The 144,179-nt window shown below is 46.4% G+C and overlaps 3 protein-coding genes across 5 annotated transcripts; 2 read left to right on the top strand and 1 right to left on the bottom strand.

The window, feature by feature from the left end:
* Positions 1 to 28,598: 28,598 nt before the first annotated feature.
* EMSY (EMSY transcriptional repressor, BRCA2 interacting) lies at positions 28,599 to 71,137 on the bottom strand. 3 transcript variants are annotated; one of them, XM_083170259.1, is made up of 20 exons: positions 70,727 to 71,137; positions 65,304 to 65,403; positions 64,952 to 65,026; positions 64,573 to 64,748; positions 63,558 to 63,710; positions 58,537 to 58,796; positions 57,811 to 58,087; positions 57,492 to 57,722; positions 55,939 to 56,088; positions 55,660 to 55,830; positions 52,753 to 52,889; positions 47,016 to 47,096; positions 45,532 to 45,705; positions 44,203 to 44,410; positions 43,866 to 44,030; positions 42,935 to 43,087; positions 39,302 to 39,531; positions 37,723 to 38,256; positions 36,938 to 37,474; positions 28,599 to 35,155 (listed from the first exon to the last, which is right to left on the bottom strand). In XM_083170259.1, exons 1-20 carry the CDS (start codon positions 70,794 to 70,796, stop codon positions 34,964 to 34,966), a joined length of 4,074 nt encoding a protein of 1,357 aa, XP_083026385.1. In that variant the 5' UTR covers positions 70,797 to 71,137; the 3' UTR covers positions 28,599 to 34,963. The 3 variants fall into 3 exon arrangements, with proteins under 3 accessions (XP_083026385.1, XP_083026386.1, XP_083026387.1); XM_083170260.1 differs by having other exon boundaries at positions 44,224 to 44,410; XM_083170261.1 differs by lacking the exon at positions 42,935 to 43,087 and having other exon boundaries at positions 70,727 to 71,136.
* Positions 71,138 to 96,062: 24,925 nt separating this feature from the next.
* Positions 96,063 to 117,479, top strand: THAP12 (THAP domain containing 12). The gene is made up of 5 exons (XM_083170257.1): positions 96,063 to 96,388; positions 98,552 to 98,672; positions 102,675 to 102,779; positions 104,691 to 104,727; positions 114,956 to 117,479. The coding sequence occupies exons 1-5, from the start codon at positions 96,300 to 96,302 to the stop codon at positions 116,878 to 116,880; spliced, it is 2,277 nt and encodes a 758-aa protein (XP_083026383.1). The 5' UTR covers positions 96,063 to 96,299; the 3' UTR covers positions 116,881 to 117,479.
* LOC146058183 (uncharacterized) lies at positions 108,831 to 111,245 on the top strand. The gene is made up of 3 exons (XM_083170258.1): positions 108,831 to 109,099; positions 110,060 to 110,219; positions 110,300 to 111,245. The coding sequence occupies exons 2-3, from the start codon at positions 110,125 to 110,127 to the stop codon at positions 110,775 to 110,777; spliced, it is 573 nt and encodes a 190-aa protein (XP_083026384.1). The 5' UTR covers positions 108,831 to 109,099; positions 110,060 to 110,124; the 3' UTR covers positions 110,778 to 111,245.
* Positions 117,480 to 144,179: the final 26,700 nt, after the last annotated feature.

The following is a 144,179-nucleotide window of genomic DNA, read 5'->3' as shown; positions in this document are numbered from 1 at the left end:
TGCCTGCTTTAACCCATGGAGTGCCACTGTTTGTTCACACAACACAACATGTCGTCATCAGGCTAATTTACAAATGACAATAACATTCCTTATATCCCCCTCCTCACACTCACCAGCCCGCGAAAATCCACACAGCCAGAGCAGGCAATAGAAACAAGTGACATCATCAAGGTGAGACGCTGACACAGCGTGATGAAAGAACAACAGGTTGCCAAGGGGACGTCGCCCGCCGCACATAGCAAGTGCTTGCGCGGCTGCCATGGAAACGCCACCAGACGCACACAACAAGCGCGTGCGCGGCTGCCATGGAAACGCCACCAGACGCACACAGCACCCGCTTGCATTACTGCGTAGTCCAGGCGGCAACCCGTTCACAGTGTAACAGAAATAATATTATAATGTAACGAACAGGTGCATATTTAAATACAATGTATACAAACATTTAACACTTCATTTAGCAATTACAGTACATGTAAATAAATGAAAGTATAGTACATATAAAAATATGAAAAACACAAAAAACGCATAACAGATATATTTACATCACATAGCACTAAAGTATAAGTGCTATGTGCCTGCCGTGACCCTGAGCCCCCGTGGAGATGCCCCCCCCCCCCCCCCCGCGACTGCGGACCATTACTTACGCGGCGCCACTGCTGGCCGCGCTGTCATCCAGGCTCTGACAGACACTAGAGGTAAAAGGCAGTACCTCTAGTGTCTGTCTCCTCCAAGGCGGCGGCCATTTTTGGAGGGGCCGTCGCCGTACATGGAGGCCTGTGCTGTGTACGGCAGGACCCGGAGATGGCTGCGGCAGCAGGGCTGTGCAAGATTCACACAGCCGGCCCCGGCCCAGCCACTTCATACCGGCCCGGGGGGCATGTGGCATCCTGCCCCCCGTCCCGGCCTGCCCCTGCCCGCCGTCGCAGAGTCTATAGTTACACCACTGTGCACACGGGAAAAATAAATAGATGGTGTCTAATTATTTTTTCTCTGTTTATTGTGAAATTTAAGCCAGGACTTTGAATGCTTTCCGACGAATTAGGGGGGAGGGGCGCTGACATCATGTGATGTAATCCGCCTACCCCAAGCAGTCAGGGGCATGCCTGCCTTTGCTGGGTTCCGCCCAGTGTTTCTATGGGCGCGCCCACCGTTTTTTTTGTGGGCACGCCCATAAAACAATGGGCGGACCCCAGCAAACGCCCCCTGTCTGTCACTCAGGCTGCGAGCGCCTCGGTGAAGACCAGTGAAGAAGTTGCCCCACAGCATTTTATAGAATATATTGATAAATGCTACCTTGAAGCTACCGATATCGCTCATTCGGCCCTTCTGAGCATTATAGTTTATGATATTGTTCAGTGTGTATGCTCAATATAGTTAACGATGCTTCTGTCAGTCGTTAACGATTACTCCCTTCTCCTGTCATGCATGCTAGGAGCAGGGGGCGAGTGACATTACTGAACGATATTGCTAACAATGTTATGGTTCGCAGTACACATGCGTGACGAAGTGCTACGATGAAATCCTGCAACGTTTTTTTCTATTTGCGCACTGCCGCAAGGTGATTGACAGATAGTAGACGTCTGGGGTGGTGACCGGCCGTTTAGTTGAAGAAAAAGGCAGGCCTGCCTAGGAAACCGCTGGAAGTATCCGGGAAAATGCAGGCGTGCCTGAGCGGTTTAGGGGAGGGTGTGTGACATCAGCTCCAGGCCGGATGTGCCTTTATCCATCGCACTACTGAGTAAGACCAGTGCTATGTGGCGCCTGTGATGAGTTGCGGCCAGTGTAGAAATCGTTCGATGCTGAACCTGATACAATGGGTTTCGGGGATATTTGTGCAGCTGCAAATAGATGGATTTATTTATTATCCATAAGCAATCATGGTAATATCATTCCATTTATAGGGATTTTAAATATAAAATATTGTCAGTTATTTAGCGTATACTTTTGCTGCAGCCAGTACAAATAGTCCATGGAATCACGTTTTTTATATCGCCATCTTGTGGTTGTAAGTGAGTTAGCAATTGATTACAAGTGGTAATAGGATTTAAATATATAACATTAGGAATTGTATAGCACCAGCATATTTTTTTAGCCAGGTAATATACCAAGAAATTCACATAAATATACATTATAAACATAAGTCTCTGAACTAGTGAAGCAAAAGGTATATGTATTATGTCAGGGACAGTCACATGAAAGTAATGTGGAAGATCCAGTCCAGGATTTAGAGCAGCAGCAAGAAAAACTGATGTGATCAAGGTTGGGCTGATTAGCAGCACCTGTGGCTTCCTAATAAAAGTGTTTCCAGGGCAGGAAATCATTGTTCTGTATGGTACAGCCTCATCTAGATACAGTGTCCAGTTCTGTATAGGTCATTGGTACGACCTCACCTAGATAGTGTCCAGTTCTGTATAGGTCATTGGTACGGCCTCATCGAGATACAGTGTCTCAATAAAAAATCTCAATATGTATAGTTTGGAGCAGAGAAGGGAAATGAGTGATATGATAGAAACTTTAAAAAATATCAGGGGTATTACCAAGGTCCAGGAGGGAAACATTCTTCAAATGAAAAGAAGTATTAGAACACAAGGACATATGCTGGGGGGTTCAGGGTAAATATGAGGTAAAAATTACATCACAGAGAAAACCTTATTCTGGTTGAATCGGACGTATACGTATTTCGGAAGGGCACAGAGTGTTCTTAGCCCCGCCTACCGTACGGACCGACCACACTGTTCCAATGCGTTAAGACGCCAAGCGAATGGACCGTGAGTGGATGTTTCATGTGAACACCTCCCCCATCTGTGGAAACCTCCCCCATCCTCCGATGGTCACCGACCATCGAATGATGGACCGAGCGGTCAGGCAGCCCCGAGTGAAATTTTTTCCATGTGAAAGCAGGGATATGGGTGGGCAGCTGACATCCGGGTATGTCAGCTGTCCACCCCCCACACGTGCGTCACGGCCGGATTACCATATGTATGCCCAGCATTTTCAGGTGTAGGCATATGGTAATGAGCCCAAACAGACCTTCACGCCCCTCTCCACCCCCTGCTCGGATGGTTCTGCATGGAATTCACGCCGTGTTCAGACATGCAAGGCATTTGCACATGCGCAGAAACGCCTCTGCATATACGCAAACACAAAACATCGGCCGGCCGCACACACAGCCGTCCGACCATATCAGAATAAGGGCCAAAGGGTAGTGGACTAGTGGAATAGCCTCCCATCAGATAGGCTTAGCTGTGGAGCAGCATAAATACTCCATTATCAGTGGGGAAGGACAAGCATAGGACAAGTGAACAGCCTGCAGACGGCGTAGGAAGACAGAGGTCTCATGAGAAAGATAAGCCTGAGATGCATGCTATATAGGACAAAGTTAAGTACCTGTAAAGACATTAATGATTACATTGATAAGTTGTTGTCAATATCTCAGCAGTTGGCATCTGTGGGAGCACAGGTGGAAGATGAGGCAGTGGCAATGGTGATGTTACAGAATTTCCTGGTGGTTGCATGGTACTCTAACGATGCCAAGCTCACAACAGAAATTGTAGGGGCCAAGCTACTGCAGCTCCAAGAACGTATTCCTGTCCAGACAAATGCTGAGGGTTCTGCCATACTTTTTCACTTTTTTAAAAAGTGTTTGAGAAAGGTACGAATTCAAATGCTTTGTATGTCACAAGATGAGGCATAAGGCTTCAGATTGCAGATTGAGAAATTCCAGTGGTGTGCAGAAACAGTGTGACAAACCAAACGAGTCAGCACTGAATGTAGCTGATATTCACAAGAAGGATTGCTGGTACATGGACTCGGGGGACACCAAACAGTTAAAGGGATTGGAAAGTCCTTACTGCTCTACAAGTTGGGACCATCACAGTGCATGTGAGAATTAAAGGTGAAACAGTCATCACAAATATCCAAGATGTCTTGTTTGTTCTAGATTTATCAAGTAATCCTATTGCTATCAGCATTCTAGACAAAAGAAGTTACAGTGTCCAATTTGCGAAGGGCAAGTGTATGGTGCAAAATGAAAAGGGGACTGTACTTGCATCAGCAACCCGGTGCAACCAAATATACATCCTGGACACAGAGGGGTGTTCTGCAATGATGGCTTCTGATTCAAACAAGTCAATGCATCTGTGGCCCAGACACATAGGTCATCTGGGATATGACCACATCCAGAAACGACTTGATGGAATGGCAACAGGAATAACTTTTGGGAACCGACCACTGAATGATTCCTCCTGCCTTCACAAATAGACATCAGTGAAAACTGACTTTTATTTGCATGCGCCTGGACGAAGACGAGGTGGGTGGCCAACATCCTGTGACATCAGCCGTCCACCCCCCCAGCAGGTAACGGTCCACACGTGTACCCATGGAAACACTCATCATTTTCATGGGGACACCCATAAAACACTGGCTGTTATCATGGGCTAGCCCCATTCCCGCCACCGTCTGCCCCCAGCCCTCCCCTCTAATGAATGGGGAGAAAGTTGAGTTTTACTAAACAATGAGTCATCCAATAGAAGGTGGCGGACAGGCAGGAGTTGACTCGGGAGAGATCAGGAAAAGTCAGAAGATGGAGATGTTATAGGAGTGTAGGTGATGTTGGAGCTGATGAACAAGTTTGGCTAATTCTGTCCCCTTTTCTTTTCCTTGTACTTTAGGATGAAAATAACAATAATTAACAAAACAACTCTGAATTTAACGGCAGATAAGAACCACTTGGCCCATCGAGTTTTCCACTCTCACTTGTTAGTGAAGCCCCACTTGATGCAAACAGCCACATTATAGGGTCCCCATTACCGCATGACAAGAGCAGCCCATAATGGGTTCCTGTTGATATTCGATTTAGCCGCATATATGGACATTACTGTACCCCAGTAAAGAAACTGTCTTTGGCTTGACGTATATTGTCAGTTACTGCCAGAAAATGCTGATTCTGACAAGTTACATCTGCTTTCCCAGGCTTCCAGGACATTCTTCCCACATAATGCTATTCTATAAAAATCCCGATGATTGCGCCAGAGAAGCAAGAAGGTCTGATGAGTGTAAGAAATGGATGAAGGTCAATAGGTCACCGACAACATATGACCCTGTGAGGTCATTTAAAGTTTTCTCTGTTGTGACTGGCCGTCCAAGGGCAATACGTTTCTGGGAGGGCCAATCAGCAGATAGTCACAGAGCAACGGAACAAAAAACCATTGATGGTGAGCACACATTGCAAACTCAGCATCGATGATCAAAATATCTCCCTTCCCAACCAAACCTTTGATTATTCCAATGATCCATCATATGATTTCCATTGCTACTAGCCTCAACCTTGCTTGGTCCAGCTCTGTTATTGGTGTATATGTTTACTGTGCTTTGTATGGTTTTAGGTGTATTATTGGCATCATATAATCTATCATACCTATACCCAGGCTGATGATGTAAGAGAGAGGGTTACTCTGCAAGTTAGTAGATGCAGCCGGAGTACATATGATATGGCCCTAATACAGGCTGGGTATAAAAATGACAGTTATGAGTGGATTGGCTTCTACTTTATCTCTCTCCACTTTATCACTTCACCAGGCTTAGTACATATACCCTCCAGTCCAAGACACAACCAGGGCTGCCGAGGGGGGGGGGGGGGGCTAATTACCCAGGCCCTGGCTTTCTAGACGGGCCCGGTGGGGGCCCTGGTCCGACCCCCTCCAATCCCTCCAGGGTGGCAGCAGCAACACACACCTACAGCATGTGGTGTGCTGACAGCAGGCTCAGCATAAGCATCTTACTGATAGCGTGAGCCTGTTGTGAGCACAGCACATGCTGAAGCGTGGCCTAATCATGGGAGGTAGCCACGCCTCCCGCAGTTAGGCCACGCCCTGATTTTACCGGGGCCCGGCTTACCTCTTGGTTGCCCTGGACACAAAAGAGGGAGATGCAGCATTGGAGTGCACTACCCTTTCAACACTGATCATAGAATGTACTGTATTGAAAAGTCTGCTACAGTGCCCCCTAGTGTTTGAGGTTGATATTGCATGCTCAGATTTCGTTTCACAATTATAAAAAGTGTTGGAAAAAAAGATCCCTATACAATAATGACAGAGCCTGAATGACTGACGTACACTGAGATGACTAATGCTGAGATGAAGATTGTTTCTCCACTGAAGCATATTATAAGCACAGCTAATGTTTATGGGAACAGTATAGAGGTCCTGATAAAACTCATGTACATGGACGGAGGCCAGATGTGTTTGTGAGAATATCCATGAACTGCGGCCTTGGGACACCCATCTCACCATACACAGGCTCATCCCTGAGGAGAAGCTCTGATTCCCACAGTAGCGTCTAGATGGACGTCTATCTGTATTAACCATTTCCACTACGGTAAAGCTTGTCATCTGAGTCTACCTCGCTATAAGCATAATACACTCCTATTACACTCTATACAAACCCCCAGCATGTCCTGACCACTGGCCATAATACATCGACCGCGCCCTATACAGACATAGGACACTGCACCCAAACATGTCCAGACCACTGGCCATAATACATCTATTACACCCTATACAGACATAGGACACTGCACCCCAATATGTCCTGACCGCCGGCCATAATACATCTATTACATCCTATACAGACATAGGACACTACACCCCAACATGTCCTGACCACTGGCCATAATACATCTATTACACGCTATACAGACACAGGACACTACACCCCAACATGCCCTGACCGCTGGCCATAATACATCTATTACACCCTATACAGACATAGGACACTACACCCCAACATGTCCTGACCGCTGGCCATAATACATCTATTACACCCTATACAGACATAGGACACTACACCCCAACATGTCCTGACCACTGGCCATAATACATCTATTACACCCTATACAGACATAGGACACTACACCCTATACAGACATAGGACACTAATCCCCAACATGACCTGACCGCTGGCCATAATACATCTACTGCGCCCTATACAGACATAGGACACTACACCCTATACAGACATAGGACACTGCACCCCAACATGTCCTGACCACTGGCCATAATACATCTATTACACCCTATACAGACATAGGACACTACTCCCCCTACATGTCCTGACCACTGGCCATAATACATCTATTACACCCTATACAGACATAGGACACTGCACCCCAACATGTCCTGACCACTGGCCATAATACATCTATTACACCCTATACAGACATATGACACTACACCCCAACATGTCCTGACCACTGGCCATAATACATCTATTACACCCTATACAGACATAGGACACTACACCCCAACATGTCCTGACCGCTGGCCATAATACATCTATTACACTCTATACAGACATAGGACACTACACCCCAACATGTCCTGACCGCTGACCATAATACATCTATTACACCCTATACTGACATAGGACACTACACCCCAACATGTCCTGACCACTGGCCATAATACATCTACTGCGGCCTATACAGACATAGGACACTACACCCCAACATGTCCTGACCGCTGGCCATAATACATCTATTACACCCTATACAGACATAGGACACTACACCCCAACATGTCCTGACCACCGACCATAATACATCTATTACACCCTATACAGACATAGGACACTACACCCCCATCATGTCCTGACCGCTGGCCATAATGCATCTATTACACACTATACAGACATAGGACACTACACCCCAACATGTCCTGACCACTGACCATAATACATCTATTACACCCTATACAGACACAGGACACTACACCACCAACATGACCTGACCGCTGGCCATAATACATCTATTACACCCTATACAGACATAGGGCACTACACCCCCAACATGTCCTGACCGCTGTACATAATACATCTATTACACCCTATACAGACATAGGACACTACACCCCCAACATGTCCTGACCGCTGTACATAATACATCTATTACACCCTATACAGACATAGGACACTACACCATAACATGTCCTGACCGCTGGCCATAATACATATATTACACCCTATACAGACATAGGACACTACACCCCAACATGACCTGACCGCTGGCCATAATACATCTTTTACACCCTATACAGACATAGGGCACTACACCCCAACATGTCCTGACCACTGTACATAATACACCTATTACACCCTATACAGACATAGGACACTACACCCCAACATGACCTGACCGCTGGCCATAATACATCTATTACACCCTATACAGACATAGGGCACTACACCCCAACATGTCCTGACCGCTGTACATAATACATCTATTACACCCTATACAGACATAGGACACTACACCCCAACATGTCCTGACCACTGGCCATAATACATCTATTACACCCTATACAGACATAGGACACTACACCCCAACATGTTCTGACCGCTGTACATAATACATCTATTACACCTTATACAGACATAGGACACTACACCCCAACATGACCTGACCGCTGACCATAATACATCTATTACACCCTATACAGACATAGGGCACTACACCCCAACATGTCCTGACCACTGTACATAATACACCTATTACACCCTATACAGACATAGGACACTACACCCCAACATGACCTGACCGCTGGCCATAATGCATCTATTACACCCTATACAGACATAGGACACTACACCCCAACATGTCCTGACCACTGGCCATAATACATCTATTACAGCCTATACAGACATAGGACACTACACCCCAAAATGTCCTGACCACTGGCCATAATACATCTATTACACCCTATACAGACATAGGAAACCACATCCCAACATGACCTGACCACTGGCCATAATACATCTATTACACCCTATACAGACATAGGACACTACACCCCAACATGTCCTGACCGCTGGCCATAATACATCTATTACACCATATACAGACATAGGACGCTACACCCCAACATGTCCTGACCGCTGGCCATAATACATCTATTACACCATATACAGACATAGGACGCTACACCCCAACATGTCCTGACCGCTGGCCATAATACATCTATTACACCATATACAGACATAGGACACTACACCCCAACATGTCCTGACCGCTGGCCATAATACATGTACTGCGCCCTATACAGACATAAGACACTGCACCCCAACATGTCCTGACCACTGGCCATAATACATCCACTGCGCCCTATACAGACATAGGACACTACACCCCCAACATGTCCTGACCACTGGCCATAATACATCTACTGCGCCCTATACAGACATAGGACACTACACCCCAACATGACCTGACCACTGGCCATAATACATCCACTGCGCCCTATACAGACATAGGACACTACACCCCCAACATGTCCTGACCACTGGCCATAATACATCTACTGCGCCCTATACAGACATAGGACGCTACACCCCCAACATGTCCTGACCGCTGGCCATAATACATCTATTACACCCTATACAGACATAGGACACTACACCCCAACATGTCCTGACCGCCGGCCATAATACATCTATTACACCCTATACAGACATAGGACACTACACCCCAACATGTCCTGACCGCTGGCCATAATACATCTATTACACCCTATACAGACATAGGACACTACACCCCCAACATGTCCTGACCGCTGGCCATAATACATCTATTACACCCTATACAGACATAGGACACTACACCCGCAACATGTCCTGACCGCTGGCCATAATACATCTATTACACCCTATACAGACATAGGACACTACACCCCCAACATGTCCTGACCGCTGGCCATAATACATCTATTACACCCTATACAGACATAGGACACTACACCCCCAACATGTCCTGACCGCTGGCCATAATACATCTATTACACCCTATACAGACATAGGACACTACACCCCCAACATGTCCTGACCGCTGGCCATAATACATCTATTACACCCTATACAGACATAGGACACTACACCCCCAACATGTCCTGACCGCCGGCCATAATACATCTATTACACCCTATACAGACATAGGACACTACACCCCAACATGTCCTGACCGCCGGCCATAATACATCTATTACACCCTATACAGACATAGGACACAACACCCCAACATGACCTGACCGCCGGCCATAATACATCTATTACACCCTATACAGACATAGGACACTACACCCCAACATGTCCTGACCGCTGGCCATAATACATCCATTACACCCTATACAGACATAGGACACTACACCCCAACATGACCTGACCACTGGCCATAATACATCTATTACACCCTATACAGACATAGGACACTACACCCCAACATGTCCTGACCGCTGGCCATAATACATCTATTACACCCTATACAGACATAGGACACTACACCCCAACATGTCCTGACAGCCGGCCATAATACATCTATTACACCCTATACAGACATAGGTCACTACACCCCAACATGACCTGACCACTGGCCATAATACATCTATTACACCTTATACAGACATAGGACACTACACCCCAACATGTCCTGACCGCTGACCATAATACATCTATTACACTCTATACAACCATAGGACACTACACCCAAACATGTCCTGACCACTGGCCATAATACATCTACTGCGCCCTATACAGACATAGGACACTACACCCCAACATGTCCTGACCGCTGGCCATACTACATCTATTACACCCTATACAGACATAGGACACTACACCCCAACATGTCCTGACCGCTGGCCATAATACATCTATTACACCCTATACAGACATAGGACACTACACCCCAACATGTCCTGACCACTGGCCATAATACATCTATTACACCCTATACAGACATAGGACACTACACCCCCAACATGTCCTGACCGCTGGCCATAATACATCTATTACACCCTATACAGACACAGGACACTACACCCCCAACATGTCCTGACCGCCGGCCATAATACATCTATTACACCCTATACAGACATAGGACACTACACCCCCAACATGTCCTGACCACTGCCCATAATACATCTATTACACCTTATACAGACATAGGACACTACACCCCAACATGTCCTGACCGCTGACCATAATACATCTATTACACTCTATACAACCATAGGACACTACACCCAAACATGTCCTGACCACTGGCCATAATACATCTACTGCGCCCTATACAGACATAGGATACTACACCCCCAACATGTCCTGACCACTGGCCATAATACATCTATTACACCCTATACAGACATAGGACACTACACCCCCAACATGTCCTGACCGCTGTACATAATACATATATTACACCCTATACAGACATAGGACAATACACCCCAACATGTCCTGACCGCTGGCCATAATACATCTATTACACCCTATACAGACATAGGACACTACACCCCCAACATGTCCTGACCACTGCCCATAATACATCTATTACACCTTATACAGACATAGGACACTACACCCCAACATGTCCTGACCGCTGACCATAAAACATCTATTACACTCTATACAACCATAGGACACTACACCCAAACATGTCCTGACCACTGGCCATACTACATCTATTACACTCTATACAGACATAGGACACTACACCCCCAACATGTCCTGACCACTGGCCATAATACATATATTACACCCTATACAGACATAGGACAATACACCCCAACATGTCCTGACCGCTGGCCATAATACATCTATTACACCCTATACAGACATAGGACACTACACCCCAACATGTCCTGACTACCAGCCATAATACATCTATTACATCCTATACAGACATAGGGCACTGCACCCAACATGTCCTGACCACTGGCCATCGTACATCTATTACACCCTATACAGACGTAGGACACTACACCCCCAACATGTCCTGACCACTGCCCATAATACATCTATTACACCCTATACAGACATAGGTCACTACACCCCAACATGTGCTGACCGCTGGCCATAATACATCTATTACACCCTATACAGACATAGGACACTAGACCCCAACATGTCCTTACCACTGGCCATAATACATCTATTACACCCTATACAGACACAGGACACTACACCCCCAACATGTCCTGACCACTTGCCATAATACATCTATTACACCCTATACAGACATAGGACACTACACCCCAACATGTCCTGACCGCTGACCATAATACATCTATTACACCCTATACAGACATAGCATACTACACCCCAACATGTGCTGACCGCTGGCCATAATACATCTATTACACCTTATACAGACATAGGACACTAGACCCCAACATGTCCTTACCACTGGCCATAATACATCTGTTACACCTTATACAGACATAGGACACTACACCCCAACATGTGCTGACCACCGACCATAATACATCTATTACACCCTATACAGACATAGGACACTTCACCCCAACATGTGCTGACCACCGGCCATAATACATATATTACACCCTACACAGACATAGGACACTACACCCCAACATGACCTGACCACTGACCATAATACATCTATTACACCCTATACAGACTTAGGACACTGCACCCCAACATGTCCTGACCACTGGCCATAATACATCTACTGCGCCCTATACAGACATAGGACACTACACCCCAACATGTCCTGACCACTGGCCATAATACATCTATTACACCCTATACAGACATAGGACACTGCACCCCAACATGTCCTGACCACAGGCCATAATACATCTATTACACTCTATACAGACATAGGACACTACACCCCAACATGTCCTGACCACTGGCCATAATACATCTACTGCGCTCTATACAGACATAGGACACTGCACCCCAACATGTCCTGACCACTGGCCATAATACATCTATTACACCTTATACAGACATAGGACACTACACCCCAACATGTCCTGACCACTGGCAATAATACATCTATTACACCCTATACAGACATAGAACACTACACACCAACATGTCCTGACTACTGGCCACAATACATCTATTACACCCTATACAGACATAGGGCACCACACCACAATATGTCCTGATCACTGGTCATAATACATCTATTACACCCTATACAGACATAGGACACCACACCACCAACATGTCCTGACCACCGGCCATAATACATCTATTACACCCTATACAGACATAGGACACTACACCACAACATGTCCTGACCACTGACCATAATACATCTATTACACCCTATACAGACATAGGACACTACACCCCCAAAATGTCCTGACCACTAGCCATAATACATCTATTACACCCTATACAGACATAGGACACTACACCCCCAACATGACCTGACCGCTGGCCATAATACATCTATTACACCCTATACAGACATAGGACACTACACCCCCAACATGACCTGACCGCTGGCCATAATACATCTATTACACCCTATACAGACATAGGACACTACACCCCAACATGTCCTGACCGCTGACCATAATACATCTATTACACCCTATACTGACATAGGACACTATACCCCAACATGTCCTGACCGCCGGCCATAATACATCTATTACACCCTATACAGACATAGGACAATACACCCCCAACATGTCCTGACCGCCGGCCATAATACATCTATTACACCCTATACAGACATAGGACACTACAACCCAACATGTCCTCACCGCTGACCATAATACATCTATTACACCCTATACAGACATAGGACACTACACCCCAACATGTCCTGACCACCGACCATAATACATCTATTACACCCTATACAGACATAGGACACTACACCCCCATCATGTCCTGACCGCTGGCCATAATGCATCTATTACACCCTATACAGACATAGGACACTACACCCCAACATGTCCTGACCACTGACCATAATACATCTATTACACCCTATACAGACACAGGACACTACACCACCAACATGACCTGACCGCTGGCCATAATACATCTATTACACCCTATACAGACATAGGGCACTACACCCCCAACATGTCCTGACCGCTGTATATAATACATCTATTACACCCTATACAGACATAGGACACTACACCCCCAACATGTCCTGACCGCTGTACATAATACATCTATTACACCCTATACAGACATAGGACACTACACCATAACATGTCCTGACCGCTGGCCATAATACATATATTACACCCTATACAGACATAGGACACTACACCCCAACATGACCTGACCGCTGGCCATAATACATCTTTTACACCCTATACAGACATAGGGCACTACACCCCAACATGTCCTGACCACTGTACATAATACACCTATTACACCCTATACAGACATAGGACACTACACCCCAACATGACCTGACCGCTGGCCATAATACATCTATTACACCCTATACAGACATAGGGCACTACACCCCAACATGTCCTGACCGCTGTACATAATACATCTATTACACCCTATACAGACATAGGACACTACACCCCAACATGTCCTGACCGCTGACCATAATACATCTATTACACCCTATACAGACATAGGTCACTACACCCCAACATGTCCTGACCACTGGCCATAATACATCTATTACACCCTATACAGACATAGGACACTACACCCCCAACATGTCCTGACCGCTGGCCATAATACATCTATTACACCCTATACAGACATAGGACACTCCACCCCAACATGTCCTGACCGCTGGCCATAATACATCTATTACACCTTATACAGACATAGGACACTACACCCCAACATGTCCTGACCGCTGGCCATAATACATCTATTACACCCTATACAGACATAGGACACTACATCCCCAACATGACCTGACCGCTGGCCATAATACATCTATTACACCCTATACAGACATAGGACACTACATCCCCAACATGACCTGACCGCTGGCCATAATACATCTATTACACCCTATACAGACATAGGACACTACACCCCAACATGTCCTGACCACTGGCCATAATACATCTATTACACCCTATACAGACATAGGACACTACACCCCCCAACATGACCTGACCGCTGGCCATAATACATCTATTACACACTATACAGACATAGGACACTACACCCCCAACATGTTCTGACCGCTGTACATAATACATCTATTACACCTTATACAGACATAGGACACTACACCCCAACATGACCTGACCGCTGACCATAATACATCTATTACACCCTATACAGACATAGGGCACTACACCCCAACATGTCCTGACCGCCGGCCATAATACATCTATTACACCCTATACAGACATAGGACCCTACACCCCCAACATGTCCTGACCACTGGCCATAATACATCTATTACACCCTATACAGACATAGGACACTACACCCCAACATGTCCTGACCACTGGCCATAATACATCTATTACACCCTATACAGACATAGGTCACTACACCCCAACATGTGCTGACCGCTGGCCATAATACATCTATTACACCCTATACAGACATAGGACACTAGACCCCAACATGTCCTTACCACTGGCCATAATACATCTATTACACCCTATACAGACACAGGACACTACACCCCCAACATGTCCTGACCACTTGCCATAATACATCTATTACACCCTATACAGACATAGGACACTACACCCCAACATGTCCTGACCGCTGACCATAATACATCTATTACACCCTATACAGACATAGCATACTACACCCCAACATGTGCTGACCGCTGGCCATAATACATCTATTACACCTTATACAGACATAGGACACTAGACCCCAACATGTCCTTACCACTGGCCATAATACATCTGTTACACCTTATACAGACATAGGACACTACACCCCAACATGTGCTGACCACCGACCATAATACATCTATTACACCCTATACAGACATAGGACACTTCACCCCAACATGTGCTGACCACCGGCCATAATACATATATTACACCCTACACAGACATAGGACACTACACCCCAACATGACCTGACCACTGACCATAATACATCTATTACACCCTATACAGACTTAGGACACTGCACCCCAACATGTCCTGACCACTGGCCATAATACATCTACTGCGCCCTATACAGACATAGGACACTACACCCCAACATGTCCTGACCACTGGCCATAATACATCTATTACACCCTATACAGACATAGGACACTGCACCCCAACATGTCCTGACCACAGGCCATAATACATCTATTACACTCTATACAGACATAGGACACTACACCCCAACATGTCCTGACCACTGGCCATAATACATCTACTGCGCTCTATACAGACATAGGACACTGCACCCCAACATGTCCTGACCACTGGCCATAATACATCTATTACACCTTATACAGACATAGGACACTACACCCCAACATGTCCTGACCACTGGCAATAATACATCTATTACACCCTATACAGACATAGAACACTACACACCAACATGTCCTGACTACTGGCCACAATACATCTATTACACCCTATACAGACATAGGGCACCACACCACAATATGTCCTGATCACTGGTCATAATACATCTATTACACCCTATACAGACATAGGACACCACACCACCAACATGTCCTGACCACCGGCCATAATACATCTATTACACCCTATACAGACATAGGACACTACACCACAACATGTCCTGACCACTGACCATAATACATCTATTACACCCTATACAGACATAGGACACTACACCCCCAAAATGTCCTGACCACTAGCCATAATACATCTATTACACCCTATACAGACATAGGACACTACACCCCCAACATGACCTGACCGCTGGCCATAATACATCTATTACACCCTATACAGACATAGGACACTACACCCCCAACATGACCTGACAGCTGGCCATAATACATCTATTACACCCTATACAGACATAGGACACTACACCCCAACATGTCCTGACCGCTGACCATAATACATCTATTACACCCTATACTGACATAGGACACTATACCCCAACATGTCCTGACCGCCGGCCATAATACATCTATTACACCCTATACAGACATAGGACAATACACCCCCAACATGTCCTGACCGCCGGCCATAATACATCTATTACACCCTATACAGACATAGGACACTACAACCCAACATGTCCTCACCGCTGACCATAATACATCTATTACACCCTATACAGACATAGGACACTACACCCCAACATGTCCTGACCGCTGACCATAATACATCTATTACACCCTATACTGACATAGGACACTATACCCCAACATGTCCTGACCGCCGGCCATAATACATCTATTACACCCTATACAGACATAGGACACTACACCCCAACATGTCCTGACCACTGGCCATAATACATCTATTACACCCTACACAGACATAGGACACTACACCCCAACATGTCCTGACCACTGGCCATAATACATCTATTACACCCTATACAGACACAGGACACTACAGCCCAACATGTCCTGACCACTGACCATAATACATCTATTACACCCTATACAGACATAGGACACTACACCCCCAACATGTCCTGACCGCTGGCCATAATACATCTATTACACCCTATACAGACATAGGACACTACACCCCAACATGACCTGACCACCATAGGCGAATCTAGAATTATGGTAATGGATGGTCCCAGATCTAGATATAACAGCAGGGGGACCTTTGTGCGGCGTAGCCGCGCGCCAAAAAGGGGCGTGGTCTCATGGGAAGAAGGCGTGGCATCACAAAAAGGGGTGTGGTATTACACTTTAGACCATACACAGTAATGCCCATTACACATTTTAGCAAACTCCGTAATACCCATTACACATAAAGCCACACGCCGTAATGCCAATTACACATAAGGCCACACACCATAATGCCCATTACACATTGTGCCACACATCATGATGCCCATTACATACTATATAACAAACCGTAATGCCCATTACATATTTGCCACATAAGTGCTGCTTACCTACGTGCTCATTGCTAGGGGGTTCTTGCTTGATGGCACTATAGTAACCATTACACATGATGCCGCACACCATAGTACCCATTACACATGATGCCGCACACCATAGTACCCATTATACATGATGACGCACACCATAGTACCCATTACACATGATGCCGCGCACAATAGTACCCATTACACATGATGCTGCACACATAGGGCCTTATTCTGGTTGGAGCGGCCGGGCCGTACGCGCACGTCCCGGGGTTTTTAATGATCTGCGCATGCGTACATTCGCTAACGCGCAGGCGCGAACACTCCACAACGCTCACGGACGGGTCTCTACGTGCGAAAAAACCTGTACGCGAGTGTACGGGCATTGGGGGCGGCATAGGGGCGTGATGAGGGGAGCGGCCGAAATAATGAGGGAAAATGGGCGTAAATATGGGCGTACACGGGGGTGTGCACCAAAAATGAGCGGTGCTACTACCGCACGATCGACTAAAGCACCGTTCATTTCGGACACAAAACAGGCGGCCGCCAACCGCCATCTCAAACCACCCCTACAGATACCGCATGCCAGCGTGCGCCTGGGTTAGCTAATTTACGCGGATTACTACCAAACACATACACCTAAATGTAATAACCAATGCTGCAGTCTATTAAGTCCAAACCATGATTTCACTACCTGCAAGCCACACACATCACTCTAACACATTGGAAGCTTATCTTTCTATACTTCTCGACATTTAAAGGTTTGTTTAATTTAAGGTAAGAATCTTTGTAAGACCTGCTTATATATGCAAAGGTAGGTATTTGTTAAACAGTTATACACATTCACTACGTGCTTTCATAGACTTTACACAGTAGCACACTCAATCGACACAAGTCGACATGTGTCAACGTGTTGACTCTAATACAAACATAGGTTTTGTATTTATGATACAATAACATAAACCACATCTAACACCTACAAAGGATGTTTCAGCAATGTTTTAATCCCATGGCCACTATTTTGCACATTAATTAATTCAATCAATTAATTAATTTTCATAATTATAGTTGAAAGGGAAGATATGCTGGTCCATATATGTGAAGGGTATGTCAGCGTACACGGACGTGCGCTCACTCTCACGAGCGGTGCCATAAGCTGACTTTTCTATTGAAAACAATAGGGACCCGTCCGTGCAAGCTGGCGTACGCTCAGATAGCCGCAAGAAGTCGGTGGGAAGACGGCCGAGAGACGTCCGTAAACGGTGGTGTACGCTCAATTGTACGCCAGTTGTCGGAGTGTAAGGGCTGGCCCGTCCGTGTACGTTGGCGTACGCACATTTGTACGCCACTCCCCTTCGACGTTGTTTCTGGCCGTACGTATGCGGCTGAGTTGTGGGTGGACTTAACCCCAACGGCCGCATGCGGATAGCGTACGTTAATAGCGAACGTACGCACGTTTGGCCGCTCCGATCAGAATAAGGCCCATAATGTCCCTTACACATGATGCTGCACACATAATGTCCCTTACACATGATGCTGCTCACCGTAATGCCCCTTACACATTAAGCCACACATTATGCGTAATGCCCCCACATAATGCCACTTGTAGCTTCCCTTAAGCAATGCCCCCAAAAGTGCCACTTACTGTAAATTTTTATATGAGCCTTCACTGCTGCTGCAGGGAGAGATGGAGAGCGGTGCAGCTGCTTCTATGGGGAGAGGAGCAGAGCGCAGCGCAGAGCACGCTCCCACTCCCCTCCTGGTGTCCCCTCTTGCCGAGAGGACATTTTAAATATTGTGAGCGCTGTTGTTGTGCATGAAGCTGCAGGGGTGACAGTCATTGACAGTTGGGCAGAGAGCAGGGGGCTGCCCGGCTGTATTCAGAGCACTGCAGGTCACGGCTGTTTGAAATAATACCCCTTTCACAACAGAAAATGCAGGGATTTACCCGGGAATATGGTCCCAGGATCTTGCAGGGACATTCCCACGCTGACCCCTTATACACCAGCCTAGTCCCTGGATTTTCTGGTGCGAGGGGGAGAGACAACCACTCCCCTCTCCCTACTCCCCTTTAACCAACCAGCTATATCTTCGGAACCAACTGACCCATTTACATGAGACCAGTATCGTATTGAAGAACTTTTGAGTTGGCTTGATTGATTTTGGTCCCGTAAAACTGGGCTGTTTGGTTCCAGAGAAATCTGCCCTCAAAGAACATAAACAGCCATGAAATTACATTTAAGAAATGAAAAAAACGGTTTAACCTCAATATCCCTGGAACCAATTAAACCATATGAATCCAGCCTGGTATCATATTGAAGGCTCAGCGTTTTGGGTTCGACTGAGATCAACCTCGAGCTTCAGTGATGCCGAAGGGGGAACAGGTAGCCGTTGAACTGGGTGGGGGTCGGAATTAGCGTGTCCCATGTAATCCTAAAGGGAAAACGTTCCAGCTTTGCCTGGCCGTATCTCCGGTTCCCAGGGGGCTAGAGACACGGGGCTGGGCTCGTTGGAAAGCCCTGGTCCTCAGCTACTACATGGGCTAATGGGTGGTCCTGTGCACCCCCGGACCACCCCCTAGATTCGCCTATGCTGACCACTGGCCATAATACATCTATTACAGCCTATACAGACATAGGACACTACACCCAAACATGTCCTGACCACTGGCCATAATACATCTATTACACCCTATACAGACATAGGACACTACACCCCAACATGTCCTGACCACTGAACATGACCATTATACATCTATTACACCTTATACATAGGACACTTTGTGCCTTATTGTGGTCTGTGCATACTTTCCCGAACTCTTTTGGATGGCGTTTTTTAGCCGTCTGCGCATACGTGGGCAACGCTATGCGCATGTGCCACGCAAGGTCTCTGTACTTGTTCTCACTAATACCGTACAGAAATGTGCACCGCATTCACTCGTGAAATATGGGCGTATTATGGGCGTCATTCGGAAGTACACAGGGGCGTAGTTTCAAAGTGGACTAAACTGGGCGTAAACATGGGCGTACACGAGGGAGTGCACTAATTCTGGTACACGTACATTCGGAATGCACACGAACAAAAAGGCAGGAAATATGCGGTCTTCATAAGCAAGTATTGCTTTGCGGACACCACTCGGTCATGCGCTAGGCATTCGGAACGCCCAATCAGTACGGGTGCACCGCAACCAATGTCAGCTGAACACAATACAATCCACTCCTTTACTCATTACTCATTAATTACACTCTTGTTATTGCTTCAATTGGAACCATTGCAGCTTAAATGGACCATTACTAAACACACAAATATATGCTGCATTTTTGACACACATTTACACTGCAATCACTTTTTAATGAGGTTGCCTAATTGCATAAGTGTGTCATGTAACAGATTTCAGTGTTCAGATAATAGTGGTGAGTTTTGCGGAAATACACCGCATCGGTGCGTACGGGCAGGTTCCCGTCCGTTCTGACGCGGTAAGAACGTGCAGACGCGGTAAGACCGTGCAGACGCTGTAAGACCGTGCAGAATATGTGTGTGTCCACCCGCACACGCAAGGTTTGGATGTCATCCGTAAACACGCCCTCTTCTTAAAGAGTGAGTCCGTCCGAATGCGGAGGACCGGTGGGCGTTTCTTCGTACGATGTCCGCACAGCGTGGCGTGCGGACCGCTCCGAAATAATTCGGAAATATACGCACCAACCAGAATAACCTCCTTTGTTATTAGTTATATGCTTTTAATGTGATTTATGTAAAATATTCTTCATACTTTATAAAGAAAACAATAATACCAGATCTATGATCCTATAATTGCTTACACTATAACACTTACAATGAAGCCTTGGATGTTCCTGGGACAGCACAAATCATTCTTCTTCCCTAATTATCTATAATTGCTCATCCACGAGGACCTGGCAGGCGCTCACAAGACCACACCATAGGGACCAGCATCTTCATAGCAAAGAGCAAAGCTGTCAGGACGAATTTATTGTTCCAGAAGAATGTGGGAACACAAACATGTTACAGGCCAAGAATAACAGTATAACAGGAGCATATCTCAGATCCATTCCCTAACACAGACTCAGCGCGCCAATGTATGTAACAAACGCCCCGGATAGCTGCAACCTCTGGAAGCTGGTGACAGTATAGAGTTCTCCATGGCCCTTATTCTGATCGGTGCGGCCGGATCCGATTATGCGGCCAGGACCGTGCTTGCAAAACCCCGCCTTCCATACGGATCGCCAACTCCGTCCGTATGCGGTAATAAGCTGGCCGAACGGACCGCACGTGTATTTTTCACGGAATACTCCTCCTCCATCTCAGGGAACCTCCCCCATCATTCGATGGTCGCAGACCATCGAATGCAGGACCGAGTGCTCCACCAGCTCCCGCAACCTCAGACCACACGGACATTTTTCCGTGCAAAAGCAGGGATCTGGGCGGGCAGCTGACATCCGGCGATGTCATATGTCCGCCCCCTACACGTGCGTCACGGCCGCATTACCATACGTACGCCCAGCATTTGCATGGGAACGCCCATGAAACGCGGGGCGTATGCATATGGTAATGAGCCCAAACAGCCCTTCACTCCCCTCTCCACCCCCTGTTCGTAGTGTACATGTTTCATGCGGAATTTGGACGTGCGTTCCGTTCGCACATGCGCAGAGACGCCTCTGCACATGCGCAGACACAAAACATCGGCGGCACGAACGCACGCGGATATTACCGCACCGACCAGAATAAGGGCCCATGTTATCTCTCTCCGAGGGTTTGGTCGCACTCCATAATACACTGCCCTGCTGTTATTCATCGCTGTTGACAAGAGCGAGCAAATGGGGATTGGTCAATGATCTAATCAGTGTTCACTCATCCGTTAATGTAGAGGTTCCTATACTCTGTCCAATCACCAGCTGAGGAGATGCATGCGATATCACCCAGTTGGCCATGTCGCACAGCCAACCAGGAGATGTTGAATGCGTCCCAACGTGAGTGCTCAATACTGTGTACACGCCGCATGATGGAGGCGGTTTATCTCTCGGATGAGCCAAAGTTTGTTGCCTCATCTTCGTTATCTCAGTGGAAGACCAAACCCTGGAAAATAGTTAAAGCTACTGTTTAAGGAATATACATATTTCAAATAAAAATACTATAACCCTATCCCTATCATTCAGAGAAGATTCTCCTTTCTTCTTATAACATACAGCAATGTATTTCCTACTATAAGGAAGATCCTCATATGAGCTCTCGGCGGAGTTTATAGAGAGCGAAGATATTGGTCTGCATATATATCTTCGATCTTCAAGATCGTTTTTCATCAAGCAATACAGCCTCTGAGTGCCGCTTTTTTATCCATCGTCTATCTATTAGAGAGCCTTGCACCTTCCTAAAGAAGAAGGCACCTGACCAGTATAATTAGGTAAAATAAGCCCTGAGTGATTGATGGGTCAACAAGATTATATATATTATGTATATATATGCATATACTGTACATGTGGGATACTTCTGCTGTAAGAGCTAAGCATGGACATGAGCAGTCCGAAGTTCTGGATGTGTCATGAGAGACCTCTGTCCAGCAACCCTCCAGCATGGAATTTCTGAGACCATGGAAAGTTTGATAGACAGGAAGCCTACAAGTTGTACTCAGAATAGAAATATATAGAGATGGGAGGGGATTCCTGAAATACACAGACATCTATAGCCTTACATTAGTTTGTAGGTCAAAAAGTGGTGGTACAGTAGCAATGGTTTTGGTGGTAGTGGCGTTGTTATTGGTGGCGGTTATGGTAATGGAGGTTTGGTAGAGGTGTTTATGTTGGTGTTGGTAATGGTGGTTTGGTAGTGTCGGTGTTGGTGGTGCTGGTTTGGTAGAGGTGGTTATGGTGGTTTTGTAGTGGTGGTGCTGGTTTGGTAGAGGTGGTTATGGTGGTGTTGGTAATGGTGGTTTTGTAGTGGCGGTGTTGGTGGTGCTGGTTTGGTAGAGGTGGTTATGGTGGTGTTGGTAATGGTGGTTTTGTAGTGGCGGTGTTGGTGGTGCTGGTTTGGTAGAGGTGGTTATGGTGGTGTTGGTAAAGGTGGTTTGGTAGTGGTAGTGTAAGTGGTGGTGGTAGTGGCAGTGTTGGTTTGGTAGAGTTGGTAATGGTAGTTTGGTAGTGGTGGTGTAAGTGGTGGTGGTGGTGGTAGTGGCGGTGTTGGTTTGGTAGAGTTGGTAATGGTGGTTTGGTAGTGGTGGTGTAAGTGGCGGTGGTAGTGATGTAATGGTGGTGTTTTCTGTAGTGTCAGCTGTGGTCTCTTGGAAGTGGTGTTGGTGATGATGATGATTATGACAGTGGTGTTTGTAGCAATAGTGGTGGTTATAGGCGCCACCTACACAATTTGACCTGAGGTTCTGGAAGGTGGGTATTGGTGGGAGGTGGCTGTAGCAGCAAGCTGAAGTTTTGCCTAGGCGGCCAATAAACCCTGCACCAGCCCTGTATATGTGTCCCCTGCCAATATAAAGAAAGGGATAAGGACAGTCTCTTAAAATTAAGGATCTGGATACAATGCTGTGACAGCTCTTCTCAAATGCAGCCAACATGGGGGAAGCGTACAGATGTCGCCGGTGGATGGGGGCGCGCCGGGGGCTCACCTGCTTGCACGTTCTAACTAGACGGGTTCGACTAGGTTTGGTTGAACATGGTCGATCTAGACAGTGTTGATCCTCTACACCATTACCGGGTGAAGCCTATACTAACGCTGGATCCTTTAGATCAGGTGGTCATCACTTTATTTCTGCTTGTTTTCTTAAAAATCCAGTTAAGCTCAGGGTGCCAGATATATATATATATATATATATATATATATATATACAGGCAGGGGCAGGTGTGGTGCGGCACTCTCAGCATAATAAGACACACGAAGACGTGGATAGTGGGGGTATGAAAAGGTCATAGGACACGTACCGCCGCCACTCGCCACGCTTCGGGTTCGCGTTGATAGTGGGGGTGGTGGTACAGCCTCAAAAATGCCAGTTGGGGGCCATTGCACATTTTTAATACTAATTCCAATGTATTTGGATGCTTTTCAGTGCTAAATCGTATGCGATCGCATGCGATTTTGTAAAAAAAAAAAAACGGCCCAAATCGGTAAAAATCGCATCGCATCGCATGCCACTATATATGGCATGCGATGGGAGCCGTGATACTCCACAAGTACCGAAAGTAATAATATTATTTGGTCTGGTTGCTAGGGCACACTATTTTATTCTCCCACAATGCTGTAGTAGATAGTAGGGTAAAGTCGGCTAAAGAAAAATCTCATGTCGACCTTTTGACTTCTTATTGTCAACCTAATGCTTGTGTCAACCTTCCATCCCTGTCGACTTATTTCAGGTGTCCACCTAAGCTCTGTAGACCTTATGACCCATACCGTGTGTACCAGAGGCTCCGCTTTAGGACCAGTTCCCACCTCCAAATGGGTAAAAAGAACAGGTGTGACTGCGCTTAAATACTATATTCAAGTCCTACATCAATTGCAAAAAAATGGTGCAAGTACCTTCATACAATTAAGTGAAATTTATTCAAGCATGATAAAATAAAAATATTAATATTTTATAGCATAAAAATATCATGAAAAACCATAAAAATATATAAAAAAATGTTCAGAAAAAATGAATGATGTGACTGAAAATGTCCATCCGGTACCGTATTGAAATGACCAGCTGAGTTTGTGGATAAATCGTGGCCTGATTAGTCTGTTCCTATTATGCCTCATAAATGGAGGAACTGGATGGAGGGAAGATTTTCCAGCTTCTTGGCTTTGCGGAGGATATTACCCCCTGTTGTCCTTTGTAGCCAATTGAGATCATAATTTGCCGGAGTATTGTGGTTTTCCAAAGTAGAAATGCAACCAACAGGTCTGGGAGGCTGGTCCGGTCTCTCAGGGTAACAAACAGCTGTAGGCAGAGTCTGGTAAAAATCAGTCACAGTGCAGGGTCCACCGACGCGTTTCACTCTGTTGTGGAGCTTTTTCAATCATTTACAAGTGTGCTGGAGAAGCAGAGAAGTGAAAAAGCCACTTTTCAAGATGCAGTTTTGAAGATGAAAGGGCAGTCTGACATACTCTACACATCTTTCCTAAATATCACTATGTGCTCAATCTGGACTTGTGGGTGTATGGAAGCAAGAACGTCTAAATTCCTCTACCTACTTGGGTAACGGACTACTGTGGCAAAAAGGGTCAGTGTGCCACAAAGCCAGTACCTACTAAGGAAGTCATGGATTTGGATGATTAAAAATGTGCATCTGATTGCAGTTTCATTCACACCTCCAGCCTGGCACAGCTGAGGGCATGTGAGTAATCAAAACAGAGCAGCTGTCAGGAGCATCTTTTTAAAGGCAAGGAGGGAGAGCCATTTGCCTGTCAGCCTGGAAGGGGGAGGAGAAGTCTAGGGTTTAAAGGTCTGTCTGGGCATATTTTATAGCGGATACCAGAAAAGCTGGCTGATGATTAGATCTCAGGAGTGACAGAGCCATGAATTGCTTATTGCTTAACAGCTACTGGTCTGCGATCATTCTGACAAAAATAACCATGGAGCAGAAGTCTAGAGTCTGTGTGGGTGCTTCTTCTATACAACTTCATTATAACACTATATGTATAAGTTTCTTGAGCAAACTAATTGTTAGGGCTGTTTCACACAGTACGGTTCCTGCCGCACGGTGAAATCCCGTACGGCCAGGGAGCCGTGCCGCACTCAGCAGTTGTGAATGGACACTATTGTGTCCATTCACACGGGACGGCCACGGCCCGGCCGCACGGCTGCAGCCGGATCCCCCCACTGGAAGGGACGGCTGCCGGGCTGTGGCCATCCCTGCCATTATAAAATTCTGAGTGCGGCGCGGCTCCCTGACCGTACGGGATTTCACCGTGCGGCAGGAACCGTACTGTGTGAAACAGCCCTTAAGCACCTGAAATTAAGACTTGTACAGCTCACTGATGATCAGCAACAGTGACCCCTTACTCTGTAAGTACTGAATACTGTACTCTAACTCTGTACACTGAAATCACTCCGCTCAGAGACAAGAAAAGATCCCAGAAATAACGTAACATTACCCACCTTTCCATAGAGGTTTTTTCCCCCTCTGTGCTCAGCTTAAGAATTAAACCAATACATTATAGCCGCCACTGGGCTATAAAACATGGTTGCCTACCTGACCCTCTCCATGAGGGAGAAAATGCTCTGTTCCTGGACTTCCCTGGTAATGTATGATTGCCAGCACCTGTGGGGAGCTAGGTCATTGATAAGAAAGGTGTCACTACAGGTGATGGCAATCCGACATTACCAGGGAAGGACAGGAACAGAGCATTGTGTCCCTCATGGAGAGGGTCAGGTAGGCAACCAGGCTATAAAATAAGTGGTGTCATAATTGGGGTTGTACAAAAGTGGACTTTTAAGTGATGGATTTACTCTCTAAAGCTTCCACCAACCCATAAAGTTCATTTTACAGGCTTAGAATTGGAAGATCCCTGAAAATACGGTTATGGTATAAAACAGACTAACTCATTATAGACAGTTATATGGTCGACCACTAAGGGTCGACAGTCACAAAGTCGTCAGGGTCTAAAGGTCGACAGGTAAAAGGTCGACATGGTTAAACGGTCGACATGAAAAAGGTCGCCATACAAAATGTCAACATGGAAAAAGGTCGACGTGAGTTTTAAATATTTTTAGCGTGTCTAAGCATAGTAGTCTTAGCATTAGCATAGTAGTCGCACTTGGACAGGAACATGGCATTTACTGTGTTTGAAAAAAAACAAACCAGAAGGCCCAGTCATTTTTGGGGAGTCTCTCTGACGTCAGCGATGTCCCTTTCCAGCCTGGCTCAGTCACTGATTAGTGGCAGCCTCAGACCTGCTCACATTTGCACAGATGGAAAAGAAGTGTCCCTCCTTGTTTCGGGATTTGCAAATCTATCTGTGTATATATGGCTATTTGCGATGTATTGGCAATTTTGCCATGGGTGTTTTCTTTCTGTCTGGGCAGCGGCTTTCTGCTCATAGTCAACTGTTATTTCTCAGACTAACCATCTATACTGAATTAGACCCTATATAGCAGGGGTGGTCAATACGAGGCCCTCCAGCTGTTGATGAACTAACCATCTCAGCATGCCTTGCATCAGTTTCAGCATGGCCAAATAGCAAAACTAAGGCAAGGCATGCTGGGATGTGTATTTCATAAACAGCTGGAGGACTGCTTATTGCCCACCCCTGCTATATACCATCACAGAACTGGCTTTGGGTACAACAGATCAGCTTCAGTTAGCATGTTGAAATCTCCCACCTATGTGGGTCACCCAACTACCCCATCACACAAAGCTCAGGTCAAAAGACTGAATCAAACGCGGACCAGCGGACACTTCCCCATCAACCAATAAGCTGATGACCTCTACAGTATCTTCCTCTACAAATGGGAAATGCCGGTTGGCACTCGATGGTCCATTTCATGCTGTACACACACAGCTGGATTGAGCGTGGACAATCGAGTGCCAACGTACGTTTCACCATTTGTAGAGGAAGATAGGTGACCTTTATCATGGGAAACGTATGTTGGTGCTCGATTGTCCACGATTGAGCCAGCTATGTATGTACCAGATGAAATGAACAATCATCCTGTACGTACAGAAATTTGATGACTGTAGATTGACATTTTTTTTTAAATTTACAAATATACTCAAAATACCATAACTAAACCGACCTAATTCCTCAATATATCAATATCTATATCTACAATCACAGAAAATAAGCTCACAGAATAGTTTACACTGCTTTTATTACAAGCTTAGCCATGGTTAAAATTAAATTTACATTGGGCACTTTCAAAAAAGTATATAAAAACAAAAATATTTACATTTACAATTAGAACGTGCAGACATAGTGGGTATTAAATTAGTACTGTTATAATGTTACACGTTGTAGACGATAAAGAAAAAACGCCTTGAATGATACAAGTACTGTACATTGGAATCAGACCAGTAGGATTAAGGATGTTTCGGAGCAACAAGACTGAAGATTTATATTACAAAATTAAAATTTTACTCGTGAAAATTTAAAATCCAGATTATTTTGAAATCCTGTGTACAATGCAGCCATACTTTTTTTGTATTCAACCATCGCAGGCAATCCCTTGGTGGGATGAGGAAATATATAGCAGACTGAAAATGCCTCAATGTAATTATAAGGGTGATTGAAGTTGTAGGAGGGATTCTTCTTATTGGTTCAGCCACCCGAAAAGTGTCTGATTCCATATCTGCAGATAGTGGGGTATATAAATATAATAGTCTCAGTTTGCAATCTAGACCCCTAGTTGGTACAAATGTTGACTCGGAGCAAGCCAGTAAAATCATTTGTTGCCATATAAACCAAATGGTGACCTTCATTTTACAGGCTGTGCGTCAAGCGTTAATGTAGACCCAATTCCTAGCACAATTTGTGAAGTCCTGGCCATTGTGGGACTTACAATTCCAACCGCAAATGGTAAGCATCCAAACTAAAGCAATATTCCAGAATGTTCTTAAAGTGTGGCAGGCTGATGCTTGTACAAGGAGCGTGTCAACAGGACCAAGAAAGTAATCTACTCCCTCACAGGTCTCCACAGATGTGCACAGGGGCAGGATTTCACTTGAAGGTGGCTACCTGATCGCTGGGCAAGGAACATTCACAGTCCAGCATTCAGGCCTGAATCGTGCCCTTGGCCCATCAACATAAGCCTTCAAGACAGGATGAAATGTTGATATGAGCATATAGCCCTGATAAACGTGTACATTATATTATGACTACATATTCATTAGAGCAAGTATAAAACAAATTAAAATAAAAGCAATTTACTACAGTAGGTGTTTAATGTCACAATTCCTACTCATGATTGGAACCCAGCGGACATCCAAATGGGCATTTGTGTGTTGGATTATCCACATGGAATCACGGGCCTAAAATGATCTAGGTCAGGGGTTCCCAAACTTATGCTGTGTGACTCAGCAGCGTGCTTGCACACATGCCACAGGATAGTGGTCCATTACCAAATCATTTTATTTAATGGTCAATGCGATAGGCAAAACAACAGGTTTTATTTTATTTTTTAATGAAAATAAAAGTTTTGGCCTAGGAGAAAAATGCTGAAACGTTAAGGTGCAGTAATGCAATTTTGGGCGTCACTGGTTTAGGTGAATGCTTTCTGTCCATTTACAACATCGCCAGCATTGTTCATAAGCATCATCACCCTTTTCGATATAAAGGAGTTACTGGAGTTAAGTACATGATACATTATGCGTCAGGTTGGCTTTAAGAAACATTTATGACTGCACAGTTTACGATTCGTTAAAACCAAGAACAAGGTTTTGTCTACGCTTTCATAACTATATCCGGACAGCGGATCGACGAGGTGGAGGTCAACAAGACCATGGTTGACCACTAGAGGTCGACGGCGTCTAGCTAGACATGGTCGTCCGGGTTTAAAAAAAAAAAAAAAAAACCTGTGTCAACCTTTACTACCGTTGATCCAGTGTCACTGTCTACGTAAACCCGTCAACCAAGTATAAACGTCTAACTAGACGCAGTCAACCTCTAGTGGTTAACCATGGTATTGACCACATCAGCCTCATTGATCCGCTAAGCCATAACTTTCCTCAACAATGCTTCTCACAGCCCATGGATAGTTCTTTGTGAAGAGGTTTGATCATTTATATGTTATTTTTCCTTTTGGGCAATCATGTCGTTGAAGTATCGCCAAAGCAGTTTAGTGGTTGATGCTTAAATATATTTAAAAAAAAATAAAAATAATTAAAAACAGCGGCTAAAATGCCTAATAGATGCAAAACTTGGTCTCCACATCGCTCTTTATTATGTAATTGTATTTTCTCCTGTGAGCATTGTGCCAAGGTATAGGGATGAGGGTGGTTTGCCTGGAGAACCATCAGCGGAACAGAGAGCCTGCAAAGCAATAACTCAAATATACAAAGTATGTACATAATACAAAGCTCAAATCATTTCTGTACAAAACAGTTGCAAAAACTGCAGCTATATATACACACACATACACACTAGTATCGGAATTAAATATTCACCTTTCATATAAGTACTTAAGTCTTTTGAAGGTTCAGCAGCCAGAAAAAAATATTCGTCAGTCATATTGTAATAAATCGGCAACTTCACAGACGTTGCCCCGTGTGATTCCTGCCCTGCTCTTTTCTGGATGGTTGCACAAGAAAAAAGAAAGAAAAAAAATGACCCCCTAGCCCCCGGGGCCAGCCATAACAGTCAGCAACTAGGAGCCCATGAACCAAACATGATTTAGCTGCTGAGACTCCACTCTGTGGCTTCGTCTGCCTCAAACCCTGGAAGAGGCGGAGACCGATGTGAACAAAACGTACTCTATGGTACGTTCAAATGCACAATTTTAGCGCCTTTGCGTGAGTGGAAAATTGCCAGAGTGCGAGTGGACCAATAAATCACAATGGGAAATAGATAACGGAATGTGCAGAACAGCCACAGATGTGGACTAAAGTTTGGTGATATTAAATAAATAAACCGCTAATGTTAGAGGAGCTGAATTTAGTTGCAAAAAGCCAATATATTTTATGCAAGTACTCCGGTATTCTATGATATTTCAGGGATTAAGACAAAAATATTGATAAAGAGAACAAAGTTAAACGACGAAGCACATGCAATATCGGTGTATACGGACCTGATTCCAAATAAAGAGGGGGGGGGGTGTATTAAGGAATGACCTGGTCATCTGTTACTGGAGTATGTGCTAGAAAGTATTACATTCTAAATCTTAGGCCAGAGCACATGCCTAGGGAAACATTCAATTTTACCAGATTTTTTTACGCTATAAAAATAGGGCATGACTGCAAAATGTTTGGGGTAATTCAATTACCTCCAGTTTTTAACAGCACCGAAATTCTTGGTTTTGAGCAAAAACACATCAGATCCAGGATAAGTTCCCAGATCCATATGTTTTTCGAGATCGTGGTGTACAGGTGAAAAAGAAAATCTCCAATTGTGACCACTATCGGGGGACAACCGGGTAACCCCAGGGGGAATCAATTAGCCTCGGTAACTGAATTCCTCCCTAAAAGTATTCTAATACAATAGATTGGATTGCATTAATGCGAAGTTCCACTCGTTTTAAATAATTTTTCGATCCTCTAAAAAGGGTTTTCAGAGCCAAATGAAAATATCTGTGTAGAATTAAAAACAATCCACAAATTACTAAAAAATTCTGTTACAATGACAGAAAAATACGAGACCCTAATCTGAATTTTGTAAAATGTCTGATAAATTAGACACCGCAAAATTGTGTGTATAGAAAACATTTCTTCCTAATTACAGACACACACAGGAAACTACTACAGACAAAATGTGTAGCGCCACGCCGATGCTTTTTTTTCTTTGCCATTTACCGATGAAACTTTTCGTTTAATAAATTTGACCCATTTTTCAAAAAAGTTCCACGTTTAGTTTTAACTTCGTGTATAAATAAAAGCTTTTTTATTTTGTGTAGTCTTTGATATTTGCTTATGTTGCGATTTCTGGCGACATAAAAAAAGCCTGAAAATAAACCGCGAATACACCACGCATGTATTAAGCACCCTTTATGACCATTGCATGGTTCTGGTGAATCCCAGTACCAGGACACTGGTAAAAGTAGAGGAATGAGGCCCTTGTACGCCAAAACATTGAGTTTCATTCTAAATTCCATAGATTAATACTTTAACATGTGCCGGAAAATATTCTCAGTATTTTCGTACATTTATATGGGCTTCGGAATTTGAACGGCAGCCGTCTTACAGTCTACGCAATGCACTTTTTAAAGAACGTCCATTTAAATGGACGTTGTGCCATATAGGATTAAAGTACTTCTCAGTCATTCCGTTCTAAAACCTGCATTAATTAGGCTGAATCTTATGGATTGCTCACACCACGGGGTGCGTGTTAGAACACAACATGACTTATGCATGATCTGCTACAATAAGCTGTATTCGTAAAAACACAATGCATTACAAATGTATTACAAATACATATATACAAGGTGTATCTGAGGTGAGTCGTTTCCTATTACATATATTGTACGTAATTGAGCGCTTATACTTTTCATACATACTATAAAAACATATGCACATAGTCAGATTTGTCACTGTACACCGATAATCCCCTGGACTGCTATGGGTGACTATATATATATTGCGATATACACACAGACATACATATATGTATGTATAACGGGTTCCCTCGACAGAGGGCTGCAAGCTTAAATGCATTGAGCAAAAACGCCATTGTTTATTATGGTGAGCGCAAGGGTCTGTGGAGTTTATTTAAGTAATATGATCACGTCCCTTCACACCCCCAAACCTACTCTGGGAACTGCGTTGGATTAATACACCACAAATCTAGGAACGGTGAGAGCAGCGGATTAATGCCTTTGTGTGTATAGAATACACAGATATGTACACATACATCTATCCTCAATGCGATACAAGTTGCATTCTAGATCGTGCGTGATCTGTGTGACTCTGTAGCACCGGTACTTTATCCGTTAAATAGTGTCTTATTAGCAAACTGGACACACAAGCAGCTGCTGCTGATTAAAAGTATATGCAACATGTCTTTAGTCAGTGTGTGATGGAACATTACAGTGTTTTCCTGGAAAACATCATAACATAGCATTTCCTATGCAGAAACAGCAGCGGTCACGCATAATTTTAATCAGCAGAAGCCGCTTGTGCGTCCAATTGCAAATAAAACTTTGTTTAATGGAAAAAGACTTCCGGCTCCACAGAGCTTATGTGTTATGTATAACGCAAGCGGAATTGCATGGAAACTAGGTGTGCATGTGTTGTATATACAAAAAAGGCCTTAATCCGCTGCACTCGCCATTCCTGGGGTATACGGCAGACCGAATTACACCATGGCATGGCGCAACTAGAAGGGCTGTTTAACGCAAAAGGAGTCTAGAAACAATTGGACACATCTGTACAAACATACACATATATACATTTACACATATATACATATTTTGTTTCCCTGTAGATTATAAACTTGCAGGGCCCACTTCCCGCTTGGTCTGTCCACTATTCCCAGTCTTCGGATTTGTTCCGAATTGTAAAGCGAGACGGAATGTGCTCGCGTTACATATATGCACAAGCAAACTGTGTGTTGCCAGTAGCAACCAATTCTACTAGCGATGACCAGTGACAAATCTGATATTAGCCAAATGAAAAAGTTTAAATGGAACCACTATTTTACAGCGTTAAGGTGCAAGGTTATCGATAAAACTAATAAAACCTATCGTTTAGATTGTATCTGCCTGTGTATAAAATGCACGCTTTTAGGAGCAGACCAGAAACAGGAACAGACATTGTTAAAATTCTGATCTGCACATTTCGAAATATATTCCACAAGTCAACGTTTAGTACAATTATTCCGTTCTTCGGCCCAGTGAATAAGCAGCCGCGTTCTCGTCGCTCCTGGCCCAGCTCTAAAAGCGAAGGTTTCCACTACGCAGAGGTGACCGGGAAATGTGAAAAAATAAATAAAAGATGGAATCCAGGGGGGCGCTAGGGATAACTGCACTAATTAAGTGCACTTCTTTCTGTTACCTCTGTGCACAAAAAGAAAAATCACCTGAAAATCAAAACATGATGCAATTAAATTACAGACGGCCTATTTTGCCAGGCCGCAAAGCAAAATTATGAAATGACCGAGAAAAACCTCTCACTTTTGCATGTAAACGAAAAAAATAAGTAATTCCAAATTCATTGCAGATGGGACCTTTAAATAAAAAAAATTGCAGAACCAGAAATTGTCCCGTGAATGCTACAGTATATCTCTTTAAGATGTTTTGGCCAAATGTTTCCTTCAAAAAGGGAGAAAAAAAAATATATATATATAAAAGAAACAAAAAATACTGTGCTCATAAAGGGGACTTTTCGCCCTTCACTTGACTATAAAATAGAATTAGTGCCAACCGATGGCACCGCAGAGAGGGCTGAAAGTCTTTCCAACTCTTTGGCTTAGTTTCTGTCCATGGTACTGAATGTGCGATCCCGAAGCTAACCAGCGGTCCCACGTAGAGAAGTCCTCCGTGCCACAGACAGGCCTTGTCCTGCTTACACGATTGCTACACGTGCTCAATATTGAGCGGAGGTTTACACTGTGTCCTCTCATCGGCACTCATGTCCCCGTCGTGTATAATGACCGTATCTTCATCTCCGAGGCGCTGGCTGGTGAAATTGTTCATCTCCAGAAGGCTACTGGGTTCCACCAGCACATTGGAGCTGGAGTGACAAGGTATGGGGTACTGAGGGATGGTCTGTAAGGATTAAGGAAGACAGAATGACAATGTGATGGAAGCACGGCTTAAAACGAACGGTCATGCTATACATTTCTATGCTCCCACTACGGTCACCCGCTACTTTCAATAGTCTAACCAGCATTACCGGGATGTTTAACCAATAAATGCTTATCTCCAAGGACAAAAGGGGGTGCATACTTGGTGACCAGGTGGAGACCATCATTGAGGAGGTCACTTTTGAAAGCTGAGGCTTTGTCTACACATCCTTAGAGTCTCTTACCACAGGAGAACTCCACATTTCGAGCAATGGCAGGTGGAACAACTTTTATGTATGAACCTTCTAGTTAAACCCTACTGAAACACCCCAAGGTCTCCAAAGGCCAGACAGACATTGGCCAACGATGGGGACATCTCAAGGCAGAATATACCCGAAGAGGCCAAAAGACCAAAGCAGGGCCTGGTCCTGAACCTCGGCGCTATTGATAGTAGAGCCAAGTAGAAGGGAGGGGGGGGGATGATCTCATAAGTTCTTTTCACAATACCTTGTCCCACCATAATAATGACATAGGAAAATATATGCCGGGGATCCAGATAACAGATGGAGGACAGGATGGTCTATCCGACACCGGAACATTCAACTCTACCAGAAAACCAAACGTGAAGTATAGAGCCCTAAAAACATCTTTTGTGTAACAGGTTCTGGTCACTTAAGAAATATTATTGAACGTATATACAAAGTCGAGATGAACAAGTTCGGTTTTTCGTGGATTTATTCGGAGTATTTATGGCCAAATTATAGCAATTTCAGATTTTTCCGATTGGCTATCAGCTGTCACGTGTTTCCCGCTTTGAGATCAGAGTAAAACCGAACCCGAACATCTCTAATACAAAGTGCTCAGGCTGGGTGGGATTCCTATTTGTTGGCCAGGTAATTATACGCCATCTACTATTACATAACCAAAAACCTAAATCGGTAGAAAGTTTCAAAAGAAAGACCCATCAACTTACAGTTTCACAAAAGGTGTCTAGTAGAAAGTGGACAAATAAATAATTTAAGAGGGAGCTGTAGGGGGCTCTATGTATTGTGTCTAGATAAGAGTCAGTACAGCGACATCATATGGTCAACATGGCTAAAAGGTAGATTAGCTTTGTAACGTCACAAATATGTTTTCCCAATTCCCTCTAGTCTTGGGTGGTGAATGAGATTCCGAGAAGAAGAGTAACGACGTAAGACTGAGTTGATCATCTTCCCACCTTCCCGTATAACCTCACCTCCCTCTATTGATGGAACAACCATCTCCTCTAGCCGCCAAGTAAGATTTTAAATCAATAGAAGATTCATTTTATTTGGCCAATTCCCGTCCCTTAGGGCCCCTATAGGCTACGAGATTTAGGCTCGATTTCACCCGATCCGGCGGTTCGGGCTGAGAAATCGAGTAAAATCAGCCCAAATCGCAAGTGTACAACATACAAACGGATCCAATGCACAGCCCCGTGCACAATGGATCAAAGGTCGGATGGGCTGCACATAAGAGATATATGTGTAGCCATCAGCGAAAAATCATATTTAAAAGACTGGGCAGCTGGTGATTGGCTGACAGTGTTCTCACAGCCAATCAACGGCCACCCAGTCTTTTGAATAGGATCTTTCAATTCTGCTAAGAAAACAGCACATTAAGTGCCAAATCTTCGCAAGCTCTCCTGGGGAGCTGCCGGAGGAGCTCAGGGGAAGTCAGGGCCGACTTAACCCTGAACCGACTCTGTATGTTTTCTGAAGGCGGCAAAGTCCCATGGCCTTACCTGAATAATAATTTCGGAAGGCATTTCCTCTGCCCTCTTCTGTGGCACGTTCTGTATCTGTATGATCTGGCTGGCGACTGGAACATCAACCTTCCTGGTTAGCGGGGGTGGCGGCGGCAGGGGGACAGGGAGTGCTGTGGACGTGGTTGCCGTGATGATGGGGGCTGGGAAACATTTAGGAGGGGGCGGTACTGTGGCAGTCACTGTACTTGGCATGGATAACCTTTGCACCTGCGGTGGGATAGCTGCCTCGGTTAATACCGGCATAGGTTTAATGATGGGGGTAACTTTACACGGAGGGTCCACAATCATTGGCTCCACGTCCGGCTCTATATCTGCCTGCATCATGGACATCTTCAGTATGTCCGCTACGGAGGCCTTCTCGGCCACGGAGACGGGCGTGAGGATGCTGGACACCGCGGGGGTGAGCTTCGGCAGACATTCGCCAACAGTTGCCTTAGAAACGGTGGGGGGCTGATGTCCTTCAAAGGTGATCCTCGTAACAGCCGAGCCCTGTGATACGATTGGCTGTGACACCTGATGGATACAAGAAATGGAATTAAAATACATAGCCGCCTAATGTGACATATTAAACACTTGACCTGACACTAATGCAGCTGCTGACGGAGAAAAAAACGGGTGGGCCGGCCAGCCGCATGAAGACAAATAGGTGGATACCCTTATTAGCATATGATAATGAGCAGACTGCGGTGGCCAGGGCATACTGCGTTCTCACTTGGCTGGTAGAAACATTTACTCATTGGAAAGTTCCCAGCACGGCTTACCTGAGTGACCGTCTGCTTATCGGAGGAGAGCGGCAGCTGCATCGGGGTCTGGGACAGCTGGGACTGCACGTAGATCTTCTGCTGCCCTGGCACCTGCTGCAACTTAGGCAGCTGCTGGGTGGTTTTCACAGCCAGAACCTGCACCACAGTCTGCTGCGGCTGAGAGACGAGCGACGGGATTGGCCGCTCTTTCACCAGCATGTGGCGGTGCGTGTGCTGGTGGAGCTGCTCCTGCTGCAGGGGCGTGATCTTCTGCTGCCTGATGGACAGCTGGGCCGTCTGCTGGATCTTGTGCTGGATCTGCTCCGGCTGTAGCTGAATGATCTGCTTCTGCTTGGTCTGCAGAGACTGCACGGTCTTCACCTGTAGGTGGGTCCCCTCCTGGTGGAGGTGGATCTGTTTCTGCTGCTTATGAGCCAAGGCGGACCTGTAGAAGAGCCCAGTCTGAGGGTCCAACGTGTCCATCTCCTCCACCTCCCCCTCCTCGGTCAGGGTCTCTTCGGTTCTCTTGAAGGCGGCATGGCTGCTTAGTGCCTGGTGGACAATAACAGGAGACTTACAAAGGATCATAGAGAAAGCACTGGGAGGGAAAAACTTATAAAGAAACAGCGCCACCTACAGTCTGAATGGATATTTCTCACCGTCACAAAAACCATTATACAGATAGACCTCAGACCCAGGCGCAAAAACTCTGGCTCCACCCTGAGCATCTGGTTGTGCAAAGCTACAAAACCTGATTCATATAATATGCAACACTTGTGCATCTGTGCCTGACAGAGTCTGTATCTGTGTACAAAGCAACTTGCTGTGACTGATCCGTAGTACTTAGCATAGAATCAGATGCACATAGCGTTACAAGTGTCGGGTACCGGTGCAGTCTCATGAAGCGGTTTGGTCCCATTGTACTGCATTTAAGACGCACAGTCGGGCAAAAAACACAGCGCAAGACAAAACACACGTACCTGGAGTGCCAAGAAGGGATTATCTTGGCATGACTGCAGCCATACAATACGAGAATAAGATGGCTGACAGAAAATGTCTAGGTCAACAATACATGTTCGACATAAGCAATAGGTTGGCACACAAAAAGGTCGACATTTTATAGACTTTAAAACTTTTTTTGCGAGAGGACACGGGATGCTAATTGGGGGTCTACATGCTCAGTTGTCGACATTGATACCAAAAAACAAAACCAAGACTTTCAACCATTTTGGGGGCAACGTAGACATTGTTCACCAACTATACCTCAATGTAAAAATATATTATATAGTATGTTTACTAAATATATTTAAAATAATCCCAATAAATGTATTATATGCATTGACAGAGCCATATCATCAGGGATGCTGAAACTCTGGCCTTCTAGCTATTGTTGAACTACACATCCCAGCATGCTCTGCAACAGTTTTAGCATGGTCAAATAGCAAAACTGTAGCAGGGAATGCTGGGATGTGTAGTTCAACAACAGCTGTAAGGCCAAAGGTTCCCCACCCCCATCTTAAACTGATACAATATTCGACCAGAGCCAGCCCCGCATGCAGATACACCAATAGAGTATGCCGCCAAATGAAGTACATACCTGCTGCATAATATGGGTGAACGCCCCACTGGAGGAAGTGGGGATGGATTTTACCACCACCGACGTCTGCGCCGCACTCTGTGACTGCGTGACGTGCTGAAGAAGCGTACGCGTGGCCTGGGAAGTCTGCAGCTGGTGGTGCTGTGACGGGTGACTCACTTGAAGGAGGGATGTGAGGGGGACGTCTCCGGAACTCACTGTAGTGGTGGAAGCCACTGGCCTGGGTTTACCTATAGGTGAGAGCACAAAACAGACGGGAAGGTTCACTTTGCCATACTGCCAAAATAATAGGTTACACGTTTGTTTCCAGGCCAGATGCGGTAATAGAATATGATTGAGGAGGGAGGAGAGGCAGCCATTTTGTGAACGGGAATAAAATTGGTCTAGACAATAAAATGGCTGCCATTACTCTGGTTAAGTCTTTGGTTTGCTGGAATGTCCATGTAGACATGGTGGTAAACTCACTGGAAGCTACTTAATACAGGATAAATCAACATTTTGGAAAAGTTTGACATTTAGGAGGTAATCTAAATATAATTCCCATTTATTCCCCACAGACTATGACGTTTGGCCTTTAAGAGCTGTAAATGCAGATTATTTACTTTAAATTATTCACAGAGCCAGAATGATATTAGCTAGCAGTGAAAATGAGACATAAATCCCTTTATGTCCCCACATTTACCTCAGGAACAATTAGGATGAGTGGGATATGACCACAGGCATGGGATCAGGGAGAAGTCGCTCACATAAGTTACTGGAAGTGGGAAGGCCTGAACTATTGCACATCGAACACACTTACACAGGGGATTACAGTGGGATTTTCATTATGCAAAGACGTTATATGGGTTACTGGAAGGAAAAGGACATTGCCAAACCACTGAAAACGAAACCAAGCTGTTTAATTAAACATTACCAAAATATAAAGATATTCGATATTACCCCCACATTCCTAACGATCCCAGATAACAGCAGACAGAAGCAAACGCCCGATGCTGAGAAATGGGCAAGCATACAAACGCTACAATTACCACTTATCCAGTCAAAGCCATGGGAACAATATCAAGATGCATTTTGTAGGTGTAACATGATTAAGTGCAGATAGGACATGACCCACAATGACATGAAGATCATCACCCCCCCCCCAATACAGACTACTATTACCTACATGACACCGTGCCTAACCCCGGACAGGAAGTTCCCAGTTTTCCAGCACCTAAACCTGGACAATATAGTCCCTGATCATTTGCTATTACTCTTGTATTGCATGGAATGATCAGAACACATTTCCTTTCCATAGGTACACCTTCACAGTCCCACTTCTCAGTGTGGACTTCAATGCATGGTACATGTTATTCTTTATGCATCTACAATGTCTCCTGATCTGTATACCCTAGATGTAGTTCAGTACACAGGTTCTCAAAGTCGGTCCTCAGGACCCCACACAGTGCATGTTTTGCAGGTCTCCTCACAGAATCACAAGCGAAAGGATTAGCTCCACTTGTGGTCCTTTTAAAATGTGTCAGTGAGTAATGAGTGCACCTGTCGGGTGACCTGGAAAACTATTTTGTGAGGTCCTGAGGACAGAGTTTGAGAACCCCTGGTTTCGCATATACTAGTGAACAGTATATATAAAGATCACTGCACAGGGTCTTGTACTATTTATTTTTGCAAGGGGGGGGGAAGCATTTTTTAGCAGGGTTTTTTTTTTTTGGTTTAACCCTTTGAGTGCCAAGGGAATTTGTCAAAATTGGTGTGAAAATTGGCAAGCAAACAATTTTATTCATCACTATGACCTGTAATGTTTAATTTATATAGGAAATATATATATTTTTTAACACATTTTCAATTTGAATTTATATAACAAATGTCAGCAAAACTGATACTTTGAGCGTATCCCACAGAGATGTTGACAACCCAAGGGTTAAATCAATTTTTTTTTTTTTGCATTAACCTTTTAATGAAAAAAATCCTGTTTGTTATAATAATATACTGAGAAACATTGCTACGTATTAGAAACCGTGATCAACCATGTTTTAATGCTTTCTAACAATAACCATCCAAAACTATTTGATTAGGCTTTGATAGGATTTATTTGAAATCTTTCAATAAAACTAATTTTAGACTAAAACATAATTAAAATATGCAAAAGTACTTTTCAGAGAAACGCAAAAATGAAGGAGTTCAGAATTAGTACTTATTAGGTCGCTGGAATTAAAAAGTTAAACATTTCATATAAAAACACTAGTTTAGAGGCCTTTTCAGTTCCCAATCTGGTTTCAAATCTTCAAATAACTAAACCAAAAGAAGAAAAATTCTTTCTACACTAGCTGAAGAGGACTGAGCAGTCAGAAGTTGTTTAATAATGGAAAAAACATGAGGATTACCAAATATTGCGGGAGAAGCTTGATGTTAGGCAGACTTAGCACCTCCCTTATCCGATTCCCCTCCCTATATCTTTGTTGTCTGTGTGATTTACTGCATTGCTTCAGCGTACTTAGATGCAGACCACAAGCAACAAGAAGTCACGGTGCGGTGCCTGTAGTCACACCATATAATACAAAATATAAGTGTTTAAAAAAACAAAAAAACATTTGGTTTAAAATCAGCCAACCCTGATTCTTAGTATATGTTCCAATACTCTGTATGGAAAATGCACAGCACAACTTACCTATTTTTCTACAACAGATGCAATACTCATTATTATATCTGCAAGTTATACTAGATTTACAGACTGAGGCCATTTTCATCTCAATAGAATGGTCTCAAGAAGGAGTCCTGTGGTAAGGCCATGCCTCAGAGTGTAGTTACCAATGGCCAATGAGATTAGAGCCAATGGGAATCCAATGTCCTCGTGTACAGCATGAGGACCAGAGCCCTCAACCAATAACCTTTGTTTTGTGGAGTTGTATGTTGCAACACCTTTTGCAGGCAGTACAACCGTCTGGGAAAGGACTGCACGGGTGCCGGATGGCCTCCCGACAGTTGGGACTCAGACGGCCAGTAGACAGACGTCGGAATCCCAACAGTTAAATGCCCGATAGTCGGGATCACGACTCACCGGGGCTATTCTCCCTCGTGGGGGGTACACGACCCGCATAGAGGGAGAATTGAACCGGTGGTGAGCACAGCGAGCCACGAGTACGCAGCGTGGCTTCGCTGCGCTCGCCTTCCAGTCGGGATACCAGCAGTTGTGATTCCGATGTCCGACTACTGACCGTCGGAATCCCGACTGTTGGAGCGCTGCCCTGCCCACCCAGATGTATCAAAGCTTGGAGATAAAGTGGAGAGAGGGAAAGTACCAGCCAATCAGCTCTTAAAAGTCACTTTGCAGGCTGCGCTTGAAACCGTTACAAGCTGATTTGCTGGTGCTTTGGGGCCCATTTATCAATAAGCAATAGCCATTTAAAACTCGATGGGTATGATAAACGGTGCTCCAGCCAATCAGCTCCGGTCATTTTTCAAACACACGACAGTCGGAAGGTGATTGGCTGGAGCGTCACTTAGCTAAATGTGGCCCCTTTATTGCCTTCCACTTCATCTCATCCATAGTGATAAATAGTGACAGTATTGCATGTGGACGCCCTAACAATCTCTCTCCGCGTCAGGTACCCAATCTTATCTTACGCCCCCTACCTGTAGAAATGTATTCTGCAACCAATTCTGACTCCACCACAGCAATGGAAGCACTTTCGGCCTGACGTTTATTTGGGGCCATCTGGATGGGAACAGCCATCTGACTGAGGTCAATGGTCGGCTGGCGGGGTTTACAGTCCGCTCTGTCTTTCACTGAAGAACAAAAGGGCAAGGATATGAATGAGCCACCGACTACCACGGCTAGTACCTGACCGGCACGCGACCATTAAGTCTGAATTCATTTAAAATGGACAGAAAAATAGATCTAACCAAAGCTAGTTTAGCTAAGGTTTGCCTCTTATAGACGTGAACAGAGTATCCGGCCATGTGCCCACGGAAGGCTGTCCGTCCACTAATTCTGTCATCGCAACTTCCATTAGTAGTCCAGGACTTTGGCCGTTCCATGCTGGGTGGAAATGATTTATCACCTTTAGACTGTCGACCTAATGCTTGTGTCAACCTTCCGATCCGGACTACCTATTTCACGTGTCAACCTTCAGTGGTAGACCGTCATGGAGTTGACCTTTTGGCCATATCCCTACCTTCAAAAGGTAGGATAGCAGTGGGCAGATTTGAAGATTTATTGGTCTAGCAGTCTGTCTGGGGACTTCTGCCCCCACCTACTTCGTAAAGCTATGGTTACGGTTGGGTTACCTAGACCAGCTATTGGGTTCCAATGTGGTGTAGGATTGTAAACCACTGCCCATTGGTCAATTTGAAATCATGGCAGATGTATGAATGGTGCAACTCAACCTTAGAACCGATGGAGATGGAGAAGGCAATGGACCTTCTAACTCAGATTTCAGGAGACATCTGGTCTGACTTCTATAGCATGGAGACTTACAGGGGAAAACCCTTTGCACAGGTTACTGAAGATGTGACGCATATCACCCACAACACTAACTTAGAGTGCCCCCTGATCTGTACGTACCACACGTCTGCTGGAGTTCCATCAGAGCCTTGATGGTGGACGTTGCAGATTGAGACTCTCCCCCTATGTCCTGGTAGATTATCGTAGGCGTGGTGTCCATGGCGATTTCATGTTCCGACCAGTCTTGACCCCGAGATGCAATGACATGAACCACGGGCTGGGAATCTGAGATAAAATAAGAACAAGATCTAATGGATCCACCATCTACTAACAGGGACACCAACCACAGACACATAAGAGCCATTGTCCGAGAACAATGTGAGCAAAAAGGTAGAGAGAAGACATTTCCCCAAAGTGGGGCTTTCGGTGTGATGTATGTATAAAACCTGAGCATAACTTGACATGTAGACTGTGGCACCTTGGGAGCTTTGCGAGGATTCGGTGGAAGATGAGCTACTCTCTGTGTCTTCTTTCACTTCCTGGATGGTGGCGCTGGTGGTCTCCACCACCCGGGAGGCCTGCTGCAGGGTCTCCGTGACCAGCTGCCTGGTTTGTTCGCTCATGACGGTGGCCTGGAACGTGACCGGCTTTGGCTTTATAAGGACCTAAGAACAGGAAAGCACAAAGTCAGGTTTTCTTTCAGTGAAGTTCTGGCTTCCTTGCGGATGATGAGCAGAGTAAGGGTGACTTGCAGTGACAGCACTGGCCCCGCCCCTATACATGAATCCACAACACACATTCAGGAAGTCCACCCGACCAAACGGACCACCCAAAATGGGCATCTAAGCGCGGTTTACTCTTTTTCCCATAAATCCACTGGGGTTGGTGCAGGTACAGATAGCACTTCCTGGGATTTTATACAGGTCCTCCACTTACTGGGAGTTCTATTAAAGATGAAAAATATCAAAAATATTGCCCTTAGCAACCAATATGATTCCATCTATTCTTTTTGAGGAGTACTACATAAATTTGCAGTATCTGATTGGTTGCTCTGGGCAGCATCTAATCTTGAGAGTTCTGCTGAGTAAATCTAATGGCATAAAATACATAATTGTTATTTTCAATAAAAAAAAAAAAAAAAAAAATTTAAAATAAATTGAGCGATGTTAATTGCCGGCATCCTGTGGAGACAGAGCGGCCCCCGATGTGTATACGATTATCCTATAATTTATATGGCACCACAAGACATTGCTCCATATGCAGTCACAGAGGGGCCTAAAGGTTTGTGTCAATGTGGGAAGGGGTCGAGCAAAAGGAGGAAGAGGGCCCTGCTTGTGAGAGCTTACAGCCTAGGCAAAAGGGGCAGACAGCCTGGAGTGACACAGGGGGAGAGACCATAAGAGAGGAACATGGAGGGGGTAATAATACATAGAAGTGTCTGACTGTGGCTATCCACTTATTGAGAACAGGTGTCCGTGCATTATAAATTTCTCCTGTTCGCTAAACCATTGCCACTGCCAGAATCATCCTGTCCTAGTACACCCTCTGCAGTTATCAGCCGCGAGGAACGTCCACCCTGACCAATCACATCTCAGTATATAATAGGACTGTTTTTTTTGGATCCGGGAACATACTGGGTTTCACAGGAAATCATATCAGCGATGCTACAAATCTAAAACACTAGCGATGGATTAGAATTCTAACCGATTAGAACCCCACCCGGTTCTACCTAGTCTACAGATGGTCTCCCTAAAACCACCACGGAGTAAGCGCAGTGTACGTGTACCTGGGTTTTCCCTTGCTGGCCGTACACTATCTTGGTGGGGATGATTTTAGTGGCCGGCTGGACAGCGGAACCGAGGCCCTTGGGCTGGGTGACGATCATCTTGGTAATGGGCCGAGTGGCCGTGATGATTGCTGGTTTACTTCCCGCCGACATCGCTTGGAGGGTTTTATCGCTCTAGGAAACGGGAAGATAAAAGCAATATACAACATATTGTCCAACGCATTCAGAACGGGATTGGTGCGTCCCTGTAGATCTCTACACAGCGCTGCAAGAATAGGTCTGGTTATAGGGTTTCGGATGGGAATAAACTCAGACAGGTAACACTGGGGCAGATGTACAGTAGGAGCAAGTTTCATCTTTGCTCCTTTGTCCATGGCTATTCTATTGTTCTCAGCTGCAATACAATACGTATTGCAGCTGAGAACAATAGAATAGCCATGGCCAAAGGAGCAAAGAAACTTGCTCCTACTGTATTAAGCCAGGAGAAGTGGAAGGTGATAACGCATCAGCCAATCAGCTCCGAACAGGTATTTTTCAAACACAGCTGATTGGCTGGTGCACTTTACCAGGCTTACTACATCTGCCCCATTGTATCATTCGACGTCCCTGCAGCTCATCTCTATGACAGAGGAACATTTCTAAATAATATAGTACGCTTGTGTTATCTATGAATGTGAATATAGCTGCGCAAACCTACGACATCTGCTGAAATGGGCTGCAAAGTCGACCCAATAAAGGTCGACATGTATTGGGAAGTCGATACAAGCACTAGTAATAGGTTATACCAGATATTACTTTAAGCTCTTCAAGATGGCAGAGAAGAAAAGGCACAAAATAAGCTACAGATGTCCCATAATGCAGAGCTAACACAATTTGCACGAGTTAGTTTTGACCCGTAAGACCTGGCGTGCTCCGTTAGAGAGTACCCAATGTTTAGAATACAGGGAATGGAAAATGGGCCCCGATTCAGACCTGTTCAATAGGCTATGTATGTACGCAGCCTAGGGAACAGGTAAACGACGCCGAACTGACTTCTTCCGTCTGCAGATCACCAAAGAGGGTGGTCACGTGACATCAGTCGCCTGCCCTGAACACGCATCGACCCGCCTGCATTCCCAGGGGAACGCCATGCGCTTTGTAAAGTCACCGAACGTACCCCAACAGGCCTCCCACACGATCCCTTTAAAACTCATGGATTATACAGGTTCTGTGGCTGGTTAAAACTAGACGAAATAGGCTTGAAGTCATCCGGCCACAGCTCCTGTGTAATTCATTGCAGTTTAAAGGGACAGTATAAGCTTACATGACCTTTCCCATGACAATGAGGCCACAAGCGGCTGTACTGCTCCGTAATGTAATCACACTACCAAGCCATTTGTGCCGAACCCCTTCTAGCCATACATGAAGGTGAATACAAAATCATATCAAATACATTTCCCCCTTTAAAGAAGCGATCCCCCATAGACGTGTTGTGTGTGTTGTACCTCTGTAACGTGAAGCTGAAGCTGACAGTCGTTTTTCCAAGACGTCCTCCTGTAACTCAGTGCTCCCTTCGCAAAATCGCTCTGTAGGGGAGATTTTAATAGAACGGATACACTGCCATTGGAAGAAAAAAAACTCACACATAGAAGCATTAAGGTCCTGCTTCAGTACAGGATAGGGCGACCTGATCTCTGTGAGAGCCAGTCAAGAAGCTGCTTTCTGGTAGCAGAGGGTGCGACCTGATCTCTGTGAGAGCCAGTCAGTCATGAAGCGGTTTTCAGGTTAGCAGAGGTCAGAGGGGGTGACCTGTTCGCTGTGAGAGCCAGTCAGTCATTAAGCTACTTATGACATAGCAGAGGTCAGAGGGGGTGACCTGTTCGTCAGTCATGAAGTTGCTTGCTGGTTATTGGATAGCAGAGGACAGATGGGGGATCTGATCTCTGTGAGAGCCAGTCAATCCTGAAGCTGCTTATTGGTTAGAAGAGGTCAGAGGGGGGACCTGATCTCTCTAAGAGAGCGAGTCAGCCATGAAGTTGCTTGCTGGTTATTGGATAGCAGAGGACAGAGGGGGGACCTGATCTCTGTAAGAGCCAGTCATTAAGCTACTTATGACATAGCAGAGGACAGAGGGGGGACCTGATCTCTGTAAGAGCCAGTCATTAAGCTACTTATGACATAGCAGAGGACAGAGGGGGGGACCTGATCGCTGTAAGAGCCAGTCATTAAGCTACTTATGACATAGCAGAGGTCAGAGGGGGGGACCTGATCGCTGTAAGAGCCAGTCATTAAGCTACTTATGACATAGCAGAGGTCAGAGGGGGAGACCTGTTCGCTGTGAGAGCCAGTCAGTCATGAAGTTGCTTGCTGGATAGCAGAGGTCTGTAGGGAGAGAGGACGTTCCAACACGCCATCAGGTGTCATAGGACTGTAAATCATTACCAGCAGTTTGAATCATAACTCAAAAGTTAAATGAGCCAATGTTACTATGCTGTCCTGTTGACAACTTTTTTTGTTTAAGGTTTCAGGAAAAGTTAGTTTGTGTGTTGCCTAAGGATGGCATGTTAGTCTAGTAAGCGAGATCGTATGGATGGGGGGGGGCGGCCTTTGACACTGCCATCGGCCACTCTCCCATTAGGTTGCCATGGTGTGGCACCTCAAAATGCCCCCAAGAGGGGGCAACTCAGTTTTCCTTTCCTTTTTATATAAGTTTCCCTATCCTTCCCTCTACCCACGCCCCTTTCAGCATGTATCACTTAACACCCAGAGGTCGGCCACATTCACAGGGCCCATCTGTCAGGTATATCTCATACGCCCCATCGCATCAGAGCCATATCTGAAATATGGTTAATATAGTATGTATGAATGTGAAGGGTCTCAACTCCCCTCACAAAAGAAAGATGGCCCTAAATTACTTCTCTAGGCAGAAGGCGCACATAGTTGCCGTGCAGGAAACGCACTTTAAAAATGACGCACCCCCCCTCTTTACTAACAGAAAATTCCCCCATTGCTATATGGCAAACAGCCAGGTTAAAAAGGCTGGGGTAGCTATTCTTCTTTCACATGACTGCAACTTTTCTCTGTTGAAACAAGTGTCAGATCCGGAAGGGAGGTACCTAATTTTGGTTGGTATGTTGGAGAATGTGGAGGTCACTCTGGTGTCTTGCTACTCGCCCAATACCAATCAGCTAGCTTTTTGCCGCAAGTTACTTGAGACGATTATGAGACACACGAGAGGGGCCTTGTTACTCCTGGGTGATTTTAACCTGGTCCCGGACCCAGGGATAGACAAAACTATGAAACAGAGGGCACCAATCAACCGTTATCAAAGACAGAAACCAAACCCTGGCCTTAAGCCTCTTCTGGTGGAGTACGACTTATACGACGCTTGGCGGACAAAACATCCCTCCACTAGAGACTATACCTACTACTCCCATGTCCATGGCACCTACTCCCGCATAGATTTGGCCATCACAGACAAGTGGTCACTACCCGCTCTCAGAAAAGTTGACATACTCCCGTTGACGTGGTCAGACCACTCCCCCCTATCTCTGACTTGGGATGTAGGTAATAGGCATATCCAACCTGGACAATGGAAATTAGGCAGACAGACGCTAGACAACCCCCCTGCGCTTCAGACACTCCAAAAAGCTATCCAGAACTACCTATCTGAGAATAACCCCACTGACACCTCCACACTTAATCATTGGTGCGCTCTTAAATCAGTAATTAGGGGAACAGCTATCCAGTTAGCAGCCAAAATAAAAAAAGAGTATAAAGCAAAGTTCCAAGAAGCGGAAGCAGAGATAATAAGACTCGAGGCCCTTCACAAAACCAATCCCCTTGACAAAGAGGTATACAAGTCCTTAGCATGCGCTCGCGAAAAAGTGAACCAATTTGCATTAGCCGAGGTTCAGCAGAATATAAAGAGGCTTAACCTAAAGTTCTACACCCTGGGTAATAGAGCAGGGCGCTTGTTGGCCCGCAAGCTAAGAGGCAAAAAAGCGAGAGAAAGAATTCATCACATCTCAGGTGCCCAGGGCAAGAAAATCTCAGACCCCTTTGAGATAGCAAACGCGTTTGCCTCTTACTACTCAAACCTTTACAACCTTGAAAGAGATCCCGGCACGATACAACCTTCACCGGATAGTATCGAGCAATTCCTTAATGGTTTACACCTCCCAAAACTAACCCCAGAGGTCTGCCTGGCCCTGAGTAGGCCATGGTCAATAGATGATGTCACCCAAACAATAGACTCACTCCCTAAAGATAAAGCCCCTGGGCCGGACGGATACCCAGCAAACTTTTACAAATCTCTCAAAAATGAATTAGCCCCAACCCTAGTTTCGGTTTTTAATGAGGCATCATCCCTGAGCTATTTTCCTAAGGAGATGCTGGAAGCGCAAATTATTACTATTCCCAAACCAGGTAAGCCCACCACTAACGTACAAAACTACAGACCTATAGCGCTGTTAAATATTGACATCAAAATTTTCGCTAAAATGGTAGCCAATAGACTAGGTCCCTTATTACCAGATCTTATTGACCCCGACCAGGTCGGATTTGTACTAGGGAGACAGGGACCAGATAATACGCGCAGAATGTTTAACATAATTGAACATTACTCCTGTTCAACCGACATGCTACTCCTCATGTCCCTGGACGCCGAAAAGGCCTTTGATAGATTGCATTGGGGCTATCTGAAAGCAGTCCTATCCCGGTTTGGCCTTCAGGGCAGATTTCTAGATTCCATCATGGCCCTTTATACTCTCCCCTCGGCCAGAGTGTTCTCGAATGGGTGCACCTCATTAAACTTCCCTATTAGCAATGGCACGAGACAGGGGTGCCCCCTCTCGCCTCTCATTTTTGCACTGGCGATTGAGCCACTCGCGGCTAAGATTAGAAGCTCCCCTCTAGTGTCGGGCCCATTGATTAAGGGCATGACGCACAAAATATGCCTCTTCGCAGACGATATCCTACTATGCATCACTAATCCTTCCACCTCGCTACCAGCCTTACACAACATCCTGACCCAATACTCAGAGGTATCCTACTACAAGTTAAACGCCAACAAGACAGAGGTCCTCCCCTTCCACGTACCCCCTGATCTATTGTCCAGACTGAAAGACGAATATAGATACGCCTGGCAGTCACGGTCCCTTAAATTCCTGGGAGTACATTTGGCGTCAGAGTCAGAGGTACTGGACTGTAATTATGGCCCCCTCTTGAAGTCTCTTGAGAACTCGACCAAAGACTGGATGTTACACGAGATCTCATGGCTCGGCCGCATTGCAGCTGTAAAGATGGTCCTGCTCCCTAAACTGTTATACCTTTTCAGAGCTATCCCGAAATTACTCCCAAAACGTACCTACAACGACATTAATAGAATCTTCAGCAAATTTATATGGCGAGGCCATAAACCTAAACTAGCTAAGAATATCCTTGCACGCCCTAAGGTTGAGGGAGGAGTAGCATTCCCTGACATTGAAATATATCACCGGGCCTGCCTCTTAAGCCAAGCAGGAGACTGGTTTAAACCTAACTCCCCCAAGCCATGGGTTCGCATGGAATCAGCTGCTCTCTATCCGTGCAGCCCCACTGACCTACTATGGATGCCCCCCCAGTCTCTCCGCGCCTTGAGGGCCAGTTACTCGGCTGTTAAGGCCACCATTAAAGTTTGGCATGACTCCATATCTGGGAGGAGCGATGTGACCCTTCCAGCTCCCCACCTATCGCTTAAGGCAGTGGCGACTCTAATCCCCAACCTAAACCTTCAAAACTGGGTGGAAAAGAGCCTTGCCAATATAGGTGACCTCTACAGTGAAGGCCAATTGGTCCCATTTTCATACCTCCAAGAAACATATGGTATCCCTAAGGGAGATTTTTTTAAATACTTACAGTTGAGACACTGGCTATCAGGACACCTTAAGTCCCCAAACACTATCCCGCGCGTAGATGCACGCACTTATGCAGCCTTTAATCGGTTTGATCAAAAAGGAGGGATCTCGAGGTGGTACAGCACCTTACTCGACCAAAGTGCCCGGTCCAAGCCCAAGTCCCAAGCCCTCTGGGAGAAGGATCTCCCTAATCCGTTGTCCGAAGGCGATTGGGGCTTTATATATAAATCTTGCTTTAAGACCTCCAGGTGCATTAACCATCCTGAAATGTTTATAAAGCTAATACATAGAGCCTATCTCACACCAGACCGCCAGCATAAAATCTGGCCTGACGTATCCAAGTATTGCTGGAGGGAATGCGGTGAGATAGGCACCATTTATCATGTCTTCTGGAGCTGCCACAAATTGCGTCCCTTGTGGGACGCAGTGTTTAATCTGATTGAATCAGTGCTGGAGATTCGGATCGAGGCGAACCCTGAAACAGCCCTTTTCCATCTATTTAGAGGTCATTTAGCGAAGGAGGAGGCCTATGTGCTAGGGCACATTCTGATAGCGGCCAAAGCAGCGATTGCCCAGGCCTGGAGATCAACAAGTATCCCAGGAATAGACACTATTAGGGAAAAAATCCAGAGGCACTACGAATTCGAAACAGCGATCCCTGGCTCTACCTGCTCTAAGTGGCACAGTTGGGCGCGACACCGAGGTCATAGAACTTAGTCTATGACTTAGAGTATATTTGGGCTGTGCGGATGGGCCTTGATCTGACCCTTAGACAACAAGCTGACCTGTTGGTATTGCCTGCTATGAGTCCTCATGTTAAGATACATACTAAGATATATTGACATGCTCCCCCCTTCCCCTTCTTCCCTTCTGTACCCCCGTACTTGATCTTACTGTGTTTGTTTGGCATTTTCTGATTTCTTCTTTTTTTACCCGGTTTTGTTATTTTATTATGCCCTGAAAAACTCAATAAAGATATTATTAAAAAAAAAAAAAAAAAAAAAAAAGTTAAATGAGCCAAACGATTTCTCTTACAGGTAACTATAGTGCCTTATGTTAAAGGAACACACCGCTTTTTTAAAAGGGAATTGCCACTTTAGACAAGGGCATGTAATACAAATTTTTAATCAATGAAATCAATTAAATCAAAACGTTTATAGTTAAGTTTTTTTTAATTGAAATCTAACTGCACCTGCGGAAGCAGATAATTGGTGTGGGAAGGGAAGGGGGGGGGGGGGGTGCAGGAGATACAAAGTGCCACTAGTGTCCAGGGGATTCACAGGGCTGCCTCCATGCATGGGCCGTCAGGTGCACAGTGATCAGATAGCCATCGCTTTGTACTTACGCTAGCATTCAGCAATGTCGTCACCACATTTTTCCCAGGAATACCCTGTATGGTCGTTCCTTTGCCGGTCGTCTTCTGCACCACGATGACGTTTGGTTTAGACGTCATGGGGATGGTGGTGATTTTTGTTGTGGTACCTTAAAGAGACATCCAAAAAGATAAAGAATTACTTATACAAAGTAACCCCTTAGGTGCATGCAGTTCACACTAGCCAATGCGGTGTGAGAATACAACATGGAAAGTTCATATAAGTTAGAGGTTTTCATGCTTAGAATGTACATGAATTGTTGGTGGCCGTGTAACTCACTTATGGCACAGTAGATGCTGTTAGTACGGCTTCTTCTCCGCAGCGGCGCCTTGAAGTTGTAAGCACACCGCAAGGACGGAGCCGCAGCAGCAGGGCAGGTAAGCAGGACGTGGGACAGGGGGAGGGAACAAGTGCCGCGGTGCAGTTTGATTGATCTGGACGGGAGAGCAGGACATGGGACAGGGGGAGGCCGAGCCAGCAGCATGTCAGCTTAGGCCATCATTGCTCTGCGCATACACACTGAGCGATGATGGTTACAAAATGATATCATAAATCATAAGGCATGCTGGTTTTACCAGCAGATTAACCACTTTCTGAGCGATGACGCGGGAGCGCGCATCATCGCTAGTCTGGGATCTCTCTCCTTAGACGAAGGAAAAAGATACAGATGTATACCAATAGAAATGGTTTACTTACTTTACATATGCCAATATACAATTAAGGAGCCCATTTATCAATGAATTTTTAGTTTTTTTAACTCATTGTGTTTGATGAATGGTCCTCCAGCCAATCAGCTTCGAACTATGATGTTTGAAACACAATACAGTTAGAAGCCGATTGGCTGGAGAACAAATTCATCACACACAATGTGTTTTAAATAGCTCAAACTCATTGATAAATGGGCCCCTAAGTATTTCTGCAAAGGATCCTATTGATCTGCTTATGCTCATTTAAGTGCACCTACATAACACATTGTACAGAGACTGCCACCTAGTGGCTTCACAAATGCACTACAAGCCATTGACATATCCTCTAACCTTTATTCATTACAATTAATGCCAATATAACAAACTTAAACGCAAACAGCAGCTAACAAATAATTATAGCAATACATTATATAAATTGCATAGACTCCGTTCCTAAATTTTAAGGTCACAATAACTTGCTAATATATTGTGTTACACAAATGTGTCTGCGAGCGCTTGAGGTAGGGAGGACGTTACTGGAATGTTATAAGGAGACCTGTATAAACTGTGAGAGGTTTTACTGGGCCGTTGTGTAAACCTTACAAGGTGTCGGAGGGCAGCTCGCCCCAGCCTGCAGACAGCAGGCACCGAAACACCTTGTAAGAAAGACAGGGCGCCAGGGCTGTTACAGTCTCAGACTACGGGGTGTTTCCAGATATAGCGCAAGTCCTAATAACGTTCGCACAGCCGGGAACATATAAAATAGATAAAACAGCGGAATATTACAGTTGGAGAAATACTGACAAATCTCTGTCCTAGCTATAGAATCATCCATTTGCGGTTAAACATTTCCAAATAAATATGGAAAACAGAATTTTGATTGTATGTGTTCTACAGCTACAGAGGATGTGTGCGTGTAAATTATGTATTTTCAAATAGATAATGACGGTAAAAGTTTAGCCATTTTTTTTTTTTACCGTCTTACTAAACGTAAACAGCTGAAGATTCTGCAAGTTCCAGCATGCTGTGACTGTTTCAATAGCAATACTCTAGCATGGATGGCAGGCACTTGATGTGGTACTACAAGTCCCAGCAAAGCTGCTGATGCATGCTGGGAGTTGCACTTCCACGACAGCTGGAAAGCCTCCAAGCTCACTGCTGATAGGGCGGGAATGAACATACTTATCTCCCTCCTCCTTAATCCATTATCAGCTGGCCACATCACCACCAACATATCTATCTATCTATCTAATGTGGTCTAAGTGCACCATTAGCACGGTCTATCCGCCGTAATTCACTAGGTGCTGCCCAAAGCTCTGAGCTGAATCCTAGGACGGTCCCGTTCCAATTTAATAGACTGGAGGGATGATCTAGTGTCAAGGCAAGTATGAAATCATGTGGGGGGGGGGGGGGGGGGGTACAGGATCACGGGCAGATTTAATAATGACCCCCTAAGACTAAGAATGATGGAACAGGCAGAGATATACGCATCCTCTGAATCTGTTGAATGCATAAATGACAAAACTAGGAGTTCAGGTGTTGCAGACCCTTTAAAAGCCGCTCAGTCCGAACACCTACGTAGGGGGCCAAAGAGGCATGATTAGGGCCCATTAGTACGGTGTGATGAAGATAATGCACATAGGCCAAGAGCCATCTGCCGTCACCTACTGATGGCATTCTAGGAGCATTAGCGATTTACAATAAGGGGCCGATTCAGAATCGCTCGCTGCGATCAGAGTTCGGCCCAGCCCCGGCGGTTGGGATTTGCGCGTGCGCTAACCCCAGCAGCGAACGGCTTCGGCAAGTTAGTCGCCGGGTCTTTTGCTGCGGGGAGGGAGGGCCGGGGGCGGCGGCAGGTGGAACGTCCGGCATTTTATGGGCGTCAACATGAAAACGCTGGGCATTCCCCTGGGAACACAGGCAGGATGATGCCTGCCGGGGGGTGGGCGGCGGAAGTAAAATTCAGTTGAGACTGACTTATTACCGAGGAAGAGAGAAATCATTCGATGGTCAGCGACCATCGAATGATTTCTCTCCCCTTCGGCGGCATGCGAGGAGATGTATTAGTGTACACCCCCCGCATGGTGCCGAGGGTATGTGGTGGCGTGGAAGGGGGGGGGGGGCGGGCTTTCCGCATTGCTCGCTGCTCATGAATGATCCAGATTCCATGATGGATCCGGGCCGGATACTCACCAGATACAATGTTGCTGCTGATGATCTTGCCCCCCAGCGAGGCCAGAGACTTCGGCACCACTGTGATGATGCTTCCGCTGGTGGTCTTCACATACGTAGCACCGGGTGTGGCTGCCATACGCGCCCCGAGAGCAGAGCTGACAGCCGGCCGCGTGTAACTGGCCTGTGCCCCTAAGAAACAAGAGGGGGAAATAAAAAGCTTTAGAACCCATTGGATTAAAATCCTTTATCGCATTAACAGTGCTCAGTGCCGCGCTCTACAAGAACCTGAGGTCTTACCGCTGGGCGCAGTGACCAGTTTTGTCGTCATTATCGCCCCGTTGCTGCTGACCACCATAATAGGGGTGTTGTTGCTGCTGGCCAGCCCTGCGGACACCGGCTTGGGGAGGATCTTACTAGGCTGGACCTGCTGCGTGATTATTTTAACACCTGAAAGAGATACAAGGCAGCAATGATTATAGGACAGCGTTCCATGGATTCAACAAGTATTGACGTTTTTAAAGTGCCAAGAGATACACTGGGCTGGAGAGTATCTAACCAATGATGCAAGATAGGCTGGCAAATAAAAAAATAAATAAAAAGGAAAAACACCATTAAGCTGGATACACATTGGGGGTGATTTAGCGAAATTCGCTGCTTAGCGAGCGCGGACACAACCTTCTGGGCGAGCGAGCGCATGCCCCCTTCCGCTAAGCAAAATTTCCATCCCGGCATGTGATTGGATGTGTACTCTGACGCACCCATTCGTATTCGGGAACAAAGTTATTCGATGGTCACCATCGAATGATTTTTGCCCGCTCGCAGATAAGTCAGTCTGACTTTTATCTGCCCCGGAGATGGTCAAAAAAAGGGGAGGGCACTGATGTCAGGCACAAGCCCAGTGTAGGCTTCGTCCCACCTGCGTTTGCATGGGGACACCCAGCGTTTTTGTGGGCGCGCCCCAGGAAATGCCTGGCGTCCCCTCTGTACGAATGCCTTGGCGCTCGTACAGCGGCCCTGCACATGCGTATATTCGCCTATAGGCATGTGCAGAACCGCACCATCGGTTCCCAGCACGAATAAACTGGGGACGATCCTTACTGAATCACGCCCTATAAATTTACCTTTTCCAATCTGGCTGGTTGGAATGAAAATCTGGTAATGTCTGGGAACAAATTACAATAAACCATATGCTCCCAAAGCTGGAAAATGGACAAAAAACAGTAATTTGCATAAATTGATTAAAACAAAGGGCTTTAACCAGTTTGTCTGAATGACCATTCGGTTCCATGTTTGGGAGCAAAAAAAGAGTCATAATAATAATAATAAATTACCCCCAGAAAATACCAGGTTTTCATTCCAACAAGTCAATATTGGAAAGATAACCTTATAGTGTGTATCCAGCTTCATACCTTTATCTCTACAGACTAAAAAACTGAGAACAGAGAGAGGTCTGCCCAAAAAACTAACTTTCAATGCCCAGCACCCATGAAATGCCATAGGTACACCAAAACTGCCAAAACCCCATTGGCTAAATATCTGTCAACAGCACGCAGGGGGCTCGTCATGTGCCGGGAGCATCGGCCAATCGCTAACCACCTCTATGGGATGTGTTTGTTTCTTCGGTCAACCCCATAGACTGAACATCTATACAGCGATCAATGCATTCATTCTCTGCAATATCATATTTTAGGGGAAGGTGTTTTATATTAAATCATATTTTGGTGGACAGTTTACTAATCGGTACAACCCCTTAATTACAGGACACTGTGCAGAATAAATTAACAGCAGGCTGAAGAAACAAACCAATGAAAAGAATGTTAATTGCGGCTTTAAACATGGCGTCTACTTACCCGACTCCTGCTTAATCTGTATGGTGGGCTTGATTCCTGGGGGCATCTGTGGCTGTGGGGTAGAAGACGGGTGAGAGAGAGTGGTTGGCTGAGCCAGCTGATGGATCTGATGCTTGGGAGCCTGCTGGTACTGCTTGGGAAACTGAGCCAGGATTTGGCCGGGAGTGGCAATCAGGCCCTTAGGGGAGGGCAGTCTGCTGGACGCGACCTTCACCGCCGACGTGGAGATACCTAAAGCGGGGACATATGTAAGGCTGTATTGTGGGCGGTTACACAGCATTGGAATTCCTCCTCAGAGATGGGTGGGGGTCGGCCTTACCTTGTGCCATCGTGGACATGACCAGGGACGGGCTGGAAGACACCATGGTGGTCACCGCAATGCTTCCCGCGGACAGCGCTTGAGACAGGCCGCTGGTGTTGCCGCTGCTGCTGCTAATGACGGAGGACTGGGAGGAGGAGATCACCACCGGCTGCTTCTGTGTGGTGGAGGTTATGACGGATGTGGGGATCAGCTTGGTGACGGCGGCGTAATTGTGAGACTTCGATAAAATGTTTGGAACGAACGTGGAGCTCGGGGAGGTCGTTACGATAATGACCTGCGGAAGAATACAGAACGTTACCACCTCAGTACTCCTAACAGGCCGGACAATGACGGAATGAGGCCAACGGGATGCTGGCGGAGTGAATCTGGCCACATCGGCTAGTCGTGGCCACACAAACAAGCCCGATTCGTGTGATACCCGTGCTATCCTGATAATAATTGATCACCAGACACTCGCTCTGATTGGTTGATATACCATAGGTAGGCATTGACAGAAGGTCGACATGGACAACACAAGTTCCCCATGGTTTTTAGTGTCTGTTGACATGGGCACTGTATAAGTATACTGTCGACCTAAGGTATGCTGACCACCCTTAGGTGTTGACCTAGTCATGGTCGACCAATAGTGGGCAACCTAGTTATTGCTGACCCAGGGAATCCTCTTACCAAGTCATTAGTACCGTACCAGACACAATATGTATAGGATCCTTCCCACCCACTGACCTTCTGTGTGGACGTGTTGGTGGTCTGTGTGGTGGGTTTGGTGAAGGTGATTTTCACCGGCGACATGTGCGGTGGCAAGGAGTTGGCGATGCTCTGCATGATGTTGCTCATTTTAGGACTGCCAGTGACCGGCACGGTAATAGTCTTCGAGACTGGTGTTGTGGGCTTGGGGACATCTTTTAGGACCACGGGAGAGGAGCTGTTGGAGTTTGTGCGTCGTCGTTTCCGGGGCTTCTCGTCGTCGTCTGAGCAGTTGACACCTGAGAGGGAAAGTCATTAACTCATAATTCAGCCTTTTTATTGTTTGAAGAAATCAAAAGGAAAAAACCTGCGCACATAAGCTTTCTTGATTAAATATAGAAGTTAAAAAAATTAATTTGATTCACATAAAAAGTGTGAACCTGGGCAGTACGGATGGTGTAATGGTTACATTACTGCCTCACAGCGCTGAGGACATGGGTTCTATCCCCACCATGTGCTATATATACAGGGCAGTACGGACGGTGTAATGGTTACATTACTGCCTCACAGCACTGAGGACATGGGTTCTATCCCCACCATGTGTTATAGATACGGGGCAGTACGGATGGTGTAATGGTTAGCATTACTACCTCACAGCGCTGAGGTCATGGGTTCTATCCCCACCATGTGTTATATATACGGGGCAGTACGGATGGTGTAATGGTTACATTACAGCTTCACAGCGCTGAGGTCATGGGTTCTATCCCCACCATGTGTTATATATACGGGGCAGTACGGACGGTGTAATGGTTAGTATTACTGCCTCACAGCACTGAGGACATGGGTTCTATCCCCACCATGTGTTATATATACGGGCAGTACGGGCGGTGTAATGGTTACATTACTGCCTCACAGCACTGAGGACATGGGTTCTATCCCCACCATGTGTTATATATACGGGGCAGTACGGATGGTGTAATGGTTACATTACAGCTTCACAGCGCTGAGGTCATGGGTTCTATCCCCACCATGTGTTATATATACGGGGCAGTACGGACGGTGTAATGGTTATAGCATTACAGCTTCACAGCGCTGAGGTCATGGGTTCTATCCCCACCATGTGTTATATATACACGGGGCAGTACGGATGGTGTAATGGTTAGCATTACTGCCTCACAGCGCTGAGGTCATGGGTTCTATCCCCACCATGTGTTATATATATACGGGGCAGCACGGATGGTGTAATGGTTAGCATTACTGCCTCACAGCACTGAGGTCATGGGTTCTATCCCCACCATGTGTTATATATACGGGGCAGTACAGACGGTGTAATGGTTAGCATTACTGCCTCACAGCAGTGGGTACTTGTGAGTTATCCGGGCGTCCGATTTTTAAATCGGGTCGGATCGGGACATCGCATCGCATGCGACCATCGGATGCGATGCGATGCGATGACCCGATTTTTCCATAGGAATCAATGTTAAAATGGACTGAGTCCATTTTAACATGGAATTCAATGGGAAAAAGGGGTCCTTTTCATACCCCTACTATCCAAGTGGGCATGGAGTTGGATATAAACCTGTGGCGAGCGTAGCGAGCCACCGAGCCCGAAGCGTGGCGAGCGTAGCGAGCCCCGCGAGGGGACACGGAATACCGTCCCCTCGCGGGGCTCGCTTCGCTCGCCACGCTTCGGGCTCGGTGGCTCGCTACGCTCGCCACAGGTTTATATCCAACTCCATGCCCACTTGGATAGTAGGGGTATGAAAAGGACCCCTTTTTCCCATTGAATTCCATGTTAAAATGGACTCAGTCCATTTTAACATTGATTCCTATGGAAAAATCGGGTCATCGCATCCGATGGTCGCATGCGATGCGATATCGTATCGCATCGCATCTGATTGTATGCCTTAACTTAAGGCATACAATCAAAAAATCGGACGCCCAGATAACTCACAAGTACCCAGCAGTGAGGTCATGGGTTCTATTCCCACCATGTGTTATACATACGGGGCAGTACTGACGGTGTAATGGTTAGCATTAATGCCTCACAGTGCTGAGGCCATGGGTTCTATCCCCACCATGTGTTATATATACGAAGCAGTACGGATGGTGTAATGGTTAGCATTACTGTCTCACAGCACTGAGGTCATGGGTTCTATCCCCACCATGTGTTATATATACGGGGCAGTACGGACGGTGTAATGGTTACATTACTGCCTCACAGCACTGAGGTCATGGGTTCTATCCCCACCATGTGTTATATATACGGGGCAGTACAGACGGTGTAATGGTTACATTACTGCCTCACAGCACTGAGGTCATGGGTTCTATCCCCACCATGTGTTATATATACGGGGCAGTACAGACGGTGTAATGGTTACATTACTGCCTCACAGCACTGAGGTCATGGGTTATATCCCCACCATGTGCTATATATACGGGGCAGTACGGACGGTGTAATGGTTACATTACTGCCTCACAGCGCTGAGGTCATGGGTTCTATCCCCACCATGTGTTATATATCCGGAGCAGTACGGACGGTGTAATGGTTATCATTACTGCCTCACAGCACTGAGGTCATGGGTTCTATCCCCTCCATGTGTTATATATACAGGGCAGTACGGATGGTGTAATGGTTACATTACTGCCTCACAGCACTGAGGTCATGGGTTCTATCCCCACCATGTGTTATATATACGGGGCAGTACGGACGGTGTAATGGTTACATTACTGCCTCACAGCACTGAGGTCATGGGTTCTATCCCCACCATGTGTTATATATACGGGGCAGTACGGATGGTGTAGTGGTTACATTACTGCCTCACAGCGCTGAGGTCATGGGTTCTATCCCAACCATGTGTTATATATACGGGGCAGTACGGATGGTGTAATGGTTACATTACTGTCTCACAGCACTGAGGCAATGGGTTCTATCCCCACCATGTGTTATATGTACCGGGCAGTACGGACGGTGTAATGGTTACATTACTGCCTCACAGCACTGAGGCCATGGGTTCTATCCCCACCATGTGTTATCTATACGGGGCAGCACGGATGGTGTAATGGTTAGCATTACTGTCTCACAGCACTGAGGTCATGGGTTCTATCCCCACCATGTGTTATATATACGGGGCAGTACGGACGGTGTAATGGTTACATTACTGCCTCACAGCACTGAGGTCATGGGTTCTATCCCCACCATGTGTTATATATACGGGGCAGTACGGACGGTGTAATGGTTAGCATTACTGCCTCACAGTGCTGAGGTCATGGGTTCTATCCCCACCATGTGTTATATATACGGGGCAGTACGGACGGTGTAATGGTTACATTACTGCCTCACAGCACTGAGGTCATGGGTTCTATCCCCACCATGTGTTCTATATACGGGGCAGTACGGACGGTGTAATGGTTACATTACTGCCTCACAGCACTGAGGCCATGGGTTCTATCCCCACCATGTGTTATATATACGGGTCAATACGGACAGTGTAATGGTTACATTACTGCCTCACAGCACTGAGGCCATGGGTTCTATCCCCACCATGTGTTATATATACGGGTCAATACGGACAGTGTAATGGTTAGCATTACTGCCTCACAGCGCTGAGGTCATGGGTTCTATCCCCACCATGTTTTATATATACGGGGCAGTACGGACGGTGTTATGGTTACATTACTGCCTCACAGCACTGAGGCCATGGGTTCTATCCCCACCATGTGTTATATATACGGGGCAGTACGGATGGTGTAATGGTTAGCATTACTGCCTCACAGCACTGAGGTCATGGGTTCTATCCCCACCATGTGTTATATATACGGGGCAGTACGGACGGTGTAATGGTTATCATTGCTGCCTCACAGCGCTGAGGTCATGGGTTCTATCCCCACCATGTGTTATATATACGGGGCAGTATGGACGGTGTTATGGTTACATTACTGCCTCACAGCACTGAGGCCATGGGTTCTATTCCCACCATGTGTTATATATACGGGGCAGTACGGACGGTGTAATGGTTACACTACTGCCTCACAGCACTGAGGCAATGGGTTCTATCCCCACCAGGTGTTATATATACGGGGCAGTACGGACGGTGTAATGGTTACATTACTGCCTCACAGCACTGAGGCCATGGGTTCTATCGCCACCATGTGTTATATATACGGGGCAGCACGGATGGTGTAATGGTTAGCATTACTGTCTCACAGCACTGAGGTCATGGGTTCTATCCCCACCATGTGTTATATATACGGGGCAGCACGGATGGTGTAATGGTTAGCATTACTGTCTCACAGCACTGAGGTCATGGGTTCTATCCCCACCATGTGTTATATATACGGGGCAGTACGGACGGTGTAATGGTTAGCATTACTGCCTCACAGCACTGAGGTCATGGGTTCTATCCCCACCATGTGTTATATATACGGGGCAGTACGGATGGTGTAATGGTTATCATTGCTGCCTCACAGCGCTGAGGTCATGGGTTCTATCCCCACCATGTGTTATATATACGGGGCAGTACGGACGGTGTTATGGTTACATTACTGCCTCACAGCACTGAGGCCATGGGTTCTATTCCCACCATGTGTTATATATACGGGGCAGTACGGACGGTGTAATGGTTACACTACTGCCTCACAGCACTGAGGCAATGGGTTCTATCCCCACCAGGTGTTATATATACGGGGCAGTACGGACGGTGTAATGGTTACATTACTGCCTCACAGCACTGAGGCCATGGGTTCTATCGCCACCATGTGTTATATATACGGGGCAGCACGGATGGTGTAATGATTAGCATTACTGTCTCACAGCACTGAGGTCATGGGTTCTATCCCCACCATGTGTTATATATACGGAGCAGCAGGGACCGTGTAATGGTTAAATTACTGTCTCACAGCACTGAGGTTATGGGTTCCATTCCCACCACTCTCCCCGTGCTTTCGTGAGTTTCCTACCACAAGCCAAACATATACTGGTCGCTCCCAACAAAAAGTGCATGTCATCCGCTGCACCAAACTGTCACTTCTGCAGACAACTGCGGACTGTCCTTACTTACTTTTAACATAGACTGTGCTGCCGCTAGGTAGTACGACCACGTTGGAGGCAGGACTGGCCGGTCGAGGAGACTTGACGGTGGCCACGCTTCCGCTTGGAACAGGGGTAGAGGTCGGCGTTGATGTTGTACTGGTGTAGGAGTAACACACAACCACTAAGAAAGAAGAGGTAGAAGTCACTGTCAGCTCAATAAATATATATGTTTACATGCTAATCCAGCTTCTTTCACCCAGAGATTCATTCAGAATGGGAAATTCTTCATTTAAAAATAAGCGATCAATCTAGGAGATATTACTAATTAAAAAAAGGTATTTATGTCCCCCACAACCGCCGAATCCCCTCAGTAACATGTGAGGGGATGTAAGTGAACACATGCCCTAGCATGTGGTCAAAGGGGAGAAAAATCATTTGATGGTTGCTGAACTGACTTTTATTTCCTTTGGTGTCTGCGGAAGAGGTGGTGTGCGTTGACATCATGTGACCCTTAAACGCCCAACACTGGCAGACATCGGCTCAACTGCGTTCCCACTGGGATCGCCCATAAAACGCTGGGGACGTTCCCCTCCAGACGCTCCCTGCCCTACCTGTAAGAAGGCCTCGGTGACTGCGATAGCCGCCAAAAGCGTTCGTACAGTGGCCCTGCACATGCGCAAAGACCAGCATGCGCAGAGCCACACCATCGGTCCCCAGTGCGAGTATGCTGGGGACCGATCACTGAATCAGGCTCTAAGATCGTTGTCTCTATAGCCATCCTTAAAACCGGGACTGTTAGTGTGCTTTGGGGACTGTAGTCTGGAACCACTGCACTAGGGTGATACTATAATCTAGTCTATGCCCCAATATTGTTGCTTGAATAAACCTTGCTCATAAAAGCCGTATGGTTGTAGCATAACAACCGACCAGTCCTCACAGCGGAGAATAAAGTATTAATAATCTACTATGGATAAGAAACAAAAATACTCATCAAGCTGAAGAAAGTAAAGGACAGAGAACCCCAGGCCAAGACCTGCGCTCACCTTCTTTGTTCCCGGTCTCTGCTGGGTCAGGCAGGGCGGAGTTGTGCTGCCCGGCGGAGTTAGCGATGGCATTAGCAGTGGCTGTGAAAGCCGTCTGTGGTACCAGGCGCGGCATCAGAGGCACCAACCGCCTCCCTTCGATCGACCATTCTGAAGAACTGTTTGGACCAGACATGCTAAAAAGGGCAAATTCAGCTCAGTGCAAAAGATACTATACATCTAAAATATAGCGCGAATGCCGACAACTGCAGACACACAAACTACGTGGTTATCAGCTGCAGGTCAGAGGAATACAACAGAACACCTCACAAAAAAAAAAAGAAGAATGCCGGAAAATCTAAGACGCTAAAAAGCCACACGGAGTAATGGTGACACTTACTTGTGTGCAATGGTGGTAAGGCGTTCATCGTTAACCGCTCTGCGCACCTCCGCTCGGTGCCTCTCTGTGGAAATGCTGTAAAACAAAACACGTCATACAACGGACATTCTGATGAAGCTTCTGGCTGATAGTAAGCACTAGGGCAATCTTAGCAAAAAAAAATAAAAAATGGTTCTCTAACCAATCAGAATGTTGCTTTCATTTTTTAAATGATGAATGGAAAGCTTTTGACCAATCTTATTGGTTGCCAAGTACTATACATCTTTTACTAGTCAATAATGAGACAAATGTATCTGTGAATATAGGCGGGTGGACGGTGGCCCGGATCCTGATGGGAGATTGTCAGATTTACCTCAGAACTTTAGAGAGTTCTCCCAGAAGGTCCTTCTTCTCCTTGCTGAGGTCGCCCTGTGCACGGAGGGCACTGATAACACCAGCGTAGGCCTCCAGTTCTAATAACACATAAAACAAGCCAGTGAGAGAGCGCCAGAGACAGGAAAGGTCTATAGTCATTACGGTCAGTGGGGTAGATGTATGAAGCAGTGATAAGGGAGGAGAAGTGAGTCAGAGGAGCAGTGGCCCATTGAACCAATCAGATGCTCTGTATAATTCTATATTATTCAAATTTGAGATGTTAGTTCAGTGCTGATTGGTTGCCATGGGCCACTCCTCCTCTGGCTCACTTTACCTCCCTTATCACCGCTTCATACATCTACCCCAGAGTTATACAGAGCAATCTATGAAAGCACCGTGTGACCAGATGCACCTTGTTGCGCCAGTGATCACAGATTTGTTTGATCCACTGGATTTGGGACATTAGAAAATTCCTCTTAAGTCAGTAACCGCCTGTTATTGACTCCACCCACTGCGCAGTGGGCAAGTAACTTGCAGTCACCACCAGAATGCTACGAGAACCTGGAACCAACCACTGCTGTGTATGTGTGGACACGCCCACAGTTCCCTTGCCACAGACCAGTCTCTGCGGGGTAACTGGCAGAGGGCAGAGAATGGAGAAGTGGGCTCATTACAGAAAAGCCAGAGCATGGAATAGGGTTTGGCGCAATCCTGTTGGTCGCAGGAGATTCAAATTGTTTCGCTGCAAACCTGCTAAACGCTTTCTCTAGAGACACGCAGAAGTCCCCAAAGGTCAAGTGTCAAATCCCACGCTAGTGCCGTCGTCCTGCTGGTGCCAGGACAAATTAACAACTCATCTTATATAGAAATATATTTAAACATTGTTCCCGCTATAATGTGGGTAGGGTATCCATGCATGCACAAGGTAGGAGCATGCCTGAAAAGCGGGTGTAAGTGGCCGGGGAAGGGGAGCACTCCCTTGGGTATCACTCTTGGGGGTGTACTCAGCACTTACGCACAGGCTGAGGGGTGTTCCGGGTTTGCCCCCGAGCTTGAGACAGCGACGGCAGGGATGGACATGCCTGACTGTTTTAGCAGGGTGCTGCTCAACGGGCAGGTTGTGTTTTGCTCTTTTAAAATTGGGCAGGGCGCGGCGACATTGCTAATACAGCCTACAATGAGCACAATACCGCAATATGTATTACTAATACAGTTAACAGTAAGGCGCGCACACACACACACACATAGTGAACACGAATTCCAGCTCCCGACGCCTAAGGCGTGTCCAAGGGTCACGCAGACGGCAGCATTAAGGCCTCCATATCCTAAGGCGACACTAAAGCTATCGTGCAACAAAGGCAATCTTAAGGTTCTGATGCAACCGCGCCTCATATTGCAAGCGATTTGGAAGCTTTTCACGTGATTTATCGTCACAATCGCATAAAAGCGAATTACATTAGTACAGTGGTTCCCACTGCAGCCTGGACCGCGTGTCATGTGAGCGGGCCGGACAGAGTGTATGGAGCTAGCCAGGGGGGGCTGTTGTGCTGGATGCGCCTGGAACGGTGCAGTGGCACAGGGTGTTTCCAGCCAGTGGGGGTACTGGTGCAAGCAGGCTGGAGTGGCCAAGTAGTGCGCTGGGCAAGGGTCCTGACGGCTGACTGAAGTCTTGGCCGCTGCCACAGAGGAGCTGGCTGAGAAAGTGAGTAAAAAATGTGTTATATGTGAGATGTCGCTTAGGGAAATCTATAGGAGGTGTTGCCTGCTCTCTCTGCACAGAGACATCTGCCCCACCTGCAGTGCAGCATGGTTTTGCCCATTTTGAGAAAAAATTTGCCCTGTGGTCATATGTGAATTAGGCCCCAAGGTAAATTTACTAAAGCTTCCAAAATGAAAAAGTGGGGATGTTGCCCATAGCAACCAGATTCAGACTCATTTCTTTATTGCGTTCTAGAAAATGATAGACATAATCTGTTTGGTTGCTGTGGGCAACACCACCTTTTATATACACAAAGCTGGCGTCAGGCGCTCATTAACCATATCTGGAGTCCTGGCCGCTCAGTCAGGTTGCTCCCGGAGATAGATAACTTGAGCGCTGGAACCACCACCATCCACCCAAACATCACCGTTTCATTATTAAAAGCTTCAGTAAATGTACCCTCTATTCTTTTCACCTAGCATGGAGAAAAGGTGAACAACAAGTTCCAGCAAGCCACATTATGCTGGGAGAGCAGGCACTTGGAGCCCCAAGTAGGACGGGGCTGGGTCAGTCCAACACCCCAGCATGCCCTGCTACAGTTTTGCTATTTGGCCAAGTTAAAACTGTAGCAGAGCATGCTGGGATGTGTAGTTCAACAGCTGGAGGGCCAAAGGTTCCCCATCCCTGGTATAAGACAACAAACCACTACCATAAAGTCACATAATTCTTGTAATGGCATTAGTGGTTAGAATAGGGGTGACCAACCATAGTGTTCATTCTAGTTCCTGTTCCCTGCCTGTGGTGTCGCTGTCTGCTGTGGTGTTTCTAGCACAGGTCTGGTTTGCATATCAGTGCTGATAGACAGACCACACTGTGCTAGAAGCACTACAGCAGACAGCGACACCCCAGGCAGGGAAGAGGAACTGCATGGGTTTTCAAAGATAGCGGGTGCTAGAATGAACACTACAACCAGTTTTTAGGGATGTTCAAGAGCCGACATCATTCGTGTACCAAAAATCATAGCCTTTTATCCGAAATGGCCAAACCCAACATAAAATACATTGAAAAAAGGCAGTTTTGCATAATAAACGCAAGTTCCAGCACCAGGCCAACCTTATGTGTCATTCCAGCAGCCCCTTGTGTCAATCCAGCCTCCCCATGAAACTGCGGCAGCCCTTTATATGGTCACCGGAGCCCTTCAGGTGTTACTGTCCCCAGAACTGTAATGAGCTCAGTATGTCAGAGGGATATAAGAGAATCCTGTCGTCAGAAATCACTGCACTGTTCTAAGTCTTAGGACACCAGAAGCCTCTTAAAACGAGAACTAGTCACATGACCCACTTATAACCTGGTCCACCTGGCATGGGGACAAATGTTATGAATGGGAGACGGTTGCCATGTATCGCTGACGTTCACGGCTGCTGGCTTTATGACACACTGGAGGGGAGAGAACGGGCGCACAGTTTTGTTGCGCTGCTGATTCCGACAAGTCAGCACACTGGGGGTCATTCAGACCTGATCGCTGGGCTTCTAATTTGTAGAGCCATGCAATCAGATAGTCGCCACCCGGCCAGAGTGACTTCTAACCCTGTGCAAGCCCGAAATAATATCGCAGCCCTGCAATTAGCTGCAAATCCATTCACCATCAAGTGATTTCCCCGGCGCGTGCGGCCTGCTCGTAGCCCAGGACTTACTCAGCCAATGCGATAGATATAGGATGAGAGAGGCTGAGTTGACGCCACAGACTCTCCTTGAAAACACCTGGACATGCCTGCGTTTTCCCCGACACTCCCAGAAAATGTCTGGGTGACCCACAAACGCCCACTTTCTGTCAATCACCAGTCAACACTTCCTGTCAATCACCAAGCGCATGGCTTGCATTGAAATAGTTGCTGGATTTTATCGCTGGGCGGCCCTTGCGTGTCTATGCGCAGTCGTTCGATAATCGCCCGGAGCCAAGTGGCCGCTGTGACTAATGATGGCTGACACCCAAACTCTTGGGTGCCGTTTCTACCGGTGAATATACACAGTTCTTAGAACCAGAATAATGCTGGTATCAAGATCAGTCCACAATAGCTAACCAATTTACATTTTGTACACAGCTGTCATAACTCAAACAAAAACAGACATGGGAGGATCTGCGCAGTCATTAAAGGGAAGAGAACCGAGAACGCACTCTATAAAACCACAGTCAGCTATACCATGGACACCCAGTACAGCCACGGACCTGTCCTATAACCCACAGCGAGGCAAAGCAGTACACTTATAACGATCCATACCCAGCAAGACAACAAAAACTGAACGGACACCCCCATCAACACGCAAACACCCCCAGCAAACGGTGTTTTAAAACATTATACTACAGCACTGTAATAAGGAAAACGTATAATCCTATTTAAGACAAAGCTAACACTGACCCTCAAATAAATGGGGGTAATGCATGTTTTACGCCCCAGTCACCACTTTATGGCGCAATTCAACTGTTGCACCACCAAAGCAATGTCCAACATTACCGAGGTTCTACCTCCAAGCGACTGAATGCTCTGTACCTGCATAAATATGGCTGCCCCAACCAAGGCACTACACGTCCACTAATAAATGCAAACGTTGCACCTTCCTGCAATCTGAATGAGTAATCTTGTCGGCCATACGATGCGTAAGGAAACGGAATAACGCATCAAAGTGATCAGCGGTGAAGCCGCCATGTCACATGCCCAGGTAATAGTTACACACACCTAAAGCCACCACATTCCACAAATACGCGACAGCGTCTTGCGTGACCGGCAGATATTGTCACCGGTGGCAGGCAACACACAAGCGCTGTGTAATACGTGCATGCACAATATAAATATCTATTAGGGAACATTCTAAGCTGGGCCACCTAGCATGTGAAAGTTAATAATTACCACCAAGCGGAATATTTATTAACACTTATGTATAGCACATGCATAGGCCACGGTGCAGAAAAGAGAATATGCCCCAGAGGTGCTTACATTCTATATACACACACTGAAAAACATTGATTTTGCCATAAGTGGGGTGTTGATTAATAGCGACACTGAAAACATTGACACAGGGAACAGGTAGACATTGATTCAGGAAAAGGGCGACACATAGTCGACATGGACACCAATTAATGTAACGAGTACTCTTGTATGGCTCGCTTTACCAATCCAAATTATAGTCCACATAGATTGTAAAATATCAACAAGCTGACTAAAAACAAAAAAAATTGTGACAAACTCATGTCGACCACTGGCATGTCAACTTTTTTCTTGTGTTGACCTTTTGTCAACGTCGACATTTTGCTTATCGATCTAACAACCATAACCAGTTCTTGGGGAGTGCAGGAAAGAAACCCCTGGAATCATGGAGAGAGCCCAAACTCCACACAGAATCTCGGTGCAGTAATACTGACCACTGCGCCAAACGCGCTGCCAGGAAGGGTGAGGGCAGCTGCAGACACTGTGCAATGTTACAGTATACGGCTCACACTGTATAAAAATCCCATAGCAAGTAGCGCCACCTGCCGGCAGCAGCCAGGAACACGCACACACGCATCCATCCAAGGAATGTTTACAGACAGTCCGGGCGCTTGCGTCAGAGGGGGGCGTGTCGCCGGTCGCGCCTGCGCAGTACCGCCGACTGGGCACAAAAGCGCCTCCCGCGCCTGCGCATTGCCGCCACACCGAAATAACGGGGGTTAAAGAGCGGCTAATTACCCAGTTTACGAAGGATCCTCTTGCACTCATCCCGGCTGAAGTCCAGGAGGGTCGGCCACACGACAGGCATCCTGTCCCCTCAAAGGTCAGACAGCCCTGGCGGTGGTGGGACGGGAGGGCATCACTCCCCGCGGACCCGGTTACGGTGTGGGGGGGACCGGGGCGCTGCTGGGGCTCCTAGGATGCTGTGTGGACCCCAGTCTGTCTCTGTCAGGAGCTGATCGGTGGAGGTGGGAGAGCCGGGAGGGCGGCCGGGCCGCCGGATGAGGAGGGATGAAGGAGGCCACCACACACCACCCCTCCCCCGGTGATCGGTCCGCTCCGGAGACGCTCAGCCAGCTCGGACCCGGTGGGTTGTGATCGCGGCTCCCGCTGTCAAGATGGCGCGCCGGTGACATCGCGCATGCGCGGAGTACGCTGGGAGATGTAGTGCTGGGCGCTGATAGGCGGCTGAAAGGAGGGGGCGAGCGCTGATTGGTGGCTGTGGTCGGGGGGCGTGCCTACGTCTGACTGAGCAGGGGATTACGTGCGATAGCCTGACGATGGAGGCCGGCGTAGGTCAAATCACGCGGGGACACAGCGCCCCCTGGGTGGTACTGCAGCGGTGGAGGACTGACAGATCCTTCCTCTGTAGCTATAAGCAGCCCTTTGGGGGTTGATGATGATTTCATTTACGTCAGTACAGCCCCAACCACACTGCACAATGATACGGCAACAAAGGCAGGCCCGATTATATAAATAGCTTCATCAAGGCCGGCTGACTTTTCTTAAGGGCCCTACACACGGAGAGATTTGTGCCAGAGGATTCATAATGGGAGATTCAACATGAGAGGTTTAAAATCTCTCACAGAAAGTGTTTCGGCGGCTTCAGGGAAAATAAAAAAGGTACTTATGTATTATCTGGGCTCCCATGTTAAATGCACCCCATTTTTTCATACCCCTACTATCCAACTACGCATGGAGTTGATTTTATATAGTGTAGGAGCGCAGCGAGCCACCGTGCCCGAAGCGTGGCGAGCGGACGCGGTCTCATAAGAAAAACGGGAGCCCAGATATTACATAAGTACCAAAAAATTTTGGAATAAAGCCTGGGGGAGTGACATCCTCTTTGCCTATAATAGAAAAATAATTAAATAATGTTAAAAAAAATGGCATGCCACTTAAATAAAATGGGCCTGGGCCCATTTTATTTAACATATTTATTAATGATATTGGGGTGGGATTACTCAGCAATGTTTCCATCTTTGCTGATGACACAAAATTGAGCAGAATTATTAGATCAACTGAGAATGTCTCCGCGCTTCAGAGCGATCTTAATAAACTAGATGAATGGGCAAAAAAGTGGAAAATGAGGTTGTGTGGATAAATGCAAGGCTATACACCTTGGGAGACATAACCAATGTGCTAGTTATAACCAGTACTATTTTTCTGGAAAAATAAGTCCAGGAACTACAAGTCTGGGGGTGGATCAATTAAATAAAAAAAAAAGTATATAATAGAGGGAGGGAGAGATAGATGTATATATTGTATTTAGAAACAAAGGCACTCACAGGTGAATTTAAAATAAAACTTATCTTATGGAAAGTACATTGTCAGTTCCTGATGATGTCATATTTAATCAGAGGTTCAGGAACTGAGTTCCTGCTGGTTCCTGCTGAAAAATAGCACTGGTTTTAACCTAAGCGGGGAGCCATTAGGTAATTCCGAACTTGAAAAGGATCTAGGAGTCCAAATAGATAACAAATTGGGGTGTAGTGCTCAATGTCACATAGCAACAAACAATGTAAACAGAATACTAGCATGTATAAAAAGGGGTATGGAAACTAGGGACTCAAAAGTAATTATGCCACTGTACAAAGCATTGGTTAGAACACATGTTGAATATGGAGTATAATTCTGGACCCCGCACTGTAAGAAGGACATCATAGAACTGGAAAGAATCCAAAGAAGAGCAACAAAGCTAATAAAGGGAATGGAGAATTTAAGCTACGAGGACAGATTGAACAAATTGGGATTGTTTACGCTAGAGAAGAGACGTTTAAGGCGCCACATGCTTAACATGTACAAATATATCAGGGGACAATATATGGAACTGTCAAGCACCCTTTTTACTACAAGGAAGGACTTTAGGACACTTGGGCACGAGTTTAGATTAGAAGAAAGAAGATTTTGTTCCCTTAGAAGGAAAAAAAAATTCACGGTCAGGGCAACCAAACTATGGAACTCTCTTCCGGGTGAGGTAGTGCCGGTAGACACAATAAATATGTTTAAAATAAGGTTGGACAAACATTTATTGGTTTAAAACATTGTGGTACAAATAAGAATAACAATCTGTCTTTAAAATATCAGTATTCACTACATAAAACAAGGTTTAAGCTAATAAACCAAGGTTGAACTAGATGGACGCAAGTCTTTTTTCAGCCTTAACTACTATGTAACTATGTATATACTGACTTTTAGAACCTCTTCTCCAGAAGATCATGATAGAAGGTTCCAAGTGGCACATGCAGCTGGAGTGGTGACGCATTTCGAATGATTATGACCCAATACCTATCCCCATGTGGCGCAATGTTGTGAACCATGCCAAATGGTCATGATGCAATTTCCAGCAGATCCCGCCTGATTAGGGAGGATCCCTGCTCTCCCGGGAGTCAGGGAGAACAATCTGATGTTCTGTAGTCTTCAGGATAGTCAACTGCTTCCATCATTATCCCAGCTTTAGACTGTGGACTGTTGATTTTGAAGAATGATTTGAACGCTGCACAGCTGCCGATTGCACCATAATATTTGATCAGCGCACAATTTGTTCACATTTGCAGAGAACGTTTGACATAACCTTAAATGGTTCCAATTTCGAGGCATTCGTAACCATGTCAGCTCACCGTAAATGACACGAGAAAGAAAACATTGAAAAAGTTGTAGCCTGCTGGGGTTCTGATTACAATGATTTGCGAGATCATTATCTGCCTTCCTCGGAGGGGGTTAACGCATAGAATGTGATCCGCATCTGCTGACAATTATCATACCGTACAGGATATCAAAATGAAAGCAACAAATGATGTATTGTCAGCGCTAAGCTCTGCCAAAAACATACATTTCCTGCAGTGAAACACCTGTTTGACTTGAAAGGAAGTAACTGCAATGATTATCGGCAAAGATATAGAATTAAGGGGGAAAGGACATTATCGGTTACGAAACTGAATACAAGAGAGCTGTTCCTGCACGTGAAGTAGGGGCCTCCAACAATGGATATATGAAAATAAAATCATTTAGAAATGACTAATTAGTCTGACAGTCGCTCTAGAACTGCATTATGGAAAGTCTCTGCTACAATGTCTTGAAATTGATCCACACTCGGTTGTATGAGACATCTACGTGCTATGCATCCTAGACAGCAAGTCTTCCCGGTCCTGGGTATTTTAGGTCCAAGATTATCATTTCCGAGAATAATTCTGACCAAACCGCGCAGGACACTTGGGAAGAAGTGTTGGGTGGAAAGATCTGGGGGTCAAAGCAAAAGTATTTTATTAGTTCCTGGAGACCATTCAGAAGAATGTTGGGGCTTCTCCAGGCCTTTGCTGTCTCTGTTCTTGGTAATGGACAAGATAAGAAAAAAAATCCTGTTTAATGTGCTCCTAAAGGGCCTAAAGCAGTGGTCATTAAACTATTCCTCCCATCTGCCCTGCTTTTCGCGGGAACGTCACAGTTTTGATGGACGTTTTTGTATCCCGCCTGGGGCCGCAAGTGTCCCAGGGGGGCAGTTGGGCGTTTTCCAGCCTGAAGGGAATAGACACTGTGCGCATGTGTCTATTCAGTGGGGATGAAAAACAGGGGCGTGGCCTGAGGACACAACATCCCGCAAGGCAGTGGCGTCACTAGGCAGGTGGGGGGGGTGCGGGCCGCACCGGGTGTCACCAGTCTCGGGGGTGACACCTGCAGAGGAGATGGAGCTGTGTCCCCAGCGGGTGCGTCCCTCCTGGCCAGCGGGTGCGTCCCTCCTGGCCCAAGGACTCCCCGGTGGCCCCACTAGGTCGGGCATTAGGCCCGTGGCGCCAATTAGCCGGGCACTAGGCCCGTGGAACCACAGCCGGGCGCTAGGCCCGAGGCCCCCATAATTGGCATCATGGTGTGCAGTGTAATGGGCATCACGGTGTGTTGTAATGGGCATCATGGTGCGCAGTGTAATTGGCATCACGGTGCACGGCGTAATGGGCATCGTGGTGTAATGGGCATCACAGTGTGCGGCGTATTGTGTAATTGGCATCATGGTGTATGGTGTAATGGGCATCAGGGTGTGTGGAGTTTTGTGTCATTGGCATCACTGTGTATGGCGTAATTATGGGCATCATGGTGTGCAGTGTAATGGGCATCATGGTGTGCGGCGTATTGTGTAATTGACATTACGGTGTGCAGCGTAATGGGCATCATGGTGTGCGGTGTGATGGGCATCAGGGTGTGCGGCTTATTGTGTAATTGGCATCACTGTGTGCGGCATTACGGATAAACAGTGTTTAATGATTTAAGTAGCCTGTAAAAATGCAGGGACTGATCTATCAATCAATTTATACAGCACTGCTATAATACTGGAAGATTGGAATAGGTGTGCTGACTCAATCTACAAGCACACAGTACAATCACGGTACAGACCACGCCCCCTGCTGATAAGCCATGCCCCCGATTTTGTTTATTTACATGGGTGACTCCAACCCTAGTGACGCCACTGCCGCAAGGCCATGCCTCCACCGATTAGCAAGACACAGATGTTGGGAGGTATGCCTGAACTGTGTGCCTGGGCACTCTGGGTGCCGCAAGGTCTTTGCGGGAGTGCACTGGGTTGGTGGTCCAGAACCAAATAACATTATTTATGGTCATGATGATAAGCAAAACCAGTGCTGGAGGCTGCCAATCATGAAACACTAGTTACCAATATCAGAGCAACACAACAGTAATGTCAGCATTGGGGGCTTTGTATTCCTGAACATAATTAACCAAGTAAGGATGACAGGTAGGCGTTCACACACAGCGGTGAAGACAGGGGGCTGGCACATGGGGACGCCTAGGGTTTCCGGGGAATTCCTCAAAAAACGGTGGATGCATCCAGAAAAACGCTGGGCGTCCCCATGTGAATGCAGGCGTGCCGAAGCCTTGCCGTGGTAGACGGCTGACGTCACAGGACGTCAGTGCTTGCGCCGTCTGTGTCCAGCCGCTCGGAAATAAAAGAGCCTAGACCAGGCATGTCCAACCTGCGGCCCTCCAGATGAGCTAAAACTACACATCCCAGCATGCATTGCCATCATTCTAGCATTCCCTAATAGCCAAATTGTGGCAAGGCATGCTGGTATGTGTAGTTTTAGCACATCTGGAGGGCCGCAGGTTGGACAAGCCTGGCCTAGACTGACTTTTATTTGGGATGGGGTAGAACAATCATTTGATGGTCGCCAACCATCGAATGTTTTTTCCCTCGTACACTCGCAGGGGGGAGGGAGGTGTGAGTTCACTCCGCCAGTGGGCGGCGTCTAACCGCTCGGTAAGCAGCGAATGTACTCTGCTCACTGAGCCCAACGTGAATCACCCTTGTAGTGACTTGTGCATTAAACATTTAGCAAATAAAAGTAAATAAGTTTTCCTTCTAATATGGGGGGTAATTCAGACTCGATCGCAAAGCCACGAATTCGCAGCGTCCAGTGTTCAGTTAAACCCCCGCCCTCCTACAGTGATATAGATGTGTCCGGCTACAAATCTATTCTATGCCGACATGGATGGTGAAATAAGAACAAGCCGGTTTGCACACACACAAAAAAAAAAGCCATTAAAAAAAACTCACGTCGACCTTGTTATGTGTCTACCTTTTTTATGTCAACCTTTTGACCATGTTGACCTATTGCATGTCGACATTTTTCTTATCAACCTTTTGACCCTGTCGAGCTATTACACGTCAACTTTTTGGGGGTCTAGAAGACACTGTAGCTCTATCAACAGGAACCAGTAGTGGGGGCACCTAGCCCAAAGTGTGTCATGCATTTAAGTTTGGTTTCATGTATTTATGTACAGTGTCTTATATAGCGCAGCATTGCGCTTCCCAATTGGAGACAGATTAAACAAACCGACATGGAGGTAGGAGGGCCCTGCTCGCAAGCTTACAATCTATAGGGATAATAGGAGGGATACATCCTGTTGACCAACTCCGGAGTTTGGGTGGAATACTGGGTAACCCATGTGGTGGTTTTACTATTCTTCAAGTCGGGCACTTTAGTTTTTAGTAATTCTTGCCGGGGCTTACTACATGCCTTGGCCTTCGCTAGTTCTAGATCTTTTTTTGGGTACCCTCTCTGTTCAAATCTCAGGGTCATCTCCTCTAGTTGTTTGTCCCGAGTGTCAGAGTTGTTATTAATTCGACAAACTCGCAAGAACTGGGAGTAAGGGAGCCCCGCTTTAGTGTGGATGGGGTGAAAACTATGGTAGTGTAGTACATTATTCCTATCAGTTGGTTTAGCATACAACTGGGTAAGAATTTTATTCTGTTCGATCCGTATTTGGACATCAAGAAAGTGGATGACCTCAGTGTCCAGTGTATAGGTCAATTTAACTGGACTAGGTGATGCATTGTGCGCATCCAATAACTCAGTAAGGGTCTCCTTTGTGCCAGACCAGAATATTAATATGTCATCGATGTATCGAAGATACAAGTCGATACATCGATGAACCTCTGGGTCAGTAAAAAATAATTGTTTCTCCACTTTGTACATGTATGAGTTGGCATAGACCGGAGCTGCCGCAGAACCCATGGCACAACCTTTACTTTGGTTATAGAATTTTTTATCATGCATGAAGTAATTATGGGTCAGCGTATATCTTAAGATATCAATAAAAAAATTGATTTCCGGACCCTGATAATGAGCATTGTCAGTAATCAAGCATGTAACCGCCTCTAACCCCGCTTGATGCGGGATGCATGTATATAGGCTATTGACATCTATACATGCCATAATGAGGCCCTCTTTTACCTGTGAAAAAGACTCAAGTTTTTGCAACAGGCTGGTTGTGTCCTTTAGATATGTCTCAGTGTTCTGTATACATGCCTGTAAATGAAAGTCTATCATGACTGCCAAAGGCTCACACAGAGACCCCCTGGCCGAGATAATAGGGCGACCAGGAGGCCTCTGTGCGTCCTTATGCATTTTCGGCAATGTATAAAATAGTGGTATTTGGGGGGTCGTCTTCAATAGGCGATTCTTCATTTCTTTGGTGATGACTTGAGTATCCACAGCGTTCTTCAGGATGATATTTAATTCTTCCAGATATTGCGACGTGGGATCTCTTGGGAGAGACTGGTAGGTGTTAGTGTCCGATAGTTGTCTGTCACATTCGGATCGATAATCCGAAATATCCTGGACAACAATGGATCCCCCTTTGTCTGCTCCTCTAATTGTGATGTCATCTCTGGCCCCCAGTTGTTTCAATGCCAACCTTTCCGAATAGGTAAGATTGGAATGAGTCCTTATATCGGTCTTGGTACATGGATTGTCCATCATCCGAGAGAATGATTTAATGGATGAGTTAAACGTTTGTGGATCGAAAGTACTAGTAGTTTTTATTTTTTCAGGTAACAAAGCTGGAGTGATGGTAATGGTTTTAGGTGGTTGTTTGTCAAAAAACTCGCGTAAGCGCAGTTTTCTTTGAAACTTGTAGTTGTCAACACGTTGCTTGAAGTCATCATGTTTGGTGGTCGGCGTAAAACTCAACCCTTTGCTGAGAACCGCTATTTCTGTGTCAGTAAGGGGAGTTTGGGAGAGGTTGAAGATGGGGCTCAGCGTCCCCTCTGGGATCTGTAGCGGTTGCCCCCTCTTGTTTTGACCCCCGCGTCTGGTCCTTTTGGGGTGCCTCTTCCGCTCGGGTTGGATATTTGTGCCCTCGAGCGGGTATCTACACCTAAAGGGAGGACTGGTCTTCTATTCCTTCTTTTGACCACCGTGGGATTTTCACCGTCACTTGCTGAAGTGCTGGTATGCCCATCTTCTGGAGTCTCCTGTCGTCTGTCCCTTCGGTATTTTGGACCAATGAAGTTAGGTTTATTGGTGCCGGCTTGCAGCCATCTATAGACTCTGTGCTGTACATAGTCTTGTTGCACCTTAACGAATTTTTCTTTTTTAAACTTCAGGATCTCTCTTCTATGGGCTTCAACATCATTAGACAGCTTGGAGAGCCATTCTTTGCTGGCCTCCTCCTTTAAAGTGACTGTGTGCTCTAGTTCAATACTAGCAACCTTTTCCCTAATGTCATTAAGTTCCCTCGTGGACTCCTCAATCACTAAAAGTATTAGGTCCATCGAACATTTATTGAGTATACTTATCCAACGGGAACAAAAGGCCGGGTTATATCGCCCTATAGTTGGGCTGTTAGTAACCCTAAAGCCTCGGGGAATAAGTTTTTTACGAAAATAATCCGACAGAGTGATGCCATGCATGAGGTAATCGACCTCTTTCTTTTTCAGCCTGAACAATTCTGTATATAAGTCCTCGGCCGGGGTCTGTGTCGTCATGTCGAAAGCAGATTCAGTGTATATAATACTGGTGGCATCACTGTCCGAATAGCTGAACACATCATTATTGTCACTCTGAATGAGTTGAGGCGGTTCATCTCCCGCACTAGCAGCCATGTTACAATGATAAAGTGCGTATGCTGTGCAAAAAAAGCTGAAAAAAAGTGCAAAAGTGCAATGTGTAAACAATGGAAGTCCAGTGCACAATAGGGTAATAAGTGGGAGATTTCTCCTGCGTGAATGGAGAAAGTGCACGTGCAAAGTGCTAAGTGCTTATCACACGGTGACGGTCGCAGTGTGAACAAGAGAGTCCTGTAGCGAGATCCGTACACTGTGAGGAATAATCCTGTGTGCTGGATGCAGTAAATGATATAATCCTGTTTCAGGGTGCCTTGGCTGTAGATCCGGTGTCCAGGATATGGGCGCTCCGGTAATCCAATATGCAGCTGTGTTGTAGCCCGGCACTCCTCAGCCACCAGGAGAAATGGCCTTGATTATCCTGCCCGGGTGCCCACTCAGAGAGCCGAGGGGCTCACAAATATAGTCAAGCAAGGAAGGGTGTCACTCCGGGGCTTAGTGCGTAGCAAGCGATATTTATTAGGGCGTTATGTCAACGCGTTTCGAGACTAACTCGTCATCAGGACATTAACACATACAATAAAAACAATGCATTATATACATACCAGCCTGTGGGTGTTCCCCCTCCGTCGGCGGTCCTCCGTTCCGGTCATCGCCCTGGCTTCCGGGTTGTAGCCCGGAAGTGACGCTACTCCGGCGGTGGGACGCAAACCGGCAGCCGGGGGGACACTGTGTGAAAAACAAGGACAACTTTATTAATACAAGACAGTGTGTACAACGCTTAATATAAGGTAGTCATAAACACTGTCAGCGTGAGTGTATATATTCTAAAATGGATACATCTAATAAAACAGGTACAGAAGCGTGTGATAACCTAGATTACGGTAATCAGTTCATTTTATGGTCGTGATTGTGCAATAATATTATATATAAAAAGAGAAATGAATATAAAGGCTTTCATATCCCTGTGTATATTCTCACGACTCAAAAGGGAACTGAGAAAATGTGTAAATATAAGAATAGATCTCCCCAATGGTGATAATATTAAGTAAATAGATGAAAAAAACATAAATTTAAAATTCTATGTATACCACAAAGGGCATCAGATGGTCATGGTACCCAGTGGATGTATTACAATATAACATAGGACTAAGTCCATCTTTAACCCAGCGAGCTGGGAAAAGGGAAAGCTCAGTTAGACAATCTAATTTCAATGGTAATACTTAAAAATACATATATATATAAGAGTGTATATGAAAAATTTTACAAAACTGTAAGTAAATAACACAAGACTATTGGCAAAAGGACATAAAAAATTGTGCAGAAAAATTGAAAACGCAGATATCATGGCAACAAGCAGCCTGTGTTAAAGATGGACCTAGTCACTCAATCATAAAAAGCAACTGTAGTTGATGGCTTCATTTAAACCCATCGGGTTGATGGTTTGCAATTTAAATATCCATTCACATTCGCGTCTCAATAGTAATTTATCCCTATCACCCCCTCTCACTAGGGGTGGGATATGGTCTATCATGTGATATTTGAGACCAGCCAAGCTGTGGCGTGCCTGGGCAAAGTGCCTGGCCACCGCCTGTTCACTGTTACCTGACACTAGGGCGGCTTTTATGGCCGTCCTGTGTTGGGCCATCCTCTCTTTAAATTGTCTAGCCGTCTTGCCCACGTAGTTTAACCCACATGGGCAAGATAGCAAATAGACAACATAGCGTGAGCTACAAGTGAGCGGGAATTTAATTTTGAAAATGGTGCCAACATGTGGGTGGGTAAATTGGTCCCCTGGGATCAGATATCCACAGGTGGCACATCCCGTACATCGATAGCATCCCGGTTTCCTACTTAGGAAGTGCTCGGTTTGTTTCTTGGGTTTCCCACTAATGTCCATCTTTACTACAAGATCCCGGATATTCGGACCCCTCTTATAGCTTGGCATGAGTTTAGAAAGGTGTAAGCTTTTCAATTCAGGGTCGGTATTGATAATTGGCCATAGGGATTTAACCCTGTTGACCAACTCCGGAGTTTGGGTGGAATACTGGGTAACCCATGTGGTGATTGGAGACAGATTAAACAAACCGACATGGAGGTAGGAGGGCCCTGCTCGCAAGCTTACAATCTATAGGGATAATAGGAGGGATACATCAGGATAGGATTCCATAGCATGGCAGTCCCACCAGATTACTAGACGTCCTGATGGGATGCAATCAGATATGAATGCTACTGGAGGTTGTGTGGGGGTTCCGGTATATGATAAGCTGCCTGAAGAGGTGAGTTTTCAGGGAACGCTTGATAGTTTGGAGGCTAGAGGAGAGTCTTAGTGTGCGTGGAAGGGTATTCCATAGGGTGGGTGCTGCCCGACAACAATCCTGCAGGTGTAAGTGGGAGCGAGTAATGAGTGTGGATGAGAGACGCAGATCTTGTGCAGAGCGGAGAGGTCGGGTGTGGATATATTTTGAGATAAGCGAAGAGATATAAGTCGGTGTAGTCAGAGTAATGGCTTTGTATGTAAGTAGAAGTATTTTATATTGAATGCGGTAATATACAGCCAGCCAATGGAGGGACTGACAGAGCGGATCAGCAGATGATGAACATCCTGCCAGGTAGATCAGCCTCGCAGCTGCCTTCATGATGGATTGTAGCAGTGAGAGTCTTTTCTTAGGAAGACCGGTAAGGAGACCATTGCAGTAATCAATGCGGGATATAATGAGTGAAGGGATTAGGGATAATTGTCACAAATCATGAAACATAGAGGAGGATATTCAATCCAGGGTCACGACTGTTGCGCTGACCCGACAGCCGTGACCCTGTCCAATTCTCGTCCGGCTCGACGTGAAATTGGCAGGCGGGATTCAATGTGCCGCCTGCCGAACACCGAAAAGGGTGTGTGGTCATGAAATCCCTGTTCAATGCTGTCGGGGAAGACCGCATTGAACAGGGCTCTGCCGCTATTTCCCCCATTGGGAATAGCGGTGGGAGATTGAATACCCCTAGAAAATGACAGCAAAAAAAATCTTGTGTCGGTCTTTTGTGGATCATGTTGACTCTTTGATACTGTTGACCTAGGGCATATCGACCAATGGTGAGGACTCTACTTGCTGTAGATCTTCTATAACACACTCTCCCATTAGTGGCCCTTATCTCTGGACACTGCACCCGCAGCAGTACCATGGTTCCCAGCAGGGGCGTAACTATAGTACCGCAGCCCCCGCGACCGCGGGGGGGGGGGGCGCTATGCATGTGCGGGCGCCGGGGGCTGCAGTGCTATAGTTACGTAACGTTACACCCCGCCGCCCGCCGCACCATCCCCAGTCTTTACCTGTGCAGGTGGGGGGGACGCTGCGAGGCGGCTGGGGGGACGGACGCTGCGGGGGACACAGCTGCGGCAATTACTTACAGCTGAGCCGGGCAGGGGGAGCCGGGAGCTGTCTGTACTGAAGAAGAAAAAAAAAGCCCATACAATGAATGGGCAGCCTGTGATTGGCTGCTGAGCGCTCTCTCAGCCAATTGCTGACTGGCTGAGAGAGCGCTCAGCCAATCACAGGCTACCGATTCATTGTATGGGCTTTTTTTTTTTTCTTCCGTACTGACAGACAGTGACAGCTCCCGGCTCCCCCTGCCCGGCTCAGCTGTAAGTAATTGCCGCCTCTGTGTCCCCCAGACGCTTCGCAGCGTCCCCCCCACCTGCATTGACGGCTACCTGGGGGAGCGGCAGGCGGCGCAGATGGAGACCGGGGGCGCGGCGGGAGAATATAAAGAAATCTTATTCAAAAGACCGGGCGGCCGCTGATTGGCTGAGAGCTCAGCCAATCAGCGGCCGCCCAGTCTTTTGAATAGGATTTCTTCCTATTCTCTCGCCGCGCCCCCGGTCTCCATCTGCGCCGCCTGCGGTCCTCGCCTGCCGCTCCCCCAGGTACCCACTTATATATCGGATCTGAATCTAGACTGCGGGGGTTGGTGCGGCGGGCGGAGGGGCGGGTGAGTGGCTGGGCGCCCTCCCTTTAACGGCGGGGGGGCGCCCAAAATGTAGTTACGCCACTGGTTCCCAGTGTCCTGCAGTCTCTGTGTTGTGAAGAAATCTTCTGCAGACGTCCATAGATGGAGAGGAAGTGACTGGAACGTTCTTCGTTCCCTGTCAACCTGAAACATTGCACTTTATTTTTCCATAAAAGAAAACCCGCACGTATCTCCCAGACGGGGATCTGTCTGGTAATCATTTAGCATCTCCGAAAAAGGTGAGTTCCAATAGGAATATGTTTCCTGGGCCATAAAATAGGTAACATTGGGAGAATGTCACCAAGACGGAATGCCATAAATCCACAGCAACACTTTTCCGCTTGTCTGCAGGTACCGAGACGTCCAGCTGTTTCTGACATTTACAGGGACTGAGCCAGCAGCCGCAGCGTCCTCTGGCCGTGCACGCTGGGTGTGTTCCATGGACGCCGGCAATGCAGCGATACAAATGTTATGACATGCCGGGGATAGAGTTACCGCTCTATAGACAGAACACGAGACGCATGTTTCCAGGGTAATCTGTGCTGCTCGCTGGAGGAGTTTCAGGGGGTGATAAGAGATGCGGTGTGACCCAGATTTATCACAGGCTATAGAATCTTCACGTTACATATATCAGAACTGATCCACTCCCTGACCAACGTCTCCTTGATCACTCAATTAAAGGCCTGATTCAGGGCTGTTCGCTAGGCTGAGTATACTCGCAGACTGGCGAACATTTCAGTGTCAGCCGCCGACCATCAAAGATTTTTCTCCCCTTTGGTAATATAAGTCAGTCTGAACTGATGTTTATTGCCGCCGGAGATGGCTGAAAAGGGGGCGGGCGCTGACTTCAAATGACATCAGCCACCTGCCCCGCCCATAAAATGCGGGGTGTTCCCCAGCACTAGTACCCTGCCTGTCACAGTGTATGGGGGGCCTTTTCAACTAGTGGACAGCATGGTCGGCGTAGTGGTTAGCATTACTGCTCAATAGGACTTCGGTTTGATTCCCACCAGGAGCTATCTGTGGGCCAGATGCACTAAGCTTCAAAAGTGATAAAATGCCAGCCAATCAGCTCCTACCTGCCATGTCACAGACTGTGTTTGAAAAATGTCAGGTAGGAGCTGATTGGCTGGCTGTTTATCACTCGATTTTATCACTTTTGGTGCTTAGTGCATCTGGCCCCACGTGAGGATTAAATGCGTGCACAGGAGCGGGTAACAACACGGCCTTGCGTCAGGACAAAACACGTTGGACTTATTATTGCCTGATGTCTCCTGACTAATAAAATAAGTCTATTGTGACGGGATGGATAGGTTTTTCATGTCTTTGTTACACTACGTCAGTTAAACAGGGATCCAGTCCATGTTTTGGCTGCAGCTCAGGAATCAACTCTGCCAAGCTGATGATTTGCACCTTTGAGCTGCCTTTAAAAATGAGTTCTGTAGACCAGTCTAAGGCTCCTGATGCTAGACTAGCTGCCCAGGCGATAGGCTAGGGTTGTGGGATACGGTCTGTCTATCTATTTCATACTTTCTTACTTATCCAGAATGGTCAGAAGGCTCCCAAATATTGGGTGAAGCTCCCAGCCTCCTGGAAAGAGCAGTGCGCTGCCGCTAGTTAACTGCCCAATTCCCGAGTGCAGCATGGTCCCGATGGCATGATTTGCGCTGAATCTGGGCATTGTATAGCGCCATGATGACTCAATTACTACCGCCTATTACATCTGGTCTGTCCAACCTATGGTGCGATGTACCGCCCTAGAGGAGGCAGCCAGAAATTTGCCAACCATGATCTATCTATCTACAGTATCTCTCTCTCTCTCTCTCTCTCGCGCGCTAGCTGGGACTAAACAGAATAGTAAGGATCTCCTTATTGCAAACAATAGTGCATTTACACCACTTATGTAGTGTGTAACTATAACCGAGCCAGCAGCGGATGAGGGAGCAGTTGCCCTAATGGAAGCCTGGCCTTCCTCCAACCAGACGGACAGGAGACGGAGCTGTGTTTATTGCAGCTGAAGCTCTGACCACCGCAGCCCTGAGCTGATGGCACATTGCTGAGCTCTCCGTCAGCTGTGATTTATAGTTCTGCCTATTGAGGAGAAGTGGGACCAGTGCAGCGACTAGGTGAGACAATGGAAATATACACACGCTGTTATTCCAGTACCACCTGGCTGCACAAGATAAATCCCGCTCTGAGCTGATAGACACCCAGGACTGCCTGAGTATATGTCTGGCTCTATGGGAATAATACTGCAGCAGTTCGTACAAATCTGCGGATTACCTTCACGCTCTATAAACATGGCATGAAATCATTTCACATTACTTCACTGTTATAAGCTCAACCTGTATACAAATGGCTCGGCCATGTAAGGAAGGAAGGACCTGATATAGCCAGGCTCACTAAGCAGCATACATATGCAGAGTTATGCGAGGGGATAGGTTCTCGACATCTGTTAAAAAAAAAATCATGTCGGCCTCTTCCCATGTTGACCTTTTGCACGTGTCAACAGTTTGAACACCTGAATCAGGCCTTTAATTCAGTGGACCTTCTTACTGTGTTGACATTGCTACTGTTGACCAGTAGAGGTCAACCTAATGACTGTTGACCTTTTTAAGGTCGACCATTCGACCGCATACTGTGGTAACCAATCAGAGGTTAGCCATACCTCCCAACAGTCCCGATTTCAGCGGGACAGTCCCGATTATCAGGGCCTGTCCCGCTGTCCCTCCCGCGGGCGGCAGTGTCGCGCGGTGAGGGGGGGGCTGTTGGGAGTCCCCCCTGTCGGCTGCTAAGCAGCGGGGAATAAACGCTGTGTGCATGCGCACAGCGTCTATTCCCGCAGCCAGGGGGATGGGGGCATGGCTAGAGGCTCACAGAGCGTCACAATGGGGGCGTGGCCTCGCGGGAGAGCCTCAAGTGTAGGCCACGCCCCCTAAATTAGGCCACACACCCTAAATTTCCACCGCACCTCCGGCGTAGGAGCTGCGTCCCACACTGAGGTCGACAAAAGTTGGGAGGTATGGGTTAGCTATGAAAGTAAGTACAGGTGTATGTTGCTTTTACAGGATCGTTACAATTCCCTATTTGGTAGAACGGTGCTGGGTGCCGCCCCCAAATGCTGCACCTCTGGCAGGGGTCTGTGAGTGATACTACAAGACCCACACACACGCAGGGCCAGCAACAGAAATCTTGGGGCCCTGTACACTGATATTTCTGGGGCCCCCATTGTAAGAGTGCTAAAAATAAACATGCAATACCAATGAAAATAAATCAAAGAGATTGTAATGTTAAGCTCCATACACACGGAATACTAGATCTCTGAGCAATATATTGGTAAGTTTCCCGATTTCATCAGCGACCAGAGATGGTTGGCGATAAAAATGGGACTCTACCGGGGGAAGCCGCTGGTCACAGGAGCATGCTCGTGGGACCAGCGATCACCACCAGGGCTAGTCTCAGGAGCACGCTTCTGGCGACTGTTGCCCCATACACATGGGGATATGGTCGCTCAGCACTACAGAGATGAGCTCCCTGCCACCTTCCCTTGACATCCGTCCTCCTCACCTACACTTTCGAGGATCCTGGTACCCCTCAGCACTGACACTAGTTCTGCCTCTGACCCAGCAAAACATAGGTGAGGGACCCATAGCATTCCAAATCCAAGTAGACATTTTGGTGCCCTGTGCCAGCAGGAGAATTGGCACCCCCTTTTTCTTAAATGGCACAACATGTGCCAAAGGAGCATGTTCTTGCTGAGAAGGGGAGTGATCACACAACAGTATCCATCAGTATCCCGGATCTTACCACACTGTTCACAATGTTCCAAGAAACTGTCATGTACTGTAATTTTTAGTGTATTCCGACATTATCCTGACAGTGACCACAATATATATATATATATATATATATATATATATATGTATATATATATATATATATATATATATATATATATATATATATATATATATATATATATATAATATACATACATACACACGGGAAGACCAGTGACCAAATGATCCTTATTACCACAGTGAAGCAGAAAGCTACACCTTCAAGATGAATTCAAATCTTGTCTGAAGAAGGCATAGATGGACAGATTGGTTGCAGGGAGTCTGGACGTGCAGACGGGGTATTGGCGGACAAAGCACCATATGGCGGTATAGACGAACATTGGCAGCATTGCAGAGCATCATGTGGGGGCATAGATGGACAGACAGACAAATGGGAGGGTGCACTGATGGCCAGAAGGGAGGGGGTATAGACTGACAGATGGGAGGGGTAGGAGACATAAACAGACCGATAAAAATACAGAGCATTATATGGGGGTGTAGACCGACAGAAGGGGGCATAGATAGATGGATCGGAGGGGGCACATATGGACAGAGAAGTGCCCGGAGCCTCTAACTATGAGTGTGCAGCTGCTATGGGGCCCGATGGATTAGGGGCAATGCAATCTCACTACACTCTCTAAAAAGGATCCGATACGATTTGCCGGCGGTCGGGATCCCGGCAGTCGGAATCCCGACACTGGAATCCCGACCGCCGAAATCCCGACAAGGGGGGGACATGGATCGCCCCCCCTTGCGGGCTCGCTGCGCTCGCCACGCAGCGGGCCCGGTGCCTCGCTACGCTCGGCACGCTATTTTATTCTCCCTCTATGGGTGTCGTGGACACCCACGGAGGGAGAAAGTTTCGGGATTTCGGCGGTCGGGATTCCAGTGTCGGGATTCCGACCGCCGGGATCCCGACCGCCGGCAAATTAACTGCATCCCCTCTAAAAACTATATTTTTACTTTTAATGACTGCTGCAGCACAGGGTTTGGGGCCCAGCAGCAGTCAGTAACAGTTAAGAGTTGATGTTGAATTGAGAGGGGAAAAGGAAGGTTGGTTGTGAGGGGGCACAGGGAGGGGTGAAGTGGGCACAGGAAGAGCTAATGGTGGCACAAGGAAGGGGACTCTGGGGAGTAGGGGTATCGGTCAGGTGGGGGTAAGGCTACACATCACTGAGAACAATCAAGCCCCACCCACAGAATTAGGGGACACACCCTGGTGCCCCATCATGTACAACAGCATTACCCCATGCACTACTGACCACTGTGCACTTTGCAGCTCCGGCACTAGGGATGAGCCGAGACCACCTCCAAGCAGTACCATCTAGTAGCTTCTCCTCAAGTTGAAGTTACAGTCCAACTCTGCCCACTTGCTATCAGGGCCCGGGTTGCGCTGCAGCTGCCAGAAGTTCCCACATCCTCCCTGCAGAGCATCGGGCAACTGCGTCTGCCGGTCCTGGAGACAGTACTTGCTGGGGGAGAGGGCGGAGTTACAAAAGAGTCATCCGACCTGTATTGCTCAGGTATGCTGATGGCGATGGCACTTTCTCTCCATTGTGGTCGTCCTTGTCCCGCCGCTGCCCTCTGTTAATGTAGAGCTAACCCTGGGCTACGCTTGTGAGCGGCCTGCAGCACTGTACGCGCTGAGGACAAACAGACACACACAACAGGAGAGACCCGGCAGTGCATGCTGCAGCTGCAGTAAGGCACACAGACAGGGGGCGGGCGACACGCACAGTAGACGGCCGCGGGGGTAATACACACACAAAGCTAAGCTATACAGCTTACAGACGGGCCGCGGCCGGGCTCTGGGGCCCTTCAGACCGCTGGGGCCCGTCACACATGTCCCCCTTGACCCCCCCTGTCGCCGGCCCTGCGACACACGCACAGGAGTGTTGCGCCTGCGCATACCCACCACCATTGGATTTGTACGTACAACAATCATACCGCTGTAATTCACTAACACAACTCTCCTGGAACACCGTGTGGACCAGTGGGGGAATTTTTTAATCTTTGCCAAGCCCCACCTGCGCTGCGGCTGACTCACCTCCAGTGCTCAGTCAGTGGGCAGCAGCAGGCAGCAGCATGTCAGTGTGCCGGCGCCCACACAGACCCTGCTACTGCTTGCTCCCCCAAGCGGCTGCTGGGGCTGCCTTACAGTAGTTACGCCACTGCCGGTATCCTGCTACACCCGCTGTCTTCAACCATCACATCGCAGACCCCTGCTGCCGCCTTAACGGACCGGACAAGGTTAGCCCCCCAAAGGGGTCATCCTTTCTCCAGCCTGACGGTTATTACTCTGCGATCCCTCTTGGTTACAGCTATTAGGGTTGTCAGCACACACTTCCCGGATTCATCCAACCATCCAATTGTCCAACCATCCAATCTTTCATTCAATCATCCAATTCGGCAATCCAATCATCCAATTCTTCACGTTTTCATTTATTTCTTCAAACCTTCAAGTCAAGTCATCTCTTCATCCCAATCACCTGCAAGCTCTACAATAAGTATTGCATATTATTTACTTTGTTTACTCATTATCTACAGTATTATCCTTGTGCCATTCCTCATCTTCTGTACCATCATATCTTTATTAAAACAGTTTTTTCTTTTATCCAATTGCCGTCCTCCCTTCTGTCATCTATACAAAAACCATATATCAAAGCACCTAGCCTCTGTTTCACTCCAGCCGGTGCTACCGGAAACGTAACACATATCATGTCCTCAGTAGGGGTGTTACAAATGTCCCCAGTAAGTTTTTATTAAAAAAAAATAAAAAATTTCCCCACTTTCTGGAATGTATGTTTTTCGGAATAATTCGGATAATCCAACCTGTATTGGTAAGGGCTCACATGTTACATGCAGACTAAAGCTGGGTACACATCTATACATCTATTTAAGCCTATATCTATTCTTTCGATCTGGGACGAACGGCCGTTCGATTGTCTAGGTGTATACGCTGTCCCGATTCCTGCTGTACGATCAATAAACGGCCAAAAATGGTCTTGTCCGTCCATACTCTGTCGATCAAAGGTTCAGTGCTGTTTACTATTCATCCGACCGGACGGGCCCATATCGGAACAAAAGTGCAGTGTGTACGCACGTTTGATCGATATGCTGGGTGTTCTTATGATTGTACTCCCAAAGCTGGAACGCCCATGTGGGCGTTCCATAGCTGCATGATCTCTCCTACAGCACAGCTGCCACCTGTCTACATGTAGACGCGCACCCCATCTTTATAGCGGTTTGCCGTACCCTGTCCCTAGTCACCCTGCCACCTGTCTACATGTAGACGCGCACCCCATCTTTATAGCGGTTTGCCGTACCTTGTCCCTAGTAACCCCACCGGCTGTCTATATATAGATGTGCACCCCATCCTTATAGTGGTTTGCCGTACACCTGTCCCTAGTCACCCTGCCGCCTGTCTACATGTAGATGCGCACCCCATCTTTATAGCGGTTTGCCGTACCCTTCCCTAGTCACCCTGCCACCTGTCTACATGTAGATGCGCACCCCATCTTTATAGCGGTTTGCTGTACGTCTGTCCCTAGTCACCGCACCGGCTGTCTACAAGTAGATGCGCACCCCATCTTTATAGCGGTTTGCCGTACACCTGTCCCTAGTCACCCCGCCGCCTGTCTACAAGTAGACAACCAGCTACACCGTTCTTCAGAGCGGTTTGCCGGACTTAATTTTTTTATGTAGCACAGGGGTGTTAACCATCATGCAATGACAATCGAGAGAGTGTGTGCGGTGGTACAATCTTTTTCTTGCGATTGTTTGGACGGGAGTATATTGAACATCGCAAGTAAAATTGTATAGGTGTGTACGCGCGTATCGGCTGGTGTTTGTGGGCGGTCGATCGCGTGTATGGTCGATCGAACACTCAAAAGAAAACAGGGATTGCATAGATGTGTACCCAGCTTAAGTTATGTGAAGGTTTCTTATCTGATTTTCGCCCCAGCTGTTGAAGTCTGCCTCAATTTCGATCTCCTGCGCTGACAGCAGAGTGAATTACAGGTGCAGGAAGCAGAGATTACGGAGCACTTCCTGACCAGGCCCGGACGACGACAGCTCTTGTACGCTGCTAGAGGAAATTACACGTTTGGAATTGTCATTTTAGAGTTTAATATAAAGAGAACTGTAACCCGAATGAGGGATGGAGTGACGGGGTAATTCAGTCCTCCCAGTTTGCAAATGCAAGCCACAGTTATAGCCCGATGTGTCCCAGAATCATTCGCTGAGAGATAAACATTCAGCAGGTCCCAGGCGCAGGGGGAATTTACTAAAGCTTCTAAAAGTGAAAAAAACAATAAGCAACCAATAAGATTCTGTCTATCATTTTCCAGGATGTATTAGAGCAGGCATGTCCATCCTTGGCCCTCCAGCTGTTGTGAAACTACACATCCCAGCATGCCTTGCAATAATGTTAGCCTTCTTTAATAGCAAAACTGCAGCAAGGCATGATGGTACTTGTAGTTTCACAACAGCTGGAGGGCCAAGGGTGGACATGCCTGTATTAGAGAAATAATCAACAGAATCTGGTTGGTTGCTGGGGGCAACATCACCTCTTTTGCGTTTTCAAGCTTCAGACTCTGCTGAACAGTCCATGTGCGGGTGTGGATTATTAGATAGGCAGACAATAGGTTTACCATAATGGACGACAGGGTCAAAATGTCGACAGGGTCAAAAGGATGACATAGGACGCTTAAGAGGGTCAAAATGTCACAGAATGGTGAGTATCCTCTTATATAAGATTTCAATAGGTGGATGGGAGGAGCGATTGATATAAATATATGATATAAGAATAAAAGATATAAAATTGTGAAATAAATAAATATCAAAATAGGAAACCATTTGCAAAGTAGGCACCTGTAAAAGAAAAGCTAATGGCTCTCCTTTGCTAAAGTAGACACAAAAACCCCCCTGTGAAAACTTATGTCGACTTTTTTGAGTGACGACCATGCCGGCCTTAAGCTTAACCATTTCTAGGTGTCAATCTAGTCACTGTCGACCCCCATGTTCCGAGGATACCCCCCAAACATTCATTAGTAAATATGTCCCTACACATCAGCAACATTTTCCTGTTAGCATTTTAGGCTATAAGTAATTATAAAACTACTATTCCAGTACAGGCCGCTCTGTAGTCACAGATTGCCCAGAGGGACGGGATGTACTAAGTAGTGACTTCTGTATGCCACCATTTTATACACATTTTATCCCCAAATGTGAAACCGCAATGTACAGGGAGGTATTTACTACTGCAAACACGCCAGGACACAGCCTCTCTTCTAGTCTGTACTGGCGAGGGCTGAAATGTACAGTAATAACTAACGCTATGGCTTTACTTCCTGTGTCAGACCCAACTAACGCTATGACTTTACTTCCGGGGTCAGACCCAACTAACGCTATGACTTTACTTCCGGGGTCAAACCCAACTAACCCTATGGCTTTACTTCCTGTGTCAGACCCAACTAACGCTATGACTTTACTTCCGGGGTCAGACCCAGCTAACGCTATGGCTTTACTTCCTGTGTCAGACCCAACTAACGCTATGGCTTTACTTCTGTGTCAGACCCAACTAACCCTATGGCTTTACTTCCTGTGTCAGACCCAACTAACGCTATGACTTTACTTCTGTGTCAGACACAACTAACCCTATGGCTTAACTTCCGGGGTCAGACCCAACTAACGCTATGACTTTGCTTCCTGTGTCAGACCCAATCAATGCTATGGCTTTACTTCCAGGGTCAGACCCAACTAACACTATGGCTTTACTTTCGGGGTTAGACCCAACTAATGCTATGGCTTTACTTTCTGGGTCAGACCTAGCTAACGCTATACTTCCGGGGTCAGACCCAACTCACGCTGTGGCTTTACTTTCTGGGTCAGATTCAGCTAGCGCTATGGCTTTACTTTCTGGGTCAAATTCAGCTAGCGCTATAGCTTTACGTCCTGGGTCAGAACCAGCTAACGCTATGGCTTTATTTCCGGGGTCAGACCCAGCTAGCGCTATGCTTTACTTCCGGGGTTAGGCCCAGCTAAGGCTATGGCTTTACTTCCAGGGTCAGACCCAACTAACGCTATGGCTTTACTTCTGGGGTCAGACCCAACTAACGCTATGGCTTTACTTCCGGGGTCAGACCCAACTAACGCTATGGCTTTACTTCCGGGGTCAGACCCAACTAACGCTATGACTTTACTTCTGTGTCAGACCCAACTAACCCTATGGCTTTACTTCCTGTGTCAGACCCAACTAACGCTATGACTTTACTTCCGGGGTCAGACCCAACTAACGCTATGGCTTTACTTCCGGGGTCAGACCCAACTAACGCTATGGCTTTACTTCCGGGGTCAGACCCAACTAGCGCTATAACTTTACTTCCTGTGTCAGACCCAACTAACACTATGGCTTTACTTCCGGGGTCAGACCCAACTAATGCTATAGCTTTACTTCCTGGGTCAGAACCAGCTAACACTATGGCTTTACTTCCGGGGTCAGACCCAGCTAGCGTTATGCTTTACTTCCGGGGTCAGACCCAGCTAAGGCTATGGCTTTACTTTACGCAGCAGTGTCTGTCTGATGCACAGCAACACAGCTTGTGGCTCGGAATCAGGCATAATCAAGTCATTATGTGGCAGGTATGGCATACAGTGCTTCTGGTTGATATTAGAGGTGGTAGAGGCAAATACAGTAGTACAATGTAAACATGCTTGGGATAGGCATATTGATATCCTTACAAAAAAAATAAGGATCAAATATGGCTTGAGGTAACATGTTTAAAAAAGGGGCAGACTAGATGGGCCAAGTGGTTCTTATCTGCCGTCACATTCTATGTTACTACAGTAGACACCGAAATGTCGACATTCACTAGTTCGACATTGAAGAAAAGGACAAAATGCGACAGGTCGTCATGGTGAAAAGCTTAGATAAATCAGGATATTGTAACTGCACACTGAGTGTCTGACTTGGACCAGCTGCAAACACTGAAATGGTTTGAACTAAACCATTATGGATACTTAGCATATAATAGTGGGTTTGTGTTTGCTCTGTCCTTATGTCTCCGGCATGTAGGCCCAAACTGGTATATCTAGTACACTGTATAGGTGTAGTAGAACCCCTCCAATTAATTGGGTAATCTTCAGGAGTGCGTGTTCTATGAAGGAAGTTGTTACGATCCAGGGAGTAACTTAGGATCCTGAATGCCGCCTGACTGAGCTAGGCAACCGGCCGGGAGCTCTGTCTGCCGGCGGAAGTCGTGCGCCGGACAGGTTGCCTAGCAACCCCTGGCGTCCGGCGCACAGAAGCAGGAGATGCCGCCAGACCCTGCCTGCTCCTGTCTCCTGGCACGCCCTGCACCACAGGTACAGACGCCCGGGGAGTCCGTGCGGTCGCAGGCCCTGCACCAGTCCATGCATCCACGGACCCCCGGGTCCTATCAGAAGTAACATGATGTGATTTTAGCAGATTTTTACTTCAAAAAAGTTCCTGCAAGTACTTAATGCTTCAAAATACAGCAATGGTATTATACAGTGATGTTACAGTCCTGATTGAGACAATTCGTATAACACCGAGCCCCAGTTTGCGCACCGGACCAAGTGTGGTCCCTGAACTGTCTGAATAGGTGTGTGGGATTGAGGCCAATGAATCCCAAATTCAATTCCAATCTGGGAAATAAAGTCTCTAAGCACAGTCTAAAAAGTATCTGAATGCGGTGATGCAGTCTTAAGGTACCCCTTTAACCAGGTGATGGTGCACGGGTTTTTGGAGGGGGGTGGACGGTACAGCTTAGGGTGTGCCGGTGTCCCTCTGCTTATCCTCCGATGGTGTGGAAACCCAGCGTGCTCCGACTCTGGCTGAAGCCAGACAGCTGCAGGGACTCTGGATGGAGAAAGACCCTGCCCTGGTCAAAGGTATGGCAGTTAGCAGCATGTCCCACATTCTGCCCGGGAGCCCTCCGGACTCTCTCTCCACTCATGCAGTCTCCCTAGCGGGAATGACTCTGCTGTCCTGGTCGGTTACTATGTATTTCATCAGGATGAGCACCAAATGTAAGATGCACAGACTGCAGGAGTAACGAGATCCATGGGAGGGTACGTATTTTTGCAGGAAAAATCTGGCTTCTGTGTGAAAAGGGTCGACACGGGAAATACCCGGGTTTTTGCTCCTGTGTGAAAGGGGGTCAGCCCCTTGCTGCCTAGTTGTACCCGAGTTTTTGTATCCGGGAAATACCTGGGTTTTGGGGATTTTTCTGTCTGAAAGGGGTATAATTGTCAACATAGACTCAAAAAGTGTGAAAAACTCAAGTTGAACTTTTGACTGTATACCAAAAGTGGTCAATCTATTGTCTACCTAATAATCCACACCTGGCATACAGGTGATGTCCAACGGCAATGGTTTCAGCAGCCAATGGCGGAGGTCCTGTCCCCTCCACTGTGACCCTGTCAACTGAACATGTCCTCAACCATCGATGGCAAAACCATTGGTTTTTCACCAGGTCACTGACCATTACTGTCATCATTAACTGCCAATCTTTAAATAGCAGAGAGCTAAAGTAAAGGATTTTGGATTACAGGATAGTATTTTATATGGTGTATCAGCCAATACTGATAATACTCATATACATAGAATATAAATAACATAGAGCATACAGGTCTCAGTCCATGTCATTATTAGAGGATGATTAACGATATAAACGCAGTTTATAATAGATATAAAATACATGTGACTATAATTCTGCACTGGGAGGCTCTTCCGCTGGGATATGTAGTTCCACCACAGTGGGAGAGAACAGAGGCTGTGACGTTGAGTCCCTCACACAGGCCATGGCAGGAGAATAAGTCCTCCGAACAGACGCCGCTCTGGCCACCTTATGTGAAACGTCTATGGTTGGCCACTTCCGGTCCTTGCTTTGGCAGAGGTCTGGTCATAGAGCGAGCAGGCGCGGGTAGAGCGGCGCCGCGGTGTATGCTGGGACGTGTGTGTGACTCCTCCAGGCCGCGCACAGCAGTGTGGAGCCGCCGCGGCCTGTCTGTCTCACGCCCGGTGCTCGGTGTCCCCCGCCCGCCCCGGGTGAGGAGGCCGCTGGGGTCACCCCGGTGAAAGGCAAAAATGCCGAATTTTTGCGCAGCCCCGAACTGCACAAGGAAGAGCACGCAGTCTGACCTGGCCTTCTTCAGGTTCCCACGGGACCCGAGCCGGTGAGCGGGGGTTCACTGGTACTGGGTCTGGCTTTCTACCCCTGTGTGGGGCGCTGGAGCTTGGGTTCCGCTGCGTTGTGGTGGTGCTGGAGTTTTGGCACTGGAGCTCCGCCGTGGTGTGTGTGTGTGTGGGGTGCGGGAGCTCCGCCGCGGTGTGTGTGGGGCGCGGGAGCTCCGCCGCGGTGTGTGTGGGGCGCGGGAGCTCCGCCGCGGTGTGTGTGGGGCGCGGGAGCTCCGCCGCGGTGTGTGTGGGGCGCGGGAGCTCCGCCGCGGTGTGTGTGGGGCGCGGGAGCTCCGCCGCGGTGTGTGTGGGGCGCGGGAGCTCCGCCGCGGTGTGTGTGGGGTGCGGGAGCTCCGCCGCGGTGTGTGTGGGGCGCTGGAGCTTGGGTTCCACTGCGTTGTGGTGGTGCTGGAGTTTTGGCACTGGAGCTCCGCCGCGGTGTGTGTGGGGCGCGGGAGCTCCGCCGCGGTGTGTGTGGGGCGCGGGAGCTCCGCCGCGGTGTGTGTGGGGCGCGGGAGCTCCGCCGCGGTGTGTGTGGGGCGCCGGAGCTAGGCCGCGATGCGTGTGGGGCGCGGGAGCTCCTCCGCGGTGCGTGTGGGGGGCGCGGGAGCTCCTCCGCGGTGCATGTGGGGGGCGCGGGAGCTCCTCCGCGGTGCATGTGGGGGGCGCGGGAGCTCCGCCGCGGTGCGTGGGGGGGGCGCGGGAGCTCCGCCGCGGTGCGTGGGGGGGGGCGCGGGAGCTCCGCCGCGGTGCGTGGGGGGGGGGGGGCGCGGGAGCTCCGCCGCGGTGCGTGGGGGGGGGCGCGGGAGCTTGGGTTCCGCTGCGGGAGCTCTGCCGCGGTGCGTGCGTGGGGGGGGGGGCGCGGGAGCTCTGCCGCGGTGCGTGTGAGGGGTGCGGGAGCTCCGCCGCGGTGCGTGTGGTGAAGCTGGGGTCCTGTCCCCAGTGTGCAGGGTCAGGTGTTGGGGGTGAGGTTCCTTCACTAAGGGGGCACTGGGACTGCATTTCCACCGTTGTGTGTTGTTGCACTGGAGCTGCGGTCCCGCTGCTGTGTGTGGGGTTTCATCACTATGTGTGGGGTGCTGCGGTTCTGTCATTGTGTGACTGCGCTGGAAATGGGGTTCTGCCTCTGTGTGGTGGCGCCATTGCAGCTCAAGTTCTGCAGCTGTGTGTGGCACTGGAGCTGGTGTTTCGCCACTGCCGTTATCTCGTGTTGAAGGTTCTGCCGCTGTCCGTGGTGCTGTGGACCTGCTGCTGTCAAGGGCGCATGAGGGCTGGGGGTCCACTATTGTCTGGGGCATGTGAGGGCTCTGCTTCCTCCACTGGCTGTCCATTGCTGCTTCAAGTGCTCAAACTAAGGAGCATTTGCTTGCCCTGGGTGCTTGTGGTAAGGGATCAGCAGCTTCTGCCATTGGCCTGGATTATTAGGTTCAGATACTGAAGCTGGGGTTCTGTTATTGCATGCTCTAAATTGCCTGTGAACTAGTGACCTGATGGGCACAATTAGCTTTCAGCTAAAGGGCCAGATTCTCTAAGCTTCAAAAGTGATAAAATGGAAAGTGATGAAAAGCCAGCCAATCAGCTCCTGCCTGACATTTTTCAAACACAGTCTGTGACATGGCAGGCAGGAGCTGATTGGCTGGCTGTTTATCACTCTCCAGTTTATCACTTTTGAAGCTTAGAGAATCTGGCCCAAATACTTTAGCTTTGTATGTAATAAAGTAACGAGCTGGATATTCGGTTCAGGAGTAGATCAGCAAAACATCCTGTAGTGTTCATTCTAGCATGGAAAGCCGTCCTTCACGGGGAAAATCACTGACATGGGCGAAAAATGGTCAGGGTGTATGCACTGAGCCATTTTCTGTCCATCGATTTCCCCCACCCATCATTGTTGTCCATACATGCTGGGCAAAAACGCCCAAGTGTGTATAGACCTTAAAAGTCGGAATCAAGGAATGTTTTCGCCCTATATGTCGTTTTCTGGATACACTGTCTATGTTATAACAAGTATTTTGGCGTTATAGGTGTATAGAGGGATCCTAGCCACAGCAAAATTAGACTTAAGTCACCAACACCACTTTACTAGAAGGTTCGCCCTAGTCAACATTAAGCTTCTGTTCCTTAGTGCTGGATTCTACTTACTCCTCTTTCCCATCTCACCGTAGGTGTCAGAAGTGGGTTGAGAACTGTCGAAGGTCTGATTTGGAGGACAAAACGCCTGACCAGCTCAACAAGCACTACAGATTATGTGCCCAGCACTTTGAAGATTCCATGATTTGTAGAAGTGTAAGTACCAGGAGATATTCACACGTTTTAATAACATAGATTTGGAAGCTGGAAAAATAACTAGTTTGAGAATATATAACTTTACTATGTTACATCTCCGCGTAGGACCACCACAAGCTTCCAGGACCCAGCAGATTAAGTAAATGGCGCATGTTAGTTACCTCTGGACCTCTGCAGCAAATTGATTGTTATGAGCAGTGTTATATATTATTTATTACCAGTTATTTATATAGCGCACACATATTCTGCAGAACTGTACAGAGAATATTTGAACATTCACATCCATCTATGCCCCGGTAGAGCTTAAAATCTAGTCCCCGGAGGAAACCCACGCAAGCATGGGGAGAATATACATGTTGGGAATCGAACCCATGACCTCAGTGCTGTGAGGCAGTAGTGCTAACCATTACACTGTCCGTGCTGGCTGGGATAAGATGAATGTCAGACACGGTGATCCGCTGTCGGTTCCGCCACTTCCAGGTCTCTTCTATGGTACCTGATTTCATTAGAGACCCTAGCAGTGCTGAGGGTGGTACATTAATAATCCAAAATTCTTAGGCTTTGATATGATTTATTTGAAATATTCTTATAAAACCAATGTTAAACTAAACAGAATTTAAAACATGCATAAGTACTTTTCAGAGAAACACACAAAAAGTTAAGCATTCTTATTGAATTTTGAATGTGGCACACGGTTTTGAATTGAAGTAAACCTGAAGATTAAACCATTAAATGTTTCTCTGTGTATTGCCTTTTTAATGTGATGATGGTGTTTACTCCTTAAGATTATGAGTGATCACTTTGTTTTTTTCCTGACCTGTGGGAATGTTGGGTGAGAAGCTTGATGCTATGCAGATTTAGCACCTTTTATCTGTTTCCACTCCCTAGATCTTTGGTGTGTGTGTGAGTTTCATATTTATTTATTTAAGATGTGGCCCAGAGTTGTGGCTCCGCCCATCCTGTCTACCACACAAACATTTGCCGGTTCACAGAGCAGAGCGTGCAACACTGCAAATATTCTCTCAAGGCGGTGCTCATCTATATCCATTGTGGCAGGAGTGGCTGCTATCTGGGGGTGTAATAATGTAGTAGTAGTAGTAGTAGTACGTTTATTTATAAGGCGCCACAAAGTGTCCGCAGCGCCGTACATAGCAAAAAAAAAAAAAAAAAAAAAAAATTACAAGGTAACGTACAGGGTGTGTAGAAAGATACAGTATAAATAGGGGTATAGCTGGTAGAACTAAAATCAGCATCAGTTCAGAAGTAGGTGTCAAAATAGTCAAGGAGACCGAAGATGAAGTAGAGGAAGGGAAGAACAGGACAGGAGCACAGGTGAGGTAATGAGGTAGGGTGAGTACGTGAGGAAGGAGGGCCCTGCTCATAAGAGTTAACATACTAAAAATAGGTGGGTGGACGAACGAAATACAATAGGATAAGTAGGAACGGAGGGGAACGGAGGCAGGATAGGAGGATCAAAAGAGGTTAGGAGGAGGGATAGGCTAGTCGAAAAAAGTGGGTTTTGAGGGAGCGCTTGAAGGAGGTAAGGGAATCAGATAGCCTGATGGGTGGCGGGAGGTTGTTCCAGTGCAGGGGGGCAGCGCGAGAGAAATCTTGGACACGGGAGTGGGAGGAGGTGATTAGGTGAGAGGTCAGTCGGCGGTCAGCGATGGAGCGAAGAGGACGGGAGGGAGTGTGGATAGAGATCAGTGAAGAGAGGTAGGGAGCTGTGGAGGAGGAGAGAGCCTTGTAGGTGGTGGTGAGGAGTTTAAAGAGAACTCGGAAAGGAATGGGGAGCCAGTGAAGAGATAAACAGAGGGGGGAGGCGGAGGTAGAGCGGCGGGAGAGGAAGATGAGCCTAGCAGCAGCGTTAAGAATGGATTGGAGAGGTGCGAGGCGGGTGAGAGGTAGCCCAGAGAGAAGGATGTTGCAGTAGTCAAGGCGGGAGATGACAAGAGAGTGAATGAGAATTTTGGTCGCGTCAGTGGAGAGGAATGGTCTGATGCGTGAGATGTTGCGTAGGTGAAAGCGGCAAGACTGTGAGAGAGCACGAATGTGGGGGGTGAAAGAGAGGGAGGAGTCAATGATGACACCGAGGCAGCGCGTTTGGTCGGTGGACGTGATCTCGGTTTCACCAATGCTGATGGAGATAGTGGGAGAAGAGGGGATGTTCGGGGGATGGAAGATTAGAAGTTCAGTTTTAGCCATGTTTAGTTTCAGGAAGCGTTGGGTCATCCAGGCTGAGATGGCCGTGAGGCATTCGGAGACCTTGGACAGGAGTGATGGGGATAAGTCGGGGGAGGAGAGATAGATTAGGGTATCATCAGCATAAAGGTGGTAATGAAAACCATAGGAGCTGATGAGGGTGCCCAGAGAGGTGGTGTAGAGGGAGGTGTTGTCTGGGGTGTTTCCTGGCTCCACTGGTGTAATGATGTAGTAATCTCGCATGTTTTGGTGTTGGATCCACCTACATTTGACCACTTTTAGTTCCCAATCTGCCTTTGAACACAGCACTGTGGAAGAGTTTCCTAATGAGTTTCTAAACTTTTGTGCTAACTATTCCTGAAGCGTTCTGATCTCTATATAGGGCTCTTGGAAGTGGCACAGGATTTCTCTGCTCACACACAGCTGAATGAATCATTTATTTATGATCATCAGGTTTTTGGGGTTTGGATTTGGGGTTAATAATATATTTGGACTTCCATTTGTCAGTTGTTTTAGTTGATTTGTTTACAGGTTCTTATATAGCGCAGCATATTTTGTTGCGCATTAGAATAGAAAACCGTGATTAAACAAACTGGGTAGTAACAAACCAACATACAGGTAGGAGGGCCCTGCTCGCAAGCTTACAATCTATAGGAATAATAGGAGGGATACATAAGGATAGAATTCCATAGCATGGCAGGGTACTTGTGTATTATCACGCCCATCGCATCGCATACCACTAAATAGGGTATGCGATTTCCGTGTGAAAAAGCCTGAATGTGAATTAAATATCGCATCGCATGCCAGCAAATGGCATGCGATGCGATGGCATGCGATTTTTAATTGTACAAGCACCCTGATGGGTGCATACAATGTTAAATGCTCCCCCATTATCAACGCGACCCCCACTATAAACACCAACCTGAAGTGTGGCGATCGGCGGCGGTACGTGTCCTCCGACCTTTTCATAACCCCACTATCCACGTCGGCGTGGAGTTGATTTTAGTTAGTGTGACGAGCGCAGCGAGGCAAGCGGATGCAGAAGACATGTAAATTAATTTGCGTCCCCTCGTGGGGCTCGCTGCACTTGCCACACTATCTAAAATCAACTCCACGCCGACGTGGATAGTGGTGGTATGAAAAGGTCGGAGGACGCGTGCTGTAGCTTGCCACGCTTCGGGTTGGCGTTGACAATGGGGGTGCATTTAACATTGTAAGCACCCATCAGGGTGCTTGTACAATTAAAAATAGCATTGTGCTGCAGTACCATCAACATCGTGGGCGCCGTGATAATACACAAGTACCCATGGCAGTCCCATCAGATTACAAGACAGTCCTGATAGGATGCAATTAGAGGCACAAGGTACTATTTTACATGTGTTCCTGCGAAGTATCTTTTATTTTTTTTTTGCTGAGGATGGTATTTGGGGAATAAGGTCAAACGGTCGACATTGAGTTTCTCACGTTTTTTTTTCTGAGCAGACAGGCGGTATTACATGCCTTACCATCCACTAGGGCGCGGTTGGAGAACAAAACAGCGAGCCATATGATGGGACGCGGTACACTTAGACGGTGTCAGTGTCGACAATCGGGACAACAAAATGTGAAAAAATCATGTCCACCTTCCCATTGTCGACCTAATGCTTGTGTTGACCTTAGCCTCTCTACCCAATGCACGTTGACCTAAATTGGATCAAACCAATGACCCATACCCTGGGTTGGTTCCCTTTCCTATTATAGCGTGTTGTTAGTAATCGGCAGCGTGCGGTGTGTTTTTTATTATTTGATTTTTATTTCCAGAGTCCATACAGGACTGTACTCCGGGAGAATGCCATCCCAACAATATTCGACCTGACGAGTCACCTGGGCAACCCCGGCAGACGCAGGAAGAGGATAAAAGAGCTGGTAGGTGTTCTGTGAGTTGTCCATAACAGGACTGAGATCTGGGAGGGAGGGAGAGATGTGGATCTCATATCCTCGCTAACGGTAATTAGATACTATGTCTCCTGAAGCAGGAGTTGGGGCTGTCTACTCTTGGCTTCGGACAGCTACGAGTAACATTCACAGAGATCTACCGCTATGTAAATGCTTAACCCTTTGAGTACCAAGTGTATTTGTCAAAATAAGTGTGAAAATTGCTCAGCAAACATTTGTATTCATCATAAGGACCTTTATACTGTATAGGAAATGTCATCTTTTCTTTACACATTTTTTTTAATTTGCCTTTATATAACAAATTTGAGCAACGCCGGGATGTTAAGCAGATATTTTACACCTCTTACAGATGCTGGCACTCAAAGGGTTAAGAAGCTTCCCATTTCTAAGTAGATCTTTTATAGCGAGGCTTTTCATGAAGGAGGCATATTTCCTACGCACATCAGACTTCCTGCTGGTGAGCGCTGAGCAACTGGATACATGTTTAATTTGGGCAGAGTCATGTTGGGTGGAGCTGTGGTTCTGTGCTTGGGCAGATTGGGCCATCAGTTACCCCATAGCTTCAGCTGGTAGATGGCCGCCCGTACACGTGATCATCCTGCGTGCCTTACCAACACACTCTTCAGTCTGGTGGCTCTGGTCCTCCATACTGTGCTCTCCTGAGTAGCTGTTGATGGTTCCTCACTGGTGTGTTCACGGATATGGGTGACCGTGTCAGAGCTTCTGTCCCATCCCTGTTCTATGGAAGCACGCAGCCCCTGGTTCACAAGGCTGTGTAACCCAGACTTCCCCCTGATCACTGACCGCGTTATGGGAACTTCAGCACATACATATATCTGTTGTCATAGGAAGCCTTAATGCTCTAGTGTCGGACCCTCTAATTAACACCATTTCCAGTCATTAACGGGTAATAAGAGCCACTTTAATATTTGATTTTATTTCTGTTACATTTTTTTACTCTACCACTTTTTACTCTACTCAAGTGAAGTTACATATATATATATAAATATAAATTTATATATATATATATATATATATATATATATATATATATATAAATAAAAAAAACATTAATCCAGGTTTGGTCATGTATAGGAGCCCATTTATCAATCCAGTCAATCGTTAAAAGCCGGTCAAAAACAGCTTCTGCAATGTACTTGGCTTTGACCGTTTTTAACCCAGAAGCACTCCATACCACCCCCAGTCCCCATCTGCCCTCCCCTCCAATCTCTGTCTTTACAGCTCCATATTACGCAAGTTTGAAACAGATCAGTGTCTGCAAAAATTGCTTTCACTTTCACAAATGAGTAATTTAATTTGTTGAGTGGCCTCTAGTGGTCACTGGCGGTACTTCACCACATAGACGTGAAGAGTAGTTCTACAACTATATCTCTCTATATTTATATTGTGTTGCTTAAGTAAGAATGGGAAAAGATGATCCCAATAAGTTTGCTCAGAGGCAGCGTTCACCACCGTAAGCAGGGTGTTAGTCGCTTGGCCATCATGGGAGGAGTATTGTGACCTGTACAGTAGTCATTGTCGTCTTTTGTGAAGGAGTAACACATGTATTTTATGATGCACAATGGTACAGCACTTAAATGCTTTTGAGAACACCGTTCTAATACACAATCGATGATAAAGCGTTTGTGGAATGAATATAGAACCGCGTTTATGCGTCAGCGGTGTGATACGTCTGATTCTCTTTGTGTCTGGGTGACTGCATCTGGTCTCTGGTAATAAACTGATTGCGCAGTGACATTGCAGCTTGGCCAGACGTATGGCAATCGCCTCCTGTAACACATCCCAGCATTGCAGGTGACCTGTCTTTCCTTTTACCTCTGTCCAATCATCTCATCTCCCTTCCTGTGTTCTTTTATCCAGAGTGAAGATGAAATAAGGACCCTAAAAGAAAATAAACGTAAGTCCTTTTTATCTATAGAATAACGTATGGCCTAAATGAAATTCCTATTGAAATCCTGAAACACTGGGGGCGATTCAGAGCTGATCGCAGGCTGGGCGATAATTGGTAGACTGCGTATGCACGCGGATCATAGTACGCATGCGTGAGGCCATTGACAATAAGCCTACGTTTCGGGGTGGTTACTGACCGTTTTCTGGGAGAGTGTTGACGGAATAAGTAGGCATGCCCAGCTGATTTCAGATAAGTCATATGACATCCGCTCCGGCCCGATCAGCCAGGATTCTATTGCAGCCACCGAGATTGTCCTGGGCTATGCACAGACTGGGAAAATCTTTTCATGGTGAGTTCTTCAGCTTTTCACAGGCTTACACGAGTCAGAATTTCACTCTGGCTGGGTGGCGAATATCTGATTGCAATGCTCTGCAATTAACAGCCCAGCGATCAGGTTTGAATAACCCCTATTGTTACTATGTCAGAATTGTTTCCCTCGGTGATGTTAGAAAGAATTTGTTCCATCTTTGTTTACTAATCATTTAAAAAAAATGATAATGGATTCCATACATTGAATAAAAGTCATTCATTTCTGTGTTAGTGAGGTGAGCTCTGAGGAATGTTCCCATAGCAACAGATCGAAAAAGCTTATTGGCTTTATGCAAAGTTAAAGAGAAACTTACTTCATCTTTTTTCTGTTATCCAATATGTTCTTGGTGACCAAAACAGGAGAACCAGTAAGCAGTGATGAGGGGTTTGTCTTCTATAAGGGGGTATTTTTGCAAGAAAAATTATCGCATTTTTTTGTGTGTGTGTGTGTGTGTGTGTATGAAAAAAATTTGCCTTTTTCATGCGCAAAAACATAGAATCTTGGCTAAGTTCCCAGACCAATGTGTTTTCCCATAACCCCTGATAACTGTCAGCATTGCGGACAAGCATAGCCCCACGAGAGTCAACTAGTCTTGGGAAATGACTGCAGCTAACTGAATATCTGCCCAAGTCGGACATTGTGAGCTGACCCTGAAGATCCCCCGTTAATATGTGACCGTGGGCTCTCCCGTCTCTTGAGCCGTTTGTCACTTGGGGATACCGTACCTTGCTTTGCTGCGATTTGAGCTTTGCTTTGTCCGGCACAAGAACACTGCGGTCTATAAAGTGGCGGCAAATGCTGGAGTGGACGCAGTTTATGGTGACATCGGCGTCAGACAAAGCTTGGTGACTGCATTGTAGATGTCTGCACAGAATACCTCCATGTTTGTCTGACTATGGTAAACTAGCATCTGTGTATTCAGACCTTTACAACATCTGTTCAATGAATAAAGCCTTCCAGGGCTAGTACCATGACCCGGCCAATGTGCACACACTCTACACTTGTTACTGGCAGTAAGCTTTCAGAGATAGGGTGACTTGTAACCAGGGCGATATCAGACTACGTTACTGTGGGAGCCCCAATTGGATTGGTTCGGGATGTTTATGATAGTGCTCTTTCCGACACACGCGTGGTGATTTTCCAGGTCGCTTAGAAATGAAGCTCAAATTGCTCCATGTGTACACCCAATAGTGACGGGACCGCACTTCGCTATTGCCGGCTTAGATCTTGTGTGCAGGCACAATCTAGTTACATTGCTTAGCAGAGTTGTTTCTTTTTTTGGCTTAGCACCTATTTCTATGTAAGGGCAATCTAGACACTGGGAAGTAGTTCAAGGGAAATGGCCTACCCTACATCGCTCAGCTCACTTCTGAACGTGTGTACACCCACTTATATCCCGTTCACATCGCACTTATTTCCCAGGCGGTTGCCGGGTTGTTGCCTGATCGACCCGGGTTGTGATGCGGTGTGAAAGCACCAAACCTAATAACCTGGGTCAACCACCCTGGCAATTTGACACAAGTTATGACAAGGGTTAAACCCGGGTCACCCTGTGTATAAAGGGAAACCAAGGTTTATTGTTAACGTGTCAGACCTGGGATCAAGATATCTGGTCCGACCCGTTAATGTGATGTGAAAGAGGTGTTACTGCCTAAATTTAATAGAAATGAAGAAAAACTACAAAAAATTACTTCAGTAGAGCAATGATTCCTGAATCCGGTCCTCGGAGCACTCTCATGATTAATTGTTAGGGTGACCCAAAGATTGGAGGGTGCCAGATAGGGTCCCCGCAGTCATTTACCCGACGTCGGGATCCCGACTGTTAAAACACCGACAGACGGGTTCCCGACGGCCACCGACTATTCTCCCTCATGGGACCCCCATGAGGGAGAATAGAATAGGTGGCGAGCGCAGCGAGGGGCTTTGTTGTGCTCTCCATGCTGTCTGAGTCCTGCCAGTCGGGATCCCGACGTCAGGCTAATGACTGTTGGGATCCCGACTGGAACCCTGTACCACACCCAAGATTGGACACTGCCCCGGACTACTGAAAGTACTTATTATCTTTTTGACTCCACTGCCCACTGCCCACCTCCCATAACATAGCCCCTTACATTTATAAGTAATCGGGGATATCACTGATATGATACAGTTGCTCCAACGTTGGTTCAGCCTTTTAAAATGACCAATGTCGTTGTGTGAAACGTCCGATACAAGCTAAGGGCATTTCGGCCGGTTACACTGTAGTCTGTATAGTTGATCTCAGTGTCTTCATACACTATTGTTGCAGTTGCGTCAAACATCCCTTCTCTACACACTAGATCTTAAGCGACTTTGCATCCAGCATCTCTTTCGTGTGCGAAAGTGCTTCTTAATTGCAATGTGATGGGAAAAACCACTTCATGAGACTGCGCTGATTAAGTAGATGTACTACACTTATAAACCTGTCTGAGACGGAGTCTGACTGTTTATGCCGCGGCTAATGATTCATGCTCAGTTTTGGTTGTGCTTCATACACTGATTCAGACTCTGTTGCTTTGGGCTATTTCACATGCTCCAGCTGATGCCGAAAACTGCGCTCGTCCAAAAGCCGTGCCGTACACAGAAGTTTACAATGGACGGGATGGCCACAGCCCGGAAGCCGTTCTTTCCAGTGGTGACATCCAGCGGCCGGGCAGTAACTGTCCCGTGTGAAAGGACACAATGCTGTCCATTGTTAACTACGATGTATGGCACGGCTTTTGGCCGTGCTGAGTTTCACTGCCTGGCGTTAGACGGAGCGTGTGAAATGGGTGTTTTTTTTTTGTTTTTGTTTTTTTTTTAAACATCATTTTTTATTGGAATTTATATAACAAATGTGAGCGACGCCGGCGTTTTTAGCCGATATTTTGCATATCTCAGAGATGTTGGAACTCAAAGGGTTAATGCACACACTTGTGCCAAAAATGCACTCTGCTCATCTGCGCCAGGCTTCTATATTAAACATTGGCAGAAACATCAAGTGCTACCTTTTGGTTAATATTTACAATCATAAGGTGAAAATTGGTAATAAAGTCCATCAAGTACCCATACGTTAAACCGTAGACTGTTACTTGGTAGATACTTGGACTGATCTGCCGGCCAAACTAATGATTGCGAAGGTTTATGCACAAACGATACTTTCCAATCATCCGCTCACTCTGTGGCCACTGGTTGCATTTGCATATGCCCGCCCATTTGTGACATCATATTTAACGGATTCTGTGGCCGATATCCTGGCACGTCTCCTGTACACACACACATATATATGTACAGATCTATCCATCAGTAAAAAAGGCAGCTGAACAGCCAACAATTGTTAATAGACATCCCTCTATTGCGCTCGCTGCATTTTGGTGGTGATAACCCCAAATACAACCTTGTATAAGCCCTGCGCGCCAAACGCATACTAAAGAAAAAAATGAAAAAAGATGCGTATTTGACGCGCTGGCAAATATTTCCTGTACAGGAACGGAAATGGTATTTGGAATACGTCCCAGTTTCGGCACGGCTTCAAAATCATTCCTTGATATTGAGCTTCTGATAGCGCTTGTCCGCCTCCACCCCGAGCTATACGATCCTCGCAACGCCTCGTATAACGACGCCGACCGGAGGCTGAAGCTGTGGAATCGGATCTCCTCTGACATTTTCAAGGACTGGAACCGCCTAAACCCGCAGCAGAGATATACAAAAGGTTGGTAACTTTATTTATAAGTCTTACATCCAGAAACAATAGGCTGTCTGTAATCACTGGGCATAATTACAGAAGGCCAGTAATACTTGTTATAACTCTCTGCAATACGGTAATCCAATAATGTGGCTTATGAATGTGAAGCTGCCCGTTCTGGATTTCTATTTTAGAAATGTACCCTTTTATCCTTTCAAACTGTTGCACCCTGCCTTTGTGGTAGCAGCTGGATCCCCTTTACAGAGAGGACCTTTCCCAGGATGCACCGGGTCTATGTCTACCTGGAGGAGGAGTATAGAAGTGTGGTGAGCTAAGCGAGCCGTGCCATGGTCCACTCCAGCTGATCTAAAAGAAAATAACCTACGCCACCTTAAAATTCTAGACGAAATAGAAAACGCTGCAAGGGCATGTAACCACTTCCGCCCTCACCTCACGGCACATCCTGGTCCTTTCCACGAAGGGGAAGTAGTCACAACCCTGCCGTTTACAGGGATGGCTGCTTGGTGGTAGTCATTCTAGCACCCTGCAGCTTTCAAAGCTGTTGCAGTTCCTCTTCGCTGTCTGGGGTGTCACTCTGCTATGGTACTTTTGCACCGTGTGGTCTTATTTCAGCACTGATCTGCAGAACAGACCTGTATTGAAGCACCAAAGCAGAGAGTGACACCTCAGGCAGGGAAGAGGAACTGCACGGGTTTTGAAAGATGCAAAGTGCTAGGATGAGTGCTACACATAATGATTCAGAACAAACTCTGTCCTCAGGATCCCATACAGGTCATGTTTTCCAGATAATCTGTGGATTTTTTTTTTTTTAAACGTGACTGTTTGTGATACACTGTGCAGTTGCCATGTGACCTGGAAAACATTTCCTTAATGCCCTTGTAGTTTATGAAGAGCTTTTCTGTGCTTCGTCATTTCTGTACGGTTATGTTCGTTCTATATCTTAAGGCAAACTTTCCTACATTCGTTCTTTCCAGAGAGGAGAAGCAGGCTGGGGCCGTGCTAATGGCTTCACTAGGCTCCACCCCCGCATGAGTGCACATCTGTATAGAGGCGGGGTTACAATGACACAATTGGCATACAAACGCATCATTAGACACTGTCCCCTCCGCCGAGACCCAGACTCGCACTTTATCGCTCCATTCTGTCCATTTCACTAGGAAGCAGACGGATGTATGAGAGACATAACAATTTATATAAGCAGTAAGATATTCTTGATTCAGTTTTTGCTGCCTGTGTAATATTTAGTATTTATGTTTATTTTTTAGTACAAGAGGTGCAAACCCAGTGGCAGTCTCTTCGGGAGACTTTCCGAAGGGATCTCCTTACCGAGATGAAGCGCGGTGGTCCCCCTGTTCCTCCGAAGCCTCTTGCCTCTCACTTTAAGGATTTATTATTTCTTAAACCTGTGATGATGGCGATGTACGCGTAAGTTTAGGCACAAGTCAGAAAGCGTTGATGCTCCAGTTCTGAACATGTTCCCGAATAACCCTCTATTTGTATCCTAGGACTGAGAGGAGGCCCGAGCCTCCTTCTGTATCCGGGATGAATACTGAGCAGTCGGAAGTAACAGAAGATGATTTAGATATCGTTTACGTCAAGGAAGAGCCTTCTCCGCACTCTTCTTCCGCCGATCAAGAGACGGCATCTCAAACCGCCACCCGCTTTGCAGACGGGCCACAGCATCCTCCGGCGGAACACAGCTGGAATATGACGAGACAGATGGACAGTTTAGCGGACCAGCACCAAAAGGAAGATCCCCACATGGACTTTGCCAGAAGCCTTGTTCCTTATTTGGCCCAGGTCCCCGACAGCCATCAAGCAACCCTTAGAATGGCTCTGACCAATGTCATATTTTGTTACATAGAGAACACTCAAGGACATATCCCTACAGCCAGTCCTCAGCTGCTACAGTATATCTCACCAAACGTTTATCCTCCACCCTATCAGCCAATGAGAAATCCATTCTCAAATGTACCTTTATAATGAATCTTAATACTTTCCTCAGTGTACCTGCTGGCGGTGTATGCTGGTTCTATTCGTTCTACAGAATCTGGTGTCTTGTAGATTGATGTACAATACAGTATATCCTCACTGTTTCAGGAGAATGCCGGAACTTACAATAACGATCCTTCACGAGGATTGTAATTGGTGTAATTGTCGCACCACCAAGTGTTTTGTTATTTATACTCGTTTGTGTTTTAGATTCCTGTGTATATTCCTTAAGTTACACATTTGTGTCCATTTAGACAACCTATCAGTATGTTTTTGGGAGGAGAGATCGCACCATCTGGATGACGTAAGCACAGTGAGAACATACAAACTCCAGCCATACAGGCCGTTGGTCAAGACTGGGGCGGCGCGAGGCAGCGATGATGACCACTGTGCCATATTCTGTTTATTTAGAATGTTATTTCACGTCATTTCCCAGTAATAAAACAAAAATTATCTTTATTCAACTGATCACATACAGTACTGTATACAGGTTTGTTTTATGCTTGTCATGTGTGGATTCATTTTTATTCCTCATACCAAATATCTATTAAAAAGTTGGCCTTGGTACATAGTGACATACAACTAAATCCGTATCTGCAACTGCAGCATTTTGGAAAATGGATTTTTTCGAATGTTGAAATTTTTTATTCTTCCTAACTTACCTGGTCCCCTAGTGGTGCCCCAATGGTTGCCCGCCCGCTCCCCCCCCCCCCCCCTGACATTCACAGTGTTCCACTGCGACCCTCGGGGATCCTCTTCATCGGCATCTCCGGTCCTGAGATGCCACTAGGGAGGATCCCGGAGGTTTCCGTGGACATCGGGGGTCGAGGTAAGTATAAAAAAAAAGGGGGGCTATATATTTTGTTTTTATTTGTACTTAATAATTTTATTGTACATCATGGTTTACATATCCAACTGCTGATCCTGGCTGCACTGTAAGGCCAGTTATAAGGGGATAAATAACCAAATCGGATTAATACAGACAAATATTTATTTATTAAGTTTCTTATATAGTGCAGCAGATTCCGTTGCGCTTTACAATTGTAGACAGTGATGGAATAAACTGGGCAACAACAGACAGACTTGGAGGTAGGAGGGCCCTGCTGCAAGCTTACAATCTATATAGGGACATAGGAGGGAAACACAAGGACAGGCACCAATAATAGCATAGCAGTCCCACCAAGTTGCAAGTCCAGAAGGGACTTATGCCTCAGAGGGTTATGCGTGTAGAACTTAAATATGATAGGCTTGCCTGAAGAGGTGAGTTTTCAGGGAATGCTTGGAAGTCTGGAGGCTAGCAGAGAGTCTTATTGTGCGTGGAAGGGAATTCCATAGGGTGGGAGCAGCCCGATGAAAGTCCTGTAATAGTGAATGGGAGCTAGTGATCCGTGCAGAAGAGAGACGCAGATCTTGTGTAGAGCGTAGTGGTCGAGATGGGAGATATTTTGTGATAAGTGCAGAGATATAAGCTGGTGCAGTATGGTTAATAGCTTTATATGCAAGTAGAAGTGTTTTATATTGAATACGGTAAGATACAGGCAACCAATGGAGGGACTGGCAGAGCGGAACAGCAGACGATGAGCGTCTTACTAGGAAGATCAGCCTAGCAGCAGACATTGTAGAAATGCTCTTCTATTACAGAATTCTACTGCAGTGAGAGAGGGGGTGGGTGGGTCATTGTCCATTGTCTACCCACTCTGTTAATTCTGTCTGTCACAGTAATCTAGGTGGGCTATGGAAAGGATTTTCATGGCTACCATGGTGGGGAAGGGCCTGATTCTGGACATATTGCAGAGGTGGAATTGGCAGGGGTTATGTGTGGCGGGTGAAGCAGATGGCAGAGTCTGGTTTACACCCAAACATTTGGAGGGAGGAGAATGAGACATTGAGGGTGAAGGAAAGACCATAAGATCAGTTTTAGGAAGCATTGTACCACTCGGATGAGATTCCTGACATTCAGGATGTGATGCAGGAGAGGACAGGAGTCGGGAGGTGATGTGACACGAGAGAGCACAGGCAACAGATAGACGGGAGAGGACAGGCACTAGGCGTAGGTGACATGGGAGCTGACAGTCTGGAGAGGACAGGCAACAGTCAGAAGGTGACACGGTAGAATACAGACTCATTACTTCCCAAAGCACCTGTACAACAGGACAGATGACCCTATAGTATGGGAAGAATTTGTAGGCTCCCCATTCCCAGAAATACCCATGTAAAGGAATGAAAGGATGTTTGTGTCAGTAGTTGCTGACTAGGCGACAATGAACAGTTGCTCCAGCCTGTGTTGACCACATAACAGGACTTTGGTCATTAAGCTCCTATAGGAATGTAGTATAAAAAAACGAGAATAGCCAGATTGTCAGCACGGGCATTAAGCAGTATGTTGACAGATTTTGCATTTTTTTAGTTTAACACTAGAAATAACAGAAAAAATGTGCTGTCGACTGGAAACCTTTTTCTTATCGACACGCAATCATTGTAACTGAACAGTATCATAACCATTTATTACATTGGTTTGACTCTACCGCGATCCAAGTGTAAGAACGCATGCACTCCCAATCCGATCTGCTCAGATGAATCCATCCGCTCCCATTGCAGAATGGCTTTCTGAGGTCCGTTAATGTGAGTGGAGGAGAAGTAGCCGTGTATTTACTAAAAGATTTGAATCCACTTCCATCTATTTCAGATCAGTTAAAATTTATCTTCATTCATTTTGGGCTTCCAGAGCTAAAAAAAACATTTACTTACATGATTTTTTTAATTGTTAGTAAATGTGTTTAGCCCCAGAAGCCCAAAATAGTTTGAAGGTCAATTTTGATCTATATGGAAATCGATTAAAATCAACCTTATAGTAAATATACCCCTAAATATCTCCCATTGTGTGTCAGAGACCAGACAAAACAATTAATCAATCTAAGTAATAAGCAGCGATGGTCGAAGTTATTTTGCCCAATTCAACAGAGGCAATTTTTTTGTTATGAGTAGAATAATTGGTACTCTTTACCTAGCACGGCGCCCGCGATTACAATCGCGGGCGTCGGGGGTAAAAAATCGCGGGCATCGCGGGTAAATCAAAAACGGGTGCGACTCGATGCCCGCGATTTTCCCATAGGGATCAATGTTAAAAGTCAGATTGGTCGCGATTTTAGCGTTAATTGGCTCAATGCCCGCGATTTTTACATAGGAAACAATGTTAAATGGGCCACAGAGCCCTAATAGTCCCCCTGAAGTGTGAAATGGCCCCCACAATTTTTAACGCCACCCCACGATCAACGTGAACCCGAAGCGTGGCGAGCGCAGCGAGCCCGCGTCCTCCGACCTTTTCATACCCCCACTATCCACGTCGGCGTGGAGTTGAGAATAGAATAGTGTGGCGAGCGCAGCGAGCCACCGAGCCCGAAGCGTGGCGAGCGCACGCGGATACCTTCACAGTTATACGCGTCCCCTCACGGGCTTCACAGGTGTCCGTGGCGACGCGGACACCTGTGAAGCCCGCGAGGGGACGCGTTTACCTGTGAAGGTATCCGCGTCCCCTCGCGGGGCTCGCTGCGCTCGCCACGCTTCGGGCTCGGTGGCTCGCTGCGCTCGCCACACTATTCTATTCTCAACTCCACGCCGACGTGGATAGTGGGGGTATGAAAAGGTCGGAGGACGCGTACCGCCGCCCCTCGCGGGCTCGCTGCGCTCGCCACGCTTCGGGTTCACGTTGATCGTGGGGTGGCGTTAAAAATTGTGGGGGCCATTTCACACTTCAGGGGGACTATTAGGGCTCTGTGGCCCATTTAACATTGATTCCTATGTAAAAATCGCGACCAATCTGACTTTTAACACTAAAATCGCGACCAATCTGATTTTTAACATTGGTCCCTATGGGAAATCGCGGCCATCGCGGGCATCGCATCGCACCCGTTTTTTAGTGCATGCGATGGTCGCGATGGGCGCCGTGCTAGGTAAAGAGTACCGAATAATTTGCATAGAGTAATGTATTTTAAGCTTTCGCCTTGTTCTAGTAATGCTGCCTACGCTCCACATTCTAGGTGCTGTCTACATTTCCAGTCGTATATTTATTTTTTAAATGATTTTTTTAATGGTGTCATATTTCTATTGTTCTGTTTGCCTCCACACTGATATATATCTTCTGTTTTTTTTTTTCTGTTTGTGTCTTTTAGTGGATGCTGCTGGGGCTAAGAACGAGAACCACCAGAATAACAACAATGACATGGAAATACAGATTGTGGAGATAGAACAGTCAGAGGAGGCCATAGTGTTAACGGCAGAAGAAAGAGAAAACAAGGACTACCTGAAAACGTTGTTCGAGGTTGTGCTCTTCATGGGCAAGCAGAATATACTAGTGGATGGTCGCAATTGTGAAGTCCCCGACGAGGTTTTCGTGCCGGACAATTTTCAAGCTCTTCTCGAGTACCGTATAAATTCGGGGGACGACGTTCTGAGAAAACGATTCGAGATCTTCGCCGTGAACCAGGAATACTGCACCCGGTCCCAGCAGGAGCAGATGTTGGAAGTGTGCGAGAGTGTCATCAGAGAAGATGTCCTGCACGATATACGCAACTCCCAGTTCTTCTCTGTAATTGCCGAAGATGCCGTGGACTTGGGAGGACAGGATCACCAGCCCGTGTTTATCAGGCATTTAGATGTCGCCAACAACCTCCGAGAAGAGTTCATTGGGTTTCTACCGTGTGACCCAGATGCGGAAATCTTGGCTGTGAACTTTCTCTCTACTGTGACGGAGAAATGGCGCTTGAATATGGAATACTGCCGAGGGCAGTCCTTCGTCGCTTCAAATAGTCTCTCTTCCAAAATGAAGATCGTGACCTCGCGGTTGCTCCAAAAATACCCTCAAGCAACTTTCACTCTCTGTTCATCCTGTGCCTTGAATATATGGCTAGCAAACTCCACGCCAGTCACGGGCGTGTCCGTGGTATTGGGCATCCTAGAAGATATTTATTTATTTTTTAAAAACTGTCCCAACTTGCAGAAAGAGCTGGAAAGTACAATTGACAGTCTCTTCCTGGACAACGCAGAGAAGGGCACCGAGCTTAAGGAAACCATGCGAACGGAGTGGATAAGGAGACATGACACATTTGAAATCATCGTGGCTCTTCTCGAGTCATTTGTCCTCTGCTTTGACAAAGTAGCATGTGACAACTTGTTTCTATGGAGCACCAGTATAACCAGTCATGCATTTATACTGTCAAGTGCCTTGACTGATTTTGACTTTGTCGTTACTATTGTAATATTGAAAAACGCCCTTTCGTTTACACGAGCTTTCGGAAAGAACTTGCAAGGGCAAACGTCTGACGTTTTCTCTGCGGCCAACAGCTTGACGGCGGTGTTGCACACTTTGAATGAGGTCATGGAGAACATTGAAGTTTACCACGAGTTCTGGTTTGAGGAGGCTACTAACCTGGCAGCCAAGCTAGACATCCCGGTGAAGCTCCCAGGTAGGTTCCGTAGAATGCAGCATGCCAATTTGCAGCCGGACCTCACGGCGGAAAACTTCTACAAAGAAGCGCTTAGCATACCGACTATCCAGCACGTCATTCAAGGGCTGAAGGACATCTTTTCAGAGCAACATCTGAAAGCACTCAAATGCTTGTCCCTTGTTCCCTCTGTGATGGGCCAGCTCAAATTCAGCACTAGCGAGGAACACAATACGGATCTTTACAAATGCGACCTCCCCAACCCAGACACTCTCTCCGCAGAGCTGCACTGTTGGCGCGTCAAGTGGAAACACAGAGGTAAAGACGTTGAGCTACCATCCAACATCTACGAGTCCCTCCACCTCCCCGATATTAAGTTCTTCCCAAACGTTCACGCCCTACTGAAGGTTTTGTGCATTCTACCCGTCATCAAAGTTGAAAATGAGAAATTTGAAATGGGTAGGAGGCGTTTAAAGCACTACTTAGATAACACGCCGGCAGAACAGCGGTCACGACAGCTGGCGTTCTTGAACGTAAATTATGACACCAAACACGATTTGGATCTAATGGTGGAAACCTATATGAAAATGGTGGCGAATAATGTTAAACACGAACCAACGTCGCCCCATACGGAAATTGCTGAAGATGTTTGAAAGCGATGTAACCCCTTTTCCGTCCTTTTGGCTCCCCCCCCCCCACCCCCCCGGCCGTCATGGACTTGGCTGCTGTGTTATTGTTTTGGTCCTGACGCTTTGCCTTAAATGACTGTATCACAAATTACAAATTAATATGCAGAAATGTGGGTTATTACCGTGTAAAAGCTACTGTTTGCCACAGTAATTTTTTTATTTTTTAAAGTATATGGCGTCAAGGTGACATTTGTAATTGGAAGTAGGTAATTGGTCGGAGAAGGTTGTGTTGAATACATGAAGACCTATAAATATATTCACAATGATATTTAATGGTTTTTATGGATAAATCTAAATATTTCAAATCTATACCATGAAATGTTGTACAAAGGTTTTTTAGTTTGTTTTTTCCCCCCCCCCGCTAATTGGAGCTTGTTACGTAGAAATGCTTAGATCCCCTATGAAATTGATTTAGTTTAGTTACTATGAATTTAAATATGTTTTATCTGAAAATTGGATTGATTTCGTTGAGCTTAAAAACAACAAAAGATGTACAAATTTCCTGTTTGTATTTTTATACTGAAATTTCCATTTTTGTTTTGTAAAAATGTAAGAAACATATTAAACTTTCTTTGTAGAAAGTGATGTAAGAAAAAAAAAGTGATCACCAATGATTTTAACTGTATTGTTATAGCGGAAGAAGGACATTTTTCTGTGATGCCATTGTTTGAACAGGGCACATTATATACCAAACAAAAGGTTTTGGCCTGTCTAGTTTAAGGAAAATTGTAACCATTGTAATTGGTCGTTCTGTTTCGGAGTTATGTGACCCAAGTATTTACCTGCTCTTTACTGTGCAACACCATTGTGCTCTGGAGAATATGACAGTTGGAGAAGTCTTCCTGTGCACCTGCTGGGAGGTCTGAAAAATGTGACCGTTATTTGCAGCCACATGAAATTTGTTCCCTGCTTAGTGGGTAGAACCGGACACATCAGCTAGTGAGTTGCAATCTGAATTGAACTTGTGGGTTCTGTGTGTGTCAAAGTCATAGGCAATAGCTCAACCAGCCTAATGATGCCTGCCTACATATTTAGGGGCCTATTTACTAAGCCTTGGAGATTTTTATAAAGTAACAGCTGATTAGTTGCGGTCATGTTTGGAAAAATGACAGGAACTGATTGGTACTTTATCTCTCCAAGTCTTAGTACATAGACCCCTTAGTTCAAACAACAGAAAGTGTTCTTTCTATGTTAATAGCTATTTATTTTAGATTCATATTAGTCAAATTGTAGCCACACCCCTTACCCATTCACTAAGGTGTTTTACCGGTGATCTGCGTGCAATTTCCTTAAGTCTTCCTATTTAATGTCCTTTATGCAGTAGCTGAACTAACTGCACTTGCTCAGAACCAAATCAAAGCCCCAAATCACCATGCGTTCTGATAATAGTCACCGGGCAGAGTTATTAAAGCGTGGAGAGTGAAAAACTACCAGCCAATCAGCTCCTAACATGCATTATAAGTCTAGCCCGGCGATGTCAACGTGCGGGACAGTGCATCGCCATCACCTGGGGTGCCTACATACGGAGCAATCCGTGTTAGTCAGATCACTTAGAAATAGGGCTACAATCTCCCTGTGTGTATGCCGCATGAGAGAGTGAGAAAGATCACTCAATCAGCTTCTGTCATTAATCAAACCCTGCCTGCAAGGTGACAGTTAGGAGATGATCGGTACTTTCTGCCTCCACTTTATCTCTCTTCGACCTTTGATAAATTCCCCCCTAAAAGATTAGGCTGGTTAAAGCCTTCAGAAAGTCTCCTGCACTTATGGGACATGTCAGTGACTTGTCCACCTTCTGCAGAATATGATGGATACAAGCGCCTTGCGCTCGACTGTAAATCCTCCATATCATTACAGGCTTATTCTCCACACAGATACGCATTCAAATGTAAAATATATTTATAACTGTTGGCTTTGGCCACTGGGGGTTTCAATGCGGCATTGATGTAATGCCTGATTAACGTGACCGGGTTATAGTGACATATGTGACTCAAATACAATTTAAACTAATTTCTGTTCCACCAGGGGACACTGCAGTCTTCTTACATGGGGGGAGAGAATGGTGATCGAAGTTGGCACTTCAAAAATTCCTTCAGTGTGGCAGGCACCTCCCCCTCTACCCCATAGCCAGCAGCTCCATTTCTCACAGATTATCTTCCACCTCTAAAAGCCCCCATACACTGGGCCAATTTGTCCTAATGACAAGTCAGACCAATTTGCCCTTGAGAGCCCCCCAACAGCTCCCCGGGAGGCTCACATGCGATTTGGCACTTGATGTGCCATTTTTACATGCAATAAATCACAAGCGATGTATTGCATGTCATCCTAGGGAGCTGCTGCGGGGGTGGGCAGCAGGGTCCGGCCAGCTGGTGGGAGTGGGCAGCTGGTAGTGGCGGGCAGCGGGGTCCGGCCAGCTGGTAGTGACGGGCAGCAGGGTCCAGCCAGCTGGTAGTGGCGGGCAGCAGGGTCCGGCCAGCTGGTAGTGGCCAGCTGGTAGTGGCGCGCAGCAGGGTCCGGCCAGCTGGTAGTGGCGGGCAGCAGGGTCCGGTCAGCTGGTGGGAGTGGGCAGCTGGTAGTGGCGCGTAGCAGGGTCCGGCCAGCTGGTGGGAGTGGGCAGCTGGTAGTGGCGGGTAGCAGGGTCCGGCCAGCTGGTGGGAGTGGGCAGCTGGTAGTGGCGGGTAGCAGGGTCCGGCCAGCTGGTGGGAGTGGGCAGCTGGTAGTGGCGGGCAGCGGGGTCCGGCCAGCTGGTAGTGGCAAGCAGCAGGGTCCGGCCAGCTGGTGGGAGTGGGCAGCTGGTAGTGGCGGGCAGCGTGGTCCGGCCAGCTGGTAGTGGCGGGCGGCTGGGTGCTCATAGCAGCATTCTCTCAGCCAATCAACATCTGGCATCAAATATTCAGACGGACCCCGCTGCCAACCACTACCAGCTGGCCGCCCCCTGCTGCTGGGTTCCGACGGCATGTCACACACAGCTGATTTCACGGCCTGATCCATCGGAATGGTCCGAAATCGAACCAAATCGACTCAGTGTATTGGGGCCTTAAGACACCTTCTCTGCCGTTACTTACCTCTGACACCTAGACCTGAGTTAGTCCTGATAGCTGATCTGTAAAGCTGCAGATGACTACAAGTAGATAACTGCCACCCAGACAGAGTGAAAATGGCCCCGTGGAAATTTGCGAGTGAATTGTGAATAGATCACTATTCTCTATCCTACCAGCAAATCTATACACAATTCACTCACCACTAAATGGTTTTCCCAATCTGTGCAAATGTTAGTAACTCTGACCCTCCCACAACCCTGCAGCAGACACAATGTTACGCATCCTCCCTTAAAATGCCTGGGTACACCTGTGGTTTTTTTTCTGACATTCCCAGAAATAGTCCGGTTACCACCTCTAAACACCGGCCTCCTGTCCATCAAATTGTGAGGGATTGCGACGACAACCTGTACGCTATTTCTGTCACTATTTTGATTCACACATAGGTGCAACTATCCGCATCCCTGCCCAGTTCGATAATCAAACCGATTACGAATCCACACAATAGCGATCAGCCTTGAATCACCCCCTTAGAGACTCCATTTTTAAGACTCCCTTCTGTTACCTATCAATCTCCCACTAAATCCGTTGAGCAGTGGTTCCAACCTTTTGCATTGTACTGCTTTAAGTTTCTTTTTTAAACCCTCTGAGTGCCAACAGCTCTGTGAGAGATGTGCAAATATCTGCTAAAAATCCCAGCATCGCTCACATTTGTTATATAAATTAAAATACAAATTGTGTAAAAAAAAAAAAAAAGTTATAAAAAAAAAATATATTTCCTATATCAGGTAAACATTACAGGTCATTATGACGAATAAATCTGTATGCTTGGCAATTTTTACACCTATTGACAAATTCACTCAAAGGTTTAACAATTACAGATTGAGCCATCCTCATGTAGGATGGCTCGATCCTTGAATAGGATTGAGCCAGAGCTGTTAAACTTAATCCTATACTAAACCCCTACTGTATTGTTCCATGTATTGTATTGTATTGTAGTTGAGAACAATAGACCGTGGTGAGACATGGCTCACCATGGCCATCCAAAGATGGCTAGCTGAAGAAGGTTCCATCTGTATGAAGACCATAGGAATTGGTCCCTATTGTCTGTTTTTGCAACACTACTGTGCAAGCAACCAGTTCGTAACCCTTTCAACCATTCATTTTATTAGTCCTGTTTTTAATAAACAAAGAAAGCTGCCATTCAACAGTAATTGAATAAAAATACATTGGCCAGTATTCAATGCTCCCGATTCACCGTTTTTGTTTTTTCGGCGAATCGGCCTGTTCTCACTCCTTGCGGTGAATTTGTTTCACTGAAAATATGATTCACCCTATTCAATGTTCACTGTGCGCCGAAAGCGACCAGTGAATGCCGGCCAGTTCTCCGTTTCATGCTCGCTGCAATTCGCTGGTGTATTTCAATGGGGTTTTCACTGGGATTCGCCGAGAGTGTATTCAATGCTAGGATGGCAAATTGCTTTCTCCCAGATTTTTGCCATGATTCACCATTTTGCAATCAACATTTTTTTAAGGTGAACTGGAAAGTGATCTTTTAAAATAATCAGATTTTTTTTTCTCTGTTAAGGGGCATGCTATTTCTATTCATGTGCTTGAAGCACATTAATATATATTACATTTTTATTTAATTTTTTTTAACATTTTTTTTTTTAAACTTTCACCAACAGGGGGCCAGAAGCCACTCATTAGATATTCATATATTCACTTCAATCTGGTCCCGGCTTGTTATGTGCGGGACCAGAGGAGTGGCTCCCTACCCCTGTCCCGTGCTAGCATTCCCGGGGGGCAGCCTCTGCTGCCTGTGCCCTGGGAGCCCTCCCCCACAAATTCTGGGGCAGGCAGGGAGGTTTATATCTTCCTGCCTGCCCACCGTCTCCCTGGCTCCCTGCGGAATTCGCCGCAGGGGTTAAAATTCGCCAGCAGGGGCAGCGAGCCCCTGCTGCATTGAATAGGGTGAAAGGGAGGGCTGTCAGCCAATGCTGCAGCCCTCCTGAACCCTGCGAATGTGCAGTGAATCCTAAACAGGATTCGCTGCACATGGAGAATAAAAACATTGAATACACCCCATTATTTAAAGGTGCCCTCACACAGATAGATATTGGATCCAATCTGATATCTATCCAATTTCCTTTGAAATCCAGAATACCCCTGATCATGGCCATACACACAGTATGACTGGGTAAACGATCAGAGGATTTAGTCAATTGTTTAGTGTGGCCATGATCAGGGGCGTTTGGGGTCTGCCGCTCTGCCCCCCTCCACACCTCAGCCACTTGCAGTTAGAGAGAGAGAGGCTGGTGGTGGGCAGGATATTTAAAATTAATAGGGCAGCCGCTGATTGGTAAGTTTTTAAATGATTGGTCATTCCAATTGGTCGGAAACTGCCATATTGTTTAAAAAATAAAAATCCCTGCAAGAGTGGGTGGTGCAGCAGAGATGCGTTGGACCAATGAGCGTAGATTATTAGATAGACAGTGTCTAGATCCGAAGTCAATAGGTAGACCTGAAATAGGTCGCCAGGGTTAAAAGGTCAACATAGGAAAGGTTGACCGGGTCAAAATATCGACATGGAAAAGGTAGCCACATGAAATAGTCAACATGTTTTTTGACATTTTTGGGGTTAGTGCGTTGTGTATCCTTGCATGGTTCTCTTCGCTCGACGTGCTTTGGGATTGGACTATATTCTCCCTCTGTCAGCATAGATGGTGAAGTAAACAAACTGGTTTTAAAACAAAAAAAAATCATGAAAAACTGTGTCCTAATTGCTCTGAGGTATGGGTCATTGGGTTGACCCATATTGGGTCGACAAAGGCTAGGTTGACATGAGTTTTTGACTTTTTTTATTCCGATTGTTGACATGGACATGCTCGCCATGCTTTGGGCACACATTTATTTACCCACCATGCCGTAGTGGATGGCAGGGAATGAAATATCGCCTGTCGGCTAAAAAAAAATTGGAAAAACTCATGTCGACCTTTTGACTGTTGACATAGCTATTGTCAACCTAATGCTTGTGTCAACCTTCCATCCCGGTCAACCTTAGCCATTTCAGCCTTTAGTGGGCGACCCAATGCATGTCGAAATGAAAAGAAATTGAAAGCATCGATGGCTACCATGATGGTTTGAAAGTAATTTATTTTCTGCCGTCAGTGGTAAAAACCTTAAACCTGGTGATGACCATCGAAGACTTCTAATCCTCTATGATCGATGGCCTACCTACTTTTCTATCCTTGTCCTTAAAACGAGATGTATATTTAAGTCTCTGAACTGAGGCATTAGCTAAATTGTATACGTCGGATTCTTTGTTTGAAACGTAATATCAGGATTAATAAAACCTCTTGTTCTTTTGGAAAGTTCTGTACTTGAACTTTGCTTTCCATCAATTAACAAGTATCCGCTGTAAATGAAAGCGACGCGTTGGATCTGCGGCCTCATTCTGAGCAACGACGGCTAGAATCATTTTTTTTTATTAGCTGTTCCCAAAGTCGGAACATCCCGATGAAGGCTTTTCCTCTTGCTCACCGTTCTAGTAATAAGATCCAGAAATTTAGACGCATTTAAATTCCTCTTCCAGCTTAGAGCTTTGTAGTGATGACAGTACAGAGGAATTGGCAAAATTATTCCATCGTTGGTTTAATAACATTCCCAGGCCCTGAATTATGGTTGAATAATTCCTATAAGTAGTCACTGCCGAGCTGGGCATCGGTCATAACCGGTTGCATCAGATTGCATTTCATCGGCTAGGCGAAGAACGAGGGCAATTTTCGAAGCCGTTACAGGTGGCCTCTCTTTTGGTAAATTCCTTTTAGATTGTCGTAGTTGAACATCTGGGTATTTGCGGTAATGCACACCAAATGTTTTATTCTGGCTCTCCAACAGGGGAGATTTATAGCCGTGTCTGAGATAGTTACAGGACAATTTATCTGAGCGATTTCACATCCAATCTTATGCAGTAGTTTCCTTGTTACCAGAAAGGGAAGCTGTGCATAAAATCACATATTTTTCCATGTGTATTTATCCAGAATATTAGAACAGTATAAAATGTATAATGGTGTAAATGCCTGGGAGCAAAGTGGGAGGGAGGATTAACTGTTGCTGTGAGCGATCTTCAAAATATCCGATAAAAATGGCAACAAAGCTCGCAGTGACTGTTCTTGTAGTAGAAATGAATACAAATACAGCTAGTACCCCGTTCTCACTGCCGCAAAACCCGGGTTTTTGCCAGGGAGAGCAGTAATTTCCCATGTCCTGTCTCAGTGTGAAAGGGTCTTTGTGAAATTCCCTGGTGTTATGCCCCGGGAATCACCCGGGTTTTTCCTGGGTAATGCACGGGTGTATGGCAGTGTGAACAGGTTAGACCCGGGTTTTTCTCACAAATTGCAAAAAAGCAAGTTCATTGCATTGCTCAAATCTGCTTTTTAAACAGATAATCAAAGCTGCTCTTAGATACCACACACTTTATGGCAGGCATAACAGGGGAAGCAGTGTGTGAACGGGGTAGACACGGGAATTTCCCAGGTCTAAGGTTCAGTATGAATGGGGTCTGTAGAGCTGAGATGCTTTGTGTCCCGCCAAAAACACGGGAACAAAATCCTGGGATTTTGCAGGGGCGGCAATGAGAATGCAGCATAAGTCAATTAATTGAAGTTTAGTTAAATATTGCACCCAAAAAAAGGTGTGAGCGGGCCGGCAATTTTTTAAAAATATTTCGAGTATCTCTCACAGCAACATTGTCACTCAAAGGGTTAATAAAAAAAAAAAAACGTTTCCTTGGTGATTTTTACACCTATGTTGACAAATTCCCTTGGAACTCAAAGGGTTAAACTGCTGCACTGCAAGGTAGACAAACATTTTTTTAAAAAAAAACATATTTTTGCATGCAGGATAAATACTGGCGGCTTTTGCGTGTAGCCCGCAAAAGCTGGACAGTTTCATTTTTACGCTGCAATGTAGACTTCAGTTTGTACATACCCCCTCCCAATTCGAAATCTCCCTTGTACATATTACATCCCCATACCTCCCTGCTGTGCAACTTTGTTTTACCTATGTACAAAGTTAATTTGCACTTGGTAAAACAACTCCAGAATCAGCCCCTGAGTATACAGAGACCACAGGCCCAAAAGTCATTAGCTGTACGTGGCGTAGGGATGGTTTATCGATGGCTTAACGATAATTTTATAGCAGCATTATCCGCTAATAGACATAAACGTTTTAGAAGCCCGGTTTGGTTTTGCCTTTTAAATGTTTGCCGTTTAAAAGATTGGACAGACCCGCTGGCATCTTAAGATCCTGCATCGAGCAGGCTCTAGCACAGACCCAATGTCGCCGTAATGACTGTTTGGCAGTTAACTCACGTGGGGATCTGCAGCTGACCCTTCATCTGAAAGGTTTGTTATGGAGGCTACTATGCTGATTTGTCAAAGTTCAGTCTGCGCTTGGCCGTGGCAGCTGAAGTCATGTAAAGATGGCGTTCGTCAGTAGCCTATGTGATCCTTTTTTATGTGATGTTTAGAGGAGACCGATACTCTATAAACCTCTCTCCATCAACCCAAATGAACACTTGTGTTTCCTCATTGTTAATATCTGGATTCAAATGGAATGGTGAGTTGGCGTATTCATATATCTTAGGATTTCTTTCATGACCGTCTTCCAAATCTTCATGGGATGAGATACCAAAGACGTAGCCTACTCCTGATCGCTCCTATCTGCCCACTTACACCCACTGAGCCACAAATGGATCTGCAATTGAGATGCGTATAACTTGGAATCAGCCGTCGAATAGTATGTTCAGCTTTGGAGCACGCACAGTGTCAGAACACTGAATTTGTCCAAAAAACTAGTGTTCCCAATGTAAGCTAGTCTTTCATCCAACCAGTTTACGGAGTTCTTTTGCAATAAGCATTTCATCTCATTGTGTATTATGGTTGCAAAATAACCTCAAAGTGTTTCATTGCTAGCCTGTATTGCATGCAGTGGGGGTCCGATGTTCTACTGATGTATCAGGGTGGGGCAAGCAGGCTTGGTTATTTGGGTTCTGTACAGGTGATATGTGCACGTTCAGTTACATCCCTCTGATTTCAAAACCCATTTTACAGCCTTGTCATGCCTAAGACTTGAGCTCCCATCCTCAAGCATCACAGTCGGGCATCTGACACGGAGTTATTTGCCTGGCAATTGTAACTATTTGAAGCTAGTTTTAATAATCCGTTTTAAACCACTGCTGCTAAAGCAGATCTATGTAGTGTTTGGATTTGTGGCTGGACACTACATAGATTTGCTTAGTCTTAAGAGTTGAAGTCCCTGCCATCTATTGCCAATGTTTGATGCAGTAAAGTGATGTTTTTCTAATGGTCACGCATGTGTACTGCCCAAGGGAATGTAACTGCATGACAAGGTGCATCCAAATCACACCATGGCCGGATGTAATGAGAGACGATTTTTGTTTATTTTGTGAAGTGTCCGATGTTTACGCAAAAACAGACATTTTTTTTTACTCAAACTCGGAGGTTCAGCTCCACACAAGAGCCGTCTGATGCAGATTTTTTGCCCATGTTAAACATACAATTCAGCCAATGTAATGGGAACCAAGTTTGCAACTCGGACACAAAACAGGTCGATAAAGTTGGAAATCTTTAGAGATGGTTTGTTTGGACGAGTTAGAATCAGAAATGTTTCAATTAACTTACGAATACAGAATAACAGCACTGTTGTAATAAACTATTTAAAAATATTTCTAACCTTAAAAATACAATATATACAATACTATGAGTTGTCAACATAGCTAAAGTACTGTACATGTAAATTTTTCATGTTAAATGCATGTGACGCACATCCGGATGCAAACCAGGCACACTAGCAGCTTTTGTTGATTAAAATGATACATAGCATGCCTATATACTGTATGTAATTGCTATTTTATCTGCATTAAAAATGTTCTGATAAATTGTTTCCAGCCAAACGGTGTCACATTATTTGTTATGTAGATATACTTGAATACAATGATAATCGGCTTGTCTCTAATTGCGACTGTATCTACATAACAACTCATGTACACTGTTTGGCTGGGAAACATTCTATAAGAAGAACAATTTTAACGCAGATATAATCACGATAACATACAGTATTATGGGCATGTTATAGATCATTTTAATCAGCAAAAGCTACTTGTGTGTCTGATTGTGGATAACATGCATTTAATGGGGGGAAAAATCTTTATGTGTACAGTATAAGAGCTATTTTGAGAAATCAAAGTATATTTTGCATTTTTAAGGTGACAAATAATTGTTTATATATTATAAATATGGTCTAATTTAGTACTTGTTTAATTTAAAAATTGCTGATTCTAACTCACCCAAACAACCCAGTTCTAATAGGTCTGTCTTTATAGAGCTGTTTTGTGTGACATTTTCTAACTGTGAACATTACTTCGTGGGCTACAACTTTGGATTCTTGTTATTCTGAATAAATCGGACAATTCCTGGTCTAAAAATTGCCAGAAGTCGCATCCGATTTGCATAGTGAGTGTAAAGAGTTTGCAAACCATTACATTGGCTGAGCTCCGGAAAAGTTGGACATTCTAGTGTCCGTTTGGAGCAACTGTTTTGAAGCCGCTAAAATCATTTCAAGTTACGTGTAGGATTAAGTTTAAATCCATTTGCTCTGTGTGTCCTAAGTGCAAGAGCATCTTAAATTTTTTGAAATGCGCCCGTTTTGTCGTCACACCTGGCTACAAAGTCCCAAAGGTTCCGTTCCAATAGTTTTATCCCGCACTGTCTATCATTTTGGTTTTGGAAGGTCCTGCGTTCTCTCCGCCTCACTCTCCGCTTTAAATTCACCCTTGAAAGATCTCTGACAGCAGTTATCAGCCACAGCTGCGATTGTGAGTCGGCCAATCTCTGTGTCATGGAGAAAACATTTCCTCGTTACATTCCCATACGTCTTTCATGTCACCACCGTCTTCCCTGTCCAAAATCAAACAACAGCAATCTTAAAACAAATTGCACGGTAATTGTAAGATTTGTCTAAAAAAAAAAAGCGACCAGACAGGTCTTTGTCTAACCACCTCCGCTAGCATATTTTCTGTGTATTCAGTCTCATTTCATATGGTGATGATCTGGCGGGTGATTGGAAAGAGCTCTGTCTACCGGAAAACTGAAGGATGGAAGTACTTTGATCATCTTTTAAAAACTTTTTTTTTTTTTTTAAATATCAGGTGGACTTTCAGGTTGTGATACATTCAGCATGTAACAAAAACCTGGTTATTTGTTCATGTGTGTGGTGTTGAATCGCCCCTGATATATACAGCAGTGCCAAGGAATTCCCGAAATATAGATTACTGCAGGGAGATATTAATATTGACATATAAAGTGGAAAAAGCCTAAATTTATGTATAGTTCAGTAAAGTACCGTCAAAACAATACAATCAGCTCTACAGACATTACAGCACCAAGACTATAATAATTGGGCTTTGGGGGTTATACGTTTTGGGCAATGTACTACTTTGATAACAGTTGTTGTGGAATGAAAATTACTGTGACATTAGCTATGGCAGGAATAAATAATGCTGCTTAGGATTTTATAGTTAAGGTTCATAATGCTAGATATTGCTTTATAATATACTAGTAAAGGGACCAGGTAACTTTATTCAGTACGTTCCTGCTGCTCTCCCCACCTCCCACACTGCCCCCGCTCCATCATGCTCCACCCCCTCTCTATCCACTGCTCTGTACCCCGCCTCCTTATGTCCAAATCTCTGCTCCACCATGCCACCTCTATGGTACACTGCTCTGCCCCACTCCCTGCTCTGTACCGCCCACTCCTATCGCTGTTCTCTGCTCTGTGCCACTCAGCCCCCGCTTATCCCTGTGCTTTCTACTGCTCCACACTGCTCTGTATTGGCAAGTACAGGAAGTGACTTGCTGCTAGAGATGAGGGTTATTTAGGAAAAGTGTTTGGGAGAATTATGCTCTCTTGTCTGGAGGACCTTGATCTTAAGCGGTAATTATAGTAGCGAGACGGCAGCATTGTGCAATAGCACATCGCAGGCAAAATGAGCAAATTGTGAGGGTGCTGTAATGTGCAGATATGTACAGCCAAAATGTGTGCAGCCGAACATCGCATTTCTTTTTGCTGGCACATTGCTCATAATTGAATCATCACCTAAATGTCCTTTTTTTTTCCCCCACTTGAAGGTTTCCCTTTTTGGTCTCTCTCTTTTGTAAGTGTGAGAAGGAGCCAGAGTGGTGAATGAATAGGAAGGAGGGAAGAGTAACTCATGACGATTCACTCCATGAGTGATGTCATCCGGGTCCCCATTCCGTAATGCAGGCATTGACGTTAAAGTCAAAACTGACCTGCATGTACCGATGATCCAGGGGGGTTGTTAATTGTTGTGATATTGGGAATGATATCAATCAGAAGGCTCAAAATGAGTGCTATAGTTTATTATATCGGCCAGTGTGTATGCACCAATGTCCCGCCCGCCGGACGCCAAAAAGGGTGGCGTGGCTGCGAGATTAGACCGTGGATTGTCGAGCTGTGGCCGGGAGCTCAACAATCCACATCCGTTCTCGCAGAACGGGCACGATTGCTTTTAAAGTCGGGTCCGTTCTGCCGAGATCCCTGTTCAATGCTGTCGGGAATAGCTGCGGTGGACATAGCGGTGGGGCCCTGTTCAATGCTGACTTTCTCAACAGCATTGAATAGGGATCTCGGAAGAACGGACCCCACTTTAGAAGCAGTCGGGTCCATTCTGCCAAGAACGGCTGTGGATTTTCCATGTTCCCGGCTGCAGCTCCACAGCAGTATCTCACAGCCACGCCTTGTTTTCAGCGTTTCAGCATTCAGCACATTGAATGCTGCCTGCCGATTCTTCATTGAGCTGGTCGAGAACGGGACAGGGTCACGGCTGTCAGGCCAGCCCGACAGTCGTGACCCGGGATTGAATATTTATCTAAGGGAGGGAATGAGGAGAGACCATTTCCATCTGCCAACAGTCCTAAAGTCCCCATCATTCTTGTCCCCACCTTGTAGGAGAGGAATTTCCTGCCCAACCTGAAAATGGCGTCTGATGAAGCCAAGCGCTTGAACAAACTTTATTAAGCGGTAGAATGTAATCCCGGGACGGGTGTGTTAGGGGTTTCCTGAGACCAAACCCAATGTAAAACCGTTGAGACTCCAGACTCTAAAATAGAACAGCATTGAATATCAAAGCACCCTCAATGTTATAGACCATAGAAAGGATAGAATATTTATCAAGACTTTAAAAAAAGGAAAAAGAACTACTGTATATTGAAGAACACATCTTATACAGTATAGATAAATACTATACATAAGACGCCTTATAAAACCCCCCACCACTATTAACAATCACTTTTTAATTGCAGGATTTATCCAGCTGCGGCTAGGTTTTGCTACTACTTTTCAGAACAAAAAATGCAACCCTTTGGTTCCTATGGAATGTATTACATCCCGTTGGACCGCTCTACACAGCTTCAACCCACTTCTTTCAAAGCGTAGTCTCTCACTGACCCTTCACCTCTGTCTGTCTGCCCCTCCCATTTTGAGTGCAAGCTCTCACAAGCCGCCTTATTTCATGTGTATTTATTTCTCTTACTTATACCATAATGTCCTCCCTATGGCCAACAGCGGCACCGAATACCCACATACACGCTCCTTATTTGGGTATTATGACCACTGATGCAAGTTTATTAACCTTGTCCTTGTGAATTCAGTGGTGTAGAGAGCCACGGCAGGCCCCTGTTAGGAACTGCGTTTGTGGCCTAAAAAGGGGGCAAATAATGGCGGGGCTGCAGGGGGCATCATTCTAATCCAGGAGACGGGTGGCATGGTGGAGTGCACCAGCTTCATACATTGCTTTTGGGAAGCACGTCCCTCAGCTGGGGCCATTTTCCCAGTGATATTTGGGAAAATGGTACACGTACACTAGAGAGCAAAGACACTGACACAATGCCGGAGTCTTTGTTTCAATGGATGGGCACCATCTTCCCAAAGACTTGACTGAGAAAATTACACTGAACTTCGATACACTTTGGTGGGCTGACCCAAGTACCTGCCTGGGCCCTCTAGCAGCCTGGGCCCAGGTAATTATTACACTCCCCCCCCCCCCCCCCTCTGCAAAACTGATTGCAATGTCACTTCTTGTTTTGTCCTTACTATGTACTTCATGAGTATAATAATGATTTTTATCGCTTTGTGCATTAAACTTGAATTTATACTGTTTTCACACATCAGCCATTATTTATTTATAACCTTTATTATATTATTATTATAATTACCTTTATTATTAAGGCTGACACTTGGCTGCAGGAAGCCGAACACCCGCTGTCTATAATGCAGTGTTAGCATCACACCCCTTCAGCCAATAAAGCAGGGCGTGGCAGGCTGTTGTGCCGTGGAGGCAATAAGACTCGTATTACTCGCCAAAGACGCTGAATGATACCATTGACAACAAAAGCCTGTCCGTTTAACCCCCATCTATTTATGCTTCCCATTGTGATAATATCTCTCCCACATCTGAAATATGTCCAGCGTTATTTCCAAACCACCCAAGAGGATCTGGTTTTGATTTAGTTTTTGTTTATACGCAGCCTCCGAGATCTCGTTTTCTTCTGGGGGTGATTGATAGTGTTATGTTACCGCTCTCCGTTGTGTATCTTTTACATCTGTGCTTTGCAAACGCAGCCTATATCGTGAGCCGGGCCGATCAATCAAAATGATCCTTAATAATTTCCTACTCTCTGCCTGGAAGTCCTACAAGGCAGGCAATCTGGCTTTCTTTAATGAAGTGGAACAACAAAGGGTTACCGACAATTGTGCTTCCCAATATTAGCCAGTAATCATTGCATATCTATGGGATAATATATGGTTATAAAAATGTCACTAAGACAGTTTGGTGATCAGGTAAAGCAGCTGGGGGCAACCTGTGACCTGTTAGTTCCTGCTGAACAAGAAGTACCAGCATGCCAGCCAAGCGTCGCTATTTGTAAGCTAAATCGCAGAGGAGCTCTTATGGCCATTTGTTTAACATGCGGCCGCAAAGACCCCCTAACCCCCACCTGGGCCTCTAGCTTCAAAGCTCTTTATTGATTTAAATCCCCAGGTGCAGTAAGCATGTGACTTAGCGCCCCCCCCCCCCCCCCCATTTTTTACCATGGAGCTCATGGCAGCAGGTTGGCAGCACGTGTGCGGGAAATATGTCTGCCTAGCAGATGGGCAGCTCATGTTGGAAGATCCGCCAATGTGTCCGTACTCGGAGCTGCAGTTGAGATCCATAGAAGCTGAGTGTGAATAAAAGCTGTAAAGGGGAGATGAACGTATTGGGACACTGAGAATTGATCAGCACCATTGAGATATATGGGCGGAATCAGAGGTGCTCGCTAGGCTGCAAGTGTTCGGAGCCTGGCGAGCAGGTTATCACCGCTCGCCGAATGCACGACCCCCGCTGTTCCAATCCCAGTGCAGGGCTGCAAACGGATGTGTACGGGTGCACCTCAGTTCACTAGCGCCCGTACAGAGGAGAAATCTTTCAAAGGATTTCTCCTCTGCCTATCGCTCGCAGCCACTGCGGAATACTGTGTAACCCAAACTTGTGCAAGAGGCTGAGCTACACATGTCTTGTTTGAACTACTAGTGAATCAGTGACAGTGTAAAGAGAAAGTCATAAGCTAATTAAAGAGCACTCTGGGACTGAGCTTTTGCTGCTGTGAAGTGCTGAAGATAATTGTGCTATTGAAAGCGGAAGTGTTTTTATTTTGTGTCTTGTCATTGGAAAGCCAAAGGTCTTGTTTTTCTGGAACTGGGAAAGACCAGCATTAGATGTAAATACTCTTATTTTTGCGTACTTTGGGTTACAAGTTTAAGCATAGGACATAGGGCCTTATTCTGGTTCACTCTTAGAGGCAAATTCCTTCTCAAATGGACAAAACCGTGTGCATGGCAGGTGGAGCAGATATAATATGTGCAGATAGAATTAGATTTGGGTGGGGTTTTTCATCTTAAGCCCCAGACACATGGGGGGATATATCGCTGAGCGACATATCGCTCACGATATATCGCTCCGTGTCCCGTTTGCATCAGCGACCAGAGATGGTCTCTGATGAAAAAGAAATATATCGCCGGTGCACACTCCTATCGCGGGCAATATGGTCGCTCAGCAACCATATTGCCCGCGATATTACACAAAATCGCCCCCGTGTGTACGCACCTGAAGTGATATCTATATTGCAGTGTAGAAATAAAGCAGCCAGTAATTTCCCTGCACAGAAACAAAATATGCCTGATATGCCATTTCCCATCGCAACGCTGAATAAGTCTTTGGTCACGCAGCGCCTGTGATGAGTTGTGGCAAGTGTAAAAATCATTTGATGATGAGCCTGTTACGATGAGTTTTGGAAATATTTGCATGGTTCCGAATGGATGTGTAGGAGGAACACTGAGTGGACTGACCAGGGGAGGAGCTCTAGCTGAAAGGCAGGGCGGCAAGGATGGATTATTGAATGACATTGTTCAGACGTCCAATCTCACGTTGAAGGTGCCCAACACTCCCATAAGATGGATCAGTTACATGATCACTGCCCAGTGTGACAGTGTGATCATGGTCCCCAAGCAGCACATAGTGATGAGTCAGTGTGGACAGGGCTGCATGTGACAGGAGCAGTAATGAGGAGGGGAATGGAGGCAGCAGGAAGCCACAGACTGAGAGTTATATAGTGGGAGGAGCAGGGTACCCAGCAGCACAGAGTATATAAGGATGTGAGTGATGTGTCAGTGAGGACAGGGCTGCATGTGACAGGGACAGTGACATGATTTGAGGAGGGGAATGGAGGCAGCAGGAAGCCACAGACTGAGAGCAGTGGTGTAACTAAGTTTTGGGCGCCCCCCCGCCGCTGCCCCGCCAAGCACCCCCAATCCCCCGCCGCCCATGCACCCCCCCCCCCCCAATCCCCTGCAGCCTTACCTATCGCGCTGGTCCCGGCGGCTCCGTTCTTCTTCTCCTGAGGACCACCACAAAATGGCCGCCCCCATACAGCAGACAGTTTCAGAGAACTGTGTGCTATATGGGGGCGGCCATTTTGTGGTGGTCCTCAGCAGACGATAGGAGCCGCCGGGACCAGCGAGATAGGTAAGTCTGCGGGGGATTGGGGGGGCGGGGGGTGTGTAACTATAGCACCGCAGCCCCCGACGCCCCCACATGCACAGCGCCCCCCAGCGGTGGCGGGGGCTGCGGTGCTATAGTTACGCCGCTGACTGAGAGTTACATAGTGGGAGGAGCAGGGTCTCCAGCAGCACAGAGTATATCAGGAGATGAGTGATGTGTCAGTGAGGACAGGGCTGCATGTGACAGGGGCAGTGACATAATGTGAGGAGGGGAATGGAGGCAGCAGGAAGCCACAGACTGAGAGTTATATAGTGGGAGGTGCAGGGTCCCCAGCAGCACAGAGTATATCAGGAGATGAGTGATTTGTCAGTGAGGACAGGGCTGCATGTGACAGGGGCAGTGACATAATGTGAGGAGGGGAATGGAGGCAGCAGGAAGCCACAGACTTAGAGTTATATAGTGGGAGGTGCAGGGTCCCCAGCAGCACAGAGTATATCAGGAGATGAGTGATGTGTCGGTGAGGACAGGGCTGCATGTGACAGGGACAGTGACATGATTTGAGGAGGGGAATGGAAGCAGCAGGAAGCCACAGACTGAGAGTTATAGCACTGTAATACAGTTGGTCCCCCAGCAGCACAGAGCAGTGATATCAGGCTCCAGTCAAACTAATCAGGGCCTTTGGGTTGTAAAGTGTACCTGCATATAAATCAAGGTTCATACCTCAGCCTAGTTTTTTTGGTCGGTTATAAACTATCCTTTTATTTCTATACGGGGGCGAAATGTTGGAAACATAACACAACAGATACAGTATATTTGAGTTAATGCACAATGTGGGAATATTACTGTGTGGAGAACAATGCGTAAGCAGACATCTGGCTGTAACAGGATAGTTTCATGGTGAGAATTCAGTTATATATACCTGGGTTTTAGTGTGTCCTGTGCGCTGGTCTCTGGACCTGTATATCGCTGGACAAAAATACAAATGTCATTGATTTTAAATAATTGCAGCCGTACTCTTGTACTCGCTCACTACAGTATATCTGATCGGCAATACATTATACAGTTTCTTTTTTATTCTTCCATATTGTACTGATGCCTGCCTACAGTAGTGTATGTGCCCTGCAGGAACATCGGCCACATAGATTACTAGTAGTCTCAGGTGAGCCCATGGCAGTGCCTTCATATGTTCAGGGCAGTGATGTTACTGTAGAGGATGCAGGGGTGAAATTTCTCTGGGGCCCTGCCATTTCCAGGGCCTGCACACCAGACACAGCGTGGGGTCTTGGGAAGGCAAGCATTTCGGCAAGAGGCAGCAGCTGGCCCCAAGCAGCATCACTGAGTGGTTCAATGGAATTGGCAGCAGAGTGTCAGTGACCCTCCACCAGCTACACTGAGCCAGCCAGTGTCACCATGGAACCAGTGCTGGCCAATGGTAAGATCCACTTGTTACAAAGAGCCGCCGGGGAAAAGATGGGGGGGGGGGGGGTATATGAGGCAGTGTGTGAATGTCCAGTATGCATGTATGTACTGTGAGCCCCCATCCATCTGTCAGTCTGTAAGTACTGTGTGTCTGTTCGTCCATCTATACACACACCCTACTGTCCGCCTTTGCTCCCCCATATGTTGTCCATGTCCCCCCTATCAGGCCATCAATGTCTGCATCTGTCCATCCATTCCCCATGTCTGTCCATCCCTCTATCCCCCTATTTCTCCCTAACACTATCTCCCTTCTCCCTAACACTATCTCCCTTCTCCCTGACACTGTCTCTCATTCTCTCTCCACCTTTCTCTTTCTGACACGGTCTGTCTACCCTTTTCTCTGTATGACAGCGTCGGTCTCTCTCACTGGTAGTTTCTCTCTCTCTCTTGCACTGTCTCTCTATTTCTGTTACTGACACCCTCTCACTCTCGCTCTGGCACTGTCTCTCTATTTCTGTTACTGACACCCTCTCTCACTCTATCTCTGTCCCTGACACACTCTATTTTTCTCTCTCACTCTCTCTAACACTGTCTATCTGTCACTGACCCTCTCTTTCTCTCTCTGGCAGTTACTCTCTATCTCTGTCCCTGACCTCTCTCTCTTCATGACACCCTCTCTCCCTCTCTCTGGCACTGTCTCTGACACCTCCCACTCTCCATGACACATTCTCTCTCACAGTTGCTCCCCTCTTTTTCTCTCGCTTCCTTCCTCATACTCTCTCTCGCTCCTACATTTCCTTCCCTTCAAATCAAGGGGGTAACATTGGCGTATCTAAATATATTTGGGGGTAAAAGGTAAAAAGTTACCCTGACCCCTGTGGTAGATCTATGTGATGCCATTTTATAAAGGGACATGAGGGGGCTCTGAGGCATATGAAAGGACATGAAGAAGCTCTGGACTGTACTTAGTGAATAAGAGGGCTCTGAGGCATACAGATGGATTCTCTCTCATTAATTACCAGCGCCCACTGGTGAGCACTGGCTGGGAGGGGCTCCATCAGACTGGGACAAGCGAGCGTCTCACACAAAATTTTCACAGGCTTACTGCACACTTTATCGCACATTTTACTCTGGCAGCAATGCCAGAATGCACCATAATGCCAATTACACATTAGGCCACACACCGTGATGTCCATTACACGCTACGCCACACACTGTGATGCCCGTTACACACTACGCCACACACCGTGATGCCCATTACACGCAACACCACACACCGTGATGCCCATTACACATTAGGCCACACACTGTGATGCCCATTACACGCTATGCCACACACGATGATGTCCATTACACACGACGCCGCACACCGTGATGCCCATTACACACAACACCAGACACCGTGATGCCCATTACACACTACACCACACACAGTGATGCCCATTAAACGCAACACCAGACACTGTGATGCCCATTACACGCTACACCACACCTGTGATGCCCATTGCAGGTTAAGCTAGACACTGTGATACTCATTACATGTTATGCCAGGGCTTAACAAATTTTATGTTAATGTAGGAGCCAGGAGAAGAGTGTAGGAGTTAGGCAAACCAAAAATAGGGAGAGTGCACGCCAAAAATTTACACCATAATGTCCATTGCATGTCACACACACACATGTTCTTGTTTGATGCCAGGGGTTGCATGCTAGGATACCTGTTTCTGGGGCCGCCTGGGTGCAAATGAGGGCACAGAATGACTTTGACTGTCCATTTTCACTGCATCCTGGAGTCTGGGGACCTAGGCACCGCTGGCCGGGGCACAGAGTGCTCTGCATCCTGAAGTCCTGTAGAGGCCGGCCACAGCCTGGGACAGTCACTGGGGCTATGGTTGGGGGGTTAAGCTGTTGAGGGAGTTAACGCGCATGCTTCCACCTGTGAGACCACTAGTCAGTCTCATGCCGCAGCGTGGCCGCCACCATCATGTCACACGCAGGAGCAGGAGCAGGAGGGGGGTGGCCCGTGACACACACACTGTCCCTCCTCCACTCAGCTCGAGCCGCCCGCAGCATAAATTGAATCAGGTATCAGAGGACTAGAGTGAATATAATGCTGGGCGGGCGTAAGCTGCGGCTGCCGCTCTAAATACACTGGACCACCAGTAACCCGGGCCGCGGCTCTAATTTTAAAGTGGCCCAGGGGGCACATGGCACCCTGCCCCCCGGCCCAGCCCGCCACTGGTAAAGAATATAGATTGCAAGCTCCACTGGTGCAGGGACTGAATATGTGTGCGCTATATAACTAACTGGTAATACTCTCTCCTCATGTACTTTTCTAAGATTATATCTGTTTCTTTTACACTTGTGTCAATGTACGCTGCTGCAACCGTCTATTATTTACCATGTATTTACCTTGCATTTGTACTGTAAATCACTATTTTCTTGTTTTTTTTTGATTATCTATGTTTCTAACCCTTGTGGCGCCATATAAATAAACAATAATATTAATAATAATAATAATTAATAATAATAAGTATACACTCTGTATCCAGGCTTCAACAGAGAACAGTTCTTATGGCCAGTAGATGGCGCTACAGTCATTAGGAGCAGCTGGGTAATTGTAATTAGTATCACCTTTCACATATTAGTATAATATAGCAGTGCATTCCTACTTAACAGTTACAGCGAGACCCTACCGCATGTAATATACTATTTCTGTAGGTTTTTATCATTTAAAATCAGTTGCATACAGTAATTTTTTTGCTATTGGTAACATACTTTCAGGAGTTGTGAAGTGTATATAGTTACATGGTAGTTAGGGCTGAACTACGTTCATCAATTCAACCTTCATTAATATTAGTTATATTAGTGCATGATCTATTTGCTTTATCCCTTATATAGCTGAAATCTGGTTTAATTATATACAGATTTTAATTGTTATTTGTACCCCTGGACAGGGCCGGACTGGCCATCCTGGCTCTTCTGGTAAATGCCAGAAGGGCCGATGGCCAGGTGGGCCGAATTTGAGTTCCGCTAGCCGCTGTATGATTATTGACGCTTGCAACGGCTTTAAGAATATGGCCGTGGCTTTGGGAACATGGCCGCTGGCCTCCTGCACTGCGTCCTTTCTCCCGTTTTTCCTAGCCTGCTGTAGTTGAAAGTTTGACGTACCCCGTCATACGTCATGACGTACCCCGTCATGACGTCGCTGTCCTAAAAATTCCGGCCACCGCGGGGCTCTTTGGGTACGTACTACTAGCAGGCGCTGGAGAGCGGGAGTGTCAGCAGCAACAGCAACGGCGGCACCTGCGCGATAGTACGAGGAGCGGCAAGGGTGAGATTTTAATGCTGCTTCTATTCTTCTCATCCCCACTGCTTTAATATCAATCATTAGGCTCTGCTCCATCTCCCTACTTCAGACCTCTCTCCCAAGGGGAGATGAAACATTGGGCCTTATTTTGGTTCATTCTTTCTGACAAAATCCTTCTTAGATGGACAAAACCATGTGCACTGCAGGGGGGGCAGATGTAACATGTGCAGAGAGAATTAGATTTGGGTGAGTAATTTTGTTTCTGTGCAGGGAAAATACTGACTGCTTTATTTTTACACTGCAATATAGATCTCACTTTGAAGTAAAACCCCACCCAAATCTAATTCTCTCTGCACATGTTACATCTGCCCCACCTGCAGTGCACATGGTTTTGCCCATCTAAGAAAGGATTTTTTCAGAAAGAATGAACCAAAATAAGGCCCATTGTTATGAGTGGAGACAGAAGAATACTTTTTATTAAATCAGCTTCACAGCCTCATCTGTACAGGGGGAGAACAGGACTGAGGAGTCAGGACACCACAGGCTTCTCCCAGAGAACTCAGTCCTGTTATTGTGCAGGGGGAGCAGCCTATGGTGTCCAGTTATTGTGCAGTGGGGGGCAGCCTGTGGTGTCCAGTTATTGTGCAGGGGTGCAGCCTGTGGTTTCCTGTTATTATACAGGTGGAGTAGCCTGTGGTGTTCTGTCATTATACAGGGGGAGCAGCCTGTTATATTCTTAAAAAGTTCGATTATATTGCTAAGAGATTTATACAAAATAAACAAATTTAAATTTTAAACCAATGGGTTACTAAGTGTGTCCAGTCTGCGCTGTCTATTTGTGTGTATTTTTGGCTTTTTGGTATAAGAAGGGTTGAGTATCCCTTCCAAGACAGCAGCAAGGACAATTATTAGCCCTTTTTGTTTTCCTGCGCTTGGTTTATATTTCTTACACGGAGAGCAGCCTGTGGGGTCCAGATTGTGTCATATTCTATAATGGGCAGTATGGTGTGTTCCATAATGTGTAATACCTCCTTTTTTTGATGCCATGCCCCTTTCCACGAAACCACGTCCCCTTTTTGCCACGCAAGGGTCCCGGCTGCTAAGGATGGGCCTGTGTGCTCAAAATGCCAGGGCCGATTTCTGGTCCCAGTCCGCCCCTGACCCTTGATGTTTTTGCCCAATAGATGATTGTCCAACCTTATATTAAAATAATTTATTGTCTCTGCCGACACCACTTCTCTAGGAAGAGAGTTCCACAATTTTACTGCCCTGATCGTACGTAGGGTACGAAATCTTCTTTCCTCTAGTCTAAACTCATGCCCACGTGTCCTAGAGTCCTTCCTTAAAGCAAAGAGGGTGCCTGACCGTTCATGATATATTTATACCTGTTAAGCAGGTCTCCCCTTAAACGTCTCTTTCTAGCGTAAACAATCCCAAAATGTCCATTCTGCAGGGCCGGCGCCACCACTAGGCAAGTCTAGGCATTTGCCTAGGGCGCCGGCCACTGGAGGGCGGCATTTCGCCCCCCATGCCACGGGTACCTGTTGTGCCGTCTGGGGAGGAAGGGGTGTCTATTCCGGGATCTGACCGGAGCCTGCGCGGGTACCTGTCCTGCGACGCTTTGTATATAAACCTGGCGGCGGGGGTCCCTGCAGTGAATAATAAATAACAAGCACTATGCGGCGGCGCGGGAAGCGCTTCTATTTTGAAAACACTGGCCGCACGCTGATTCAGCCAATCAGCGTGCGGCCAGTGTTTATTCAAAATAGAAGCGCTTTCCGCCCGACCGCCGGATAGAGCTAGTTATTTATTATTCACTGCAGGGACCCCCGCCACCAGGTTTATATACAAAGCGTCGCAGGACAGGTACCCGCGCAGGCTCCTGTCAGATCCCGGAATAGACACCCCTTCCTCCCCAGAAGGCGCAACAGGTACCCCCCCCCCCACACACACACACACCATGGCACTGGGGCGCCCCCACCCCGTCTCGCCTAGGGCGCTCCGGTGCCTTTCACCGGCCCTGCCATTCTGTCTTCATAATTCACTTTCTCCAAACCTTTTATTTCCATAATGTCTTTTTTCGTAGTGAGGGGACCAGAATTGTACTCCATATTCTAGGTATAGTCTGACCAATGCTTTATAAAGTGGCATTATTACCTTTGCGTCCCTAGGCGCCATACCTTTTTTATACAGGCTAGTATCCTATTAGCCTTTTTAGTAGCTACGTGACACTGAGCACTAGACCCCAGTTTGTCTATTAGAACTCCTAGATCCATTTCCAATTCTGATTTACCCAATACCACTCCGTTTTGGTTATAACTAGCACACTGGTTATGATTATCTATCGTACATGATTATCTATATCTGTCTGTCTGTCTGTCTTTCTGATCTGACTGATTTCCCCTTCAGTTCCCGGGGAGGCTCACATACGGTTTGGCACTTGATGTGCCATTCCTTACATGTGATAAACCGCATGAGATTTATCATATGTAACTCCTTGGAAGCTGCAGACTGAGGGAGCCGGGTGGGGGGACCCTGAGAGCCGGGCTGGGGGACACTGAGAGCTGGGCAGAGGGAGCCAAGATCCAGGCAGAGGGAGCCGAGAGCCGGGTTGAGGGAGAATACAAAAAAAAAACATACAAATGAATGGGCAGCCACTGATTGGCTGAGAAAGGTCTCCCAGCCAATCAGCGGACACATATTAATTTGTATGTTTTTTTTTATTCACCTTCCCCGTCCAACTCTGAGCATCCCCCCACCTGACTCCCGGCGCCCCCCTCTTCATCTGACTTCCTCTGCTTGGCTTTCTGCGTCCTCCCTGCATCGAATGTGATACAACCCACGATGTGTCGCTGATGGCTGCAAATAAGATTTACTTTATGAGCGACACGTTTGATCTCCGTCTCTAATCCGATGCACACACAGGGCCGCGCATCAGATGTCATACACTATGCAATTTGGGCCAATTTCACCCTATTTCTTAGGGCATACTTGCCTACTTTTGAAAATTAGTTTCAGGGAGATTATAGTTGGTAGTAGAATTTTGCAAAGCGCCCTACTGAGGGAGCGCGTCATGCTCCACCCAAAGGGCGTGTCTAGTTCCATATATAGGGAGATTGTGAAGAGAGATTGTGCACATGGCACCTAGAAGCGTGGGTGTGTACTGCTACATCAGGGAGTCTCCTGCAGAATGCAGGAGGGGAGGTGACTATGATGTAACAGTGTAATGTGGGGCCAGGTGACATGAGGGAGTCTCCTCTCTCTCCCTGCTCAATGTGTAGAGTAAAAATTTGAAAAAGGTGGACACATGAAAAGGTCTACATGAGCTCTTCATGTATTTTTGTTATATCAATGTCAACAAGTGAGCACGTGGCCAGCTGCGCTCAGCACACTTTAACCGTGTCATTGGGCGTGTATGTACTGGTCTGTGCAATTCTTAGTCGAGCAAATGGAGATATTAAGCCTGTATCTGACGGACCTCTAGCACCCAACATGGGACTGGATTATATGTACTGAAGAAAACAGTTGCGGCAGCTGTCGTAAAATCAATGGGCGGGCAGGGTTCTACTTGCAGGTGCACGACTCTCGCATCAGCCTTCGGATATTTGCATTGGCATAAAACATACTTGCCTAAACCCCAAGCCCCCCGAAGGAGTGGGCAAGGAGGAGTTGGGTGAAGTGAACTCATCTGGCGGTTGATGGCATGATTTGTGCCAATTCACCATCGCCGTCATCGTAGGCATGCCCCCTGCTGCACAATTAAGTGATTCTGCAACCACGCCCCCCTGCACAACTCCCTTTTGACACATCACAATATACAGTCCCCTTAAGCTAAGCCACTCCCCCTTCCCGCACCTTCAGGTATGCCGACCGGGCTGCCTGGAGGGAAATCCTGAAAGTTAGCATCCATGGCATCCAAGATCACAGAAACAACATTTCAGTAATGGTTGAAGGAACTCATGTGATTCCTGCTATAAATTGGGACCATTTCTGTTAGAGTAAGGATAAATGATATCGAAAGCGGAAGGTACTCAATATTGCCACTGAAGAAGAAGTGGAGCGTGGACAGTTGTGTAGCATGATGAAAAGACTTTATTAAATGCTGCATTCTTCTTTAATATGGTGGTTAAGCGGAGACTTTAATCCTCTGACTCAACTTTTATGTTTCTGTTCTATATACGCTGGATCATATTTTTTACTTTTAATCAACACAATTATAAATAGCCTTGTTGTCAAGAATTCCCCCTCCTTCTTCTGGTTTCCAGAAATGAAGAGCATCAAAGTCCAAGAACCACCTCTTTTATCCAGGAGATCTAAAAAAAAATGAGGCATGTAGGGACAGGAGAAGAAGATAAGTGAGAGGGTGAGAAGAATACGGGCAGGAGAGGAAGATTGGTGAGATAGTTAGATGAGTAGGAATGGGAGAGGGAGATGGGTGAGATGGTGAGAGGAGTAGGGACAGGAGAGGAAGATTAGTGAGATGGTGAGAAGAGTAGGGACATGAGATGAAGATGGGTGAGATGGTGAGATGAGTAGGGACATGAGAAGAAGATAATGAAGATGGTGAGAAGTGTAGGGGCAGTATAAGAAGAGAAGTGAGATGTTAATAGGAGTAAGGACAGGGGGGGAGGAGGATGGGTGAGATGGTGAAAGGAGTAGGGACAAGAGAGGAGAGGAAGATGGGTGATATGACTAGAGGAGTAGCGACAGGAGAGGAGGATGGGTGAGATGGTTTGAGGAGTAGAGACAGGAGAGGTAGATGAGTAAGATGGTGAGAAGAGTAGGGACAGGAGAGGAAGATGTGTGAGATGGTGGGAGGAGTAGAGACAGGAGAGGTAGATGAGTAAGATGGTGAGAAGAGTAGGGACAGGAGAGGAAGATGTGTGAGATGGTGGGAGGAGTAGGGACAGGAGAGGAAGATTGGTGAGAAGAGTAGGACAGGAGAGGAAGATGTGTGAGATGGTGGGAGGAGTAGGGACAGGAGAGGAAGATGGTTAAGATGGTGGGAGGAATAGGGACAGGAGAGGTAGATGAGTGAGACAGTGAGAAGAGATGGGGCAGGAGAGGAAGATAAGGGAGAAGTTCATTTGGTCTACCTTTCCTGTCCCCCCTCCTCCTCTCAAGCTATCATTCATCATATCACAGTGACTGCAGGAATGAGCACACAAGACCCGGATCACCTTAAGCTCCTCCCACAATCAATTACTGCAGAGCAGCCTTTGACTGATGTTGGGGGACAAGATACATAGAGAAAACGTCTCTGCCTCGCCAAGGATAGTACTGCCCGAGATGAGGTCTTCACTTTGTGGAAGGAACTAGTTGTGGGTTGCAACGAGCTAGTCTTGGGTTGCAATGAGGG

Source organism: Crinia signifera, chromosome 2 (genome assembly GCF_055691185.1).
Source record: "Crinia signifera chromosome 2, ASM5569118v1, whole genome shotgun sequence".
NCBI classification, from domain to species: domain Eukaryota; kingdom Metazoa; phylum Chordata; class Amphibia; order Anura; family Myobatrachidae; genus Crinia; species Crinia signifera.
Note: the sequence above shows the minus strand (reverse complement) of the source record. Positions and strands in the feature narration are given on the sequence as shown.

What these genes read in the sequence shown, in the direction of transcription:
- EMSY (XM_083170259.1), bottom strand. Translation starts at nt 70,796, where the DNA reads ATGCCTGTCGTGTGGCCGACCCTCCTGGACTTCAGCCGGGATGAGTGC. An exon ending in CGACATTGCTGAATGCTAGC is followed by an intron (nt 47,097 to 52,752) that starts GTAAGTACAAAG and finishes TCTCCCCTACAG; the next exon opens with AGCGATTTTGCGAAGGGAGC. An exon ending in ATAAGCAGACGGTCACTCAG is followed by an intron (nt 37,475 to 37,722) that starts GTAAGCCGTGCT and finishes TGTATCCATCAG; the next exon opens with GTGTCACAGCCAATCGTATC.
- THAP12 (XM_083170257.1), top strand. Translation starts at nt 96,300, where the DNA reads ATGCCGAATTTTTGCGCAGCCCCGAACTGCACAAGGAAGAGCACGCAG. An exon ending in ATTCCATGATTTGTAGAAGT is followed by an intron (nt 98,673 to 102,674) that starts GTAAGTACCAGG and finishes TTTTATTTCCAG; the next exon opens with AGTCCATACAGGACTGTACT. An exon ending in GACCCTAAAAGAAAATAAAC is followed by an intron (nt 104,728 to 114,955) that starts GTAAGTCCTTTT and finishes TGTGTCTTTTAG; the next exon opens with TGGATGCTGCTGGGGCTAAG.
- LOC146058183 (XM_083170258.1), top strand. Translation starts at nt 110,125, where the DNA reads ATGAAGCGCGGTGGTCCCCCTGTTCCTCCGAAGCCTCTTGCCTCTCAC. An exon ending in GTGATGATGGCGATGTACGC is followed by an intron (nt 110,220 to 110,299) that starts GTAAGTTTAGGC and finishes TTTGTATCCTAG; the next exon opens with GACTGAGAGGAGGCCCGAGC.